The sequence below is a fragment of the Phaseolus vulgaris genome, chromosome 10, assembly GCF_051622355.1.
Source record: "Phaseolus vulgaris cultivar YP4 chromosome 10, ASM5162235v1, whole genome shotgun sequence".
NCBI lineage: Eukaryota > Viridiplantae > Streptophyta > Magnoliopsida > Fabales > Fabaceae > Phaseolus > Phaseolus vulgaris.
In genome coordinates this window covers 2,399,968-2,544,146 of record NC_143507.1, presented here as the reverse complement: position 1 = coordinate 2,544,146, position 144,179 = coordinate 2,399,968, and the positions used below count along the sequence as shown (strand labels likewise).

The 144,179-nt window shown below is 36.6% G+C and overlaps 9 protein-coding genes across 12 annotated transcripts; 5 read left to right on the top strand and 4 right to left on the bottom strand.

The window, feature by feature from the left end:
- Nucleotides 1-8,043: 8,043 nt before the first annotated feature.
- LOC150024150 (uncharacterized) lies at nucleotides 8,044-9,138 on the top strand. Its single transcript, XM_090296640.1, has one exon. It carries the CDS (start codon nucleotides 8,487-8,489, stop codon nucleotides 8,886-8,888), a length of 402 nt encoding a protein of 133 aa, XP_090152766.1. The 5' UTR covers nucleotides 8,044-8,486; the 3' UTR covers nucleotides 8,889-9,138.
- Nucleotides 9,139-19,460: 10,322 nt separating this feature from the next.
- Nucleotides 19,461-22,595, bottom strand: LOC137819350 (glycerol-3-phosphate 2-O-acyltransferase 6). Its single transcript, XM_068623161.2, has 2 exons — nucleotides 21,923-22,595; nucleotides 19,461-20,420 (listed from the first exon to the last, which is right to left on the bottom strand). The coding sequence occupies exons 1-2, from the start codon at nucleotides 22,538-22,540 to the stop codon at nucleotides 19,557-19,559; spliced, it is 1,482 nt and encodes a 493-aa protein (XP_068479262.2). The 5' UTR covers nucleotides 22,541-22,595; the 3' UTR covers nucleotides 19,461-19,556.
- Nucleotides 22,596-41,876: 19,281 nt separating this feature from the next.
- LOC150024149 (aquaporin PIP1-2-like) lies at nucleotides 41,877-45,159 on the bottom strand. The gene is made up of 4 exons (XM_090296417.1): nucleotides 44,537-45,159; nucleotides 43,162-43,457; nucleotides 42,918-43,058; nucleotides 41,877-42,186 (listed from the first exon to the last, which is right to left on the bottom strand). Exons 1-4 carry the CDS (start codon nucleotides 44,868-44,870, stop codon nucleotides 42,094-42,096), a joined length of 864 nt encoding a protein of 287 aa, XP_090152543.1. The 5' UTR covers nucleotides 44,871-45,159; the 3' UTR covers nucleotides 41,877-42,093.
- A 20,526-nt stretch (nucleotides 45,160-65,685) lies between these two features.
- On the top strand, nucleotides 65,686-87,124 carry LOC150024148 (protein NRT1/ PTR FAMILY 5.5-like). Its single transcript, XM_090296212.1, has 4 exons — nucleotides 65,686-65,851; nucleotides 65,938-66,160; nucleotides 73,231-74,569; nucleotides 86,863-87,124. Exons 2-4 carry the CDS (start codon nucleotides 65,948-65,950, stop codon nucleotides 87,009-87,011), a joined length of 1,701 nt encoding a protein of 566 aa, XP_090152338.1. The 5' UTR covers nucleotides 65,686-65,851; nucleotides 65,938-65,947; the 3' UTR covers nucleotides 87,012-87,124.
- Nucleotides 87,125-90,056: 2,932 nt separating this feature from the next.
- Nucleotides 90,057-92,322, bottom strand: LOC137818758 (protein NRT1/ PTR FAMILY 5.4). The gene is made up of 3 exons (XM_068622356.2): nucleotides 92,122-92,322; nucleotides 90,288-91,369; nucleotides 90,057-90,130 (listed from the first exon to the last, which is right to left on the bottom strand). Exons 1-3 carry the CDS (start codon nucleotides 92,320-92,322, stop codon nucleotides 90,073-90,075), a joined length of 1,341 nt encoding a protein of 446 aa, XP_068478457.1. The 3' UTR covers nucleotides 90,057-90,072.
- A 7,050-nt stretch (nucleotides 92,323-99,372) lies between these two features.
- Nucleotides 99,373-107,509, top strand: LOC137819076 (protein NRT1/ PTR FAMILY 5.5). The gene is made up of 4 exons (XM_090296678.1): nucleotides 99,373-99,517; nucleotides 99,599-99,819; nucleotides 103,458-104,842; nucleotides 107,241-107,509. The coding sequence occupies exons 1-4, from the start codon at nucleotides 99,403-99,405 to the stop codon at nucleotides 107,242-107,244; spliced, it is 1,725 nt and encodes a 574-aa protein (XP_090152804.1). The 5' UTR covers nucleotides 99,373-99,402; the 3' UTR covers nucleotides 107,245-107,509.
- A 7,128-nt stretch (nucleotides 107,510-114,637) lies between these two features.
- On the top strand, nucleotides 114,638-119,113 carry LOC137819075 (protein NRT1/ PTR FAMILY 5.7). 3 transcript variants are annotated; one of them, XM_090296200.1, is made up of 4 exons: nucleotides 114,638-114,869; nucleotides 114,955-115,175; nucleotides 116,065-116,322; nucleotides 116,424-116,556. In XM_090296200.1, exons 1-4 carry the CDS (start codon nucleotides 114,755-114,757, stop codon nucleotides 116,433-116,435), a joined length of 606 nt encoding a protein of 201 aa, XP_090152326.1. In that variant the 5' UTR covers nucleotides 114,638-114,754; the 3' UTR covers nucleotides 116,436-116,556. The 3 variants fall into 3 exon arrangements, with proteins under 3 accessions (XP_090152326.1, XP_068478916.2, XP_090152325.1); XM_068622815.2 differs by adding an exon at nucleotides 118,584-119,113 and having other exon boundaries at nucleotides 114,645-114,869; nucleotides 116,065-117,418; XM_090296199.1 differs by lacking the exons at nucleotides 114,638-114,869; nucleotides 114,955-115,175 and adding an exon at nucleotides 118,584-119,113 and having other exon boundaries at nucleotides 116,188-116,322; nucleotides 116,424-117,418.
- A 1,631-nt stretch (nucleotides 119,114-120,744) lies between these two features.
- LOC137819072 (protein NRT1/ PTR FAMILY 5.5) lies at nucleotides 120,745-135,813 on the top strand. Of its 2 annotated transcripts, XM_068622811.2 has the most exons (6): nucleotides 120,745-121,028; nucleotides 121,713-121,767; nucleotides 129,869-129,994; nucleotides 130,337-130,554; nucleotides 131,812-133,168; nucleotides 135,589-135,813. In XM_068622811.2, the coding sequence occupies exons 3-6, from the start codon at nucleotides 129,880-129,882 to the stop codon at nucleotides 135,690-135,692; spliced, it is 1,794 nt and encodes a 597-aa protein (XP_068478912.2). In that variant the 5' UTR covers nucleotides 120,745-121,028; nucleotides 121,713-121,767; nucleotides 129,869-129,879; the 3' UTR covers nucleotides 135,693-135,813. The 2 variants fall into 2 exon arrangements, with proteins under 2 accessions (XP_068478912.2, XP_090152868.1); XM_090296742.1 differs by lacking the exon at nucleotides 129,869-129,994.
- A 4,690-nt stretch (nucleotides 135,814-140,503) lies between these two features.
- Nucleotides 140,504-143,041, bottom strand: LOC150024147 (protein NRT1/ PTR FAMILY 5.5-like). Its single transcript, XM_090296562.1, has 3 exons — nucleotides 142,930-143,041; nucleotides 142,624-142,844; nucleotides 140,504-141,859 (listed from the first exon to the last, which is right to left on the bottom strand). The coding sequence occupies exons 1-3, from the start codon at nucleotides 143,039-143,041 to the stop codon at nucleotides 140,504-140,506; spliced, it is 1,689 nt and encodes a 562-aa protein (XP_090152688.1).
- Nucleotides 143,042-144,179: the final 1,138 nt, after the last annotated feature.

Genomic DNA, 144,179 nt, shown 5'->3' with positions numbered 1-144,179 from the left:
GAAATCTTCTTTGGGTTTCACACCATAATTGTTAATCCAAAAATCATAAACAAAAGAGTAACCTTTAAAAATGTGCAATCCTAAAATCAAGAAACATCATAAATCTTGATAAAGCTTTATGTAATGAAGAGTGCCTCGATGAATGGTCCTCTTCTATTTATCAAGTTCTCGTTAATAAATGTTTTGATCACTCCCCTATTATTACTAGTCTTTCTTCTAGTAATTGTTTACATAAGGCTAACTCTTTTAGATTTTTTAATATGTTGTGTACTGGCTAGGCCGAGAGGTCGTAAATATGTTAGAAGAAGAATAAAATTATAAATAAAAAGTAAACTAAAGTTAGCACTATATCAAAATCCAATGAATAAGCCCAAATTATTAAAAATACATTTAGTAAAGGCAATGTGTGAAAAGTTAAAGCCCAATTAAGTTAATAAAGCCCAATAATGAGCACTATAAATAGGTGATTTGTTTAACAGGTAAGTGGTGTGTTTTTTTAGATAAATTTATTAAATTGATTCTAACTTTATCATTGAAGCACCTTACATGTACATCCACCCAATCGAGAGTAAGCCTGGACCCAGTTGTCGAGAGTTGATCCAGATCCAACACCCGAGAGTTAACCCAGATACAGTAACTGAGAACAAGCCCAAGTCACTAGTAAGAAATCGAGAGGCCACGAGGAGGAGAAGATCACTATGAGCTTTGCTCCACTATCTCATCCATTTTGTAGTTACTAAAGACATTATTTTTCTCCAAACCAATTTCGAAGTCTCAAACTCAAAATTTGTCAACAAATTATAATAAATAAATCATAAAAATGTAAATTCAATAGACAAATTATTTAATAACATTTAAATAAATAAGTTACACAAATATCTTTCAAAATGAGATTCTTGTCTACTTCTATTACGTGATCGCAGTCAAGGAGAAAGCTTAGATCAAGCTAGGACTCCCAAATAACTTACAAATTGACCATGATTAGGGTCTGATGTCCTGTTAGTCCGAAGGTTTATTTGAACTAGAACCCTATTATTATCCATATGCCTAATCACAATATTTCTCAATCGTGTAGGGTCTTTAGTCTTCTTTGATGACTCAACCATGTGATCGACCTACAAAAAATCAAAACATATTTAAGATATACATTTAAATTAAGTAACATAAATTTTTAAATAGAAGAGCTAATAAAAATACTTGATTTCTATTGTGGAAGTGTTAAAATGTTCTCCCATAATCCTTTATTGTGATCATGACATGTAGAATGTACTTCATCTACATCATTTTCGTCATTCAAAGGAGGTAATTGTCTTGAGAATGAAGATTTTTCTACAGATTGGACCCTTAAGTTATCCTGTGGATGAACATCATGTTCAATTCTCCCCTGTACGATAATTGACAGCCTTTCATTAAAAGGATCTTTCACATAAAAAAACTTGTTTTGCTTGGTAAGCCGTAATGAAAGGATCTTCCTTCCACGCTATCTTTGTAACATCAACCAAAGTAAAACCCAAGTCATCTACATGCACTCTTGTGTTACAATCAACCCATTTACACTTATATACAAACACTCTAAATTTGACGTATTCAACCTCCTAGATTTCTTCAATTACTCCAAAGTAACTTAGAGTAGCCACAATAAGATTATTGTCTTTTGAACTAGCAAATTGCATAGATTCTGCCTCAAGGGTAACACTGTTATTCTGCATAGTAATTTTTTCATCTTCAGTCTTTGTATAAAAAGACATCATATTAATATCGTACTCAGTCCATGTTATAACGTCAAAGTTAGGTCCTCGTGCTAACCATTTCAATTCCTCAATATCATAATCTTCTTAACCAATTTTATCTTTAAACCATTTCAAGAAGGTCTTGTTATGCTCAGTCAACAAGCATTTCTCATTTGCACGAGGGTTCATCAACTTTAACAACATCTTGTGTGCATCTATATAAGGAAGAACATCATCAGCGTTGTTCAAAATATACAAATGTGCTTGGAAAACTTCATGTTGGTCTTTTTGAACCACCCTCACACCCCGTGTGCCTTTACCTTCACACATTTCTTCATGCCTCGACTTTGGAACTCCTATGACTTCTACTTCTATCATATATGTTGTACAAAACCCAATTTCTTCCTCAACAATGTATCTCTCAACAATAGATGCTTTTGGACAGTACAAATTCTTCACATACCCTTTGAATATCTTCATGCATCGCTCAACTAGGTACATCCAACATAAAAAAACAGGACCATATATTCTAATTTCCCTCACTAAATGAACAATTAGATGAACCATGATGTCAAAAAAGGAAGGAGGAAAATACATCTCTAGTTGACACAAGATAATGATAGCTATTAGGATCAATAACTTTTCATCAAATAACATTGAAGAATATGCATAGGCGAGTGATCACATGTTTAACACTTTTTTGTAAAATTCCACGAATAACAATCATGAGATTTTAAGCACATAAGTTTCAGATCTTCCATTGACACAAGACTTTTTATATTTGAAGAGTATCCTTGTAATACTTTAACTCCCCACAAACACCCGCAAAAACTTAACTTTTCAAATTTTGATAAAGTATGACATGCTGGAGGCAAATATGTTTGTTTCATGTGGCTACAACTCCAAGCGAACACCCATCTCAACTAGATCTTTACGAACATTTATACCATCTTTCATCTTTCCTTTATTATTCAACAACGTGCCAATTATACTATCACATACATTCTTTTCCACATGCATTACATCTATGAAATGTCTAACATCTAACTTTGACCAATATGGAAGTTCAAAGAATATGAATTTCTTCTTCCATTGTTCTTCACAATGTTTTTATTCTATGTTTTTCCAAAAGTCACATTGACATTGCAGATTCGGTTTTACACCAATTAAGGCTGGGGGTACAATTTTGTCCTTCCAAGATCCATTAAAAACTTTCTTCACTCTATTGTAAGGGTGATTACGTTTCATAAACCTTGGAGGCCCAATATAAGAAGTTTTCCTCCCATGTTTAAGCTGATGGTAACTTGTGTTCTCTTCATATATCGGGTAAGAACTATGTCCTTTAACACTGTAATCGCTCAAATTCCTATTTGTTGGAAAATCGTTAATGGTGCAAAATAACAACGCACACAAATTGAAATTGACTTTCTCATATGCATCAAATACATCAACTCCTTGATCCCATAAAAACTTAAAGTCTTCGATTAATGGACTTAAGTAAACATGTATGTCATTTCGAGGTTGTCTTGGTCTTGATATCATCATATACAACATCATATATTTTCTCTTCATACACAACCAATACGACAAATTATAAATAATGATAAAACAGGCCACAAACTATGTTTGTTACTTAAATTACCGTAAGGATTCATACCATCTGTTGCAAGACCAATTCTAAGATTTCTTGGATCACTCCTAAACTCAAGAAACAAAGAATCAATTTTCTTCCATTGCGGTGAATCGACAACATGTTGTAACAATCCATCAGATTTTTTTTCTATTTGCATGCCACGTGAGGTTTTTTGCATCATTAATATTGGCAAACAAATGTTTAAATCACAAAATGATTGGAAGATACCATAATGTTTTTGCAGGAGGACCCTTTTTCACATAATCTTCCTCACTGTCATCATCCTTTACTTTGTGTTGTGATACCCCGCATCTTGGATACTTATGCAATTATTTAAACTTTTTCTATACAATATGCAATCATTGGGACATGCATGCAGTTTCTTGTAGTTTATACCCATCAGAACAATATCTTCTTTGCCTCATAATGACGGGCAATGTATTATCTTTTGGAAGCATTTCATGAAACAACTCAAGCAACTCAGTGAAACTTTTATGGATCCACCCATTTCTTGCCTTAATATTAATTCATTTTAATACTGCTGACAAACATGTGAAACTTGAACAACTAGGGTAACAAGGTGTTTTGGAATCATCTTTCAATGAATCACACATGTGTGCTCACTGGAAACTATCTTGTCCAATATCACAAATCATGTTCGCCATGCGATCTTCGGAATGTATATTAGAATATTGATAGTCAGATAAAGGTGTTACGTCTACAAATTCCCCATGCCATATCCACTTTATATAATTTTTCAAGAAACCATCACAAAGAACATGTTCTCTTATCAACTTAATTTCTAATAATATCTCATTCAAACAATTAACACATGGTCAAAAGTATGTTCCATTTACAACTTCTACATTCCGTTGAGCAAATTGTAGAAATTCTTCGACGACATTTTCATACACATCAGGGATACAACTCTCATTTATCCAACTTCGATCCATGACTATGTAATAGAAAAACTCATCTATCAATGTCAACTAATTTTTAGTTGATGTAAACGCAATACAAATTGTCGAGGGTTGATTACCCTCTAACCCAATACCAAAGCATTTAACATATAAAAATTAAAACAACAACTATATTCCAAATATAATACATTACAAAACACATTACAAATTGCATAGGGTCAGTCATCCCCATACTCAATACTAAAGCGTTCAACATACAAAAATTAAATCAACAAATGTATTCCAAATATAATACATTATAAAACACATTACAAATTGTCGAGGGTCGATCACCCCTAGATCTAATACCAAGACGATCAACATAATACAATATATTTACAATACAACATAAAACTAATCATCTATATAAATAATTGTGAACTAAATTAATAATTAAATTTAAAATTAACTTTTTGAAAATTTAAAATTTAAAAGTAATATATTTTTTTATTCAAGAATGATATATAACATTGGTTGTATAGCGCAACCGGTATTATATACTTTTTTTAAAACTTGTAATTTTTTTTCTTTGAACACTACATATGACATCGCTTAAGCTATCTAACTGGTGTAATATATACTTCATCAGGGTCACTATTTTGAATTTTTTTTATTGTTCCAGGCAAAATATATTACACTGGTTGGATAGCCCAACCGATGTAATATACCATGCTCATACTTCAATTTTTTTATAACCTTTTTTGTTTGTTTTGAGTATGGTATATTACACTGGTTGGACTATCCAACCGATGTAATATACACTGCCCTAAAGTTAAATATTTAAAATATTTTTTGTTTGTTTTGGGCAACATATATTACACCGATTGGATAGTCCAACTGGTGTAACATACCATGCTCACACTTAAAATTTTTTATAACTTTTTTTTGTCTGAGCATGATATATTACACCAGATAGACTATCCAACCGGTGTAATATGTTCCAAATTTTTACAAAAATGTCACCGCATTTTTACTTACACCAGTTCTCATTTAACCAGCCTAATATATCGTTGTAAAAAGCATTTTTTGCACTAGTGATATGTTGAGAAACATATTACATCAGTTTCAAACAAAGATCAATGTAACAGTCACTTTTTATTTATTTATTGATTTATGCTGGAGATATTAAAAATTTCTTACAAACTTCTATTAAAAATTTATAAGGAATTTTATAAAATATGAACAAATCTAATAATGAGTGTGTGATTATTTAATTGAAGACTAAATTTAAAATATATTTATATTTCTTATTGTACAATTTTTCATTAAAAGCTGAAGGTCAAAATAGATAATAAAATGTATACAAGAGACGTGGCACAATCTAAAGCATCACTTTAATTGAACGACTTGGGATAAGTAAAAGGTTCTCTGCATTTTCCCCAAAGCCACGGAATCCATTCCCAAAATTTTCTGCATTTTCAGTTTGCATTTTCAGCAAGATTCATTTATTAGTAGTTTTCTTCATTTACACAACATTTAATTAATATTTCAAACTCAGCCTCGTTTGTTTCAAAAATAAATCAAAACCTCGTGCTTCACGAAAAACCAGTACATCAAAGAGGGAAAAAGGAATTTGCATACTTTTTCTAACCTTTATGATAATAATGTTACTGTAGAAAAAAAGTACACTTCATATTCTTTAATTATGAAGTCGCATTTTCATCTGTTTTAATTGTGTTTAAATACGTTTTAACTTCTTAAGTTGAAATGAAAAACTATTAGGCAATTTGGAAAAATAATATTCTTTTTTTCTGAAAATTGTAAATTTATATTACCATGTTTTGAGTGAAACTGAGCTAAAATTGGTTGAGTTGAATCTCTGGGAGAATGATTGTTGAGATTGTTAAAGAAGCATCCGAACAAAATTTTCAAAGTTAATAAAAGTTTAAAAAAATATTTTAAAAGTGTTTATTGAGTAAATAAAAGAGATCGAATAAGTATTTATTGAAAGATCAAATTATATTTATATGATTTTGGAATAATTACTATCCAAATATAAATAAATATAAATAATTACTATATATATTTAGTTTATATAACAAAATAATTTTTTAAGTCAACGTGAATTGTTCATTTGCAGATAGTTTTATTTATCTGTAATTCTAATCTTAACTCCTTAAATTGCTATACTAGTACAAATAATCTATTTTTATTTTACATTTTTTTAAACATTGTATTATATGTTTGCTTTTCTTTAGAAATATTCATTGCATTAATAAGTAGAAAAATATTGATAAAAAATAAACTTTTCAAAATTATATAGGAATTAAAATGTTTATTTTAAAAATAACATTTAACTATTAAAAAAAATATAAACTGAAACTGCGGAAACTATAATGGAACAAATTTAGCTCATGAATATCTCAAGTTGTGTGTATACACCTATCATACTCGATATTTAAACATTTCTCTTAAATGATATGTTCATGTCGAATATATGTATCTGATATACTGGTAGAACACTAACACTCATTCAACACTGGTTAAACATGTATACACTTATCATACTCGATATTTAAACATTTCTCTTAAATGATTTGTTCATGTCAAATATATGTATCTGAGATATTGGTAGAACACCGACACTCATTGAATACTGGTAAAACGCTGGTAAATCGTGTATGAAGAAACCGATGAATAAGCAATCCCCAATTTCTTATTACAGTTTGTTCACGGTCAAACATAGTAGATTCCTCTCCCTCTCTTTCTCTTGTTGCAGATAATATTGGGGCCCTTATATCTAGATTTGAGATTTCAGAAACAGAAGGAAAGAGGCAGTAAAAAGCATGTAGACCCTGCCATATATGCACCCTCAAAAGCAACGCTGATTAGAAGAGTATCCATCGCTTCCCTCTTCTTTATATCCATTACCACCTTTTTTTTAACTTCTAACTGTTTCATTCTTGTCTCCCCTTCATTCTTCGTTTCTCCACTACTTTTCCTTTTGACCAAAACCTCCCCTTTTTCTCTTCTTGATCTCAGAGAAAAGGACACTCAATACTTTTCTCCTCTTCCCATTTCCATCATATACTTTTATTTCACCACTTCATACATGGTATTTATAACATTCATATGTTTTAATATACTCATTAACTAAATATTTTAGTTTCCTGAGTCAGATAAAATCAATATTTATGATTTCTGTTGTTGAACGAGATTATAATCATGAGAACGATTTAAACTTTTTTTTGATTGGTTGGTATCTTACTCCTTCTTTTTAGCTGAACTTTCACACTCTCGTTCTCTCGTTTCTCCTTCTCGCTAACTTTAGATTCAGATGATACCTGCAAAAGACACTCCGACATTTAAATCAAATTTCGACACTCGACACTCAGTATTTAGTATTAGATGATTGTGTACCTGATCATTTAGGATCTATACTTATTTATATAATTATTGTGATCATTTAATGTTAATGAGCCTAATAAAAATAGATTAACAAATCCTGAGTATCATGTCTATTGATTTGAATCGGATGCGAGTAAAAGTATCGTTCATTCCATCCTATATGTAGACTTCTGTTTAAATCAAAGTTGTTTTTCATTAGTTTTTATTTTTATTTTTCACACACAAACATAAATCCACGTTAGTCCAACACTCCAAACTACAAACAAAACAACATGATAATTCCACAATTCAGATGATATAGTTCATGCTTAGCCTAAAAAAAACGACACCTAGAACCTACAGATAGTTTAATCATTGTACCCCTACCACCCACAATAAATGTGTCAATGTGTTGATTCCATAATAGGCCCATATGTCATGTGTGCATGTCTCACGGACGTATATCACACATGAATGATTTCAGATGCACTTAACCTCTGGTATAAGATTGTTTGTTCTCGTGGCCAAGTTGAAGCTATGAGTTTGAAACATCCCTATCTATGTCTTTAATTATATGTTTCTGAAACATCACTCTCTCTAGGCTTTATCTTTAGCTACCTATTATCCCTTGTTTCCTTAACTTAGATTATCTCTATATATACACACTCCCGTGCCAATCTAGTGTCTTACTGTCTTACATTGTCCCCTTTTACTGCTATTCCCTCTCTGTCTCTTTTCTGTTTTTCTGTCTTACATAATAAATAGATACAAAATATTCAAATTTTTTATTGTTTTTGGCAATATAGCAAGTGTCTTTTCTTTAGCATATTAGCTTAGATGTTGAGAACAACAGAAAAAACATGTTTTACCCCTGATTTCAATGAGAAACCAATCATGTTTCTCAAGCAAACAGGTGGTGGTGGTGGTGGTGGTGGAAGAGGCTCAGGAAACAAGAAGAGGGTCACCGGAACTTGGGGTTTCAGATTTCCAAAAGACCCGAAATTTTCACCGGTGAGATTCTTGCAGCAAATAAGAGCAAAAGTGGCAAGTGCGATAAGAGTTGTTTCCATTAGAAAAAGATCCTCTCGGAAGGTTTCTTCATCCTCTTTGGTCAGAACACGTTCAGTGTCAGACCCCTCTGATTCCCACCGTGCTAAAGCTGTGGAAGATTGCATTGAGTTCTTACATTCTTCTTCATCTAGAGAGAGACCAAGTTCAGTTTCAGAATGTTCTGTCTAGGAATGCATGCTTTTGATATTTGTTCTTCTTTGCAAGAGATGTATATTAGAGAAGAATGGTATGCTTTATTTGTTTTCATTTGTAGGAAATAGAAGTTAGTCATTTGTACACAGTGCCACTTTGGTAATGGAGTTTGAGTAGATTTAGATTCTGATATAAGCATTGGTTTAAATTGTGGTTGGTATTGTGAACCTTAATTGTTGAATCATAAGAACACCTTGTACGTAGTTCAACTTCGTCATGTTTCTGATGTTGTTGTTGTCAGTTTTCATCTATTTCTTACTGTTTTTTGCCCGAATTTGATCAATGACGAACTATCCTTTCTTTCTATTGACAATATGGTTTTCTGAAATATTGACTGATTAACAAATCTATGATTCTCTTTAACTACCATTTGAAAAGGAAAAAAAAACCCTCTGTTCTCACTATAATTAATTGTCTCTTGTATGCTAAAATGATTAGCAATGAGCAGAGATGAATTGATGTGAGATTGTTTTGATTTACCCAGTAATCTATGTTCGAGTTCTGAAAATAAAGCTATATTAAATACCAGAGTAGTTTATAGTTATTTTACATGTGTTCTGAGTGTAATATGAATTTGAAACATATAAATCTATATATACTTCTAAGATAATCATTATTCCGAATGAAAAATATACACCGACAACCTTATTTATTTCAGTATATAATTCTCTTCTTTTTCTTTTAAAATTTCAATTTTTATATAAAATAATAAAATATCCTTTTTTCTATATCATCAATTAGAACAGATTGTTTGTGAATATATCATCTTTCATTTCAAATAGCACAAATTTAAATTGAAGTGTTTTAAATCAGAGTTTTGTACCATGAAAAGGAAAAAACCAGGTACATAGAGCTTAACCACTTAACTGATCTACCTAACTTGATTTCAAATGTCCAGAATAACTTTAGGATGTCGGTGGTTCATAACAGAAATTATGTGCATAGGATTGAGGTTTGTACCCATTTATATATAATGAATTTTTCTTATTAACTAAAGCAACAGCATTTGGATCTATGCAATTGCATAATCAAATTGGATCCTCTCTGGCTCTATTGTTCTCCAGCCACTGTTCTTCAAAATCATACCTATTGAATGGTTACTGCAATAGTCATTAGATAAGGGATTTTGTTGAAGAGAATCTTGCTATAGATGCAGGAATTCATCCTGGTCCGTTTACATACATGTAGTTTACTGAAAGCAAATTGAAACACAAATCATTCTCAAACATCTGAGTGTTTTTTTGCTAAAAAAAAAAAAAAAAAAAACTCTACCAGATTTACTGTCTCCTTCACAAGAAATCTTGTGTTGGACCTCCATGAGTGTTTTTCTTTGAGTATTTATCCTCTTAATATTTGGTTGCTATTTTAGAGTAGACATGACGAACTACATCACTATATTTGTAGGTTAAAAATTTATTATACGCTGTGTGTAACCATCATGGAGGAAGAAAATGAAAAATTTAAATATAAAGAGAAGGCATGTGGTTATAGCCAAGGTGGCAAAACCAAGCGTCCCAAATGGAGTGTGGGACTTCATTTTATACCTAAACAACTAGGGTTAGCTATTTTATTCCATATTAGGCTTACTTTACAAACCAAACAAGCTTTGTTTTCTAGAAATCAATCCAAACTATACTTAACTGTATGTGCATTTTGGAATTAATTTATTCTATTATTCATACATTTTCTAAGAGTGCTTTATGACTTTGTAGAGATCCTCCACAAGCTCTCTAGCCTTGCTCCTAGTCAAAACTCCCCTAGAAGCTTCTTAGATTTGATCATTTTTCCTCCAATTTTTTTTGGAAACCTGGTTAGAAGTTTCTTGAAGAGGGATGGCCATTTTTTAAAAACAAACAGAATGCAGTAAAAGGAAGGGTTAAATAGTGTATTTAAATTTTTTGATTTTTTTTTTCTTTCAAATTAGCATCTAAGTAAAGAAATTAGACAAAGTTTTAAGTTCATAGATGTCCAGAAGTTTTCATAGGAATAACTTTTGATGAAGATTGTCAGACGCAACTCAAGTTGACTACACAGTTAAAAAAACTTGTAAAATTCATTTTAACAAATTCTCATTCTTTAGTTAGTTTCAAATCAATAATATTCAATTCCAAGAGATAAAAGGTAGAGAGATTTATAGTAGATATTCTTATACCGTTTTGTCTAAAAATTCATATTACACTCAACATGATCAAGTTTCACTATCAAACTAACTTTACAAGGTACAAAACAAGTATTATTTGGAATCCAATCACTCCCAGCTAAAAATAAAGTATTATTTGGGTTGTAGCCACTTTTGGTTAAACATTGAGTGTTTTTTAGACAAGCAATCACTCTTAGCTAAAATCCAAGTATTATTTAGAGCATAACTAATATTGACTAAACAATTTGACTAATTTATATGTTTAACTGTCGTATATGTTTAAATGTGATGAATTTATCTGAGCATTCTAACATGTGTTTTGTTGCAGTTGAAAGATAAAATAGACCATCTAGTAACTATAACAAGTCTCGCGTTCAATGGTCTAATAGACCACATATATAGCATATGAATATAAATTAAAGTTATAAATAAGCCATAATGATAAAATACTTTATAGATTAAAACTAAGTTCTTGAAATGATTTTATTTATATTATCCATGATTGAAAGTGTTTTTATGACCAACGGTCTTATAACCTAATTTATGGAATTATGTTTAATTATTCTTAACATATATATATATGTATATATATGTGTGTGTGTTTCCATAAGCCGTGTCAAGGAAGTGATCTGAAGATGCAATCAGAACTTTCCTTATCAAGCGTTTAAGATAATAAAGATTAATATTCTCATTAATGACCAACAAAGAACAATGATTCAAAGTTGCAATGGTCATCTTCTAAATTTTTTATCAAGAGTGCAAGATAAATAACACAAATCTACTATACATTCTTTCGATTAACAGTGATATAAAAGTGTTCTTTGTGGGTGTGAGCAATAACCTTTGTAATTCTTCACATTGCGAAGCTTACCCTATGAGCTTTAATTGTGATCTTTATGATAATGTCTCTTTCTATTGAGAGTTTAGGGTTTAGTTTTGGTAGTTAATACTAGTTTGTGTACTCGTGAGAATAAGGAGTGGTTTTTGTACTCATGTCTAACTAGGAGTGATTTGTGTACTCAGTTTATAATCATTTGATTGTCAGTGGAACCTCTTAAGCAATCTGCTTAAGGGAGTTTTGAACTTAGTCATTTATTTGGGTGAACCAATATAAAAATCTATTATGTTGCTTGTTCTGGTTGTTTGCTAGAAGGTTTAGTCTAGTCCTTTACGAAAAAGCCTAACACTTTACAACCCCCCTTCTAGAGCCAATTGTTCCAACATATAAGATCAATAATACTCTTTTAGGTTGTTAACAAACACAACAATGTTCTTGCTCACAAAATAAGGCTTGGGGATTGTTTAAGATTATAAGAGTTATGTTATTTTTTTCATCGTGGTTGTAAACCTTTCTTCTTCAAAAGATCTTCAATATATATAGATTAAGAAAAAATTATTCATTGTAAATTCTTTGGACCTATTTTGAGGTCTTGTGAAGGTCTTCTTTATGCGTTTGTCCATGTTTAAGCTTGAAGATGCAATAAATTCCCTTCATGGAGCATTAAATACATATCTCTTATTTTTGCAACTCTCTAATACATGACATGACATAATAAGTTTAGGTTAGATAGTTTTTTTGTCATACTTTAGTAAAGGATATGAACTAATAAGACTAACGGTGTTCACAAACCGATTTTTCACCTTTTCAAAAAAGTTGTTTGTGTGGAGTAGCTTTATGTGCGATTATCAAAACATCTTTAATGTGGACATGTCTTTGCAAATTCCTCTTTTAAGAAAAGAAGAGACGAACATTCTCTACCTAATATATATATATATATATATATATATATATATATATATATATATATATATATATATATATATATATACTTCAACTAGTTCATTTACCACAATCGTTTGACTAGGGTACCAATTGTTTATCCATTCAGCAAAGAATTCAACGACTATGTAATACAAGTACATAATCACTATAGTTATATATGTACATAAAGCAGTCTTAAAATTAACAAAATTCATTCATAAGTATGGACTTTGATTCATGTGAAGGGTCCTTTAACTTATTGGCAAATTATCTATTAAGTTTGTGATTCTTGCTTGCGATTTTTTAAGAAGTTATTGTATTATAAATCTCGACTGAAGTTTGTGACATCTTGAATTTGAAATGAAAAATATTTGTATTCTTGAAAGTAAGAGAATATGAACTATTTTAAACACATTGAAAAAAAAAGTGTTAGTCTAACTTCAATAGATACTCGAGATCTTTGATTTTGTAATTATCATTATTAATAAAAAATAATTAGTTATACTTTTTACAAACTTAACTTTTAATTCTTAGACTAAAATATGTTTTCCTCTTAGCAACGTTAATAAACAAACATTGACTTGCAAATGATTAAAGACTCTTAACAATGTTAATAATAATAAATAAAAAAACTCTAATAACAAGTAATTTTTAAAAATTGCGTTTTTAATTTCTCATATGTGCAAATTAGTTAATGAGCATGACATTTTTTTCTATAACATGACGAGTGATTATATTATTAATATGACTAACATTATTAGTTGATATAAAAAATATGAGGAAAAAATACTAAAAAAATTTAAAACCAAAAATATAATTTATCTTTAAGAATGAAAAAAAAAATTAAAATATAAGTATTTGAATCAACACTATCGACACAATGATAGCATGTAAAAAGGGTTGGCTCCAACAGGTCTAAGCCAAGTGCAAGTGGTTCCGAAGTCCCATGAAAAAGTGCGTAAAAGAATTTTGACCTAACAGTTTCTGTTGACTCATATTCATCTACAGCTTTGGTCGACTTTTTTCTTCAAATAACTAATTTTACTTTTATTTCTCAATTTTCATTTGTTTTTATTTTTCTATTTAACATTATTTTGTTTTTATTTTCTTATTTAGCACTGTTTCTTTTCATGATTTTATTTTGTATTTTTAAAAAATATTTATCTTAAAATTTGGTTTCTGCGTACAGTGTTTTTAAATTTTTTATTTATTTATTTGTGTAGAATGAATGGATGGGAAAATAAAAGTGGACATAGTGTTAAGAAAAAAAAGTCTCTTTAATCTTGTTGATCTTGTTTTAGTGCAAAAAAAACTTTGCTAAAGCAAAATGTTGTTATTACAAAATATTCTTAAAAAACGGAATTTTCTTTATTATTGTTTTTGATTTTTTTTATAAAAATACTAGATAATATTATGACGTTCAAGTCAGTTTTAAGGATAAGAGTGGTATGTATTTAAGATTAGAGTTTGTATTACCTTCTTTAAGAGGGAGGAGAGTTACTCATTTATAACTATAATTTTGGGATTTAAGAAGTTATGGACTAACACGGTTCAATAAAATTCAATTTATTCATTGATCATGATTTTCGTGTAATTATCGATAATGCTTGCTTAATGACGTTGCTAATTAATCCGAATGCGGGTGTTGAATCTCCCATAATTAAAGTATAATATCATCAACATCATGTGAAACACTTCTAAACAATGTTGGACCGTTATCTATCATATGTGTTCCATTAAAAACTCGTGACAAAAAAGAAATGGTAACGCAATGATGGAACAAGCTGAATAGAAGGCACCAAAGTTCACACGTATGCTAATAATTATCAATCAACTAATGATATCAAGGTTAGAAAAAAGCAAAAATTCCAAACGTTGTTTTGAATGAAAGGTTCGTATCAAGATAAGAATCCAATGAGAGATTTTTCAAGATCTCAGATTCCTTGAGTAGGAACTTTGTTCAACTCATAAGATCTCTTGTAATGATCAAGGTCTCATATTATGTCCTTATAATACCATGTTGTAATGAGAAATATCCAATAACATTTTGAACGAATGTGCTATATCCACTAGCGGATATTACAGCGCTCAACAGAATAAGTCTAACCAATGAAATTAGATTTTAGGTTGACTTAATTTTGTTAAGTGAAAGATAAACAATTAAGCAAATTAGAAATATCTAAATGGCTTTGAAATGATCAAGTGCATTATACATGATAACTGTTTTCTTTTCTCATAATTTTCTAGACGGATTGTATTTTTACAGATTTCTTTGTTTTTATTTTTTATTTTTAGATTAGATTTGTATTTTTTTTAAAGGTTTGGATTTTTACAAAAACATAATAAAAATTGCATTTTGTAACAAACTGTCTGATTCGTTGGTTATGACTTTTGTAAGAATATTTTTGAATTGGACTTCGACATATAGAGTTAATGAAGATATTTAGACCATGAAGATAGGAAGAATTTGAGCTTAAAGAGTTAAAATCAACAAAACAAATATTAGACAATCAAAGGACAATGGTCAATGGAGCATTAGATAGGTAACATAATCTTGATGATTGAAGAAGTTGAAGACAATTAACTTAGTTTTTGTGGGTCGATTTCAATTGGAACAAAGACCCACCCATTTACAAAGATTTCAAACTCTATAAACATCATCAATCACTTAGTCATGACACTAGTATAGTTTAGTTTTCTATTAACAATTTTTTGTCATTTCCAGTTCTACTAGAGTTCTTCGTTTTTCTTTTATATTTTCTAGCATTTCTTATTCACTTTACATTTTGCCCTTTATCTTTGGAAGTCAATAGAATTATGGAAGTAGGTAACATTGAAATACAAATCATGTTTGACGATGCTCTGTTTTAGTTTTTTTTTTTATTCGAATTCATGTTAGTCAATAGCATATATTAATCTTAACACTAATTAATGTGAACCTTATTTTGTAATGCAGTTCTTTATGGATGAGAGCCCATTGCCTTTGCCCACCATAGAATATGTGAGACATGTTTGGGTCACATATTTTCTTAATTTCTATAACTCTAGGATAGCTAATCAATAGTGTAGAAATTAGATAGATAGATAGATAGGAATATGTTATTAGTGTTTGTAATACATTTTTATAAATATATATAATTTGATTTTTTGAATTTATGTATCTGGTTGACCGGGTTTTAATTGAACATGTTAATTTAGAAGGAAAAACGCATTAAACATAATGAACTAAAAAAAATCCCATAATAAACAGCAGTTATGACCATAACCGTCGTTTTATACCCTCCTCGGGAAGGATATAAAACGACGGTTATTATTTTACACCTTCCTATCACTTGCAAAATACAATACATGCAAGAGGTATAAAAAGTTGGTTGTGGTACCATCCTTAGACTCAACAAAGATGGTGCCTTAAAATGGCGATTATGGTAATAACCGCCGTTTATATGTGCACTTAACACGATAGTTAAATAACCATTGTCTATTCCTGAAGAGAATAGACTACGTGTTAAAACACAACGGTCAAAGAGTCCCCGTGTTAATGCTAAAGTAACCGTCGTTTTTCACCTTTTCTACACTAGTGATAAAATTCATGCTTAAGCAATAAAAGCACCGTATTTCAATAAGGAGGATATAGAACATATGATGTCATGGGTTTTAGCAAAAGAAAACAGTGTAGTTGTATGTTCATCTGCTTTCACCCGTGTTCCCTATTTAGACCAGGTATAGATACATCATTTGCATTTAATGTTATAGTTTAAGTACTTTGCATTTATCTTATTTTATTTACAAACTTGATAATATTTTAAAAATTTTGTACATTTTTTTAATTGTTCCAGGTTGGACCTCAAGATAATACTAAACAAAATATATAGTCATGATTGATTGAAGAAATGTAGAAATATTGAGAGTTTTTCTTTGTTAATTTCTAACTTTAATTAGTTTTAATGATTACAACTTCTATTTTGGTATGCATTGTAGTATGTAACTTCCACATTTGAAATATAAATATTATATACAGTATTCTCTGTTAAAAAAAATCATATTTTAAAGTTATGTTATGGAATATAAATTTATAACACAATTTACAAATATTAAAGGCATTGAATAAACGAAAAATCAAAGTTTAAAATTATAAATGTGATCTAAATGTAAAATTATATTTAAACCAATTTGAAAAGGTTGCCTAATGTGTAATTTTATAAATTAAGATATATGTGAATAACATATAAAATTGTCTAATATATTCATATTTTTCCATATTAAAAAAACGTTGTTTAAAATATAGACAACATGTGAATAAGAGTTGTCTAAAAGAGATAACATGTAACTAAGTATTCTCTTTAAAAATGACAACATTTTATAAAATATTGTCTAAATAATAAACAATAATATATGTTTACCTAAAATATTTTGATAAATAACGTTGCCTAATCTAAACAAACGTGACATAAAAATTATTATTATTATTATTTTTTAATCAGTAATAAGGATTGAATAACCACTTGATTATTCTGAAAAACGTTAATTAAGTTGATTTTACTTTTATATATATATATATATAATAACTGAATATACTATTTAACTGTTAATTTCTCACATTTTTTTTTAGTGGTATGAATAAAAATTTCACCAATCATATCGATTTTATTTAAGTTAAATTAGTAAAGTTATTTTTCACTTAAAACACTCCAAACATTCAACTAGATATTCATAGACTATTGATCCGTTTCCAAAAAAATATTAAATTATATTTTAGATTAATAGAATATAAGTTTTATTAAGAGGTATTCTAATTAAGTATTGGTCATTAGATCTTATTACGAATAATCAAAACTATAATCACATGATTTTTCAAATTTTTCTTTGCCATTATTATATGCTCAATTTTATATCTATAAAAATAGGGTACTAATACGTTAACAACCTACTACACACAGTAAAAAAACATATACTTGACATCTCAATAAATTAATATTTTAATTATATTTAATTTAAAATATTATTATATTATTATAAATAGTTTGTCAAATGTACTTTACTTTTTGCCTGTTAAAGAAATTTTTTCCAAAAAAATAACATCCCACTAAATTCCTGTCTTTCTTGTTTGACTTGGCTGAGTAAAATATTATTTTAATCTTTCCGTGACAGAAGCATAACTGGAGTCTAAGATAATGTAGTTACCCTATCTGCATGAATTCCCAAATTCTCCTCCCTTTTGTTTCACTGAACAAGTCAAACATATTTATTGAGAAATCATATTTAGTGTAGTTAGTTATGATCACTGATCCAACTCCTTTGTTATGAATTTATGAAAAGGTTTGAATTTTGTCATATTTTAAAGCAAATTGGGTGACTTTTGATGCTCTGACTGATAGGTCCATACAACTGGGCCAGTTGAAGAACACGCCTCACTGTTAACACATGGATCATATTAACTATATACTATGCTTCTGTATATTTCATTGTTTCTGGTACCAGTTATTTATTTATATATGGACACTACTGCCAGCTTTCTATCTATTCTCGCAAACAAATTGGTGGCACCAAAGCAACAATGTCTTTAATTCTTGTACCTTATAATCATATACCTGTATGGTACTGGATTTGTCATTGTCATATAGCTATCATACATGGGTTGTAGCAAAGGGCTAATGATTTTTTTTAATCGGAAAAAAAAATAATTGAGGTATTTTAGAGATACTTCAACCTTATACAAAAACAAAGACGTTTTCCAACTTAAAATTTGTCTAGACGTCTTAAAAAGACTACGCAACGCAAAATCTACGACGTCTACATCGACTCCGTACTTAAGAAATAAAACAAGCATCACCTCTAACATTAAGAAATCATGCTCACTGCTTGGAGGGTAGTGGAGGATAAGATAGCGACTAAAGCGAATCTGGTGAGAAGAGGAATTAGTGTGACTAGTAGTTTTTGTGGTCTGTGTGGGGAGGAAGAGGAAACTACGTTCCATTTATTTTGTACATCCAGAGTTGCTTGACTAGTTTGGTCTAAATGTTCTGAGTGGTTGGGGTGGCTTCGATTGAGCATTGTGACCCAAAAATGCACTTTTCAAATTTTAAGATAAGTGGGATGATCAGATTTGGGGTTGTGTGTGGGTGGCGGTGGTAGCTGAATTGTGGAAACATAGAAATAAATCAATCTTCAATAGTAGCAGAGTAGATCACATTGAAATCTTTACTACGGTACAAGTGAAAGTCTGGTCATGGGTAAACTTCAAAGTCCGTGCAGGGTAAATTTTCCGTACTTCGATTGGTGTCTTAAGCCTTTGGTCTGTATGAGATCTGTTAGAAAAATTTAAATTGTTTTAAATTTAGATATGATTTTTTCTGTATTTGGAACGCTTCATGTTTATGCTTGTCTTCCTTACTTTCTTGTTTGGTTTGAGAGAGGAGTTTCATTGTTTGGTTTAAGTTGAGATTGATCTCTATTAGGGTTGAGGTATCCCCGAAACATTTATTGATTTGCTTTTTACCGATAAAAAAAAAAAAACCCTGGTCACCCGACCCTAGTCCCTCTAACACCAAAAGACTAATGATGTTCCACTATAAAAAAAAAAAAGTAAAACATTTTACGACTGAACTAGTTGTTTTTATCATAGTAACAATAATTACATAAGCTGTAATTCTTAAGAACAAAACATAATCAGTTTTTATTAATAATTTCAAGTGTTTGGGAACAATGAGACCAATGTAGAGATATGTTTTGTCTGTCTCAAATTTCAAGCATTCTTCTTTGGAATGGTTCCATCTGTTCCTGAAAGGATTGCATACTTGTCTTTTCTTGTTAAATTGGTGCACTCAAACCCCAAAGTACCTGCAAGAACCCTCTGAATATAATTTGCAACTTCAAAGGAAGATTTCCCTCCCTTGCAGGTGAGTTCTGCTGGCAACTGGTTCAAGAAAGTGATCTCATATGTTGGCATAGGATTCATGAACACAAAATAAGGGTCCAATAATTTGTACCCACGAACTGAGGTCCCAAAAAACACACTTTGCTTTGTGTTGATGGCAATTGGGACAATCCTATCAGTTAGCTCAGCAAAAAGAGCACTGAATCTCAAAAGGAATGGTTCTCTACAAGTGGTGCCTTCAGGGCAAATAACCAAGTCTCCTTCTTCAAGCAACTTCTTGATGTTGGCTGCATCTCTATCTCTCTCCCTTGAGAGTGCCACAGCTTTGATGGGTGAAATTATTTCATTGAATTTGCTTATGCTGTACGTGACACAGCTGATTTTCCTCCCTAGTGCAACAGCAGTAACCACAGGGTCTAAAACTGTGCGGTGGTTACACACAAATAGCACCCCACTTTGTCCTTTCTTTGAGGGTGGTGGAGGGGTACCCTTCCTAATGATCCTGATTCCTAAAAGCTTATAGTTGTACCAAGCAATTCTTTCTGGCAGAGGAATATTGAGGTAGACCCTTAGGATTGAGAGTACAAAGCCAATTGGCATCCATAGGAAGGTCAAGAGGGCCACTAAAGGAGTTGGCCTCTGAACTAGCCGACCCTCATGAAAAATAATTGGACTTAAAAGTTTGTTTCTTGGCAGTGGCTCACACTTCATCCTTGGAACCATATATCCTTCCTGTAGAACAAAATTAAATGAGTTTAAGGTTTAGACATCTTTCATTTTCACTGTCTTTTTGTTTGGATTTGGATCACATCATGTTTTTGCTATTCACCCTTTTGGATAGTATATATACTTCAATTTTTAGACAAATTTGAGTAATATAACTTTTAATTTTCTCCTTAATTATTCTATAAAAAATTCATCAAGTTCTTACCTTTGAGTTTTGTTAAGACTACAAAAGGAGATGTTTTTTAATCAGCTAAACAAAACTTAATCTTTAGATAGATATTAGTGATAGTTTCTATCTTGGTCTTTTTGTTTGTTATATTCTCCCAAACAAAACTACATAATAGGTTTTTTAATCAGTAAAACAAATTAATTTTCTAAAAAAATATTGGTGTATCCCAACATATATATATATATATATATAATGTAAAAAAATGGACATATATATATATATATATATATATATATATATTCAAACATTAAGTATAGTGATAGTTTCTAATATTTTTATTTACTAATAAAATGAAATACACGAGAAATAATTATTAACCTTGCATGAAACAAAATAGTAACACAGCTTAAGTTGTGCAAGTGGACTTAAAAGCATAAACATAAGCATCTCCAAAAGTGAAGCTGCAATAGGTGCGTTGACAAATAGACCATAGAAAGAAGGAGGACCACTTAGGGCTGTGAATACTGAGAAAGACTTGACTAAATTAATGGAGGAGTTTTATTATGCCACTGAGCAAATAAAAATATATTTATAAAAAAAATGCATATGTTTAGGTTGAGAACCACTTTAGCTGAAAAACGGTCGTGATTATTTAAGACTCTCACAAATCATAATATTGAGCAAAGAAACAACTCATATAACTCCTAGTCTCCTCTCTAAACATATTAAAGTCGAAAAGGACAGAAAATAAAAATATATGTAAAAAAAGTATAGCATTATACATAAAGATTTTCATATTGTTGAAAAAATAACAAAATCTAAGATATTAACTTTTTACAGGAAAAAATAACCAAAGCAAGTAAGTGTTTCATTAATAATATGAAAAATTACAATCACAGTCCTGTAATTAAATTAAACTATTTAATGTGTTTTTACAGACATAAATTGATTAAGAAATTTAGAAATAAAAAAATATTTAATAAAAAACTACTCTACAGTATTCTTCTTCAATTAAAATTAAGCTTTCACCATCACCATCACCATCACCATTTCCATCAATTTTTATTCACGAGCTATTAAGACAAAACTACTGCATGGCATTCTTCCTAATTAAATTTTGTTGTTGAGTTTCACATGCAAATATGGTTATTAAAGAGGTAATAGCTGTACTCTGTTTCACTGTCTCTCTTTTTCTCCTGGGGAGAATAAGAACCTTAGAAAGTTGGGACAACTGCGTATTTATGATCACAAGTAATCTTATTGTATATGACATTGGGAGTGTCTAGTTTTGAAGAAAGAAAGAGTATATTATATATATATATAGAAGGGTTAAACCAACCTTGCAAATGGACATGAAGTCAAAGTCGGTTACACGGTTTCCGAGTCCCACATCGGGCAAGTTCGATCCAAACTCCTTCACGATCACGTCTCTCTTGTGGTCACCAGCAAGCACACCGACTTGCTCGATGAACCCTGACATCCTCCCTGACGGTGTTACGTGGAGCTCTGTTCCAAGGACCTTATCTGCGCCCAGAAAGGTTTTGGCAAACGGTTCCACCATCACCCTGGGGCTGGCAGTGACAATGAAGCGCTTTCCAAAGGCGTTGAAAACATGCCACGTGTGAGGGTGCACATCCTCTGCGTAGAACCTGGAGAGCACTGACCGTGCCACCACCTCAACGTCCACGAGTTTGAGCCCCGCGAAGGTTACAAAGACTAAGGTTTTGGTGGCGGCGGTTTCGGAGATGACGAGGTTGGTGAAGTGGATAAAGGGAAGGAGGGTGAGGAGAGTGAGGGCTCTTAGGATGCTGCCGGCTTCGAGAGCGACGAGGAGGTAGTATGGGAAGGCACTGCGGGACAAGAGGAGAGTGCCGTCGAGGTCGGAGACAACTGTTTGGTTGGAACGGTGTTTGGTTGTGCATTGAGTTACTGAAGCGAAACGAGGAGTGATTCCCATGATAACCACAGTAGAGAGAGAGGGTATATGGGTGTTGTGTGGAGAAGATAGCTTCAAAATGTTAGGAGGGTGGTTTTTATAGGAAGGGAGAGTGTGGTTGGTTATGTTTGATCATTAATTTGGAGAAGCAAGTGTAATTAATGAATAAATAATTATTTTTATACAATGTATTATAGACATTAATTAATATTTTTTTTTTAAATTGTATTAGCATCATACCAGAATTATATAAAATCTAATGAATAATTTTTAAAACATGGACACTAACACTATTTAAAACACGTGTTAATTGTGCATTATAATTACTCATCTCTTTATAACACTAACTAATCATTTATACTCAATATTTTTTTTTTTAAATTGTAAACACTATTGAAGTTAGAGGTATTCTTAAGTATTGTAATTTTCAACATAGAATTTTTATTCTATGTAAAAAGCACTAAAAGAGATAGTTTTTAAATAAATAAATAAAAGTTCATCTATTAGCAATTTATGGAGGAAAAAGAAAGAGAGAGGTATAAGTGAAAAAAGATGATGTTATTGACAGCATACATTGAAGTGAATAATAAATAATAAGACAGGAGTATGTATGATTTCGAAATCACTCATGAGAGTTTGTCTTGAAGAGAGTGAGGACTTTTAGAAGGGTCCATGTGTGTGTTGAATTTTGTATGGGTGTTGTTCTGGCGTGCATGGTAGGGCAGTTGAGTAGTTGTGAGGAGGAGAGGTGTTTCATTTGAGTAGCTGGAACGCGCGTTTCATTCAATAACAGCCTACTTTTTAGTTCATTGACGCCGGCCTTAGAACCCAAGCCACGGCTTCCTTTTTTTTCTTTTTTTTATATGTCATTATTTCAAAGTCTACTATATGAGTGGTGATACTTTAATATCACTAAAATAGAAAATAGAAAAAACATTTACTTGACAGCTTAAAACAATAATATTTTAATTATATTTATTTTATTTTTTAATGTAAAAGCTTAATATATATTATTGTATTGTTAAAATTGCATTGTCAATTGGTTTATTTCTTTTTACGGTTGTTAAGTATTCTTACTCTTGTGCACAATTTAGAAATCAGTAAAATTTATGAAAAAGTTAAATTTAAAACTAAATACTCAGTAGACTAATTTGATTTTGAATTGAACTTATTAATCACTTGATTTTTATTGATTTTATTTAAATTAAGTCTTTCATCTAATATATTATTTTACATGATAAGTATTAACTTTATTCAAATATATTCCTATTGGAAGTGAATTCATATAATACTATGGCGAAAACGTCAAAATTCCTCTTTCAACTGGTCACCAAACAGAAAAAAAGGTTTATCTGAAAAAGACTATTTGATGCTTAAGTTAGTAAGAATACTAAAAATGATAATTTGTACGTTAAATGAGTATTTGTATCGAGTAATTTGTACTTTCTGAAGAGTTGCATTTATAAGTCTTTTGGATAGTAGCCATAAGGTTGACCTTACAGTAGCTATTATGACTTATAAGTAGTTACTCGGTCATTATAACTCATTGAATTGGTCGTTAACCCTTATGATGGACATTTATGGTAGTAAGAGCTTGGTTTATGAAATATTTATAGTTACTTCGAGCTAAGGGCATTCCCGATTTTGTGACAGGTAGGTACAGTAGTCCCCCATCTTGAAAGTCAAGGTGAGACTTAGGTGGGTTGATACCAAGGTATGAACGAGTTGACATGCTACCGAGCTCGAAGTCTATACTTGTGAGCTTAGTAGTCATCGAGATTGATGTTCCTCTTATTATCAATGTATACCTCCATAATATCTCCCAATAATTCGTGAAAGACTAGGTGCATGAGGCGTTGGTAGGTGGTCCCGACATTCTTCAACCTAAACGACATAACTTTATAACGAAAATTAGTTTTATTTGTCATGAAGGATATCTTCTCCTCGTATGACAGGTACATTATTATTTGATTATAACCTAAGTATGCATCTAGGAAACTAAGGAGTTCGTAACTTATCGTGTTATCCACTAACCAGTCTATACTAGGTAGAAATGTGTCTTTGGGGCAAATTTTGTTTAGGTTGGAGTATTCTACACACATTCTTCATTTTTCATTGACATTTTTAACCATGATGAGATTGGCTAGCACGTGGTGTACCTGATCTCTCGGATAAAAATCGACATTAAGGAGTTGGTCGGCTTCTTTATAACACCAAAACGAAAATAGAATAACATCAAAACAGTTCTTTATAACTTTTACTTAACAAAAATCAATTATAAGCCTGTTATAGGTTTTTTTTTTCTTGATTTATTTCATTGTTTATTATGGGAATTAATATCTCGATTCCTTAAACTGTCTCCTTCTTTAAAAACATTATATTCACACCTTAATTCTAACGAATTACTGCTTAATCCATGTTCCCTTAACTCTTCTAAAAAAATATTAAAAGACACGTATTCAATTTTATGTTTGTTTTTAGATTAGTGAGGTTTTCAATTTCATCAATGTAAAATGTTTATTACGATTAAATTTTTTTATGGTCGAGTCAAGATTAGTTTGTTTATAAACTTATGGGGTGCTCACTCTTTTACATCCTAGAAAAAACCTCACACCCAACTACAGCGGACAAATCATAATCTGCATTTACCAAAAGAGCACTTTAAATTTCCCTTCCAGAAAACAAACATAAACAGCCGCCAGAAAGAAAATAATGTAGCCATGTGCCCTGTCTAGGCCTTTGCTCATACTGACAAAATATGTCTGGGTTTCAAGTGTAGTCAGACATAGTTGTTTCCACTTTTTGTATGTTCCCAACTTTCCTCAGCCATACCTCCAGTTCAGCACGATTGCACGCCACTTTTCTTCCACTCATATAAGCCTCCATCTACAGCTTCACAACACAAGCTTGTCAATTTTCTCAACAACTCGCCATAAAGGGTACCTACAATGTCCTTTAAACAAATCTTAGACTTACTTATTCTTTGTTTGTATCAGGATGGATTTGAAGAAAAGATGTGAGAAAAGGAAGATGATTTAGATTAAAGTAGTGAGAAGTTAAGAAAAATGAAAAGAAAGTTAAAGATTGTGAGTAATGTGATGGATGTAATTGATATTTTAAGCATATATTGATATTGAGATTCATAATCTCACTTTGTCATCAGGTTCAATGTATTCATTTAATAAAGTTGTACAAAAGTTCTTATTAGAGTAACCACATAGGTAAACATGAGGGATCATTTAATATCAACATGGATTCATAGTAGATTATTACCCAAGGATAATTAGTTATACTCTAAAAAACACACCTATAATCAATTATGGTGTAAGGATAATCGATTATCCTATGAAAAAACACAATGTGTTCATTCAACAAAGTTGTACAAAAATCCTTATTGGGGCACCACTTATGTAAAAATGGGTGATGCAAACTCGATCTTGAATCCTTGCTTGTTTCAAAGTTTATAATTTTCAATGGTTTCTATGGAGGCAATGTGTAAGCTATATGGAGGTATAGGTCATATTAGAATGGTGAATTTGAGGTGTGGAACACCAGTGCAAAAAGAGTGTTTAACAATGTCTATAGACGTTGGTTTAAGCGGGAGCGTCATCTAATAAAATATGGTGACAATTTTGAAATTAACATGATCATATAAACTACGGTTCAAAGTAAAGCCCTAATAATATGAATTGATTTAAGAATTACACATATTTTTGTAGGTTTCTCTTGGATTAGAAATTAAATTGACAATTATGATAACCACTCAGTGAGGATCGTTACTGGACATGAACCTAACCAAGTGGTTAAATAAATGTGAAGGTTTACTTCAAAGAAAAAAATAAAAAATACACATTCAAATTGGTCATGAATTTCGAAAATGAAAAGAATCAACAAGTAAAGAGAAGTAAAGAGATGTATAAAAGGAATTGAATAAGAAAAGATAGAAAAAAAAGAATACACTAATTACATGAAAAAAGTGAATCAAGTAGAGGTGGAATCATAGAGATATTCACGCATATATTGGAATGCATTTACCAATTCTTTCTCAGAGAACCATAGTGGTTGGGGCAACCTTTTCTGCATTTTGACAATAATTATAGAAAATTTTGTTTCATATATCACTTTAGGAAATTACTATTTAATATATGTTGCAGAAAATTATTTGTTGGCTCTTTGTGAAAGTGAACGGACAGGGGAGATTTAGAAGCTTTTGGATTCATGTGTTGAAATCTGTAGCAATTGTATTTTAGGCATTAGGAAGATTAATATTGGAACTTGTGGAAGAGATACTCCTTTTTTACTTTCAAAAATAGTGATGATTTAGTATTTATCTTTTTCTTTGGGTGATGCACGTGAGACATTGGACTAAGTTTCATTTGGAAAAGAAGAATAAGAATTTGTATATAATATATGAACTTTTCTATCTACTAATTCTGGTTCACATAATTTTATATAAAAAAAATCATACTTAGTAGTGTATGATTACATATACTTATATAGAAAATATTTAGTAGAGTTAGTTAGCAATTACAAAAAAATAATTATATCAATATAAATTTTAAATACTTTTTAATTCAAATATTCTATATATAAAAAACTCTAATTAATTAACATAATATCTATATTTTTTAAATAACTCAATAATTGAATTTATAAGACATGTTGTTAGGAGTTTTAAATCTAACTAAACAATAACATGACAATTCAATCCCTTGAAAAAATGGTTGAATGGGCTAATAAATTGACACAGGTAGAGATTTCCTTAGAATTTTAATTAACTTTGTGACAGATGCAAGTAATAATTACTTGTCTGTGTGATGTGTCAGTTTTCTCACGTTTTTTTTACATTTCAATCTGGCTAATAGATTTTTTTATATTTTTTACAGGTAGTAATCATTACTTTCAGTGACCACCTTTTTCATTCTTTCATTGCTTCATTTGACACTGTTCTCATAAATTGTAGTTTTAGCAGTGAACCAGTTAGATTCCACTTGAAATCTAATCAATACATAAAGGATGTTATTAGTGCTATATATGGACATTACCATGATATGAACTGTTAATATAATACAAGTTGTTCTCAATTTTGTAATATTTTGTATGGTTGATGTTTCTCTTAGAAGTCCATTTTATCCTAGGGATACGATGTGTCATTGGTGGCCATGGATCGTATGTGAGAACTTAAAACACAAAAAACCCAGGAAAAAGGAACGCAACAAAGGGACAATCTTAGTAGAAATGTAAAAACAAGATAGAGGCTAGTAGCAAGATAGCAATAAAAAAAAGAGATGGGTCTACTTATAGAATTTTTGAAGAAGTAAAGAGACTCAAAGAGTGAAGTTTTCTCTAAGAATGGAGAAGGGGGAAAGGAAGCAGGTTTTTCCATTTAAAGCCATTTGAAATAACACATGAGAGATGAACAAATATCGAAATCGCTAAGTCCAATGCGCTAAGCACAACGTTACACGTGAAGGGGTACTTCAGAAGGAGTGAAGTCTCGAAGCTATGTGATGTTATGAAGACTACTATAGATGTTATGTTTTGAAGACTCCTATGGAGATTTCTAGAACACTCTTGTAAGCCTTTTCGCCCTTTTCAACTTAAGGTTGGAGAATTGTGTACCATCATGAACCAAGGGTCAACCAAAGGAGGGTAGGGCTAGTTCCTGATGACTCAAACCCATTCTAAGTAGGGCATGTAGAAAAGGAAGTGCACCTTACGATGAAACATCTAAACATGATTAAAGAGGTATAAGTCACCTTTTAGATGATGTAGTTGTCGAACTTAGGATGACCTCTTCAACAAATTTAGTGAGATTGACAAGGAGGACATTCTATTACCAAGAATTTAGGAACTTATGAAGTAAAACTAAATCCTTTGATTCTGGAATTTGTTTTTATGATATTTGAGTTCCTTGCTTCTCAAATATATTTTGCAGTACTTAAAATTAAAAATACCTAATGGGACTCTAAAGAGGATTTTCCTATAGATATTATACATCTTGAATTTAAAATAACACTTAAACTTTCTAAAGTTTGAACAAGAGTTGACATTTAATGCTTCTATACTTAATGTATTTTCCGGGTTATGTCGGTAAAATGATCGATATGATCTTAATCGGATATACACCCGATGTGAGGTAATCGGGAAAATGGTTGTTACGTTTTAGCAGATATCAGAGATTCTTTATCTTTTAGTTGTTAGAATGTATGGCCAAAACAAGAGGGGGTGAATTGTTTTTGCAAAATTTTCACAAAGATTGGAAGGAGAGTGAAAATATATGTAAAATCAATCAATTGATTTTCTGTTAAAATGGATGAATTATCAGGTTTACAGTTCTTTATGAAAAATGAACCAGTTGTTTTATCTAAACAACTGATTGTTTGTAGTAAAAAACAAAGAACAAAATATAAAACAGTGTATAAGAGTAGGAAAAAAGAGTTTCACATAGAGAGATTTATATTGGTTCACTCTTAACCAAGAGCTACATTGATACAAACCAAGTAGCTACAAAGATGATCACGGAAACAAAAGACAAGGCACAAGGTGAGCAGTCATCTCAACAAACAATTCAAGACCTCACGAAGGATCTCATGGACCTCACTAGAGAAGATGGACATAAACCGGAACACCAACTGTTCTTACTTTTGGTCTTCTCTAAAGATAGAATATGTTGTAAATAATTTGGGCTCACTTTAGGGATCCAAATAGCAAAGATGAGCTAAAATCAGGTGTCTTTAGCATAATAGGGGTGTACTTATCATTTTAGCTTGTTCCTAGCCCTTTAGGAAGGAAATTTGACTTAGTTTCTAGAAGGACAAACCTAAGATGTGGTTTGACTTAGTCAAACCCTAAGGCTGCCCCTTTTTAGTGTTTCTCATCCTACCCTTGTTTCTTGTTCTCCAAGGCTCCTTCACCTATAAATAAGAGGTCTCCCTCATTGTATTTTACAAGTTGAATTTGAATGAAGTAAAGAAACTCTGCTCAAATTGTGTGAGCTCTTAGTGAGGCTTATGTCCTCTTAGGTTTGAGGTTTTATCTTGAGTGATTGGGAAGCTCTCAAGTGGCGGCCAACACACTCATCTTGGAGCACATCACCCTCCAAGTGGCGTGACATTTCTCACCTACAATCATAAGTTTTCTCATTCCATTTTCCTTCCATTTCTCCATTCCATTTTATGTGTTTGTCTCTTAGTTTCTCTTCTTTGTTGCTCTTGGGTTTCACTCAAATCATGAGTATGGTGCATCATTTGGGAATGTCCACCATTGATGTTAACCTTGTGCCCATTTTCAATTCCGAAATTGCATATCATACTCACCATATCTTATTTTTCATCTTTGCCTTTGTGAAGTGGACCTTCACACTTACTTAACCTCTTGGTTAAGTTCGTGTCCAGTGGGAATCTTTCTTAGGTCCTCACCATTAATTGTTAAAATTCCAACCTTAAGTAAAAATGTCACCATAAATGAAAACATCTAAAAATCAACCCACATCATACATCGAGTCCTCAGCTAACCACTTAGAATTCACTATGCAATCAAAACTAGATTACAAAACACACATCAAGAATGTTGATCTTGAACTCCTCAAGAACACACAACACTTCTTGGAAACACCACAGTTTCCGTAACCACTTTTTGAAATTGTCTTACACACAAACACAGTATTCAAAAAAGAAAATAGAATATACATGGGCTTTACAAAGGAGTATAACAAAGAATAGAAAACCCAATTCCTACTTCACACACAAGCAATGATCCAAAAGCTCTTGATCTTCTCTTGAAAACATTTTTGATAAACCTCTCTTTCTTAGACTTTTGAAAAGATCACATAACAGTCTTTATATAGTCTTTAAGAAGTGGTTAAAACTGTTAGATCATTAATTGGAAGCAGTTAGAACCATTTAAACACAATTTGGAATTCATAACAGTTGATTGATTTTAAAAAGAACTAATTGAATTCTTTTTCTGTTAAAGATTTCACATAAAACAACCAGTTCTTTATTCTTTTATCGAAATAACCGATTGTTTTTGTCTCACAAAAAAGATAAAAGAAAACCAAGATTTTCCAAAACCTTTGAAAAACACTAAGTGCAATTCAATTGATTGTCACGACAAAACTGGATGAAATATTTGTTGTAGTCACCAGACTTTGAACAACAACTTTTTCAACTGATTGAAAGCTCGAAGCAGCTAACTAAAATTCACACAACATTTTAGAAAACACTTCTTTCAAAAGAGAATAAGAATCAAGTGAATTTTAATCAATACTAGATGTGAATTGACAACTCAAAATTTACTAAATAACACACACAAACACAACAATAGATTCTTCAAGTCTTCAAAGCACATTTGAAAGCATCAAGGCACTTTGTTCAACATTAATTACATGGAGATAAGGAAAAACTAATGAAATATTGATTGATAAAGATTTTTTATTCAGATGACTTTTATTCCTTATAAACTCATAAATTAATGCATGAAGATAAAAGATATAATTTTTGTTATTTAAATCTGTTGTGATATTATTCTAAATATAAAAGATATAATTATTATTATTTAAATTTGTTGTGATATTATTCTGATGAAAAACTCTACAAATAGAGGATGATCCTTGTTCTCGAACTAGGTTGGGGACTGGGAGAACTATTGCCTTCGAACGTCACTCGGTCGGTCGTGCTTCGCTTCCTCCTTCGGTCCTTCTTTCTGGATGACTCCTCAGGCGGGTGGTGTACCTGCAGATGGCACTCCAACGCTCAAGTCAGTGGGGTATCGTATTCGGCTGGCTGGAATACTGTAGATAATGACGTACCTTGTTCCTTGGAATGCATGATATTTATATTACCTTGATGGGCCCTCGCTGTTGGGCCGGATTAGGGGGTTGTTTAGCAATTAGGGTTGGATTAGACCGTTTCCTAACCATGGGTTAACCTTCGTTAATTGGGTCAACCTTTGACTTGAGCACTCTGTGTCGGTCGGCCGCGTGTGACACATGGTCGACCTCGTACCTTGAAGTATGGTCTCGACACGTGGGTTGACCGGGTCCAAGGATCGGTCGGTCATCCCAGTACAGTTGCCTCCCAGGCTCGAGAGGTGGTACAGCCGAAGAGTCTGAAGAATGGGACTCGGGCGGATTGTGTAATGATGAATGAAGTGATGTTTGGGGGCGTCTGAGTGATTGACATGACGCGCATTAATGAGGGGTTTTTCTGAGCGCGAAGCGATGCGAACCGTTGGATCAAACGAATCCAACGGTTGGGGTTCTTGTGACGTTTGGAATTCCGAGGCCCTCCCGGGCTATAAATAGGGGCTGGGAATAGTAGCGTTCCACGCGTTATCTTTGCTTGAGCTCCGACACCTATTACCAATCCGACCGTCTTCTGTTGCTTTCCTCGTCCGTCTTCAAGGTTAGTCATGTCTGTCCTTGCCGAGTCTCCCCCGGCTTGCTCGTCTTCTTCTTCTTCTTCTTCTTCTTCTTCTTCTTCTTTCTTTCTTCTTCTTCTTCTTCTTCTTCTTCTTCTTCTTCTTCTTCTTCTTCTTCTTCTTCTTCTTCTTCTTCTTCTTCTTCTTCTCTTCTTCTTCTTCTTCTTCTTCTTCTTCTTCTTCTTCTTCTTCTTCTTCTTCTTCTTCTTCTTCTTTCTTCTTCTTCTTCTTCTTCTTCTTCTTCTTCTTTCTCTTCTTCTTCTTCTTCTTCTTCTTCTTCTTCTTCTTCTTCTTCTTCTTCTTCTTCTTCTTCTTCTTCTTCTTCTTCTTCTTCTTCTTCTTCTTCTTCTTCTTCTTCTTCTTCTTCTTCTTCTTCTTCTTCTTCTTCTTCTTCTTCTTCTTCTTCTTCTTCTTCTTCTTCTTCTTCTTCTTCTTCTTCTTCTTCTTCTTCTTCTTCTTCTTCTTCTTCTTCTTCTTCTTCTTCTTCTTCTTCTTCTTCTTCTTCTTCCTTCTTCTTCTTCTTCTTCTTCTTCTTCTTCTTCTTCTTCTTCTTCTTCTTCTTCTTCTTCTTCTTCTTCTTCTTCTTCTTCTTCTTCTTCTTCTTCTTCTTTCTTCTTCTTCTTCTTCTTCTTCTTCTTCTTCTTCTTCTTCTTTTCTTCTTCTTCTTCTTCTTCTTCTTCTTCTTCTTCTTCTTCTTCTTCTTCTTCTTCTTCTTCTTCTTCTTCTTCTTCTTCTTCTTCTTCTTCTTCTTCTTCTTCTTCTTCTTCTTCTTCTTCTTCTTCTTCTTCTTCTTCTTCTTCTTCTTCTTCTTCTTCTTCTTCTTCTTCTTCTTCTTCTTCTTCTTCTTCTTCTTCTTCTTCTTCTTCTTCTTCTCTTCTTCTCTTCTTCTCTTCTTCTTCTTCTTCTTCTTCTTCTTCTTCTTCTTCTTCTTCTTCTTCTTCTTCTTCTTCTTCTTCTTCTTCTTCTTCTTCTTCTTCTTCTTCTGGCTAGGCTTCCCCGGCCGGGGAAGTGGAGAGGGTTCCCTCTCCATGCTTGGTGAGGGAGGACGCTGGTAATGCGTCCGACCGCTCTGCCCCTTTTGAGGGGCCGCGACCCCATGTGGGGCCGGCCTGGGTAGATCCCCGGGTATGTGAGGTGTCGTCCTCCTTTCTTACTGACGCCTCCGTTGGCGCATTTTTGGATGAAGTTCCTGTTTTGAAGGCTTCGGGCGAGGAATCCTTGATGGCATTCGGTCCTTGCTCTTTGGAGGACCGTGTGTATCGGGAGCGGTCATCTACCGAGCCTCCTTTTTTCTTCATGTATGCTTGTCTTTTCTCAGACTTGCATGTGTCTCTGCCCTTTGATGCCTTCACGACCGGGGTTCTAAAGGAGTTGAACGTGGCTCCGACTCAGCTTCACCCCAACTCGTGGGCGTCGATGCAAGCGTTCCGCATTGTTTGCCGGACGTTTGGGTTGCGCCCTCTTCCCTCCTGCTTTCTTCATTTCTACTCCTCATACCCGGCCAAGCTTGCCAGCTGGCAATCGCTGGTCAGCCGGGTGGGTAGTGTGCTGTTCAAGCCCTTCACGGCCTCTTATAAGAACTTCAAGGAGAAGTTTTTTAAAGTGTACGTGGAGCCGGCCGGCACACGTTATTTTTTTGATGAGGTTGGCCGGTCCCGCTTCCCTCTTTTTTGGTCGAGGAGTCCGATAAAGATAACGGATTGGCCGAGGCCGACGCATCCGAGCGAGCATGAGCGGCTCGTTTTTTCTTTATTTGATAGTCTCCCCAGGAAGCTCCCCGCACGACCGCTCGTCGCTGTACAATGCGACCGATCGCGCGGAGGCTTTCGAGGGTATGTTCTTTTTTCATGCACTTGGTCTTGTTGTTTTTTATGCCATGTTCCGACTGACCGTTTCTCGTTTGGTTTGTAGAAATTGCCAAGAGAGAAGTCCCCCAGGCCGTCGGGATGCTGCATTCATTCAAGAACAAATTGAATGAGAAGAGAGGGGCCACCAATGCCAGGCCCCGGGCGGAGGAGGCTGGCCCCTCCAAGAAGCGTGGCCGCGAGGGCGGCCATATTGCCCGAACGGTTAGGGCGGCGGGTCAGATGCCAACCCCTCCTCCAGCGCGGTCCTCTAGGCCAACTGCCCCCCCCCACCGACGACTTTAACCGCCCAATTCCGACGGGAGTGCCGGTGCCTCTGGCAACAGCGGGCGGGTCGATGCTTAAGCTCGGGGACGACCGGTCCTTCTCCAGGGCCGTGAGCTTCAAGTTGCCCTCCAATATAGAGGGTGAGATCCGGTCGGTCCCTGACGACGACCTCCTGGACGGCGGCATTGAGATGATCTGCCGGGGCTTGTTCTTGGCCCGCCGGGGCGCGGACGCTCGGAGAAGCCGGGTCGAGGACATCTCGCGCCTCGAGCACGATCTCCAGGAGGCCGGCCATAACCTGAAGCAGGCCGTGGAGGCCAACACAACTTACGAAAAGAAGTTGTGCGCGCAGGCGGCCGAGCTGGAGCTGCGTCAGCAGAGGGTGGCCGAGCTGGAGAAGGCCGATGCCGAGAAAGCTGCGGAGGTTATTCTCCTTCGCAAGGCATTGGAAGCGGCCGACCATCGGGCCACCCTGAAGGAGGAGGAAGCCGAGGCCGAACGCGAGGCCAAGAGGATGGCGGAGGCCGAAGTTCTGAAGACCATGGAGGATACCATGGTGCTAATAGGCCAGAGCTTCGATCTTGCCGTCCGACAAGCTGAGGTGCTCTATGGCGGTCCACCTCCATCTGGTCAATTTGACCAAGATATGGAAGTTGTGGATGGCCGTTTGGTCCCTGCAGCGGCCGGTCCTCCTCCTGTTGAAGAAGTTGAAGCTGACCCCTCTAATGAGGTGTTGAATATCGTAGACTAGGCGGTCAGCTTTACTTTTAGACCCTTGGGGCCGGGGTGTGGCCCCCACCTTTCTTCAATTTAATGTTATGTTTTCTTCTTCAATTGTTTCTGCATTTCTGGACGATCGAGCCTTTACTAGCCGAGTGGACTTGAACCCTTTAAACTTAACTCGTAAAATTAACGAAGTAAAAAGAACGGAGCAACCGGTCGGTGTGTGTAATTAATTGAGTAACTTGTGATAAATAAAATCAACCAAGTGAATGTAACGGAGTTCGGTAAGTCGGTCGTCCTTTAGCGATTTCGACTTAGGTGTTTATTTTAGGCGGACTTGTGCCGATCGTTGTGTATGTCTCGGGGGTATGCCGATTGAGGCTACGTCCTGGCCAAGTGAGTTCGGGAGGGTATGCCGGTTAAGGCTACATCCTGGCCGAGTGAGTTCGGGAGGGTATGCCGGTTAAGGCTACATCCTGGCCGAGTGGGTACGGGTTCGGGAGGGTATGCCGGTTAAGGCTTCGTCCTGGCCGAACCGTTATTGTCGTTCATTGTATACACTTATATATGAAACGCCTCGTTAAAACCTCTCCGACCGATAGACAGGCCGGGCGAGGAAAGAGTGCGTATATTTTATTCATGCTTAGCTGAAATAAAATTTTAGGTGCGTGGCATTCCACGTCCTAGGTACAATTTTTCCCGATAGGTGCTCTAAGTGGTAAGCTCCCCCTTCTCCCACTTCTCGGATTCGGAATGGTCCCTCCCAATTTGATGAGAACTTGCCGTCTGACTTCCTAGCGTTGCTGCGCATTCTCCAGACGAGGTCACCTTGCTGAAAGCTTCTGGGCTGGACCTTCGAGTTGTATCTCCTTGCCGCTCGGAGTTTGCACGCCGCTTCTCGTATTTTGCTCTTATCTCGAAGCTCGTTCAAGAGATCGAGGCCGACCGCCAGACTTTCCTTGTTGAGGGATAAGTCGAAGAGTTGGCGTCGGATGGATGGCTCCCCGACTTCTACTGGTATCATGGCCTCGGTGCCGTACGTGAGGCTGTAAGGGGTTTCTTGTGTGGTGGATTGTGGGGTGCAGCGGTATGCCTACAAGACCTCGGGCAGTTCCTCCGTCCATCTTCCCTTGGCCGTGCCGAGCCTCTTCCTTAGTTCGTTCAACTGGACCTTGTTGGCCGCTTCAGCTTGTCCATTCGTCTGTGGATGCTCGACTGAGCTTGTGAGGGATTTGATGCCGAGGTCGTCGTAGAAGGTCATGAGGCCTTGATCGATGAACTGCCGGCCGTTGTCGGAGACTATTGAGTGTGGTATGCCGAACCGGCATACTATGTTTTTCCAGACGAAGTTTTGGACGTTTCGGGCGGTGATTGTGGCTAGTGGTTCGGCTTCTATCCACTTGGTGAAGTAATCCACCGCGACCAGCAGATGCTTTGTCTGGCCTTTGCCTGGTGAGAATGGGCCGATGATGTCCATTCCCCACATAGCGAACGGCTAGGGTGACGTTATGCTGTGCAGTTCCTCTGGTTTTTGGTGGTGGAGGGGGCCAAACTCTTGGCATTTTTGGCATTTCCTGACGTAGTCGGCACTGTCTCCGTGGACGGTCGGCCAATAATACCCTGCGCGGATTATTTTGGCTGCCATCGTTCGGGCTCCGGAGTGGCTCCCGCATGCCCCTTCGTGGATCTCTTGCAGCACATATTGGGATTGCTCCTTGGTGAGGCACTTTAGGAGTGGCGTGGAGTACCCCCTTCGGTATAGATCCTGACCGATCATGGTGTACCGGGCGCATTGCCGTCTGATATTCTTCTCTTCCCCCGGCTGGCATGTCCCATGCTCCAAGTACTGAGTGATTGGGGTCATCCATGTGTGGGTCTCGGTGACTGTCATGCACTCGGCGTCGCCCACACTCGGCTGTGCTAGTCGCACCTGGACGACCGATCGATGGTGGCTTTGTTTTTTCGTGGATGCCAGGCGAGAGAGTGCATCAGCGCGCTCGTTTTCCTCTCGTGGTATGTGTTGGACCGCACCGCGTCGAACTTGGCCATGGCGTTACGAACGGTGTGGTAATATCGTTGGAGGAGGGGCTCCTTGACTTCGAATTCTCCTTTGATTTGGCCGACGACCAGCTGGGAGTCGCTCTTGCATGTGACCTCTCACGCGCCCAGGTCGTTCGCCAAGTTGAGGCCGGCCAGTATGGCCTCGTATTCCGCATGGTTGTTCGTTGCCTTGAAGGAGAACTGGAGGACTTGCTCAATCAGTAAATCCCCAGGCCCTTCGAGGACGACCCCGGCTCCGCAGGCCGTTTTATTAGAAGAGCCGTCCACGTAGAGGACCCATTTGGTTGAGACTTCTGTGTTCTTGGGGAGCTCGGCTGCGAAATCCGCTAGGCATTGGGATTTGATGGCGTCCCTCGGTTCGTACTTGATGTCGAACTCTGAAAGCTCGACCGACCACCTTATCATTCGTCCTGCAAGATCGGGTTTAGATAAAATTTTATATATGGGATAGTTGGTTTTTACCCTGATTTCGTGGTTCTGGAAGTATGGGCGCATTCTCCTTGCTGTCAGCACTAGGGCCAGTGCCACCTTCTCTATCATTTGGTACCTGGTCTCGGCTGCATGGAGCGTCCGGCTGACAAAGTATACCGGGTGTTCTTCGCGATCTACCTCCTGGACAAGGGCGGCACTGACCGCCTCCTCCGATACCGCTAAGTAGACTACTATGGGTAGGTCTAGGCGGGGCTTTTGGATGACGGTCGGCGAGGACAAGAATTCTTTGAGCTGGCCGAAGATTTGCTCGCACTCCTCGTTCCAGCTGAATTTCGAAGTTTTGCGGAGCATAGCGGCTATCGGTCTGATCCGTTCGGCGAGGCGGGGTACGAATCTGGACAGTGCTGTGAGTCGGCCAAGCAGCTGCTGAATTTCCTTCAAGTTTTTTGGGCTCCTCATCTCCGTTATGGCTTTGCACTTGTCGGGGTTTGCTTCGATTCCTCTGTGGGTCAGCATAAAGCCGAGGAACTTGCCGCCTTCGACGCCGAACGCGCACTTCTCGGGGTTAAGGCGCATGTTGACCTTTCTTAAAGCGTTGAAGACTTCTTGCAGATCTTCGATGTGTTGGCCGCACGAGTCGGACTTCACCACGATATCGTCCACGTAGACCTCTACGCTTCGACCAATCATCCCCTTGAAAATTTTGTCCATGAGCCTCTGATAGGTAGCCCCGGCGTTTTTTAGGCCGAACGGCATCACCTTGTAGAAGTAGTTCGCACCGTCCGTCGTGAAGGCCGTTTTACCTCTATCGCTATGGTGCATGCTGATCTGGTTGTAGCCGGAGTAGGCGTCCAGGAAACTCAATATCTTGTGGCCGGCCGCTCCGTCTATGAGCCGGTCGATGTTGGGGAGGGGATATGAGTCCTTGGGGCACGCCTTGTTGAGGTCCTTGTAGTCTACGCACATTCGCCATTTGCCGCTCGGCTTTTTAACCATCACGACGTTGGCTAGCCAAGTGGAGTATCGTGCCTCGGCTATGAAGCCGGCTTTCAAGAGCTTCTCGGCCTCACTTCTGGCTGCCAATCGCTTGTCTTCTCCATGGTTCCTCTTCTTTTGTGCGACCGGTCGGGCTTCTTTGTATACCGCGAGGCGATGGGTGATGATATCCGGGTGGACGCCTGGTACATCGGCCGTCGTCCACGCACATAGGTCTACGTTCCTCTTGAGGGTTTGGTGAACGAATTCTGCATCGGCGGCGGCCATTGCCGTGCCTATGCTTATATACCGATCTTTCCCATCGAGTTCGGCTTGTCGCAGCTCGTCTTTGGCCTCAAGTCTCGGCTCAATCTCCCTGGGATCCAGGTCTGCCATGGTGATGCCCTTCTTGGGTTGGGGTGAGTGTCGGCGGGGGCTCCTACCACGTTCGGCTATCTTTCGCCTGGGCGAGCGGCTGCCGCTGGGCCCCTGTTGTGTGGGCTCGACCCGCAGGCTTTCGGCGTAGCATTCTCGGGCGACCTTTTGATCTACATGTATGGTCAGGATGTCGCCCGAGAGGGAAGGGAACTTCATTGCCAGATGGGGTGTGGAGACGATCGCTCCAAGTTTGTTGAGAGACGACCTGCCGAGGAGGATGTTGTAAGACGTGTTGGCGTTTATGACCAGGTATCTGATCTTGAGGGTTTTGCTGGCCCCTTCCAGGCCGAACGTCGTGTACAGCTCTATGTACCCTCTTGTCCCTACGCGCTCCCCTGAGAAGCCGACCACGTGGTTGTTGTAGGGCATCATTTCCTCCTCCGGTATTCTCATGGCTTTGAAGGTCTTCCAGTACAGTATGTCGACCGAGCTACCCTGGTCCACGAGGGTCTTTTTGATCGTGAAGTTATCGATGTCGACCGATATCACCATGGGGTCGTCCTGGGTTGGGTCTATCCCCTTGAAATCTTCATCCGTGAACGTGATTGGTGGCATCCTAGGTCGGACGGAGACAAGATTTACCTGGTGGACGGCGCGGAGGTGCTTCTTGCGGGCGCTGTTAGTACTGCCTCTGCCACCGAAGCCTTCGGCTATGGTGTTAATCACTTCTCGGCCTCTGCGGGTGTCGGTTTGTGGGGGGTCGTCTCTTCGTCTTCGTCGGTCTCCTGACCGTTTGCTCCTTGCATGGGGAGCAGCGCGTTTCTCGGGTTCCGCGCACGAAACGCCTGAGGTGCCCGGCTTGGATAAGTTCCTCAATTTTGTCCTTCAAGGCTTGGCACTCCTCGGTTGAATGACCGGTATTCTTATGGTACCGGCATCGTTTGTTGCGGTCGGCATTTTCTGGGCTCAAGACCCTTCGGGGTGGTGGTATTAACTCGGCGCTCAGGGCCTCTTGCAAAATTTTGCTCCTCTCCGCGTTCAAAGGTGTGTAGCGGGAGAAACGGGGTCCGCGGTTGTCCCTTTTCTGGTCCCGACCGGTTCGGGACCTTCCTGGCCGCTCTCTGTCTTCTTTCTTTTCCCCACTTGCTTCGGCTCGGGCGTTGTTTCTGAATTCACGAAGTTCCTCCAGCTGCATGAACTTGGCCGCTCGGCGTCTAAGGTCATCTAGATTGGTAGCAGGCTGCATGCACAGGCTGTCAGCGAACGGGCCGGGTCTGAGGGCGGTCAGCATGTGGTGCATCGCCACCTCAGGGCTGAGGTTGCGAATGCTCATAGCGGTCTTGCTGAACCGGTCGATGAACGTTCGAAGGGACTCTTCCCTCTCTTGACGAATGCTGACCAGGGCTATGGATGTTAGATGGTGGGGGCGGCTGGTTGCGAACTAGATGTCAAACTTAGCTATCAGTGTTTCGAAGCAGTCTATTGAGTGTGCTGGGAGTTTGGTGAACCAGCTCAGAGCGCTGCCCTTCAGTGAGGTTGGAAAGACTCGGCAGAATACTGCGTCGTCCGTGGTATACAGGCTCATATGGGTCGTGTACGCGTCCACATGTTCATCTGGATCGGTCGTCCCATCATAACTGTCCCTGTTAAAGCCTTTCCATTTGTCTGGCAAGGGGGTTTCCATGACACGGTCAGTGAAGGGATGGCGTCGGTCCAGGCCCGCTGGAGCGGTGGTGTTGATGGTCTTGCTGGGGTGGGATTCCCCATCCATCTCCAGGGTGAAATCATTCTTGGTGTCTTTCTCGGCCTGGACGCCGGCCCCGGTAGCGTGGGACCTGCCGGCCTGATTAGTCACAGCGAGGGATGGCACCCCCTCGACCAATCTTTTCATCTGCTTGTTTTCTTCTTGGAGGTTTTTGATCTCCTCTTCATTCTTCTTAGCCGTCTCCTCATGTGCGTTCTTCATCTCTGCTAGCTCCTTCTGAAGGGCCATCATCATTGCTGTTTGGTCTGCTTCGGTCATGCTTGCCATGCTGCGGGTTGATACCATCTACTGCTGTGGTTGTTGTTGGCTCTCCTCGGCCCCACGGTGGGCGCCAATTGTTCTCGAACTAGGTTGGGGACTGGGAGAACTATTGCCTTCGAACGTCACTCGGTCGGTCGTGCTTCGCTTCCTCCTTCGGTCCTTCTTTCTGGATGACTCCTCAGGCGGGTGGTGTACCTGCAGATGGTACTCCAACGCTCAAGTCAGTGGGGTATCGTATTCGGCTGGCTGGAATACTGTAGATAATGACATACCTTGTTCCTTGGAATGCGTGATATTTATATTACCTTGATGGGCCCTCGCTGTTGGGCCGGATTAGGGGGTTGTTTAGCAATTAGGGTTGGATTAGACCGTTTCCTAACCATGGGTTAACCTTCGTTAATTGGGTCAACCTTTGACTTGAGCACTCTGTGTCGGTCGGCCGCGTGTGACACATGGTCGACCTCGTACCTTGAAGTATGGTCTCGACACGTGGGTTGACCGGGTCCAAGGACCTGTCGGTCATCCCAGTACAATCCCCAAAAAACATAGAGAAGTATTATTATATGCAATACATACTACACATTGGTATTTTATGCTCCCACTGACTTAATCATTAGAGTATTGTCAACATGGAGTTCCCCTCATCTCATTGTGATTCTCCGACATTCAAAAACTACAATTACAAGAGAATCATCTTGGAGATCACTTCCAAACTCCCAACCTCCAGTTTGGCGAGAACACTTAACATTTTGAGTACTTGTGATTCAATTATATAAATCATTTCATTACAATATTAAAAAACAATTTGTATTTAAAATATATGAAGCTTTTGTTTGTTTGCTCAGCAAACCTATCACTACAAGAAAAATTGAAATTACATAACGCCAAAATCCGTATGTAAAACAATTTTACATACGAATTACATACGGACCAAAATCCATATGTAAAACTATCTTTCAATATTAATAAGGAACTTGGTTTCGAATCCCATCCATTGTAGATTTTATTTTACTTTCTGCTTCATGGTGCCAAAGTTACATACGGATATAGTCAGTATGTAATACATGTTTACATACGAAATTTTGTAGTGTATTTCCAATTAATCAGACTAAAGGACCTAATTTGAAAAAAAAATTTGTGTTGATCATCATATATATATATAAAATGTGTGGCACATATATAGTTTGTGCTTTGTGTAGGGAAGCTGTTAAATAGAAAGAGAAATAAACCATGCATACCACTGTTTCAACAAGTTCTATTGCGTCTCCGAATACATTAGATTTGAAAGGATAAATTATACATAAATTAACAATAGTAGTAGTAAATCATTAGCAGAAGTGATAGGAACATCTTTTGGGTGGCAATTCTCTGTTGGACTCAACATATTTTTCAGGCATTGCTTCAATTTACCCTCACTTTTTGCATCACTTGGATGAGAAGGGGATGGCCCTGATCACTACTTGATGGTACAAAGCTGCAACTGCTGCTCCAATGAAAGGCCCAAGCCAAAAAATCCACTGCACCACAACGGTAAGATTTGGCAAATTTTAACATTTTTTTAGAAATATAGTCTCCAACAACAAAAATAAAAATTAATAATGAAATACTTTATGCATAAAATTTTAAAGAATCATTAAAAGCTTTTGCCCTAATTCTGATGAAAGGAATCATCACCCAATTCTAAAATAATATTCTTTTTAGTTTTTTTTTGTCAAAATGATCGTTATTTTTTAATCTATTTTCAACAATACTCTTACATATAGTCAAGAGTAATTAATGTAGTACCACTTATAATGAAAAAGAGACACAGTAATTAAGAAGATAAGGATTTTTTTTTATTAAATATATATGTATTAACTAAATGTTTTTAGTTTACCTGTCGGAATTATAAAAAAAAACACTATTGTTTTCTGAATGAACGTAGTAGTTTTTTTACTAAATATTTAGGACACTGTTGGGAAGTATCCCATATTTTTATGGGTAACAAATTTCAGTGACCATTACTGTTGTTTTTCATTCAAATTATGCTATTTTCTATCCATATTTACTCAAATTCGGTATATAACTTAAAAATCTGATTTCAATATTATTTACATGAATGATATGATAGCTTTTTGTCACTGAACTTAATCACTAATTCGTTAATATTTTTTGTGGCTATAGAGAAAATGGGTTTATAATAAAACTGAAATTAAAAAAAAAAAGTAATTAGGAGAAAAGAATCTAAACAAAATTAAAGTTAACTCACATGTTCATCCCAAATATAGTCCTTGTTGTATATAAGGGCTGCACCTAGACTTCTAGCAGGGTTGATACCAGTTCCTGTGACAGGAATTGTAGCCAAGTGCACCAAAAAGACAGCAAAACCAATAGGCAAAGGTGCCAATATCTAATCCATTCACATTTTTCTACTATTAGATTCATCATCACAACACAACTTGAAGATCAACACAGTAACTGAGAAGGTGAAAATAAGGAAAAGTTTTGCTTACTGGAACATGGGAGTCTCTAGCATTTCTCTTGGCATCAGTTGCAGAGAAGACAGTGTAAACAAGCACAAATGTACCAACAATCTCTGCTCCGAGGCCAGCCCTTCTGGTGTACCCTGCAGCGACTGAATTGGCACCACCACCAAGCCCCTCATACAGGTTTGGCTGGAAGCCCTTAACTACACCTGCCCCACAGATAGCTCCCAAGCACTGCATAATCATGTAAAATATTGCTCTTGTCAGAGAGAGTTTGCGTGCCAAGAACAGCCCAAATGTCACTGCTGGGTTAATATGACCCCCTGCATTACCAAATTCACACCACAAGACAAAAAAAAGTAGGGAGATTAGTACATTATGCATATTTTTTCTTCATGGATATTAGTAATTAGTCATTAGTCCCTTAATAAGGAGGAGAGGAACTCTGGAAAACAGAAAAATTATATTCCTGAAGCTAGATTTTTAACCAAGCCAAATAGAATCATAATACGGGTGACCAACATATAGTGAGATTAGCTTTGTTATTTTCTAATTGGTTGTCGAATTTCTTTTAAATTTTTTAAATTTATTAAGAATGATATAAGTTTACCTCAATTTTATAAAATTAATTTATAAAAATATATTTACACTTTGTGAAATGTCATAATTTTTAATAAATATAAAATTTTCAACATAATTTCTAACGATTTTGATACATATAAAAAATATGAGAAAATAAAGCTAATAAGAGAGAAAATAAAGAAAACACATTATTATATAAAAGAAAAAAAAATACAACACTTTATAAGGGTAGGTAATACTATGTATACTATATACTATTATTAACTAATATCTTCTACACTTTGGTTTAAATCTATTAAAACATCTAAACATTACTACTTATATTGTTTTCCTATATTATGAAAATGTATTCCTTCATGTTATATTTTCCCACCCGACTTCATTATGCATAAATTTCATTTTCTGACACATTTTCGAAAAATTTGATAACATTTTATGCATTTAATATGTACTAATGCTTCATAATAGGGAACAGAACCTCGTATAAGAGAAACTCTCAATTTTGAAGAACTTCTGTTTCATTGAACACTTAGAAATAAATTTGATTACTTTGTTTCACCCTATAAGATTTTTTTTTCAGATCTGACTCCTCTAGACGGAGCAATTCATGAATCTGAGGTGTTGAAAGAAAAGAAAAATCATCATAAATATATTAAAATATGAATAACTATTTGTCCCATTTACTTCAAAAGAATCATTTCCTTTTCTTTCATAGAAAAGTAAAATCTTTTTAATACTTGAACATACGAAACATATCACTTTTACTTACAAAACATTATAAAAAAGAAACAACATAAATCATTGTCTGATTTCACTTCACCTGAGATGCCAGCAGTGCTGTAAACAAGAGCAAAGATCATTCCCCCAAAAGCCCAAGCAATGCCTTGGATCCCCACAGTGGAGCACTTGGATTTGGATTTGGCCACACCCATCACAGTCAAGACTGTGATGTAAAGGAACAAGAAGGTGGCCACAAACTCTGCTATGCCAGCCCTGTAGAAAGACCAGGAAGACAACTCTCCGGGCTCAAAGAAAGGTGCAGAGGGTGGCTCTGTGTAGTCTTTGGCATCTTGCACCTGCGCAGAAGTTCCTATGGGTTGCCTCTCCCCATATCTGTTGGCTCCAACTCTCACATCCTCTTCTTTACCCTCCATCTTCTTCCAATGTGAAGGTGTTTCTTTGAGGGTCCTTGGAAAATGGGGTTGTGGTGAATGCAATGGAAGGATGAAGAAGGGTATTTGTAGCGTGAGATTGGGGACATAGAGTGGGGTGTGTTGGTGTTGCGGTGAGTTAAGGAAGATCGAAAAGAGTGTTTGATGAAACTGTGCACTATCGTCACACTACCACCGCCCAAGGACCATAGGGATTAGGGGGACCCATTTAAATTCACTTCTCTTCTCTTTCCCTCACTTTCCAAAAGTATACCTTTTTCTCATACTCAACTTTCACAACTTGCCACTTTTTCTAGAGTAGATTCCTAGATAATGTGTTTAATTTTATATTTTAAATAATTTTATAAACAAAATTACTTTTAGATTTAGATGTAAGATTTTTATCAATAATAAATAATAAATAAATATGAATAATCCAAAATAAAAAAATAAGACTTTTACATGTGAGATAGTAATTATAAGTTTGCAAAATATTTTTATTTGAAAAATTGTAATTTATTTATTTTTCAAACTTATTTTCCACTTACACAGACGTATACACTTATAAGTTATTTTAACATCGTTTTCTTCATAAATTTATTTAAATAAAACTATCAATATAGTTTTCTAATCAATTATATAAAATAATTTATTTTTCGTAATTTTTGTGATACTAGTTATTAAGATATTTTTAACGTATTTTTATAAATAATTAAAAAGTTATAAAATTATTATTAAATAATATTGATCTATTATTACAATTTAATAAATTATGATTAAGAATAAAATACGTTGCTAGCATTTTTCTTCCCTTAGTTATAACTAAAACGTGCATCAAAACATCACACGAGTACTATAGCATCCTCGTGGTAAAGGAAAATACAATTGGGAAATTTTCATTCAAATGCCTTACTTTCTTTCTTTTCTCCCTAATACCATAATATTTCTTTTATTTACAAATATAGTATGGATTATTGGGCAAGTTTAAATTTGGTCCTTGGAAAATCGATTTCTAAAATGATTTGGTGCGAACTCACAAAAAAAAATTAGTTGGAATTTGATTTTCAAAATATCAAATTTCAAGATACATTTTTCATTTTTTTTCTTTTTCATTTAAAATAAATAGAGGAAAGAAAGCTGATGAAAAAATATCATTTTTCTAAAACAACGAAAGACGAAAATTATTAAAATTTGTCAAGCTTCAAAACATGTTCAAATTCTTCTTTCCAAGATAGGTTTCGTGGAAGAAAAATTATTTTTCGACACCCCATTTTTTCTTTGCTCCAGATTACACCTTTAAGTGTTGAATTAGGGGTATTTTTGTAAAATAATAAAGCATAAGATGAGTGTCATTTGAAGCATTGGTTGTCAAATTATCACTACTCTTATTGAAAAGAATGAGGAGAAGAAGATTACTTTCATTTATGATCCAAGAAAGAAATCATTTAAGTAACTCAATTCTCATTCAAGCAAGCAAAAATTGAGTGCACAATTTGGCAAGGTGTCTTAAGCTCCTTGCTCTTCATATCCTAGGGAATGCGGGACTTAAAAACAAGGCAAAATGTAACTGAAATATGATAACATTTGGAGCTCCTACAAACTAAACAAGTCCCTTACAAAAATGACTTATTCTAGGTGATGTGAGACTTCTACTTTTCGCACTCTTCTCATCTTATGTTTGGCCAAATTTGAGAATGACTTCTAGGATTTTTTGGATAATTTTTCAAGCCCAAATAAAGGCCTACTTAAGGCCCAAAGAAAGCCCACATATGCCTCTACAAAACCCTACAACAATTACAAAAGAAAATACAATATCTACAAGAGAGAAGAAAATTCTAATATTCTACTCTTCAATTGTAGTGTCTTTCTTCATGAAGCTTCATCTTCTTATATGCCAATGATTTTGAGGCCGAATGATTTCCATCACGGCCTCCCTCTAGAGAAGGATTTATCTTTCCATCTGAACGATGTTAAATGACAACAACCTCTATTGTTGGATTTATTATTTTCATCCAGGACCAAATATCAATACTATGATAAGTTTCTTTATTAAAATAAAATTAAAATAGGTGTTCCTAAAGAAAAAGGTAAAGAAACAAATTCTTTTATTTTTGAAAAAGTTTTTACATGAGAAACTATAAGGGTCATTGTTTTAAAAAAATATATTTTTCTCCACTTTGTTTTATCCATTGCTTTGTGTTATGCAAGAAACAAAAAAAAAAAAACAAAGTGATTTTCTAAAAAAAATTGAGAAGAGAAGTTAGAATCATGATTTAAGTGAAAAGAAGATTTCAAAGTATTGGAATCCCCTTTTAAGAAATCTTTCTTAATTATGTTTGTATGAAGTGTTATAAGAGACTCTTTTTATTTTCTAGATTTTCTAATATTTCTTCTTCTTTTTTCTTTTCTTTTCTTCCTCCTCTCTTTCTACTCTTTCTTTCTCCGTTTTTTTTTTCTTATAAGAGCTTACACTTTTTCTTTAAACTTTTGCTTTCTTCTTATAAACTTTTTTTCTCCTGCTATAAATTTGTTTTCTTTTCTTTACAAGCTCTTTTATTTCTTCTCTAAGCTTTTTATTTTTCTCATATAAAGGTGGAACAAATTTTCTTCTCATACATGCCTTTAACCCATACCAATTTAATATATTTAATTGTCTTCTAATTGTAACATCATATATTACCTTTGTTTCCACCAAGACATGACATATTCTTGAAAATTTAGAGAGAACATACTGTCTAAGCATATCTTCTACCAACCAGATGTATTCCTTCTGGTCCTACACAACCGAAACACTTCCTTGACCAAACCCGCCCCATCCACCTTTACGACTTAGCCCATCCTACTTTTGAATGCAACAAGAGCTCCTCAACTTAGCAGGGCACCTTAACACTTTTATTACTTTCTGATTGATTTCATGCAAAACCAATGGCTCAAGACACCAATCTAAATAAGAAAAACTTGTTAAACGAACTTTTGATGTTATCCAGAACCAAACTTTCAATATGTACTGCATATATAATATTTAAGTGCATACTTGTTACAAAATCTATTATATCTCAACTTCTTATCATACTTGATTCTTTTTTTCTTTGTACACTTGTTTTTAGTTCTTGCCCATTACTATTTTTAGATCATAAATAATTTAATTTCAATGCATGTTGTGATTTACATAATTATTTATAAGCGGAAGTTCAACTATAGTATTATCTTCTAATCCTTGTGGATGCGACAACCCCCTTATTGACTATGCTACATTTGACTTAATCTGCTTGTTGAGAGGTAGAATCTAAATTTACCAAAAAGTTTTTTGCATTGTTGTTGGGTACTAGCAAGAAATTAGTAATATGAACATTTCTCTTTTAAAGTAGTATATATATTGAATAACACATGTGATAACTTAAATAAACGAAGATAGATAGTCAATGAATCATTAGACGATCAAAAGTCAAAGAGCCAAAGATAGTTATTTTAGGAAGTTTCATATTATAGTTTTTGTGGGCTCAATTTACTTAGAGCAAAGGCACATCCATTTCCTTGCTTTCCTTTCTTATTTCTTATATTTTTTTACCTTTATTTCCTATTATTATTATTTTTATATCAACTTTAGTATTTAAATTTTAAATATACACAGGATTAAATATAATCTTTAAAATATAATTTAAAATATCATAAGAGTTTGAAGATAAGTTTCCAAATTTTATGCTTATTAACAACATATAAATATATTTTAATCTAGACAATATTTTATTAGTGTAGTTTTGGATTTAGTTAATAATTACTGTGTTTATTTATGACCTAGAACAACAAATAACATTATTTTTTCACATCTATATATTTATTATGTCAAAAGAATTAATGTAAAAAAAAGAACTACATAATTTTTAAACTTTAAGACTAGAATTCAACCATCTTTGTGACTGTAAATATTTAAATTTAAAATGGTATACTTTATATAAAAGATAAAGAAAAGTCCAAACGAATTATAAAAGTGTGTGAAAAATATGAGTTAAAGGGTCCAAGTTTATTTTTTACTTTTATGTGAAAGGAAGATACAAATGATGAGAAATGAAAAATAGGAGTGAGGAAATTATTAAAATGTAACAATGTTTTTATAATTTTCCTTTTTTCAAGAATTAGATTATATCAGTTCATACTTTCAGAAACAAAATTCCCTTAAAACAAATAAGAGGGATGCATAATTTTATAAAGGATAATAATAAGTTGGCAATTCACTTTTTTTTTTATAATTACATTATAATTTTTAATATTATTTTAATATTTTATATATATATTTATAAATTCATCACATAACAACTTTAAAATTTCTTCATTCTATCATTCTTCTTTTATAAATTATTTAAGAACGTTTGGTTATTTATTTTCTAGCGTAGAATACACGTTAAACTTATTATAGCGGTTTTGGTTTTGGTGAAACAGTAGAAAGTCGACTGCGTGAAGGCCACACTTCTTTCCTCAGAAAAGCAAGCAACTTAATGGAACGTGATGATGAAGCAAAAGCTACGCAATGAGAATAACTCCAAAACTTTATGTAACATCCTTTTAACATTTTTCATTTTTTCTCATCAAATGAAGAAATTATTAATCCCATAGCAATTAGTAAGTGAAAGTAGACTATGGCCTTAGATCGACTTTACAAATTTTATACACATATTTTTTAATATTATTGCTAATTAATATTTACTAAAATATTTTGCAAGTGTTATTTACCTAAGTGTTATTTTTAGTAAATTTTATTCACGTGTTATTTTTAGTAAATTTTATTCACTAAAAATAGACGGTTTTGAGTGTTGACTAAACTTTAAATGATTTTGTAACTGAATGCGCTCCTGTTTTAAATGCTTTGACTATTTGAAAGCTATAAAGAGTTTGTTCATCTTTTGTAACAAACAAGAACAAAGATTTAATCATAGAAAAACAGATTTGCGTTTTTCTCTGATTTTGCTTTCAAGAGTTAAAGATTGCTTTGATCAAGAGAGAGTGAAATAGGATTTCATTTGCATTGATTTCAGATCATTCTGTAGCAAGTGTAATTCTTTTGTACTTTGTGTAAACTCTGGTGTGATAGGCCAAGAAGTGTTGTGTGCTCTTGAGGTTGTCAAGATCAACATTCTTGGTGGTGTATGTGCTGAGCCAAAGGAAGTGTGTGTCTTGAGGGAATCAAGGTCACTTCTTTGGTGGTGTGTGTAAGTAATCTAGGTTTGGTTACTTAGTGGATTCCAGTGGTTTCTGGGAAGACTGGATGTAGCTCTTAGTTTAAGAGTGAACCAGTATAAACTGTGTGTGCAAATCTCTCTCTCCCTTAAACTCTTTTATTTCAGTTTGTATATTTTTAACTGGTATAAACAACCGACAGTGCTATGTTAAATTGCTTTGTGTTTTTGGCAACCTGAATTCTGAATCAAGTTTTCTCAAAGGAATTTTATTCTAGACTAAAAAGTTTGCGAAAACCCTCTTTAAACCATTCACCCCCCGCTAGTTTAATGTCATACATTCTAACACCAAGGAATAAGGCGTAGTAGGTCCCATACCGAGAACGAACAATACTGGTTTTCCAGAAACAAAACGTTCTGGCTTTTCTTCCCCATATCTTCTTTTTGTGATTTTTTTATGGACGTGCCTCCTAACTTGGGTGCAAACAACATATGAGGGTACTTGTGTGAATCTTTTCAGCGCAATACGGACCCAGAATAAAATTGCAGAAAGTAGGGCAAAAATTTCAGGAGTTTTGGTAGAGGATAGCCTTGGTTTGCACAAAATTTCTGAAAAATTCTCCCGAAATAGTTTTTCCCTGAAATTCCATGTAAGAATCTCCACTGAATTTGGGACAAAACGTGACAGATTTCAGGTTAAAACGGATAAGTATTCACCTAGGAAAAAAATCAAACAGTATCACACACAAACGAACCTTCCTTCCAGCCATGGCAGTGATGAATGAAAAATTTATTACAAATCTTGTCGGACTAATTTAGGGCTCAAATCTCAGCCAAACTCAGTAGACACAATGAGGAATGTTTGGTCAAAATTTGAAGCCAAAATACGCAAGAAGTAAAGCGTAGTAGGTCCAAGACCGAGAACGAACAATACTGGTTTTCCAGAAACAAAACGAACTGGTTTTTCTTTCCCGTATCTTATTTTTGTGATTTGTTTATGGACGTGCCGCCTTACCTGGGTGCAAAAAACATATGAGGGTACTTGAGTGAATCTTTTCAGTGCAATACGGACCCTGAATAAAATTCCAGAAAGTAGGGTGAAAATTTCACAAGTTTTGGTAGAGTATCACCTTGGTTTCCACAAAATTTCTTAAAAATTCTCCCAAAATAGTTTTTTCCTAAAATTCCACGTAAGAATATCAACTGAATTTAAGAAAAAACCCGGTAGTTTTCAGGTCAAACGGATGAATATTCACCTAGGAAAAAATTCAAACAGTTTCACATACAAACGAACCTTCCTTTCAGCCCTGGCATTGATGAATGAACAATTTATTGCAAATCTTGTGGGATGAATTTGGGGCCCAAGTCTTAGCCAAAACTCAGTAGGCACAATAAGGAATGTTTGGTAAAAATTTCAGGCAAAAATACGCAAGGAGTAAGGCGTAGTAGGTCGCAGACCGAGAACGAACAATACTGATTTTCTGGAAACAAAATGTCCTGGCTTTTCTTCCCTGTATCATCTTTTTGTGATTTGTTTATGGATGTGCCTCCTTACCTGGGTGCAAAAAACATATGAGGGTACATGTGTGAATCTTTTCAGCGCAATACGAACCCAGAATAAAATTGCAGAAAGTAGGGCGAAAATTTCACAAGTTTTGGTAGAGGATGATGACCTTGGTTTGCACAAAGTTTCTGAAAAATTCTCCTGAAATAGTTTTTTCCCTGAAATTCCACGTAAGAATCTCCACTGAATTTGGGACAAAACGCGACAGATTTCAGGTCAAACGGATGAGTATTCACCTATGAAAAAATTCAAACAGTTTCACACACAAACAAACCTTCCTTTCAGCCCTGACATTGATGAATAAAAAAAATATTGAAAATCTTGTGGGAAGAATTTGGGGCCCAAGTCTTAGCAAAACTCATTAGGCACAATGAGGAATGTCTGGTAAAAATTTCAGGCAAAAATACGCAAGGAGTAAGGCGTAGTACGTCGCAGACCGAGAACGAACAATACTGATTTTCTGGAAACAAAATGTCCTGGCTTTTCTTCCCCGTATCTTCTTTTTGTGATTTGTTTATGGACGTGCCTCCTTACCTGGATGCAAAAAACATATGAGGGTACTTGTGTGAATCTTTTCAGCGCAATATGGACCCAGAATATAATTGCAGAAAGTAGGGCAAAAAGTTTCACGAGTTTTGGTAGAGGATAGCCTTGGTTTGCACAGAATTTCTGAAAAATTCTCCCGAAATAGTTTTTTTTTTTCTGAAATTCCACGTAAGAATCTCCACTGAATTTGGGACAAAACGCGACAGATTTAAGGTCAAACGGATTAGTATTCACCTTGGAAAAAAAATCAAACAGTTTCACACACAAACAAACCTTCCTCTGAACCCTGGCAGTGATGAATAAAAAATTTATTGCAAATATTGTGGGATGAATTTGATGCTCAAATCTCATTCAAAACTCAGTAGACACAATGAGGAATGTCTGGTAAAAATTTCAGGCCAAAATACCCAAGGAGTAAGGCGTAGTAGGTCCCAGACCGAGAACGAACAATACTAGTTTTCCGGAAACAAAACGTCCTGGCTTTTCTTCCCCGTATCTTCTTTTTGTTATTTTTTTTATGGACGTGCCTCCTTACATGGGTGCAAACAACATATGATGGTACTTGTGTGAATCTTTTCAGCGCAATACGGACCCAGAATAAAATTGCAGAAAGTAGGGCGAAAATTTCACGAGTTTTGGTAGAACATAGCCTTGGTTTGCAAAAAATTTCTGAAATATTCTCCCAAAATATTTTTTTTTTTGAAATTCCACGTAAGAATCTCCACTGAATTTGGGACAAAACGTGACAAATTTTAGGTCAAATGGATGAGTATTCACCTAGGAAAAAAATCAAACAGTTTCAAACACAAACGAACCTTCCTCTCAACCCTGGCAGTGTTGAATAAAAACTTTATTGTAAATCTTATGGGACGAATTTGGGGCTCAAATCTTAGCCAAAACTCAGTAGACACAATGTGGAATGTCTGGTAAAAATTTCAGGCCAAAATACCCAAGGAGTAAGGCGTAGTAGGTCCCAGACCGAGAACGAACAATACTGGTTTTCCGGAAACAAAACGTCCTGGCCTTTCTTCCATGTATGTTCTTTATGTGATATGTTTATGGGCGTGCGTCCTTATCTGGGTGCAAACAACATATGAATGTACTTGTGTGAATCTTTTCAGCAAAATATGGACGCATAATAAAATTGCAGAAAGTAGGGCGAAAATTTCATGAGTTTTGGTAGAGGATAGCCTTGGTTTGCACAAAATTTCTGAAAAATTCTCCCGAAATTATTTTTTCCTCAAATTCCATGTAAGAATATCTACTAAATTTGGGACAAAACATGACAAATTTCAGGTCAAATGGATGAGTATTCACCTAGGAAAAAAATCAAACAGTTTCACACACAAATGAACCTCCTTTCAACCCTGGCAGTGATGACTAAAAAATTTATTGCAAATCTTGTGGAACGAATTTGTGGTTCAAATCTCAGAAAAACTCAGTATACACAATGAGGAATGTCTAGTAAAAAGTTCAGGCCAAAATACCCAAGGAGTAAGGCGTAGTAGGTCCTAGACCGAGAACGAATACTGGTTTTCCGAAAACAAAACGTCTTGGCTTTTCTTTCCCGTATCTTCTTTTTGTAATTTGTTTATGGACGTGCCTTCTTACCTGAGTGCAAACAACATATGAGGGTACTTTGGTAATTCTTTTCAGCGCAATACGGACCTAGGATAAAATTGCAGAAAGTAGGGCAAAAATTAGACGAGTTTTGGTAGAGGGTAGCCTTGGTTTGCACAAAATTTCTGAAAAATTATCCCAAAATAGTTTTTTCTTGAAATTTCACGTACGAATCTGCACTGAATTTGAGACAAAACGCATCAAATTTCAGGTCAAACGAATGAGTATTCACCTAGGAAAAAAAATCAAACAATTTCACACATAATGGAATGCTTTCAGCCCTGGCAGTGATGAATAAAAGTTTATTTGCAAATCATGTGGGATGAATTTGGGGCTCAAATCTCAGCCAAAACTCAGTAGACACAATGAGGAATGTCTGGTAAAAATTTCAGCCTAACTGCCAAGGAGTAAGGCGTAGTATATCCCAGCCCGAGAACGAACAAAACTGGTTTTCCGGAAACAAAACGTCCTAGCTTTTCTTCTTCGTATCTTCTTTATGTGATTTGTTTATGGACGTGCCTCCTTACCTTGGTACCAACAACATATGAGGGTACTTTTATGAATCTCTTAAGCACGATACAGACCCAGGATAAAATTGCAGAAAGTAGGGCTAAAATTTCACGAGTTTTGGTAGAGGATAGCCTTGGTTTGCACAAAATTTCTGAAAAATTCTTCCGAAATAGTTTTTTACTGAAATACCTTGTAAGAATCTCCACTGAATTTGGGACAAAACGCGACAGAATTCAGCTTAAACGGATGATTATTCACTTAGGAAAAAAATTAAACAGTTTCACACACAAACGAACCGTCCTTTCCACCCTGACAGTGATGAATAAAAAAATTATTGCAAATCTTGTGGGATAAATTTTGGGCTCAAATCTCAGCCAAAACTCAGTCGACACATTGAGGAATGTCTGGTAAATATTTCATACCAAAATACCCAAGGAGTAAGGCATAGTAGGTCCCAGGCCGAGAAAGAACAAAACTGGTTTTCTGGAAACAAAGCATCCTGGCTTTTCTTCCCCGTATCTTCTTTTTGTGATTTGTTTATGGACGTGCCTCATTACCTGGGTGCAAACAACATATGAGGGTACTTGTGTGAATCTTTTCATACGGACCCAGGATAAAATTGCAGAAAATAGGGTGAATATTTCACGAGTTTTGGTAGAGGATAACCTTGGTTTGCACAAATTTTCTGAAAAATTGTCCCGAAATAGTTTTTTCCTGAAATTTCACGTAAGAATCTCCACTTAAATTATGATAAAACATGACAAATTTCAGGTCAAACGAATGAGTATTCACTTAGGAAAAAAATCAAACAGTTTCGCACACAAACGAACCTTCCTTTCAACCTTGGCAGTGATAAATAAAAAATTTATTGCAAATATTTTGGGACAAATTTAGGGCTCAAATCTCAGCCAAAACTCAGTAGACACAATGAGGAATGTCTGGTAAAAATTTCAAACCAAAATACACAAGGAGTAAGGCGTAGTAGGTCCCAGGCCGAGAAAGAACAAAACTGGTTTTCCGGAAACAAAGCATCCTGGCTTTTCTTCCTGGTATCTTCTTTTTGTGATATGTTTATGGACGTGCCTCCTTACTTGGATGCAAACAAGATATAAGGGTACTTTTGTGAATCTTTTCAGCGCAATACGGACCCAGGATAAAATTGCCGTAAGTAGGACGAAAATTTCATTAGTTTTGGTAGAGGATAGCCTTGGTTTGCACAAAATTTCTGAAAAATTCTCTTGAAATTATTTTTTCCTGAAATTACACGTAAGAATCTCCACTAAATTTGAGACAAAACGTGGCTGATTTCAGGTCAAACAGATGAGTATTCACTTAGGAAAAAAATCAAACAGTTTCACACACAAACGAACCTTTCTCTCAGCCCTGACAGTGATGAATTAAAAATTTACTGCAAATCTTGTGCGACGAATTTGGGGCTCAAATCTTAGCCAAAAATCAGTACACACAATGAGAAATGTGTGATAAAAATTTCAGACCATAATATCCAAGGAGTAAGGAGTTGTAGGTCCTAGTCCGAGAACAAACAAAACTGGTATTTTGCAAACAAAACGTCTTGGTTTTTCTTTCCCGTATCTTCTTTTTGTGATTTGTTTATGGACGTGCCTCCTTACCTTGGTGAAAAGAACATATGGGGGTACTTGTGTGAATCTTTTTAGCGCAATACGGACCATGGATAAAATTGCAGATAGTAGAGCGAAAATTCACGAGTTTTGGTAGATGATAGCCTTGGTTTGCACAAAATTTCTTAAAAATTCTCCCGATATAATTTTTTCTTGAAATTCCACGTAAGAATTTCCACTGAATTTTGGACAAAACACGACAGATTTCAGGTTAAACGAATGAGTATTCAGCTAGGAAAAAAATCAAATAGTTTCACACACAAACAAACCTTCCTTTCAGCCCTGGCAGTGATGAATAAAAAATTTATTGCAAATCTTTTCGGACAAATTTGGGGCTCAAATCTCAGTCAAAACTCAGTAGACACAATAAGTAATGTGTAGGAAAAATTTCAGACCAAAATACACAAGGAGTAAGGCGTAGTAGGTTCCAGACCGAGAACGAACAAAATTGGTTTTCCAAAAACAAAACGTCCTTGCATTTCTTCCCCGTATAATCTTTTTTCAATTTTTTTTTCGACGTTCCTCCTTACCTAGGTGCAAACAACATATGAGGGTATTTGTGTGCATCTTTTGAGCGCAGTACGGACCAAGGAAAAAATTGCCGAAAGTAGGGTGAAAATTTTACGAGTTTTGCGCAAAGTTTCTGAAAAATTATCTCGAAATAGTTTTTTCCTGAAATTTCACGTAAGAATCTTCACTAAAGTTGAGACAAAACGTGACAAATTTCAGGTCAAAGGGATGAGGATTCACCCACGAAAAAAATCAAATAGTTTCACACACAAACGAACCTTCCTTTCAGCCCTGGCAGTGATGAATAAAAAATTTATTGCCAATCTTGTGGGACGAATCTGGGGCTCAAATCTCAGCCACAACTCGGAAGACACAGTGACGAACGTCTGGTAAAAATTTCAGACCAGAATGCCCAGGGAGTAAGGCGTAGTAAGTCCCAGACCGAGAGTGAACAAAATTGGTTTTCCGAAAACAAAACGTCCTGGCTTTTCTCCCCCGTATCTTCTTTTTGTGATTTGTTTATGGACGTGCCTCCTTACCTGGGTGCAAACAACACATGAAAGTACTCTTGTGAATTTTTTCAGCGCAATACGGACCCAGAATACAATTTCGGAAAGTAGGGCGAAATTTCACAAGTTCTGGTAGAGGATAGCCTTGGTTTGCAAAAAATTTCTGAAAAATTCTCCCGAAATGGATTTTTCCTGAAATTCCACGTAAGAATCTCCACTGAATTTGGGACAAAACGCGACAAATTTCAGGTCAAACGGACGAGTATTTGCCCTTGAAAAAGATCAATCCGTTTCACACACAAACGAACCTTCCTTTCAGCCCTGACATTGATGAATAAAAAATTTATTGCCAATCTTGTGGGACGAATCTGGGCTCAAATCTCAGCCACAACTCGGAAGACACAGTGACGAACGTCTGGTAAAAATTTCAGACCAGAATGCCCAGGGAGTAAGGCGTAGTAAGTCCCAGACCGAGAGTGAACAAAACTGGTTTTCCGAAAACAAAACGTCCTGGCTTTTCTCCCCCGTATCTTCTTTTTGTGATTTGTTTATGGACGTGCCTCCTTACCTGGGTGCAAACAACACATGAAAGTACTCTTGTGAATTTTTTCAGCGCAATACGGACCCAGAATACAATTTCGGAAAGTAGGGCGAAATTTCACAAGTTCTGGTAGAGGATAGCCTTGGTTTGCAAAAAATTTCTGAAAAATTCTCCCGAAATGGATTTTTCCTGAAATTCCACGTAAGAATCTCCACTGAATTTGGGACAAAACGCGACAAATTTCAGGTCAAACGGACGAGTATTTGCCCTTGAAAAAGATCAATCCGTTTCACACACAAACGAACCTTCCTTTCAGCCCTGGCAATGATGAATAAAAAATTTATTGCCAATCTTGTGGGACGAATCTGGGCTCAAATCTCAGCCAAAACTCAGTAGACACAGTGACGAACGTCTGGTAAAAATTTCAGACCAGAATGCCTAGGGAGTAAGGCGTAGTAAGTCCCAGACCGAGAGTGAACAAAACTGGTTTTCCGAAAACAAAACGCCCTGGCTTTTCTCCCCCGTATCTCCTTTTTGTGATTTGTTTATGGACGTGCCTCCTTACCTGGGTGCAAACAACTCATGAAGTACTCGTGTGAATTTTTTCAGCGCAATACGGACCCAGAATACAATTTTGGAAAGTAGGGCGAAATTTCACAAGTTTTGGTAGAGGATAGCCTTGGTTTGCACAAAATTTCTGAAAAATTCTCCCGAAATGGATTTTTCCTGAAATTCCACGTAGGAATCTCCACTGAATTTGGGACAAAATGCGACAAATTTCAGGTCAAACGAACGAGTATTGGCCAACGAAAAAGATCAAACAGTTTCACACACAAACGAACCTTCCTTTCCGCCCTGGCAGTGATGAATAAAATATATATTGCCAATCTTGTGGGACGAATCTTGGCTCAAATCTCAGCCAAAACTCAGTAGACACAGTGAGGAATGCCTGGTAAAAATTTCAGACCAGAATGCCCAGGGAGTAGGGCGTAGTATGTCCCAGACCAAGAGTGAACAAAACTGGTTTTCCGAAAACAAAACATCCTGGCTTTTCTCCCCCGTATCTTCTTTTTGTGATTTATTTATGGCGTGCCTCCTTACCTGGGTGCAAACAAATCATGAAAGTACTTGTGTGAATTTTTTCAGCGCAATACAGACCCAAAATACAATTTCGGAAAAGTTGGGCGAAATTTCACAAGTTTTAGCCTTGGTTTGCACAAAATTTCTGAAAAATTCTCCCGAAATGGATTTTTCCTGAAATACCACGTAAGAATCTCCACTGAATTTGGGACAAAACGCGACAAATTTCAAGTTAAACGGACGAGTATTCGCCCACGAAAAAGACCAAACATTTCCACACACAAACGAACCTTCCTTTCAGCTCCGGCAGTGATGAATAAAAAATTTATTGCCAATCTTGTGGGACGAATCTAGGGCTCAAATCTCATCCAAAACTCAGTACACACAGTGACGAAAGTCTGGTAAAAATTTCTAACCAGAATGCCCAGGGAGTAAGGAGTAGTAAGTCCCAGACCTAGAGTGAACAAAACTGGTTTTCCGAAAACAAAACGGCCTGGGTTTTCTCCCCCGTATCTTCTTTTTGTGATTTGTTTATGGACGTGGCGCCTTACCTGGGTGCAAACAACTCATGAAGTACTCGTGTGAATTTTTTCAGCGCAATACGAACCCAGAATACAATTTCGAAAAGTAGGGCGAATTTCACAAGTTTTGGTAGATGATAGCCTTGTTTTGCACAAAATTTCTGAAAAAATTCTCCCGAAATGGATTTTTCCTGAAATACCACGTAAGAATCTCCACTGAATTTGGGACAAAACGCGACAAATTTCAAGTTAAACGGACGAGTATTCGCCCACGAAAAAGACCAAACATTTCCACACACAAACGAACCTTCCTTTCAGCTCCGGCAGTGATGAATAAAAAATTTATTGCCAATCTTGTGGGACGAATCTAGGGCTCAAATCTCATCCAAAACTCAGTACACACAGTGACGAACGTCTGGTAAAAATTTCTAACCAGAATGCCCAGGGAGTAAGGAGTAGTAAGTCCCAGACCTAGAGTGAACAAAACTGGTTTTCCGAAAACAAAACGTCCTGGCTTTTATCCCCCGTATCTTCTTTTTGTGATTTGTTTATGGACGTGCCTCCTTACCTGGGTGCAAACAACACATGAAAGTACTCGTGTGAATTTTTTCAGCGCAATACGGACCCAGAATACAATTTCGGAAAGTAGGGCGAAATTTCACAAGTTTTGGTAGAGGATAGCCTTGGTTTGCACAAAATTTCTGAAAAATTCTCCCGAAATGGATTTTTTCATGAAATACCACGTAAGAATCTCCACTAAATTTGGGACAAAACGCGAAAAATTTCAGGTCAAACGGACGAGTATTCGCCCACGAAAAAGATCAAACAGTTCCACACACAAACGAACCTTCCTTTCATCTCCGACAGTGATGAATAAAAAATTTATTGCCAATCTTGTGGGACGAATCTGGGCTCAAATCTCAGGCAAAACTCAGTAGACACAGTGACGAACGTCTTGTAAAAATTTCAAACCAGAATGCCAAGGGAGTAAGGTGTAGTAAGTCCCAGACCGAGAGTGAACAAAACTGGTTTTCCGAAAACAAAACGTCCTGGCTTTACTCTCCCGTATCTTCTTTTTGTGATTTGTTTATGGACATGCCTCGTTACCTCGGTGCAAACAACACATGAAAGTACTCGTGTGAATTTTTTCAGCTCACTACGGACCCAGAATACAATTTCGGAAAGTAGGGCGAAATTTCAAGAGTTTTGGTAGAGGATAGCCTTGGATTGCACAAAATTTCTGAAAAATTCTCCCAAAATGGATTTTTCCTGAAATTCCACGTAAGAATCTCCACTGAATTTGGGACAAAACGCGAAAAATTTCAGGTCAAACGGAAGAGTATTCGCCCACGAAAAGGATCAAACAGTTCCACACACAAACGAACCTTCCTTTCATCCCCGACAGTGATGAATAAAAAATTTATTGCCAATCTTGTGGGACGAATCTGGGGCTCAAATCTCAACCAAAACTCAGTAGACACAGTGACGAACGTCTTGTAAAAATTTGATACCAGAATGCCAAGGGAGTAAGGCGTAGTAAGTCCCAGACCGAGAGTGAACAAAAATGGTTTTCCGAAAACAAAACGTCCTGGCTTTACTCTCCCGTATCTTCTTTTTGTGATTTGTTTATGGACATGCCTCCTTACCTGGGTGCAAACAACACATAAAAGTACTCGTGTGAATTTTTTAAGCACAATACGGACCCAGAATACAATTTCGGAAAGTAGGGCGAAATTTCACAAGTTTTGGTAGAGTATGCCTTGGTTTGCACAAAATTTCTGAAAAATTCTCCCGAAATGGATTTTTCCTGAAATTCCACGTAAGAATCTCCACTGAATTTGGGACAAAACGCGACAAATTCTAGGTCAAACGGACGAGTATTCGCCCACGAAAAAGATCAAACAGTTCCTCACACAAACGAATCTTCCTTTCAGCCCCGACAGTGATGAATAAAAAATTTATTGCCAATCTTGTGGGACGAATCTGGGGCTCAAATCTTAGCCAAAACTCAGTAGACACAGTGACGAACGTCTGGTAAAAATTTCATACCAGAATACCTAGGGAGTAAGGCGTAGTAAGTCCTAGACCGAGAGTGAACAAAACTGGTTTTCCGAAAACAAAACTTGCTGGCTTTACTCCCCCGTATCTTCTTTTTGTGATTTGTTTATGGACGTGCCTCCTTACCTGGGTGCAAACAACACATGAAAGAACTCGTGTGAATTTTTTCAGCACAATACGTACCTAGAATACAATTTCGGAAAGTAGGGCGAAATTTCACAACTTTTGGTAGAGGATAGCCTTGGTTTGCACAAAATTTCTGAAAAATTCTCCCGAAATGAATTTTTCCTGAAATTCCACGTAAGAATTTCCACTGAATTTGTGACAAAACGCGATAAATTTCATGTCAAACGGACGAGTATTCGCCAAAGAAAAAGATCAAACAGTTCCACACACAAACGAACCTTCCTTTCATCCCCGACAGTGATGAATAAAAAATTTATTTCCAATCTTGTGGGACGAATCTGGGGCTCAAATCTCAGCCAAAACTCAGTAGACACAGTGACGAACGTCTTGTAAAAATTTCAAACCAGAATGCCCAGGGAGTAAGGCGTAGTAAATCCCAGACCGAGAGTGAACAAAACTGGTTTTCCGAAAACAAAACGTCCTGGCTTTACTCCCCCGTATCTTCTTTTTGTGATTTGTTTATGGACGTGCCTCCTTACCTGGGTGCAAACAACTCATGAAAGTACTCGTGTGAATTTTTTCAGCGCAATACGGACCCAGAATACAATTTCGGAAAGTAAGGCGAAATTTCACAAGTTTTGGTAGAGGATAGCCTTGGTTTGCACAAAATTTTTAAAAAATTCTCCCGAAATGGATTTTTCCTGAAATTCCACGTAAGAATCTCCACTGAATTTGGGACAAAACGCGACAAATTTCAGGTCAAACGGACGAGTATTTGCCCTTGAAAAAGATCAATCCGTTTCACACACAAACGAACCTTCCTTTCAGCTCTGGCAATGATGAATAAAAAATTTATTGCCAATCTTGTGGGACGAATCTGGGCTCAAATCTCAGCCAAAACTCAGTAGACACAGTGACGAACGTCTGGTAAAAATTTCAGACCAGAATGCCTAGGGAGTAAGGCGTAGTAAGTCCCAGACCGAGAGTAAACAAAACTGGTTTTCCGAAAACAAAACGTCCTGGCTTTACTCCCCCGTATCTTCTTTTTGTGATTTGTTTATGGACGTGCCTCCTTAATATGTAAATTCCAATAAGCATATCTTGAGTTGGTACGGAAATTGGATCTGCGATAGCTGGAGACAAGAGGTTCGTATGAGAAAACATAAGCAAACGAGCTTCTGCTTGAGCTTCTAAAGATAAAGGCACTTGAACAACCAGCAAGAGGTTCCGAATTGAAAAATTCGATGGTATAGATTTCAGTTGGTGGAAAATGCAAATTGAGGATTTGTTAGTTTAGAAAGATTTGGACGTGGCTTTGGGTGACAAGCTAGAAAAGATGTCTGATGCAAAGTGGGCATGTTTGGATCGAAAAGCTATGTCCGTTATCCGACTCGCTTTGAGCAAGAATGTTGCGTTCAACATTTTGAATGGTTAATAATTATTATCTTTAATTCTGATTTTGAATATGTTATTTATAGTATTATTTTAAATGTAATTTATAGTACAATTGTTATTAGAGAATATGTGAATTTAAGAAGTCTATTGTGCGACTATTTGTAGAGATTATAATCTCCATTTGAAAAGCAACACTAAAATATATTATTTGCTCACAATTGGCAAGAGTTATGGCTAGTATAACCAATAATCTATCACTGTCCCGATTAACAAAGACAACAAACTACGAAAATTGGAACATCCAAAAGAAAACGTTTTTTTTAACCTCAAGATTCTTGGAAGGTGGTGGTTCTAGAAGGTTTTTAAGAACCAGAAAAGACCATAGGATACTTAAAAACCCAAAACAAAACATTAAAAGAGACACTATAGAAAGATAAAGCAACTTTGTACATGTTGATGAGTCAATTTTTTAGAAGATTATTGGTGCATCAACTTCAAAGAAAACGTGATACATTTTGGAAAAGGTGTTCAATGATATCGTCCCAGTTAAACAAATACGTCTTTAAACTCTATAAGGTGAGTTGGAGGCCATGAAAATGGAACGATAATCACTGGAGCAAGAACGGTGACACTACCGCGAACACCAAGAGCAGCGTCGACTAAGGGGAGAAGAAGAAGGAACAGCAAATAGCAAAGGGTGAGTGGATTTCATTTCCATGTGTCGTTGTCTTCAGATTCTCTTCTACCTATTCACCACAATACTTACTTACTCATTTCTTTGTCGATTTCATTTCCATTTTTGGAAACCGACCTTTTGCGGTTCGATTCCTTGCTCTTTCAGGTAAATAAACAAATCAGGAAATTCTTTATAATTTGAATCTATGAAACTTTATACTTTTATATTATAAAATGATTTTTCTTACAAATTCTAATTCTAATTAATGACTGACTTATGTTATTTAATAATAATGAAATTATTTTTTTGTTGTCAAAATATCAGAATTCATATTTTAACTATTTTGATTTTAAAATATTATAATATTATTATAATGGGTTGTTGAATGGTGTTATTTTTGTGGTGTTATCAAAACTTTTTCCTTTTTTTTTTTCTTTATACTGTGCGTCTTCTCTATCTTTCACTCAATGTATATTCGTTTCACACAATATAAACCTTAGATCAACCTGTTGTGGTTGTATTGTGACAGTGGACAAACAGCCTTTGCCAGGGACCCAATCGACCTCTTCATTCTCCTTTCAAGGTATTTCATTAATGCATTTCATTTCATTAATGCATTTCATTATTAACTTATTTTAAAATGATAATTTTTTTTAGAACTGTTTTCATTTCCCTCACATGTCCTAAACGTAAAAAACACAAGCATTCTTCTGCAATAATCCATACCATATATATATACTATATATATATATATATATATATAGTTGTATCATGTTTAGTTGCTATTGTAGTATTTAATAATCTTGATAAGTGTCAAAAACACTAGAAGTAATGATATTTGAAAATGGTTAGAAATTAACATAGGTTTAAAAATCTCTATAAATACCAGGAATTCCATGAGTTGCTGGGAAGTAATTGTTATTTCAGAAATTAATTAAAATTATCACTAATCCGTTAACAATATTAAATATATAAAAAAATAAACCACGAATAATACATTTAACGGAAAATACTAAAAATAATTTTTTTTATTGTAGTGTATTAGTAAACTTATTTTTGGTGTTATCATCTTATTACCGAACTAAAAGGTTACTTTAGATAATTTTTAAATATATCATAATATACTAAAATCTTTAGATGATGGTGGGAAATCATCTCATCTCATGACTTTTGTAACCATGTTGCACTATGTTTCATAATATACTCAAATCTTAGTTCACGGTTGGACTGCGTTTTCCTTCTTTCCTTCTTGTTTTCGTAAATCAATAGCAGCTTCATTATTGCCCTCTGTAAGTACATTTATAATAAATAAAAAATAAACTTAAAAAAATAAAAGTAAAAAATAGATATAACAATAGTAATTTAAAATATAATTATAAATTTTATTCATTTAATGTAACTGTCAAATTTAAAATATCACCTACCATTTAAACTATTGTAGAAAGTAAAAACTAAAAAAAAAACATAAATATAGTTGTAGAAAGAATTTAATGTAATAAATATTGCATAAAGCTTTTGAAAAAAAATTGTAATAAATAGCAATAGATAACAAAAAAAGATAATAGTAGTGACAAAAACATGTCAAGCAACAAACAATAGGAAGTGAATTAGATAATTTTCTTACTTTAGCTGTCATAAAATTACTCTTGAGCAATATTGGATTATAATGTCAACACATTTCAATCACCACAACAGATAACTTGAATGTAAAACCGATGGAAAGAAATATATGAAAGATATGAAAGATAGGAGACTAATTTTGTAGCTATCATACTTGTACTATTTAGTCTTAGACAAAAAAAATAGTAGAAGTATTTTTTGTCCAAATATGAATAGAAGATTTTAATAAGACATAATATTTATTACAATTTTAAAATAAAAAGCACAAGTATGATCAGAACAACTATATTACTCTGCAAATTCAAATAAGAAACCGTTAGTAAAAAAAAAAAAATATCTACTAATTATTAACTTATAACATTGACCAAGAAAAAAAAAACAGTAAACCTTAGTACATGTGATTATTGATTAAACTTCCATTGTAAGACATTTATGTTTAAAATTTATATATATAAATTTTAATCAACAATATTTAAGTTATGATCTCTAGATCTCTGACTCTATCTCTTGAGTAAAAATGTATAGAATTGATTACTTATGTGTGAGTTGATGAAACGTGTTTTTCTAATTTATTACTCACATGTGACAATTATGATCCAGAGAAAAACATGACAGTTTCGCTGTTGTTTTTCTCAACATCCCCCAGGTAAGAACTAATCAAATATAAAGTGCTGAACAAATCACACTTGTCTCTAAAAGTTTATTTATTCGGTTAGCTCTGTTGTGTAACTAGTTTCATACTATTATCACTGATTCTTCTATTCCCGTAAAACTTTCATCTCCATGGTGCTGCAAGAAAAGGGTTCAGAAATAAAATCTCATTTGCTCTAATGAAGAATTTTTTGCATCAACTCCGTCATTTATTCGTCAACTCTAAGACCCTACTCTTCATGGGAGGTAATCATTAAAGTATATGCAGCTAATTGTGTTGTTTATGGGAACTAAATTTTAACTTAACTCTTTCACCCTTAACTTTTTTTCAGCTTTGGCTACATGCTACAGCATTGTGGAATTCTCGGTGTTCTCTACTATGATGGATTACTACGCAGATTCGAAGGTGGTGGAGGATATCTACCAATAAGTGCTATTTTAACAAATCTACAAGATGGTCTATCGTCACTCCTGTTCATTTTTGCTTCTCTAATCTCAGAAGCATATACGGGTCCCGTCACTATGATCACTATTTGCGCTGCAACTTCCATCGAGGTAATATATGCACATACATAATTTTTTATGTCTTCCTCCTATGATGTTTATGCGCCTAATACACTTTAGAAAAACTGAAAGGCCCGTAACAGGGCAAGTTTACACTCGGGGGAAAAGAGTAGTCTCCAATAGTTTAGAGAATGATAGTTAGTTAGTTTTTTTATAATCAGCAAAGAATAGAATTTAATTAAAGGGGATACAAAGGGTATCCCAACCCACTTACACAAACATTTTGAAGATATAAATCTTCAATCTGCAGAAAACACCCTAGAGATAACAGAGAAAACTAGCTACAGCTGCAACAGGGGCCCTGCTATAGCGTGTAACCTGCCAATACTAGCTGTTTTATGATTAACCATCCATACTTTTGAACAGCAGCCCCTCCGTAATATGGTTCCACCAAGTTGGCAAACCCTTCAGAAGCAATTGGTTCTCTCTAGCCATAGAACCACATCTGCATGGCCATTTAATCTTCAATCCATAGAAACATCCTCTAATTTTGTAAATGATGCAGGCTTCTTCATCCAGCCACTCCACCAGAAGCAAGTGACCATTTAAAAAGCCAGCAGCTCCCACTCCTACACCCGTTACACAGTACCAGTCCAACCTTGCTTATAAGCTCAATCCTTGCAAGCAACAGAGCTTGGCCGTTCGCACAAATCACCACCAAAAACCAGCTCTGTCATACTTTACCAGCAGTCGTCCCACTTCACCACCAAAACAATGGTTATTATGCAATAAACCTTACTCCTGCCTCTGCATCATCCATGAGATGAACACAGCAGCCTGCATGTTACTTAACACTTCTAAGACAGATGATTGGGTTAAGGACCCAATCAGCAAACGAGTAATTAAAGGAATGAGTCCTGTGTTTCAACCAGAGCCAAGATTTGAGTTGAACTTTCTGAAAAATCTCATCCACATCTACTACCCCTTGCCGGAATACGATTAAATTTCGTTGGTCCCAAATGCCTCTGATCACGTTCACCCAAACACCTTTCCAAACCAGATTTTGTTTATTTGTGGCTTGGAACAAATAAAAATTCTGAAAGTGCATCTTAAGGTCATTATGTTGGACTGTAGATGTACCTACCCACTTAAAGCACTCGGACCATACCCGTTGGGCATATTTGCAATGTAGAAAAATGTGCTGTCTGGACTCCTCCTCTATCTAACACAGTGGGCATAGCATTGAGTTCATCAACACCCCTCTTCTACTCAAACACTGTCTTGTAGGCATTCTCCCCCTTAGCGCCCTCCAAGCTGTCATTAACACATTCGGAAAAGCCTTCGTTTTCCATAAAGAATTGTACACTTCGGATTGCGGGTCTGCACTGTGCTTGGTTAAGCATTTGTAGGTAGCATTTACAGAAAAAATCCCAGAATTCTCCTTCCCCCACACCTGTATGTCCTCAATATTCTTCTTTAACGTGACCCTGGAGAGGAGCATGTTAAGATCAGCTTCCAATTGGGACTCCCACTCAAATCTAGTACGCCTCCACCTCAATATCCACCTCCACTCTGAATTACACCACATTCCAACTTCGCCTATGGTTTGGCCTTGGTGTAGGGAAAGAGAGTACAGACGTGGGAACATGGTTTTAAGGTTCTCACTTCCAACCCACACCTCCTCCCAGAACTTTGCTTTGTCTCCACATCCAAGTTCCCATCGTAGTTCTTCTTGAAACCACCCTCTATCTACACCCTCTTTGCACGTTTTGTTTAGATCCCTCCACCACCAAGATTGGTCCTTGACAGTTATACAGCCGTTATCACAATCCAGATCATACTTTGACCCCAACACCTCCTTCCACCTACCTTTTTCCGATGATATGCAACGCCATTTCCATTTGGCAATCAAGGCCTGATTAAACTTTCGAATATCTCTGCAACCCAACCCTCCGTCCGTCTTTGGTTTGCAAACGTCTTTCCAACTTACCCATGATATTGGCTTGTTGACCTTCCCCCAACCCCACAGAAATCTGCTTTGGATTCTGACTATCCTTGTACATACCGACTCTGGAGCCCTGAACAACGAGAGATAATACAAAGGTACAGCTGTTAAAACAGAGTTAATAAGGCAGCTTCTCCCTGCTAGAGATAAGAACCTCCCTTTCCAAATACTGAGCCGTGCTTTAAGCTTGTTGAGAACAGGTTCCCAGAAATGTTTCTTCCTTGGGTTCCCTCCCACCTCTATACCCAAATACTTAAAAGGTATCCCCATCTGAGTGCAATTCAAGATCTTGGTGAAACAATCTACAATATTACTTTGTATATTAATACCAGCCAACTTAGATTTGTGGAAGTTAATCTTCAGACCTGAGGCAAGCTCAAAGCCCCTTAGGATGGCTTTCAATGTTATCACATTATTGATATTATCTTCACAGAAGAATAAGGTGTCATCCGCGAATTGGAGAATACAAACTTCCTCCTCTTTGCGTCCTATCTTGAGACCCGTCAACATGTTGACCTTTAAAGCTTCTCTTACTATCCCTGCAAGACCTTCTACAACAACAAGAAAAAGAAACGGTGCCAGGGGGTCTCCTTGCCTCAACCCCCTAGTAGGCTTGAACTCCTCCGTAGGACTCCCATTAACCAACACCGACACCGTAGCAGAATCCATACACCCTTTAATCCAGGAGATCCACAAGCTATGAAACCCCATCTTGCACAACATGTCATATAAGAATTTCCATCTGACCGAGTCATAGGCTTTCTCGAAGTCCACCTTCAGACAGAGCCCACTTCTTCTCCTTTTCCTTAGTTCCTCCAGAACCTCATTGGCCGTCAGTACACTGTCTAGGATCCCTCTACCCTTTAGGAAGGCAGATTGGTTGTCATCTATAATTGCTGGCATCACCTTCTTCATTCTATTGGCCAAAACCTTTGCAATGATTTTGTATAAGGCACCTACTAGTGAGATGGGTTTGTACTGTTCTAGCTTAGATGGATCCTTGATCTTAGGGATAAGTGCAATGAACGAAGCATTGCAGCCTTCCGGGATAGACCCCGTCGTGTGAAACAAGGCCATAGATGCTACTATCTCATCTTTTATAAACTCCCAGCTCTTCCTAATGAAGTTGAAATTAAACCCATCAGGACCTGGGCTCTTTGAACCTTCACACTGCCACACTGCCTCCTTTATCTCCTCCTCAGAGAACATGGCTACAAGGGTCTCGTTCTCCGTAGCTGATAATGACTGAAACTCAACACCATCTAACCTTACCCCTAGATCCTTCGTAGCACAAAATCTAGATTCAAACAACTTCTTGGCCTCTGTTCGCACTGTGGACGGTTCCTCACACCATTGGCTCCCTACCTCAACACCTTTCACTTCGTTCTTCAACCTCCTCCACCTCAGAGACGAATGGAAAAATCTAGTGCAAGAGTCTCCATTCTTAAACCAATTTGCTCTACCCTTCTGACTTATGAGGGACTCGATTCTCTTGTCATTCTCTGTGAGGCAGCTTACTAACTCCATTCTTTTCAGCCTACCTCTTTCCCCCAAGTCCCCATTACAATCTTGGTTATCAAGATCCTCCAAATCCTGTAGAATCCTCCGCTTGGTATTATCAAGGTTACCGAATACCTCCTTATTCCATGTCTTCAGGTCAGACTTGAGACATTTCAGTTTTTCTTTAAAAACTATGAAAGCATTCCCCTGCACTATATAAGACTGCCATCGAGCTTTCACCATCTTGAGAAAACCTTTATCAAAGAACCAAGCATCAACAGATCTGAACGGTTTGGGACCCCAGTCCTTCTCCACAGATTTCACCACCAGTGCACAATGATCAGACACTTCCCTTCTTAGAACGTATTGTTTGCTCATCGGCCATATTTGTAACCATTCTTCAGTAACAAAGACTCTATCAATTCTGCTTTTGGCCGTTCCATCGGGTTTGAACCACGTAAAAGTCTTACCAACCAAAGGTAACTCTATGAGGGAAAAAGATTCAATGAAACTATTGAAGCCCCTGATCTCATGATCGACATGTAGTGAGAAGTTTGATATTCGACAAGAGAGAAGAGTAGGGAGAATTATAAACTAGATTATTGTTAGAAATCTTTTAGAAGAGTATTTTTCTCTTTGAAAGAAGTCTCAAATCTTGTTTCTTTTTCCTTGTTTGTAGTGTCACCCAAACTTACTAAGTTTTTGAATTACAAATAATATAGCCTATGATGTTCCTCTTTCTATCATTTGGTCCGATCTTCCAAATTCGAGACGAGGAGCCAGCGAAGTTTGACGTTGTCCATGCCACCAAAGATGGGATGAAGAGTCACTGCATTGGAGTAACACTTGATAACATTAGAGATTTCCATGCATTAATCTTTGGTGGAGTTCTCACAATCTCTGGTAGAGGAGTTCACCAAATTACACCATATATAGCGGATGAAAAAACTTCAGTATCTCTAACCGTGGAGGACCTGGGGATTGAATACAAGATGACTGTGAAGAAGGTCAAGTTGCCACCTTTTGATGGTGATGATCTAGTCAAATGGATCAATTAAAGGAAAATATTTTGAAGTACAAGATTTGTTAGAGGAGGTTAAAGTTCTATTGGCCAAACTAAGTATGTGATGAAGCCCCGAGAGATAGAGCATTCCCTGAACTAGCCCAACCTTCAAAAAGGATGACCCAGAATATGATCCAGGACCCAAGACTAGGTTAGGACCATCCCCTAGCCAGTGCCTCAGAGCCTATCATTCCTCAGAGGATCACTAGGAGTAGAGCTCATGTGATTGGAGTTGAGCACTAACTAGTTTCTTTTGTTTTTAATTTCAGTAGATTAGAGTGTACATAGCATAATATGGGTGTACTTAGCATAGATTGGGCTGACTTTGGGGGTTCAAATAGAAGAATAAGCTAGAAGATGATGTACTTAGTAAATTGGGCTTATGCCAAAGCCACATTAACCTAGCTTATAGAAAGTCACTCATGTGTCACCCATGTGCTCACCTTTAACCTGCAATATGCTCTGCCTTTCTCCATTTGGTTAGAGTACTATCAAATTGCTGCACAATTCCAGCACTATAAATACAAATGTCCTGCTGCAAAGCTTACGTGATTGTGATAGCTTCCCCACAGTATCGCAGAGCCACAAATACTACTACTGCTACGAACCCATAACTATTGCTCCTAACAAATTCTCCTGGTTCTTCCAACATCTTCTTTCTTATATTTGCTTCCAAGATTGACAGAGATCATTCACAAGTTCAACAGATACAGATCAGCAACTATAACATAGAAGACACTTCCACCCTTACTATAGATAACACCACTCCAGCTCCAATGTTCACCCTTCCATAAGCACACCAGCTGATCCCTTCTGTCAGCCATAGCTTTGAATGCATTGGTTAGGATTTAGAATCCAATCAGAGAAAGCATAGTTAAAACACTTTACCATGTGCTTCAACCATAACCAAGAAAGCAATTACGCCGAGTGAAATTCAGCATCCGGAACCCCTTGTTTAAAAATAACCCCGTTTCTTTGATCTCAAATACACCTTACTATTGTCACCCACATACCTTTTCATACTTGATTCTGCTTAAAGGTTAAGTGCACTAAGTGAAAATTCTCAAAGTGACATTTCAGATCATTATGTTGTGCCATCGCAATACCTATCCAACTATAACAGAATGACCAAACTCGATGAGTAAATGTACACTCACAGAACAGGTGTTGGACCGACTCTTTCGAGACATGGCAAAACACACATAGAGGAGAGCTAACTTGTACACCTCTCCGAATAAGATTACCTCTGGTAGAGAGTCTATCAAATAAGACCCTCCAAGCAATGGGCATTTGGTCTTGCTTTTGTTTGCCATAGCATTTTGAAGACACTATTCATATAACGCCAGAAACTTGGTTAGTCGTATAAGCATAAGCAGACTTCACCAAGGAGGCCCCTGATGAATCCCCTCCCCACAGGATACGGTCATTGGCTTCCTTGTTCATAGTCCCCTTTGCCACATATCTTAGAAAATCTTCCCCCAGCACAGATTCCCTTTCAAACCTACCCCTTCTCCAATTAAGCCGCCATTGCCACCCTAACTCTCCCCACTCGCTTACCTCAGCTACCGTTAGTCCCTGATCCAAAGATAAGGAATGCAATCTAGGATATAAGGTTTTGAGGTTCACATTCTCTTCCCAAGCGTCCTCCCAGAATCTGACTTTGTCCCCAGATCCAATTTTCCAAGTTAGAGCTTGTTGGTACCATCCTCCTTCTTCTCCCTCACCACACGCTTTGTTTAAATATCTCCACCCCCAAGATTGAAATTTCCAGTGACATTGTATATTCCCACTAGCCATTCCATATTTGGATACTAGGATATCTTTCCATTTCCCTTTTTCATTGCTCTGCAACCGCCATTTCCATTTTTCCAACAAAGCACAATTAAACTTCTTGACATCTTTAACCCCAAATCCTCCTTCCTCCAAAGGTTTATACACGTTCTCCCATCTGACCCAAGAAATTGATTTGAGCTCTCCTCCCCAACCCTACAAGAACCAACTTTGAATACTAACAATCTTATCACACACCATTGCTGGAGCTTTATAGAATGACAAGTAGAAGAGAGGGATAACAGTAAACACCGATTTGAGCAGGCAAATTCTACCAGCCAAAGAGAGGTATCTTCCTTTCCATGTATAAATCTAGCACTTATCTTATTTACTAGTGGCTCCCAAAACTGCTTCTTCCTTGGATTGCCTCCTACTACTTGTAGCCCAAGTATGTAAAAGAAATCTTCATGGATAACAGTTCAAAGATTTAGCAAAGACTTCTAGAGTATTTCTATCAACATTAATACCTGACAGTTTTGATGGGGTAATGAGTTAATTAGTGAATAAGTGGGTGGCCTGATAGAGGTGTAATGAGAAGTTTGCTATTTAGGGAGAGAGGAGAGAGAGAATGAAACTGGATTATTGTTAGAATATGTTAGAAGAGTATTGTTCTCTTTGGGATGAGTTTTATTTCTTTTTCCTTTCCAGTTTTATTTCTTTGATATTCCTTTTTCTATCAGAAATCACGTGATAAAAAAAAAAAAACTCTTATTCTAATGGCAGGGTTTAATCCTAATATGGATATCAGCTTATTCAGAATCATCTGGTGCACTCTATGCAGCCATATTGCTCCTTACAATAGGGAAAAGTGGTCAAACGCTTTTAGATAGTTTTCTTCAAAATAAGGTAGAAGAGATACTTGAAGCAAGAGAAAAAATCGAAATAAAAGATGGAAGCACAGAAAAACAAAATGAGCTTGACCTCATACGTATAATTCTTACAAATACGTGGTTGTTAGTTCCACTGGTTGTTGGATACGTGGTTATACTATTTACTGACTTTTTCAATCAAGATTACGATATTATCTTCAGAAATTCAGCAGTTCTGATGGGAGGGTGTTATCTTTTGTTCCTCTTTGGTAGTACGAAGTATAGGCACGAACAAGTGTCTGATGAAAGCTATTTTGGCAAAATCTTTAGAATCTGCAAAGCAGCTTATGGGAGACGAAGATCAGATTATCCAGCCTCAGAGAATGGTTATTACTGGAAAGGTAATGTGCGGACCAATTTATGTTATGTCTATGGTAAAGGAGTGAGATTAAAGCCACGAGTTCCACGGCTCTTCAGGTGGTTGGACAAAGCAGCTATACTGAATGAAAAAGAAAGGGATGTGAAAGTTTGCATGGTGAAGGAGGTGAGGGAAGTGAAGAGCCTTGTTCCTATGATCTACCTGTGCTTTTCCTTCTTTGCTTACAGTTTACTCGTGGCTACTGGGAACACTTTTTTTGTTGCACAAGCAAGCAGCATGACAACTACCAATGGCTATGATATCTCTAAACTCTTTTTGATCAAAGTTGCCGCCGGAAAAGTGTCGCGATTCATCTGCTTTTTGATCATGGCCGGATTGCGTAGTAAGAGAACCACATATTCTACGTCGAAAACATTTGTAGTGACGACTTCGATTATAAGGATTGGTTTTGGAATGGTGTCTGCCGTAATTTGCTGCTTCGTAGCATGGAAAATGGAGTTTTATAGATTGTATTCCCTAGAAGTGAAAATCGAAGCCTTATATCCGCAGTTTATATTGTTGGGAATGACGGAGGCACTTGTTGAAGGGGGGTTAACGAAATTATTTCATGCTCACGTCGCAAAATCAATGTGGAGTTTTGCGGATTCGTATATTGAATTGGTGAATGGTATTGGCAAACTCCTCCTTATTCCATTCGTCTTAGCTTTGAGGGGCAGTTGGTTGAAGGAGAGTATCTACACTACCGACTTAAACAGGTTCTATCTGATGTTGGGAATATTGAACGCTGCCCTCCTCCTAGTTTATGGCTACTACTCCTTCAGATACACATACAAGGAGACATGTCCAGAAGATGCTGCTCAACCAGATCTGGAAGGTAAATATATATATATATATATATATATATATAGATAAATGATCATTCATTAAAATAAATATTGACATTTATTTTTAGTACAATAAAAAAAGTTGGTTTAATATAAAAATTATAATTCTATTAGTTTTTTTATCTCACATCGACTAGAGATTAGAGTCTTTCATAGTATATAAGTGGATGCAAATCTCACCTTATTGATCCAATTTTATGAGATTGAGTTAAATTTAAAGTCCACTTCTTAAGTAATTAAGTATATGTTCGGTATGTAGTAATTGTATATAGTTATAAAAGAAAAAATTAACATTAATATACTTATTATTATACTAAAAAAAAAATATTTTAATACTTATTATATTTGAACCAATTATTTCATATATATATATATATATATATATATATATTATGTATATATATTTTTTTTCTTTTTTTTTCTTTCAATCTTTTTGTTTCTTTTAAAACATTTTACAACAAATACACGTAGATATTGTCTAAAACTGTACCGGCAGGCACCGGACGAACAGATGTACCGACCGGCCGACCGAACTCATAATAAATGTGAGGGCGCAACAAGACTAAGGTAGTTAAGATACTCCGAAAAATAAGGAATACGTGTGTGAAGAAGATATTTTTCCCCGGGTATTCCGGAGCACGATTGGTAAAACCTATCCATAACCACCCTGAGCCCAAGAGGTAGAAAGCCCATTTAGAGGTAGAAAGCCCATTTAGCAATCCTATAAATACAGTGCTCAAGCCAGAGAAAGGTACGTTTTGATTCACTTACTAAACCTCACTTAGAATCTCATACTTACTTGAGCGTCGGAGTGCCTTCGCAGGTACCCTCCCCCGCCCGACCGAAGGAGATACCAAGAAGGAGCGACCGACTGAAGGAGAAGAAGACCGACACGTCAGCAACTACACTACATCAACTGACCGTGCCTGGGCCCCATCTCTCCACTCAGGTACAATTGGCGCCCACCGTGGGGCCGAGGCAAATCTTCAATTTTTGAAGCTATAATGGTTGCGACAAGAAACAACAACGACGCTATGGCAGAACAGATGACTATGATTCAAATCCTCCAAGCTCAGATGGAGGAACTGCGACAAAAGGGGATGGAAGACCATCGTCAACATGAAGAAGATAGACGCCGCCAAGAAGAAGATAGACGCCGCCAAGAAGAAGAAATCGCCTTATTAAGAGAGCAGAATGCACGACTCCAACAACAGGTCGATAATCCCGAACGAGAAGGCCAATCCCATATGGCCGACCGAACCGCCTCTCGCATACCTACACCTGCCAATACCAATCCTGCTTCCAGAGCTGAAACAGTCGAAAGAAAGTCAAGTAAAAGGGGTCATCCTTTTACAGACGAAATTATCACCACTCCACTTCTTGACAAATGGAGAGGTCTCGCTATTAAACTCTATGACGGCTCGACCGACCCGGACGAGCATTTAAATGTCTACAAGACGCAAATGACTTTGTATACCACAGATAATAATGTGTGGTGTAAAGTATTCCCCACGTCGCTCCAGGGAGAACCTCTTACTTGGTTTACAGAGCTGTCTCCGAATTCCATTGACGACTTCGACGTCTTAGCCGTAAAATTCTCTACTCAGTATGCCACCAGCCGACCGCATCACATGTCCTCCATGTCTCTCTTAGCGGTACAACAAGAAAAAGGTGAATCTCTCAGAACCTTTTTAGATAGGTTCAACAAAGCATGCATGCACATCCGAGGACTCAAGCAGGAAGTTGCATTGCACCATTTAGTCTCGGCCATCCGGCCGAGCCGTTTTACTGAAAGTCTCATCAAGAAACCGCCTCAAGACATGGAAGACCTTCGAGCTCGAGCAACCAAATTCATGCAAATCGAAGAACACATCGATTACACCAACGGTTCAAAACCGTCGGATCTGGAGTCCTCAAAGATCAAACCCCGAACAAAGAAAGAGAAGTCGAGACTGAACGCACCGCCCGAATCACTCCAAGATCCGACCGGTGCAGAGGAGGCCGAATGCCCAGGTTTAACAGTTATACCCCCTTAACTGTGCCGAGGGGACGAGCCCTAGATGAAGCACTACAAACAAACTTAATTCCGATATTGAAGCAATATCAAACGCCACCGAATGCAGACACAGCTAAGCATTGTCAATACCATCGAAACTTCGGCCATACGACCGAAGGATGTCAGGCGTTGAAGGACAAAATCGAAGAGCTCATTCAGGCTGGTCATTTGAGACAGTTCGTTAAGAGGGCAAGAAATTCAAGATCCCCACCACGGAGTACCGACCGTACATCTCGTGGTGCCGACCGGTCTTACCGTAACGATTATAAACGCCGAACCGACCATAACCAGGCTTCGCGGAAACGCAGTGAAAGCCCCGTTCGGCGTACACGCGCCCGCAGCATAAGTCCCGACCGAAACACCCGCCCTCGCCAACGAGTCCGCGAAGTCATCAACATGATTGCTGGACCCGTTAATTTGGGCGAACCGAACCACGAAGTTAATTATATAGCTGGAGGCTTTGCCGGTGGCGGGTGCTCAAATTCCGCCCGAAAGAAACATCTCCGAGACATCCAGTCCGCTCATGCTACCACAAGGAGGCGTCCACACATACCTCCGATCACCTTCACTGACGACGACTTTACAGCTATAAATCCAGCCCAGGACGACCCTATGGTAATCACTGTCGAAATTGACAAGTTCGCAATTGCCAAGACCTTGGTCGACCAAGGTAGCTCAGTCGACATATTATACTGGGAAATCTTCAAAAAAATGCGCATTCCAGAATCAGAAATTCAACCCTATAACGAACAAATTGTAGGGTTCTCAGGTGAACGGGTCGACACTAAGGGGTATATAGACTTGTATACAACCTTCGGTGAGGAAGATGGTCTCCACAAAACAATAAACGTACGATATCTGCTGGTTAACGCCCAGACTTCTTACAACATCCTGCTCGGCCGGCCGTCTATCAACAGATTAAAAGCCATTGTCTCCACCCCACACTTAGCCATGAAATTCCCTTCGGCCACTAACGACATTGCAACCATCCATGTCGATCAAAAAACCGCTAGGGAATGCTATGTAGCAAGTTTGAAAAGTGAGCCAACTCGACGACTCTATACAACCAATACGGACGACCGAGTCCCGCAAAAACGAGGACGTTCCCCCACACGGCGTTCCGAACGATACATGTCCCGTCGTCAAATGATAGCCCTTGTTGACCTCGACCCTCCCATGGACGATCCCCGTATGGAAGCAGGAGAAGACTTGCATCCATTCCCGCTTCGCGATGATCGCCACACTACGCACATCGGTACTTCGCTGAAACCGGACGACCGAATAGCCATCGGGACGACAGTTGTTAAAAATTCCGATCTTTTCGCCTGGACGGCCGCTGATATGCCTGGCGTAGACCCACAGGTTATCACTCACCGATTATCACTGTATAGAGAAGCTAAGCCAATAGCTCAAAAGAAAAGACATCTAGGCGAGGAACGACGTCAAGCCGCACGTGAGGAAGCCGACAAATTGTTACAGGCTGGATTCATTCGGAAGGCCCATTACACCACATGGCTAGCCAACGTGGTTATGGTGAAGAAAGCGAACGGAAAATGGCGTATGTGTGTTGACTACACAGACCTCAATAAAGCTTGCCCAAAAGACTCGTATCCTCTGCCTACCATTGATTGTCTCGTTGACGGTGCAGCCGGGCATCACATCCTCAGTTTCCTTGATGCCTACTCTGGCTATAATCAAATCCAAATGCACCCGGCCGACCGAAAGAAGACGGCCTTCATGACTGATTCCGGCAATTTCTACTATGAAGTGATGCCCTTCGGACTCAAAAATGCCGGAGCCACTTATCAAAGACTAATGGACCACGTATTCCACGACATGATTGGTAGGAATGTTGAAGTCTATGTCGATGACATCGTCGTCAAGTCCGACTCATGAAAACAACATATTGCCGACCTAAATGAAGTTTTTCAGGCCCTCCGCCAACACCAGATGCGACTCAATCCGGACAAGTGTGCGTTCGGCGTCGAGGGGGGGAAGTTCTTAGGTTTTATGCTAACTCATAGAGGCATAGAAGCTAACCCCGAGAAGTGCAGAGCTATCTCCGAAATGCGAAGTCCCAACTCCATTCAGGAAATTCAGAGACTTATCGGCCGACTCACCGCACTATCCAGATTTGTTCCTAAACTCGCCGAAAGAACGAGGCCCATCGTCCGACTACTGAAAAAAGCATCCCGCTTCGAGTGCTCGACCGAATGTGAGGAAATTTTCCTCGATTTGAAAACTTTTTTATCAACCCCGCCGGTCATCCAGAAACCGGACGCACGAGAACCCATCATAGTCTACCTCGCCGTTTCACACGAAGCCGTCAGCTCAGTCTTAGTGCAAGAAATTAATTTTGAAGAACGGCCGGTTTACTTCGTCAGCCGCGCCCTTCATGGCGCCGAAATCCGATACCAGACGATCGAAAAGGTAGCCATGGCCCTCATCATTACCGCCCGACGAATGCGTATGTATTTTCAGAATCATCGGATTATTGTTCGGACAAATTACCCTATTGTAAAGATCCTCACTAAGCCAGATTTAGCCGGACGAATGATCGGTTGGACGATCGAACTATCCGAATTCCATATTCAGTACCAACCACGGGGAGCGATCAAGTCGCAAGCTCTCGCCGACTTCGCAGCTGAACTCATTACTTCTTCAGCCGAGACCGAACATTCATCATGGATCTTATATGTTGATGGCTCCTCCAACGAGAGGTCGTGCGGCGCTGGAGTTGTTTTGGAAGGCCCCGGCGAGATTGTCATCGAGCAAGCCCTCAAATTCGACTTCAAAGCTTCAAACAATCAGGCCGAATATGAAGCCATATTAGCCGGTCTACGTCTCGCTCAAGAATTAGAAATCACTAAGTTAATTTGCAAAAGTGATTCCCGGCTTGTCATCGGTCAGCTTAACGACGAATATGAAGTCTGAGAAAGCTTTTTACAGCGATACTATCACTTAGTCAAACAGTCGATGAGCACCTTTTCTGAAATTTCTATGCAGCACGTTCGACGCGATCACAATACCCGCGCGGACGCCTTGTCCCGGTTAGCAACCACGAAGTGTAAAGGAATGCATCGGTCGGTCATCCATGTTACGCTTGCACGCCCAAGCATCGACCTACAGGAATGCCTGACGACCGACACGGAATCTACTTGGATTACCCCAATCAAGCAATATTTACTCGACGGCACATGTAGTCCTCTCGGCGAAAAAAACATGAAGCTGCAGGCCGCCCGTTTTGTCTTAATCGGCGACGACCTTTATCGCCGAGGTTATACCCAACCACTCCTTAAATGTTTGACACCAGACGAAGCTTCCTATGTCATCCAAGAATTGCACGAAGGAATTTGCGGAACTCACTCCGGCGCACGGACAATGGCTGCCAAAGTATTTCGGGCCGGATACTACTGGCCGACCGTCCAGGGCGACTGCACCAATTTCGTCCAAAAATGTCTTAAATGCCAAGAGTTTGGCACTTTGTCCCATCAAAAGCCTGAGGAACTCCATTTTATGTTATCACCTTGGCCGTTCGTCCAATGGGGTATGGACATCATTGGTCCTTTCGCCCCCGGTAAAGGCCAGTGTAAATTCTTACTAGTCGGCATTGATTACTTCACCAAGTGGATCGAAGCCGAGCCCCTGACTGCAATCACCGCCCGCAATGTTCAAAATTTCGTATGGAAAAATATCGTTTGCCGCTTCGGGCTTCCACAAATCATCATCACCGATAACGGTCGGCAATTCACCGACCGAACGTTAGCTGAATTTTACGAGAAGCTCCACATCAAACACATCGCTAGTTCAGTCGAACATCCGCAAACAAACGGACAGGCAGAAGCTGCAAACAAAGTTATTTTGAACGAACTGAAGAAACGTCTCGGCCCAGCAAAGGGCAACTGGACTGAAGAACTCTTAGAAGTCTTATGGGCATATCGCTGTACTCCTCAGACGACTACACAAGAAACGCCGTACAGCCTAACGTATGGCACCGAAGCTATGATCCCCGTCGAGATTGGCGAACCCTCTCTCCGCCGGCAAACCCTTGATCTTGATCTAAACAAGGAAAGCCTCTCGGTCGGTCTCGATCTCATCAACGAACTCCGGGACAAGTGTAGAATTAGAGAAGAAGCATGCAAAATTCGGGCGGCCAGACGATACAACTCCAAAGTTAAACCAAGATTGTTCCACAAAGGCGACTTAGTATGGCGAATGCGGAGCAGCGCACAGAAGGAAGGAGGCAAGTTCTCCAGCAATTGGGAAGGACCTTTCCGCATAGCAGATACGGCAGTCGGTGGAGCCTATTATTTAGAATATTTATCTGGGAAGGAAATACCGAGAACGTGGAATGCCACACATCTCAAATTTTATTACAGTTGAACTTTAATAATAAAAGTGCACTCTTTCCTCGCTCGGTCGGTTTTTCCCTAAGGAGGGTTTACGATCGGGAAGGTTTTAACGAGGCACTAAATTAAAATCCAAATCTCCTAGTCCTTTACTCAATTCATATCTCGTTCGGTTTCATAGGTATTTAACGTAGTCATAATTATATATGCCTCGTTCGGCATCAGAATTATTACTTTTAACGTAGTCAGAATTATATATGCCTCGTTCGGCATCAGAATTATTACTTTTAACGTAGTCAGAATTATATATGCCTCGTTCGGCATCAGAATTATTACTTTTAACGTAGTCAGAATTATATATGCCTCGTTCGGCATCAGAATTATTACTTTTAACGTAGTCAGAATTATATATGCCTCGCTCGGCATCAGAATTATTACTTTTAACGTAGTCAGAATTATATATGCCTCGCTCGGTATCAGAATTATTACTTTTAACGTAGTCAGAATTATATATGCCTCGTTCGGCATCAGAATTATTACTTTTAACGTAGTCAGAATTATATATGCCTCGCTCGGCATCAGAATTATTACTTTTAACGTAGTCAGAATTATATATGCCTCATTCGGCATCAGAATTATTCCTTTAACGTAATCGGAATTATTTATGCCTCGTTCGGCATCAGAATTTATCGGATTTATATATGCCTCGTTCGGCATCAGACTTATTACTTTAACAATCGGAATTATTTATGCCACGTTCGGCATCAAAATTATTCAATTATCTATGCCACGCTCGGCGTCAAAATTAATTTATTTATGCCTCGTTCGGCATCCGACTCATTTATGCCGAGTTCAGCATCAGAATTAACTTACTATAACGAAATCGCAATTATGTATTACTCGTTCGGCTTCGCATTGTTACTAACAGAATCAACTACACCCCGTTCGGCATCCAAAATAAAAATCTACAGCATACAACCAAGGTTGGTCGGCACAAGCTTTCCATCCACCACTAACTTCTCAATATCATACCGGTCGTCCTCCAGGGGCGTACCGTGCAGACAAGCCACTTGTTGGATGCCTAGCCGGAAGTATTCTTCGCTAATGCGAAGCATAAAGTCCTGACACTTAGCCACTTCCGTCTTTAATGCCTCCTCCCGGTCGGCTCCTTGTTTCAGTTGCGCCTCAAGGTTCTTTGTAAGTTCCTCTTGCGCTTTTAAGGCTGTCTGCTTCTCCTCCAATTGAACCTTCAACCCCTCTACCTTCTCGGTCGACATCTTAGCAGCTTGAGTGGCCTCGGTCACATCCTTCTTTAACCGAGGAATGGTAACGGTCGTCACTCTCTCTAGCTCTTCAACCACCGTCCGGCTTGCCATGAGCGCCCTACTTTGCAACTCTAATGTTTCCACCATCAATTTAGTTGTTGGGATGGTGGCAAAAACCTCACTCTCTTCGGCAGTCAGCTCCGCCTGCAAGTGAGCTGCTATATCTAGGCCGACCGCCAACACCGTTGGCTCCGAAGCCGTACGGGATGACCCAGCTCGGCCCTCACGACTTCCCTTCGGAGGCCGAACCCTTTTCTTTGCAGCAGCAGCCGAAGCACCCGCCGCAGTAACCGTTGTGGCCGGCACAGCTGCCGATGGCCCGGCCGTATCGATAGAAGCGTCCGCACGACTCATGATTTCTGCAAAACACAGGAATTAAACACTATTAATGAAGTTATTCAGTAAAACCGAATTTACAATTACATACCAATAAAATCCGCCCAGGGGTCGGATGACGCATATAATGAAATTATCTCCCTCGCAGATAACTTGTGAGGGAGTTGGTCAAATACCACCATGACGGCCTTATCCAAATCCGACAGAGCCATACGAGAACTCGCGTTAAGCACAGTCGGATCCTGGGTCCAATGGAATGGAAACTTAGTAATACCATCATTATAAAAGTACTCTAGGCCGTCCGACTCTACGAATATCTTGAAATATCGTTCCTTGAAATTCTTGTCGGACGTGGTGAAGGCCGCAAACCGCACACTTCCCGGACGGCTGGTCAATGACACCCAACTTACAGGGTTGGACGAATATGTGTTATAATAAAATAAAAACACTCCCGCTCTGGGCGTCAAGTCAAAAAGTTGACACACCATTCGGAAGGCCTGCATGCACGCCCACGCGTTCGGATGAAGTTGGGTTGGTGCTATGTTGAGAAACCGTAGCACATCCATTGTGAACTCATCGAACGGCAACGTTACTTTCAAATCAACGAATAACGTACTATAAACATAAAAGAAATCTACCGGAGCATTCTCCCTTCCATGACAGACACGGTCGGTGTACCCACATATTTCAGCAATGAGAATATCTGAAGGTAAACCCGACCGCACTACGGGGGCCCTAGCCATCACTTTGTCAAAATCGTCCGGTTTCTTAAAAACAGTGGGTGTGTTCCTAACACTCATATCTACCCAGTCATAGCTCGAACCCACAGATCCACTCGTACTTTCGTCACTTCCGGACGATGACTCCCCACTCTCACCCGACTCTCTACTCCCTACCCTATTTGAAGAAAGTTGCGACATAACTAACCTTTCGTTCACAAATTAACACCTCGGTCGGCAACTATGGTTCGTACGGCGCAATAACTCGCAATGTAGACGCTGCAATCAGAGCAACTCGGATGCCGAACTCAACGAAACGTGATCTCTTTGCAACTGGGAACGCTATTTATAGCATTTCCCTCTCACCCCCATCCGTTAGATTCCCTCTCATCCTACGACCCATATCAGCCGGAATTCGAAACGTCATTTAATCCACACCGCCGGATTCATCTCCGCCGTCTTCGACCAAAAGCAAATGTCCCATCATACCGTTACACTTAATGCTTGACACCTCGAAAGAACAACCATTACGACTCTTCGGCCTTTGTTCACCTCGAGCCTGGGGGGCAAGTGTACCGGCAGGCACCGGACGAACAGATGTACCGACCGGCCGACCGAACTCATAATAAATGTGAGGGCGCAACAAGACTAAGGTAGTTAAGATACTCCGAAAAATAAGGAATACGTGTGTGAAGAAGATATTTTTCCCCGGGTATTCCGGAGCACGATTGGTAAAACCTATCCATAACCACCCTGAGCCCAAGAGGTAGAAAGCCCATTTAGAGGTAGAAAGCGCATTTAGCAATCCTATAAATACAGTGCTCAAGCCAGAGAAAGGTACGTTTTGATTCACTTACTAAACCTCACTTAGAATCTCATACTTACTTGAGCGTCGGAGTGCCTTCACAGGTACCCTCCCCCGCCCGACCGAAGGAGATACCAAGAAGGAGCGACCGACTGAAGGAGAAGAAGACCGACACGTCAGCAACTACACTACATCAACCGACCGTGCCTGAGCCCCATCTCTCCACTCAGGTACAAAAACGATGAATATGCGCTTCTTTTTGTCGAATGTGAATAATTTAACCTACGTACGATAATATATATACTCTTGTCAGATTATAAAAAAATTCACATAATAAAAAGTGTATAGGGAAAAATCTCCTTAAATTATTTTAAAAATTATTTATACACATGAAAATTATTTACTCATTCTAAATTTAAACTCATGACAATATGGGCAAGGTCGAGCTCAGGTCAAGTTAGGCCAGACTTGAACCGTGACAAATTGTTCATACATCTCTAAGTCTAATTGAGTTGAGATAGGTCCCCATTAAGCAGAGGTGAGTATGGTTTGGATCAGGCCAAGTTGGGTCAAACTCAATTTGTGTGGAGGCGAGTTAGGTTTGGGTTAGGTCGAGTCTAGCTTAAGCCAAGTCAAGTTCGGATGAGATTATGAACTCAACTCATGTCGAACCAAGTCGAACTACACTGGGCCAAATCTGGTTCAACCCAAGTTTAGTCGAGCCTAAGTTAGCTAGAGTTGATTCGAACCCATGTCAGACCTAATTGGCCCTAGATTAGTATGAGTGAGGTTAGGTCGAGCCTAAGTCAGATTTGATTGATTTAAGACCATGTCAAGTTGGCTAGGTTGGACCTAAGTCAAGTCAAATCATATTGAGTTCAAGTCGGACATAATTATGCTTGTTTAGGTCGAGTTGGACCAACCCACATCATGTTGAGTCAAGTCAAGCCTTAGTTAGACTTTAGCAATGCCAGGTTAGGTTTAGACGGATCCAATCATTGTATTTCCCACCTCTAGTCGGGCCTAGGTTAAGTTGAGTCGAACTAGACCAAGGTCAAGCCATGTCGTCTTGGATCCAAGATCAATCAAGTTGAGTTAGGCTTAGGTCAGGTTGGGACCAAGGTAAGAAAGGTTAAGTTGTGTTTGGCCCAAGTTGAGTTTGATCGGGCTCGGATCAAGCTCAGTTGGGCTGAGCCAAGGTCAGACCAAGTTGTCTTGACCTTGAGACTAGCCAAGTCAATTTAAGCTTAAATTAGGCTAGATAAGGCTCTAGTTAGGAAATGTTAGGTTGGGTTAGGCCCAAGTTATTTAATGTTGGGTCAAGCAAAGCCTAAATCAAGATGTATCTAGCTAAGCACAAGCAGGTTGGGTTAGGTTGATTCAAAATTAGGAAAGGTTGGATAAGTCAGGTTGAATTGGGTTGGGTCTAGACCAAGTCAGGATGACATTAAGTGAGGTTAAACCCAAATCAATTTGGGTTGAGTCTAGGTAAGTTTAGGTTGAGTCTCGGTTACTCTAGGTTGTACTAGGGTCCTAACGTCTTAGGTTGGGTCATGCTTGGTTAGGCCAGGGTGAACGGAAGTTGCAATAAATTGATTGGAAAAAGACAATGGAAGACATTGAACATGAAACAAGTAAATGGGAAGAAGAGTAAGGTAGGGTGGTGATTACCTTACAAAATGTACACACCAATGTGGATGGCTAGGACCCTTGGAAGGTCTCTTGTTTGAGGCTCGAAGAAGACAAGAAAAGGAGATCACTTAGAAAAACTCAACAAGTCAACACAACTCACATAAAAGGAACTCAAAAAGCTATTCATACTAAACTTGTTTACTATTAAAAAGATGTATTTTACATGGATGGTTCACTTTCTTATATAGCCTTTATGGGCCACACATTCCCACCCTTAAAGTAAATGTCGGACTTCTCTTAACACATAGTCTCATTATTCTAGAAAAAAAACATAAAATTATGAAGAAAATTGCTAAAAATGACTATTCTAACCTATGTCTTTTTTATTTTTCTTTTGTCATAAAAGAGTAGGAGAATTTCTTATTACATGTTTGTATTCTTTAATTTATCTTCTTGATATGTCTTTTCCTATTTCTTCTTTAATGGAAGACTTCATTTGCATGTTTTTTTATGAGTTACTTTATCAAGTTGAGCAATCTTTACACCATAGAACTTATTCTAGTTTACAAACACATGTTCTTTCCTTTAATTTTTTTTGCTTTTATTTTGTTCGTTTCTTTTATTCAAGACCTTTAATTCATTGTAGAAAACTAACAACAAATGCTATTATATTATTTATGAATTCTTTAACCAAAGTTAGTCATTAGCCATGCATTTTATGGCATGAATTTGAAAATGATGGAGGAAGAACTTTGAAAATAAAGTTTGTAACACTTAAATAAAGAGGTATTTTTCTGGAAATATTTTGGCTTATCTACATGCCATACTAACATTAGTGGAATATTTAGACTCACATGGAGTGCTTTAACATTACTTTGTTATACAATTTAAAATTGAAATATGCAATTTTCTTATAGTAATGTAACTTGAAATTAAATATTAATTATTATTAAATAACGAGTCATAAATGTTGATTTTTATTGCAGGATTAGATTACATCTCTAACTTCCTTATCATTTTGAAAATAATAGTTATCATAATTCCGTTTTTGTATACAATAGATGAAGAAACCCCAAAAGGCCATGCTGAAGAAGAAAACCATGTTGAAGTAAATGTTAAAGAACAAGAAGATCATACGGGCCATGTTGAAGAACAAGATCGTCTGGGCCATGTTGAAGAACAATTAATAAGACCATATGGGTCATATTAAAGAAGAAGAACACCAAGTTGAAGCAAATGTTGAAGAACAAGAAGATTATCTAGATCATGTTGAAGAAGAAGATCATCTCCTATTTTTTGTTTATCCTGAATCTTAGAATGATATTCGACATGATGATGCATCATGACTACTTATTATTATGCGGATAATATTTTAACTAATCCTAATAATGATTAATGTTGTTGAACATGTAAACAACAATAACTTTATTATTTTTTTATCAAAATATAGTTGTACTACTTTAAATCCCCCATATATATATATATAGAGAGAGAGAATTTAGAGTATTCCAACTCGTATACATTTTTTTTATCAGAAAAAATGAATTAAATTGAATTTATGGAATATTTCAAGAATATCCCAACCCTTATACTATAACCAATGCTTTTCTCTCATGCTTACAATATAAAACCAGAATTAATAAACTAGCATGATACAAAGATAACGCATAACAAAGGGTTTGCTTCCTTAATCCTAAATAGGCATGAGCTTGAAAACTGAGAATACCTAAAAAATACCAACAAAACTGCGCCTTCATATTAGGAAGGGAGTGTATTTTCTCTTTAACTAAATTTGGAGAAAAATTAAAAAGAAAGAAAATTGAAATTGAAATTTGAGGCGTATGATAAAAAAAATGACATCTTTATTTTTTAAATCACTGTTAAAAATATCATAATTTCCATAAATATATGTTAACTAAAATATTAACACTTGTAAAGATGGTCTATAGTTATTGTGATTCTCTATCTATTTAGGTTTAAGGAGTAATAATTGTAATTTGTTGAGATTTGTTAGCTTTAGGTCCTTTTAGGTAAGACATGTTTAAGATTGTTTTTACTTAAGGTATTATGGCTAAGTAATGCAAAAGTCAAGTTTAGAGATATTTCTGTTACGAAGTGGACTTTAAGCCTAACTCAACCCATAAAACCGGCTCATGAGGTTGAGGTCTGCACCCATTTATATATTATGAAATGTCCTTATCTCTAGTCGATGTGGGATCTCCAACACACCCCCCTCACGCCGAGAGTGATAGATAGAAGCTCGTGCGTGGGACTATATATTTTGGGTGGTCCGATAGCGGTCCGATAGCGGGTGGCACGATAGGCCCAACAAATACTCGCTAGGATAGGCTCGAAATGGCTCTGATACCATATTACGAAGTGAACTTTAAGCCTAACTCAACCCCATAAAACCGGCTCAATGAGATGAGGTTTGCACCCACTTATATATTATGAAATGTCCTTATCTTTTATTTTTGTAGATATAAAAACACTTATAAATATCATATTTTAAATAAAAAAAAACAATTCAAGAATTGTCCTAAAATTATGAAAAATAGTGAACTTTTTTGAAACTGGAACCTACTATTAATAAACTTATTTTTGGTGTTATCATTATATATTACCGAACTAAAAGGTTACTTTAGATAATTTTTAAATATATCATAATATACTAAATTCTTTAGATGATGGTTGAAATTGGTCCACTACAAGAAAATCATGAAATTGAAACTAATTTTTAGAAACCAAAATAATTAGTCGCAATAGTAACTAAATTAGAAACCATTTTAGAAACTAAAACAAAAATTAGTTTCTAAATTAGTTTCTATTATTTTATATTATTTTTAAATAGTTTCTAAATTGGTATCTAATTAGCAACTAAGGTTTTATCTACCAATTATTTAGTTTCTAAATTTAGTCTCTAAAACCTTGGTTGCTAATTAGAGACCAATTTAGAAACTATTTAACAATAATAGAAAATAATAGAAACTAATTTAGAAACCAATTTTTGTTTTAGTTTCCAAAATGGTCTCTAATTTAGTTATTATTGCAACTAATTATTTTGGTCTCTAAAAATTGGTTTCTATTTCATGATTTTCTTGTAGTGGTCTCATGAATTTACAATACATAAACAAAATTAGTGTGAACTATACATCAACTTTAACTTAATAAATAGTAACCTAAATATCTATTCAATTATTATCTATAATTATTTTTTTTATTCATTATGTTCTTCGTGTGAATGTTATATAAAGATAAAAATTGAGACATTTCTGTTCTTTTTAATTTAATTTTATTCTTTGTCAAAAGAAATAATAATTAAAATAAATATAAAAAATTAAACTAGTTTGGTGAAGTTGAGTTTAATTTAATAACTATAAATATTAAAATTAAATAAAATTATTATTGACTAAATTAACACTAATTTTAATAAGTATTACAAATAAATTAAATTAGAATTAGTTAATTTACATAAACAATGAACGCTAGCAACTAATTGATTGTTAATATGATTGAAGTGTGTAACCTATAAAAACCAAGAAAAATAATCCCAAGTAGAAACGAACAAGGTCTTTATTAAATATGCTTCGAAATTACAAATCAACATTTGATAACTTAAACCGAGAAAAGAATAACTTAATTCAATCTCCAAGTCTTATGTTTACAAGAACCAAAGTAACCTCGATTGAAAATGTATACTTATCCAAACACAACATTCAGAGCATTCCAAATTTAGTCAGCCACAACCTCTTCATTATCTTCGTAAGGTCGTTCATATGACCTAAACTTTTCTATACAAAAATAAAATAAAATAAGAGTAAGATAAATGTTACAACTTATAACACAAGTCTTTATCAACTTAACAACTTAATCAATGATAAAAGGGAAGTATGGGAGAGAAATAATAGTAATTGTAATATAACCATTTATGTTTATAAAGATAACAAATATAAATATTTATCCAAATATTAAAACTATAATTTTATTAAACCTTAAAATTATTATTAATAAAAATAATTAACTGACATAATATTTAATAATTTTATATTAGCATAAATTAAAATTTAAAAATAATAAATATTTTGTGAATTTGTTTTGAGACTTTTATTCAATTTGTTTTAAAAAAATAAAAAAATGGAAAATATTCTTTAAAAATTATATACTAAAACTAATATAATTTTAAAATTATTTAATTAAAAATTATTATCTCTTTTTAATTATAATCCAACACTACTATTGTAAATACAAGAATTACCTCCGTAAACAGGCTGTTATGCAGTTTCCGATGTTTCTTCCACCGTAACTTTTTCATCCTCTGGACACTCTTCCCTGTATACAGCATAAGAAAATAATACTTTGTTTATAAATAAATATATATAATAAAAGATAAATTTGTAATTAAATAATATAAAAAATGTTAAAATAATAATATTAAAAATTATAATATAATTGTATAAAAAATTGAGGTTATTAATGTGTAAATTACCCGTATGTATATCTGATGGAGTAGTATGCAAAACCAAGAAGGAAAACAGCGTTCAATATTGCCAACATGAGATACAGATTTTCTAAATGGCTTTCTTCCACACTATTCTGGATCCAGCTAGTGAAGATAAATGGTATAATCAGAAGTTCACCAACGCCAAACACCACTTCTATAAAAGAATCCTCAAAACGCCACATCGACTTCGCCACGTGGCCTTTGAACAAATTCTCTAATCCACCATTAACAAGCCCCTCCGACATTCCCAGCAACAAAAACTGCGGAATTAACGTAACTGTCGTGACACCTTTTTTCGAATCCCGCCTACGATGTTCGAAGTACCATGCTACGACACCGCAAACTACTGCACAAGACATGCCAAAACCAATCCTTATAATTGTTCCGGATTTTCTCTTCAACCTACCACCACCGTTTTCCATACCTTTAAACCATCCAAATGCAGAAGCGATAACAAAGCAGACGAACCGTGAGATTTTGTTCATGCCATCCGTGATCAAAATGAGAATCCAGACATAGTTTCTATTTTCAGTATCCTCGATTGAACCCGCTTGTGCAATAAAGAAAGTGTTCCGAGAAGCCATAAGTAAGCTATGAGCAAAGAAGGCAACGAAAAGGTAAATCATAGGAACAAGGCTCTTCACTTCCCTCACGTCCTTCACCGTGCAAAGGTTTCCTTTCTTTTCCTGCGTCTCAGCATCACTCACATCTTCATGATCTTCTTCTGCTTTGAGTATAGCTGGTTTGTCCAACCACCTGAACTGACGTGGAACTCGTGGCAGTAACCTTAGTCCCTCACCGTGCTCGTACAAATGGGCCTGCTTGTAACCCTTCCAGTAATAAGAATCCCCTGTGGTCGGGTAGTTTGATTTTCGTTTGCGTAAACCTGCTTTGCAGATTCTTTGAATCTTCCGTACATTGCTCTCTCCGGCTAGTTCTTCGCGCCTGTACCACACACAACCAAAAAGGAACAATAGAAACGCCCCTCCCATGAGTAGTGCAGCGAATCTGAAGACTTGCTCGTAGGTTTTGTCATTTTCAATGAAAAAAGTAGAAATTGTTATGATGTATCCCAAGGTTGTCAAACTCGCGAGTCTAGGTAGACTCGTGAGAGACTCGTGAGAGGTCACTAAACTCGACTCGTCGACTCGTAAACTCGTAATTCACATGAAAAAAAAAGTTAAAAATATTTGCTGCAAGTTTTTCCAAATAAAAAAGAAAGCACTGCAAACAAAAAAAAAATCTGCCCCTCAATTAAATAAAAGAACCCAATTTAGTGCAGCCCAATAAAAAAAAACCCAATATGCAGTCCAATAAAAAAAACCCAATATGCAGTCCAATAAAAAAGGCCCTAATTTCCTAAATCACATTACATTACAGAAACCCTAATCCAGCACCAGCTTAATTCTAGCACCATCCATCTCAATAATCTTATATGATGAACAGCACCACCATCGACCTGCCACCCGCAACCGCACGACCGGACGAACCACCACCACCGCGCGACCTGCCGCTCGATTGCCCCCACCGCCGCACTTGTTCAAAGATGTGTGACCTCCGCACTCCAGAGAAGACGCAACACCATCTAAACGAACGAAACGCGAACCCTAAAGGCACCGTTTTGGGTTAAAACGAAAACCCAGTTGAACTCGCCAACTCGGATCAGACTCGCGAGTTTGAACGAGTTCACCGAGTTCATTCCGAGTCTGCCGAGTTTACTCCAAAACCGAGTTTACTACCGAGTTAACTCGGTAAGGGTATGTGGACACGTAAACTCGGACGAGTCAACGAGTTGACTCGCGAGTTTGATAACCATGATGTATCCCACTATCGATGGAGCAGTCAACCAGATATTGGGAGGAATTGTATCCTGATCTTTTGAATTGATTTTCTGTTGCAACTGATAATGAAGAAAATTTTCTGCAAGCTTTTGTCCACTCTTCCCTAATGCAAGGAAGACTATGCCTGCATAGATCAAACGTTCTCCTGAAGCTGATGATGCAGATCTCCATAGTATCATTAAACCCTGCAGATGCAATGGTTTGTAAGGGGGTCATATTTTTACAACCATTAAAAAAAGCACTCATTTTTACAATTCAAAATAATATTTTTAAAATATTTGTTTTATTTTTAATTTAAATTAAAATATATAATAACTCGACAATAACCTAAATTGTATATACATCAATACATCAATATTGTTATTTAGTATATTGATGATGAATTCATCATATAAATGACGTAAGATATAAATGAGGTAAGATTTGAAGCAAGGTTATCAGACTCGAGAGTCTACTTAGACTCGTGGGAGCCCAGTAAACTCGACTCGTAAACTCGACTCGTAAACTCGACTCGTAAACTCGACTCGTAAACTCGACTCGTAAACTCGACTCGTAAACTCGACTCGTAAACTCGACTCGTAGACTCGTACTTTACATAAAAAATTTAATAAAAAAATAATTCATGATATAATTTTCATAATATTGAAATAAATAATTTCATACACCAATAAAATAACTAAAACAGTACAAATGTTATCAGGTTAAAAGTCTCATTCATCTAATACCTCCATTAAATGTTTTAAAAAAATCCAATCTGCTCCAACCCAAATTGAAAAACCCAACCCAATTTAAAAAGCCCAAACCTAATTTAAACAACCCTAACCCTAAACCCAAACCCAATATGTCCTAACCCTAAAAATCCACCGCAGCAACAACACGTACATGCGCGGCGAGTTGCGAAGAGCAGCAGGAGGTGCGACGACGATGTGCGGCGAGGTACGACGATAATTCGCGGCGAGGTGCGACGAGCGGCGAAGTGCGCTGCGACGAGGAGGCTTGACGGTAGTGAGGAAGATGGCACCATGAGCGTGAAAGAAACCCTAATTACGCCTTACTCCTCGGGTGTTTTGGTCTGAAATCTTTACCAGACGTTCGTCACTGTGTCTATTAAGTTTTGGGTGAGATTTGAGCCCCAGATTCGTCCCACAAGATTGGCAATAACCTTTTTATTGATCTCTGCTAGGGCTAAAAGGAAGGTTCTTTCGTGTGTGAAACTGTTTAATTTTTTTCGTGGGTGAATACTCATTCGTTTGACTGAAAATTTATCGCGTTTTGTCCCGAATTCTGTGGAGATTCTTACGTGGAAGTTTAGGAAAAAACTATTTCGGGAGAATTTTTCGCGCAAACCAAGGGTACAAAACTTGCGAAATTTCGCCCTACTTTTTGCAATTTTTATTTTGCATTCGTACTGCGCTGAAAAAATTCACACAAGTACTTTCATATTTTGTTTGCACCTAGGTAAGGAGGCACGTCCATAAACGAATCACAAAAAGAAGATACGACGAAGAAAAGTCAGGACGTTTTGTTTTCGGAAAACTAGTTTTGTTCATTCTCGGTTTGGGACCTACTACGCCTTACTCCTTGGGTGTTTTGGTCTAAAATCTTTTCCAGTCCTCAGTGTGTCTATTGAGTTTTGGCTGAGATTTGAACCCCTGATTTGTCCCACAAGATTGGCAATAAACTTTTTATTGATCACTCTTAGGGCTAAAAGGAAGGTTCGTTCGTGTGTGAAACTTTTTGATTTTTTTCGTGTATGAATACTCATCCGTTTGACCTAAAATTTGTCACGTTTTGTCTCGAATTCAGTGGAGATTCTTACGTGGAATTTCAGGAAAAAATTATTTTGGGAGAATTTTTTAGAAATTTTCGCGCAAACCAATGCTATCCACTACCAAAACTTGTGAAATTTTGCCCTACTATCTGCAATTTTTATTCTGCGTCTGTACTGCGCTGAAAATTTCACACAAGTACTTTCATATGTTGTTTGCACCCAAGCAAGGAGGCACGTCCATAAACGAATCACAAAAAGAAGATACGGGGAAGAAAAGCCATGACGTTTTGTTTTCGGAAAACCAGTTTTGTTCACTCTCGGTCTGGGACTTACTACGCCTTACTCCTTGGATGTTTTGGTCTGAAAACTTTACTAGACGTTCGTCACTGTGTATATTGAGTTTTGGCTGAGATTTGAGCCCGAGATTCGTCCCACCGAATTGGCAATAAGCTTTTTATTGATCACTGTCAGGGCTGAAAGGAAGGTTTGTTCGTGTGTGAAAGTATTTGATTTTTTTCGTGGGTGAATACTCATCCGTTTGACCTGAAATTTGTCGCGTTTTGTCCCGAATTCAGTGGAGATTCTTACGTGGAATTTCAAGAAAAAACTATTCCGGGAGAATTTTTCAGAAATTTTTGCTCAAACCAAGGGTATCCACTACCGAGACTTGTGAAATTTCGCCATACTTTCTATAATTTTTATTCTACGTTCGTACTATGCTGAAACTTGGCCCTACTTTTTATGAATTGAAAAACTAATGATTTCTTCAGGTAAAAAAACATTAAAAATTGATAAAACCATTTTCGCAATCATTTAAACCTTAAACAAAGCTCATGTATTAAAATTTGCTATTATTGAATGAAGAGCTTAATCATTCTCTCCCAAATTTCTCTTGCTACAGAGTCTAATTGATCTAGTAAATCTAAGGAAAGTTGGTCACACCTCTTTCCCTTTATTGCACCTTCAATTTCAACCGAAACTTTACCAATGACAATAATAATAATGATTGTAACATCAAAATAAAATTTATCTAGTATAATGGTCATAGGTGTTATGTTTACCCATAGAACCTGAATTCGATTTCCAGTTAAAAAATCGTTGCCTAAAGTTTACGATAAAAATGTTCAAAACTGCTTTGAGATTGTAACTACTATTTTTTTTTTTGGGTTGTCTTCTATAATATGTTTGTTTCAGGAAGCTTTCATCACAAGTTCTAGCATGAATCCAATAAGTAAAAGTGTTGCTTTAATTGTGCTTTTCCAAATGTCCGATTATAACTTTTTCTTTTGTATTTTTTAAGTCTTTTGTCATATTATGGTACCTTTTGTGTACAATTTCTTTGCTTACAATTTTTATATTGTATTTTTAAATTATTTAATTTTGTATTGTAGTTTTTAATCCAAAAAAATTCTATTAGAGGGTTTATATTTGTGCCTATTTCACTTTAGAGAAAGTAATTCATGATTTGAATTTTGAGGTAGTTTTAGTAAGCTTTGGGACATTCTTTTAAGTGATTTCAGTGCAATCCACCTTTATCGTGATTTTAATACATCTTTTTGAGAAAAGCCTAATCACTTTTTTTTTAGTGAAAACACTTAGGATAGTGATTAGGAAAAACTTTACCAACCCATACACTAGTTTTTGTATTTTCTTGTGTTGTTTTTGTGTAGATTTGCAAAGATGTATCTAAGTCTCCCAATAAGCTTTAGGAAAGAAGGGAGTGTTAATACAGAAATACGACAAGTGACCCTTGAGCAATTTCAACACTTAATCGATTAATAAAGGTTGGAAATCCAAAATCTTAAAAAAGAGAGAAAAGAGGAAGGAGAGATTCAAGAGCTTCTTCAAATTTTGAAATTGAAAGGGTTTTGCAAGATAACAATGATATCACCATAGGACATGCTTTTGCAAACTTCTTCTCTAACAACTCTTAAGTTAAACAAGATCTTATCATCATCCTAAGATTCACATCACCTTGTGCCATAAGAACTAGAGTTAAACCACTCAAATTTAAATAAAATCACTTTTTTGTTCGACCAATATGTACACCCCTCCTTTATCTATTAAAATTCCACAATAATTAACTTGATAAGTATGATATTATCACAAAATGGCATCTATTTTTAGAATGAAATCGCTCAAGTAATACTGCTTAAAGAGACTGCATTCTTGCTATAAGGAAATAAACAAAAATTATATCAACTCTATATAGTTAGTCGTTCGAATCAAACATTTATAAAGCTTAATATTTGTAATGATATTTTTGTGATGCTTTTAATTGTCATCATAATGTCATATTTTTTATATAAATTGTGATGATTTTTGTGACAAATCTTGTTAGTAATGAAAGACGGGCATCACAAACCTCCATAATTAACATAGCACCAACTCATTTTTTAATGAGTATTTAGCGACAATATAGTTTCATCACAAAATTTCTTACAATTATATACTAATTGGTGATCGTGAGCCTTTTCTCTTCCTCATTGTGGCAGAAGGGTTAGCTGGGGTGACAAGGGTAGCAGAAGAAAAGAAGTTGATTGATAGTTTGAAAGTCGGAAAGGATAAAGTAAAGGTAAATATGTTACAATATGCGGACGACACCCTTCTTCTGTGAAGCAAATACCAAAAGTGCATTTAGTATCAAGGCGATTTTGCAATGTTTCGAGCTCTCTTCCGGATTGAGGGTTAATTTTGCGAAGAGTAGGATTGGAGGGACTGGGATGGATCAGGTAACGCTTCAGAGTTTTGCAACGATTCTTAACTGTGATACGATGACATCTACGTTCTTATACTTGGGTATGCCAGTTGGAGGGAGTCATAAGCACGGTGCTTTTTGGAATGGGGTGATTGAGAAAGTTCAGGCCAGATTAAGTAGGTGGAAGGGAAGATGTTTGTCGATGGCTGGGAGGATTTGCCTTATAAGGTCTGTGCTTTCGTCTATTTCGTTATTCTTTATGTCGCTTTTCAAATTGCCTTCTGGGGTGGCAGGGAAGTTGGTTAAGATACAAAGAAATTTTCTCTGGTTGGGGTGCAGACGGAAGGAAGATCGCTTGGGCTTCCTGGAACTTGGCTTGTAAGCCTCGTCAGTTCGGGGGGTTAGGAATTATAGATCCAAAGCTGTTCAACTTGGCTTTGTTGGGGAAGTGGATTTGGAGGTTGGGTTCGGTCGAGGGTGGCCTTTGGAAGGAAGTTCTCATTTCTAAGTATGGTGGGTGGAGATTTCTGGGAGAGGAAGGTAAAGGTAGGAGTTGTTCTCTTTGGTGGAAAGATTTGAAAGAGGTTTGGTCTTCGGAGGGTTGGGGGAGAAGTTTCGAAGATAGTTTTGAGTGGAAAGTAGGTGACGGGAAGGATATTTACTTCTGGAAGGATAGCTGGCTGAAGGGTGAGGCGCTAAAGAACGTTTTTCCAAGACTGTTTTCGATTAGCTCTAATAAAAACGCAAAATTGTTGGAGTGTGGTTTTTGGTCTAATGGAAGATGGGTGTGGCAACTAGCTTGGAGAAGACCGTTCTTCGAGTGGGAGAATTCGATGGCGGATCAGATGAGCCAACTTCTGCTTGGGGTTGGGGCTGCCTCAGGAGAGGTTGATAGTTGGATTTGGAAGGATGGGGGTCTCCAAACTTTTACAGTTAGTTCTGCATACAACCTTGTCAGGAAGGACAATGAGGCGGATACTTCGCCGGTTTTTAGTAAGTTATGGAGGTGCAAGGCTGTTCCTTCTGCAGTGCTTATGGCTTGGAGGGTGTTGGAAAACAAGCTTGCCACTAGGGTAAATCTAAGTAGAAGAGGGGTGCAGATAGAAAGCTTGAGGTGTGTTTTGTGTGGGAAGGAGGAAGAGTCTTGTAGTCATTTGTTCTTCGGGTGCAGTTTCGCTTGGCGAGTTTGGAGTTTATGTTACAGATGGCTTGGGGTTCTGTTTGTGTGTCTCACATTGAGCCGAGGTCTAACTTCGATCAATTTAGGTTGAATATACCTTCTGAGTCAATTCGTATTGTTTGGAACACAATTTGGGTAGGGGTGGTTAGTGAAATCTGGAGTCACAGGAATCGCATAATTTTCAAAGGAGGAGTGGCTGATGCGTCTGAAGTTTTTGCATTGGTACAAGTTAAAGTTTGGCACTGGGTCTCTACAAAGTCCCGATGTGTTTCATCCTCCTTTTCTGATTGGTGTTTGGAACCAATGGAGTGTATGAGGTTAGTTTCCTGAAGTTCTTTTTAGGTTTAGTAAGGGCATGGCTTTGTTTAGTTAGTTTTGGTGGCCTATAGCGAGTTTGGTATTGAGTTTATGTGTATAAGGGTTGAATCACCCCTGAAGTGGTTCCATTTTATTTTATTTATTTATTATTGCCAATAAAAAAAACAATTGCATTATACAATTCATTACAGTTTGTGATGGAATGATTGTCATCACAAGTTCTTGTCATAGAACTTTGAGTTCGAAATATTAGGAAGGGAGTGTATTTTCTCTTTAATTAAATTTGGAGCGAAAAATAAAAAGAAGGAAAATTGAAATTGAAATTTGAGGCAGATAAAAAAAATTGACATCTTTATTTTTTAAATCACTATTAATAATATCATAATTTACATAAATATATGTTAACTAAAATATTAACACTTATAAAGATTCTTGTGATGTTATATAGTTGTTGTGATTGTCTTATCTATGTAGGTTTAAAGAGTATTAGTTGTAATTTGTTGAGATTTGTTAGTTATAGGTCCTTGTAGACAATAAATTTAAGGTTATTTTTATTTAAGGTATTATTGCTTAATAATACAAAAGCCAAGTTTAGAGATATTTCTTTGTACTTTTATAAAAGGATTCAATCATGTCTTAAAGACTTATTTTATTTTATTTTTTGTCAATAAAGAAACACTTATAAATATCATATTTTAAATAAAAAAAAACAATTCAAGAATTGTCCTAAAATTATGAAAAATAGTGAAAATTTTATTAAACTGCCACCAACTATTAATAAACTTATTTTTGGTGTTATCATTATATTACCAAACTAAAGGGTTACTTTAGATAATTTTTAAATATATCATTATATACTCAAATATTTCCTTCTTTCCTTGTTGTTTCTTTGATGACTGCTTAAAAAAATTAAAAATGTCGTCAATCAGTAGCAGCTTTTTTATTGCCGTCTATATACCGTTGTTGAAGGGTATGATGAATTTTTCTCCAGCAATACCTTTCTTTCGACTGAACGTGTCTATAATTTATTACCTATGACTTGACGAAACGTGCTTCTCGAATTTTTTACTCACATGTCACAATTATGATCAACACATTATTCTCAAGAGAAAAAACATGACAGTTTTCACTGTTTTTTCTAAGAATCCACCAGGAAGGAACTACAATAAAATATCAAGTGGTGAACAAATCACACTTGTCTCTAAAAGTTTATTTATTCTGTTAGCTCTGTTGTGTAACTGGTTTCAGACTATTATCACTGATTCTTCTATTCTCATCAAACTTTCATCTCCATGGCGCTGCAAGAAAACGGTTCAGAAAAAAAATTCTCATTTGCTCTAATGAAGAACTTTTTGCATCAACTCAATCATCTATTAGTCAACTCTAAGGCCCTATGCTTCATGGGCGGTAATCATTAAAGTATATGCAACTAATGGTGTTATGGGAACTAAATTTTAACTTAACTCTTTCACCCTTATCTTTTTTCAGCTTTGGCTGCAAGCTACATCATTGTGGAATTCTCAGTGTTCTCTATTATGATGGGTTACTACGAAGATTCAGTGCTGGTGGAGGATCTACGAATAAGTGCTATTTTAAGAAATCTACAAGATGGTCTATCGTCACTCCTGTTCATTTTTGTTTCTCTAATCTCAGAAGCATATACGGGTCCTGTCACTATGATCAGTATTTGCACTGCAGCTTCCATCGAGGTAATATATGCATATATATAATTTTTTATGCCTACCTCCTAGCTATCAATATGCTTATCGCCTAATATACTCTAAAAAAACTCAAAGGCCCTTAAGGGAAAAAGTGTAGTCTCCAAGTTGAGAGAATAAGAGTTAGTTAGTAAATGAGTGCGGTGACATGGACATGTAGTGAGAAGTTCGAAATTTGGGAAGAGAGAAGAGTAGTTACTGTTAGAAATATTTTAGAAGAGTATTTTTCTCTCTCTCTTCAAGAAGTCCTCAAACTCTGTTTCTTTTTCCTTGTTTGTTTGGTCCGATAATTCGAGACGAGGATCCAACGAAGTTTAACGTTGTCCATGTCACCAAAGATGGGAGAAAGAGTCACTGCGTTGGAGTAACGCTTGATAACATTAGAGATTTCCATGCGTCAATCTTCAGAAGAAATAGAACAAGAGTTGAATTCATTTTCTACTCTACCTAAGCACTAAGCAGGGAATGTCTTGTGTTTTAATGGAGGTAGAAGGATCGCCCTGTTTTCTTACTTTTACTTTTCCTAGATTTATGTACCTCGTTTAATCTTCTTTAGATGAAGATTTTGTTGGGTATGAAGTCAAGACCAATTAGGTTAGGCTGACAAGACACCATGTATACAGTTGAAGCGCAGGTGAACATTGTTTCGTGGCTTCAAGTGAGAGATTGTTGGGTATGAAGCTAGAACCAATTGGGTTGGGCTGACTAGACACCATGTTTAGTGGGTGGGCTTAATCATTGTGTCCCTTTTATAATCGCTATTTAAATAGATCATTGTACTTGTAATTGGTACGCAACAGGAAAGAAATAAAATCTAATAGTTGCTCGTGTGGATGTAGGTTGCAGTTGGCGACCGAACCACGTTAAATCTAGTGTCGTTTATTCTTCTGCAATTGATTCGTGATTGTAGGTGTTGCTTCCGCATGCGTTTTTCCCAACTAGTGGTATCAAGATCTTTGGTTCGTTTACACAATAGAGATCCGATCAGCAAAAATTAATCGACGAGACGTGAAAATTGCGGCTGCAGTAGTGTCTCAAAGCTAGGGTTTCACAGAGGCGACAGCAGCATCCCAAAGCTAGGGTTTTGCAGGGGCTGCAGCAGCGTCCCAAGGCTTAGGGTTTCACAGCGGTGCAAGGAGGAGGCTCCCAGATCTGCCACACAAAAGTGGTGACCAGCGACGATGGTGGTGTGGAGCGCCAGTGCAGTGGGGATTGCGACCAGGTCTATTGATGAGTGATTTTGGGTGGTGCAATTTTTGTGTTCTTGATTTAAAAAAAAAAGATTGCCAAGATCTGAAATCAGTTGTACCGAGTATCTCGTCTAGTCATTTGAGATGACAGAAGAATGGAGATTCGGAATTGAAAAATTCGATGGTATAGATTTCAGTTGGTGGAAAATGCAAATTGAGGATTTGCTAGTTCAGAAAGATTTGGACGTGGCTTTGGGTGACAAGCCAGAAAAGATGTCTGATGTAGAGTGGGCAGGTTTGGATCGGAAAGCTATGTCCGTTATCTGACTCTCTTTGAGCAAGAATGTTGCGTTCAACATTTTGAAGGAGAAGACAACGAAAGGTATCATGGAAGCATTGTTTAACATGTACGAGAAGCCATCTGCTGCAAACAAGGTGTTTCTGATTAGAGAATTGGTAAACACAAGGATGAAGGAAGACAATTCAGTTACTGAGCACATCAATAAAACGAATTCGATCTTAACCAGACTTATGTCAGTGGGCATTAAGTTCGATGATGAAGTTCAAGCTTTACTACTGTTATCGTTTTTGCCTGACAGTTGGTCCGGAACGGTTACAGCAGTTACCAGTTCAACGGGATCCAATGGATCTTTGGGGTCTAATTAACACTCTTCATTTATGGAATGACATGTGGCACCTCTAAAACTCTTTATTCATGGTTTTTCATGTGGCAATCCATGCCATAAAAGGAAATGTACACAAAGGAGAGGAGTGGACAAGGTAGGAGGCGCCCAAGTCTTCATGAAGGAGAAGGAAGAGTCACTTTGGAAAAAAGAAGGAATTGGCGCCATGTAGGTGTCCATGTGGCGCCTAGGTGGGTCCCAAGTGTGTTCCCTTCAAGTTTTTTTATCGTAGACTAAAATTGACCCAAATACGGGGCTCAAAATTCCTACACAAAAATTAAAAGATTGAAATTAAAATCTTAATTACACTAGTGAAAAGGAAAAACTTCTTAGCCTAATTACTTAGGTGGTTGGGACGATCATCCTTCATACACCTATCAAACATAGCAGAAATTCATCTTGTGTTTCATATTTCCCAATTAAAGATAGTTGTTGGAGATTATGTTATGAAATCATCCATACCAACCAAGTTGAAAGATGAGCTAGACAAGATTGAACAGCCTGAAACGATTTTAGTTGCTAGAGATATTCACCAGGGAGGTAAACTGGTTAGGCAATGATTTGTTAGATGGAAGGAAACAAACCTTGTTCCTGATATTAGCCTTGAGGACAAAGTTGCTATGTTAGAGAAGACAATTATAGGACTCCTAAGCATCAACGAGATGCTTATGCATTTAATATACTTGGGAAAAATGAAAGACCCAAAATATAACAAGTGTATCCTAGGAGAAATGAGACACAGTAGTAGAGAGAATGAGTTAGTTAGTGAATGTCTGAGTGGCATGAGAGAGGTGTAATGAAAAGTTCGATATTTAGGGTGAGAGGAGAGAGAGAATGAAACTGGACTATTGTTAGAAGAGTCTTGATATTTTAGTTGCTCCAGCATACAACTGTCCACATGGTTAAAATAATAATATTTTAACTCACTCCCCCCACCTCATGCCCAACCCTAACCAACACAAACACTCACTTAACATTTCCAGAAAAAAGATTCCCTGGGTCTATGCAGGAAATGCAATGTGGGTCACAACATATTCCTACCAGGGTCACCACATACTATAACTCTTTAAGTTAAGTGAATTTTGTGGTTACTTCACACTGCCCTACACTCATGGCCTCAAAACTCATGGCCTCAAAACTCATGGTCTCAACACTCATGGTCTCTACACTCATTTCTATTCAACGTTTCACTTAATAAATAGAAAATATATTACATTTGGTGACCAATAGCGTCACCCAACCAGCATGAAAAGAGATGCATGGATCTCCCTTGCAAACACCCACGACGACAACAAACACTAGAAGAGAAGGTGGAAAAGAAAGCTTGAGGAGAAGGTGGAAGACGATGTTAAAGAAAAAGAGCACAGCAGTGGAGAATTGAAAAAGAATTGAGATGAACATGAAAGTGAACAGTCGCATTAAGCCCCAATTCTTTAAACCTAAACTCACAATGTAGCGTAAGCATCCAAATTTTAAATCTTTTGAGAATATTTTCATGGCCTTACAATAAAAATAAAATATTATTATTCTAGTCACGTGACGGTTGTTTGTTACAGCAACTCAGTTGTTCAACCATCACCTTTCTTGCTAGAAGTCAGTTAGAAGAGCTTTGTTCTCTTTTGGAAGAGTTTTAGACACTTTTTCTTTTTCGTTTATCTCACTAGATTCTCGAATTACTAATAATATATTCTTTGATATTCCTGTTTCTATCAGAAATCCACACGTGACAAAAGAAAAACTCTTATTCTAATGGCAGGGTTTAATGCTAATATGGATATCAGCTTATTCAGAATCATCTGGTGCACTCTATGTAGCCATATTGTTCCTTACAATAGGGGAAAGTGGTCAAACGCTTTTAGACAGTTTTCTTGAAAATAAGGTGGAAGAGATATTTGAAGCAAGAGAAAAAATCGAAATAAAAGATGGAAGAACAGAAAAACAAAATGAGAATGACCTCATACCTACAATTCTTACAAATACGTGGTTGTTAGGTCCATTGGTTGTTGGATACGTGGTTATACTATTTACTGACTTTTTCAATCAAGATTACGATATTATCTTCAGAAATTCAGCAGTTCTGATGGGAGGGTGTTATCTTTTGTTCCTCTTTGGTAGTACGAAGTATAGGCACGAACAAGTGTCTGATGAAAGCTATTTTGGCAAGATCTTTAGAATCTGCAAAGCAGCTCGTGGGAGACGAAAATCAGATTATCCAGCCTCAGAGAATGGTTATTACTGGAAGGGTAATGTGCGGACCAATTTATGTTATGACCACGGTAAAGGAGTGAGATTAAAGCCACGAGTTCCACGGCTATTCAGGTGGTTGGACAAAGCAGCTATACTCAATGAAAAAGATTCAATATATCCTGAAGTGAGTCCCAAAACGCAAGGAAGGGATGTGAAAGTTTGCATGGTAAAGGAGGTGAGGGAAGTGAAGAGCCTTGTTCCTATGATCTACCTGTGTTTTTCCTTCTTTGCTTACAGTTTACTCGTGGCTACTGGGAACACTTTTTTTGTTGCACAAGCAAGCAGCATGACAACTACCAATAGTTTTGGTATCTCTGAACTCTTTTTGATCAAGGCCGGGGTGGAAAGAGTGTCGCAATTCATCTGCTTTTTGATCATGGCTGGCTTGCGTAGTAAGAGAACCACATATTCTACGTCGAAAACATTTGTAGTGACGACTTCGATTATAAGGATTGGTTTTGGAATGGTGTGTGCCGTAATTTGCTGCTTCGTAGCACGGAAGGTGGAGCTTCATAGATTGTCTTGGATATTAAATCAGAACAAAGAACTGAAAATCGAAGCCCTAGTTCCGCAGTTTATATTGTTGGGAATGACGGAGGCACTTGTTGAAGGGGGGTTAAAGAAATTATTCCATGCCCACGTAGCAAAATCAATGTGGAATTTTGTGGATTCGTATATTGAATTGGTGAATGGTATTGGCAAACTCCTCCTTATTCCACTCGTCTTAGTGTTCCGTGGCAGTTGGTTCAAGAAGAGTATCGACACTAGCCAATTAGACAGGTTCTATCTGATGTTGGGAATATTGAACGCTGCGCTCTTTCTAGTTTGTGGCTACTACTCCGTCAAATACACATACAAGGAGACCAGAAGATGCTGCTCAACCAGATCTGCAAGGTAAAATATATCTATGGATAAATAATCATTCATTAAAATACATATTGATATTTAATTTTTATTACAATCGAAAAAGGTTCGTTTAATATAAAAATTATAATTCTATTAGTTTTGTTTAACTTTAGTTAATAGTTTAGGTAAGTAAGCATATATTTGACATGTAATAATTGTGTGTTTATTAAAAGAAAAAATTAACATCTTTCATTAATAGGTGGACAAAATGTGGATTAGAATAGATATTAGTAGAGTTGGGATACCTCACACCTCACAGGTCAATTGCATATTAACCTTAAATTTCCCTTTAATAAATTTTCCTTTAATAGTCACATATCATGAATTCAAACCAAATTGACAATACAAGAAAATCATGAAATAAAAACCACTTTTAGAAATAAAAAATAATTAGTTGTTATAGTGACTAACTTAAAGACTATGGATACTAAAAATATTTTTGATTTCTAAATTTGTTTCTATTATTGTTAAATGGTTTATGAATTGGTAACTAATTAACAACCAAAGTTTTTGCTACCAAATTTAGAATATATATAATTGGTAGTTAAAACCTTGGTAGAAACTAATTTAAAAACAATTTTTTTTTAATTTTTAAAATGTCTCTAATTTAGTCAATATAGCAACTAATTAGTTTTAGTTTCTAAAATTAATTTCTATTTCATAATTTTTTTGTTGTAATAAAATTACAAAATTAGTAGAAAGACATATTAAACCGACTATACCCTATATATGGATATATTTATTGTCTTTTCTTTTTCTTTCAATATTTTTGTTTCTTTTAAAACATTTTACAACAAATACACGTAGATATTGTCTAAATCAATGAATATGCGCTTCTTTTTCCCAATGCGAACCTAGAGTTTCTAATCAAGATACACCATAGTCAAACAAGTTTATACATAAAAAATTTCACATAATAAAAATTGTATAAGGGGAAAAGGCCCATAAAAAGGTATGCCGAATAAAAAGGTCCATAAGGCATATTTTATATAAAAATATTCTCAAAAATGAAAATGAAAAGAAAAACATTTATTTTAAAAAATATTTATACACATGAAAATTATTTACTCAATCCAAATTTAAACTCATGACAATATGGGTAAGGTCGAGCTCACGTCAAGTTAGACCAAACTTGAACCATGACCAACTGGTCAAATATTTCTAAGTCTAATTGAGTTCAGATAGGTTTCGGTTAAGCGTAGTTGAGTAGGGTTTGGGTCAGGCTGAGTTGGGTCGAACTCAAGTTGTGTGGAGGCGAGCCAGGTTTATGTCAAGTCGAGTCTAGTTTAAGCCAAGTCAAGTTGGGATGAGATGACCTCAACTCATGTCGAACTTAGTTGAACTACACTGGGCCAAGTATGGTTTGACCCAAGTATGGTTTGGCCCAAGTTTGGTTGACCCCAAGTTAGCTTTGGTCGAACACATAAAAAAACTCAATTTAGTCAGCACAGTTCGCATAAAAGAACTCAAAAAGCTATTCAGACTTAACTTGTTTTCTATTTCAAAGATGTGATTTTACATAGAGGGGAGACTTTCTTATATAGCCTTTATGTGCCACACATTGCTACCCTAAAAGTGAATGTGGGACTTCTCTTAACATGTAGTCTCCTTATTCTAGAAAACAAGCATATAAAACTATGAAGAAAATTGCTAAAACGATATATTCTAACCTATGCCTTTTTTATTTTTCTTTTGTCATGCAAGTAGGATTTCTTTTTAGATGTTTATATTCTTTAATTTATCTTTTTGATATGTCTTTTCCTATTTCTTATTTGATTGAAGACTTCATTTGCATTTGTTATGATGAGTTACTTTATCAAGTTGAACAATCTTTACACAAAAGAACTTACTCTAGTTTACAAACACATGTTCTTACCTTTAATTTTTGTTTGCTTTTATTTTGTTCGTTTCTTTTATTCAAGACCTTTAATTCATTATAGAAAACTAACAAATGCTATTATAGTATTTATGAATTCTTTAGCAAAAGTTAGTCGTTAGTCATGCATTTTATGGCATGAATTTGAAAAGGATGGATGAAGAACTTTGAAAATAAAGTTTGTAACAGTTAAATAAAGAGGTACTTTTTGGGAATATTAATATGAACTAATTTGGCTCATCTACATGTCATACTAACCTTTCTCGTCATAATCCATCATGAAGTGAAATATTTGGACTCACATGCAGTGCTTTATATAACATTCCTTCGTTATACAGTTTAAAATTGAAATATACAATTTTCTTATAGTAATGTAACTTGACATTAAATATTAATGATTTCTAAATAATGAGTCATAAATGTATATTTTTATTGATTAGTTTACATCTCTAACTTTCTTATCATTTTGAAAATAATAGTTATCATAGTTCTATTTTTTGTCAATAATAGATGAAGAAAATCGGGTTGAAGCAAATGTTGAAGAACAAGAAGATCATCTGGGTCTTTTTGAAGATCATCTTGGTCTTTTTGAAGAAGAAGATGACCAGGTTGAAGTAAATGATGAAGAATAAGAAGATAATCTAGGCCATGTTGAAGAAGAAGAAGACTAGGTTGAAGTAAATGTTGAAGAACAAGAAGATAATCTCCTACTTTTTTTATCATGAATCTTTGAATGATATTTGACATCATTGATGATGCATCATGACTACTTGTTATAATTGTGCCAATAATAGTTTAACTATAATCCTAATAATTGATTATTTTTTTGATCAAAATATAGATGGACTACTCTAAATCCTCCAACTCGTTTAGACACATACAAAAATTACTCCACTTACAACAAATTAAAGTCATATAGTTTTAATTTTGCAACCTAGACACTAACCATACACCCCAAACACCCATATTTAAGCCAAATTTTGGAGCTTTTCCACACTATTTATAAGCTTAATATTTGTAATGATATTTTTGTGATGGTTGTAGTTGTCATCATAATGTCATGTTTTTTTATATAATTTGTGATGATTTTTGTGACAAATCTTGTTAGTGATGAAAGACGAGCATCACAAACCTCCATAATTATCATAGCACAAACTCATTTTTTAACGAGTGCTTAGTGACAATATAGTTTCTATCACAAAATTTCTTACAATTATATACTAATTGGTGACCGTGACCTGTTTTACAATTGTGTTATACAATTCATTACAGTTTTTTTTTTTATCAGCAATGAATTAATAAAATAAAAGAGACACTTAAGGGATGTCCCAACCCTTTTACAAACTAATCTCTACCTTAAGAAAACAGCAACAATATTATTACACATTAGGACCAATCCTAGCAGCTTTGCTTGTTATAACTAGTTCCGCATACAAGTTAAGGTCTAATTCCTAGCTTACCACTGGACCTCAGAAAGTATGCACAAGTAAAGAGACTAAATGCTTATAACAGCAACCAAATGCTTATACCAGCTACACTGCAACATATAATATTCCCTTCCATTCCATCATGTCATCACCTACAAAGCTCATTGGCTAAAATGCATCCAGCTAAACCAGCAAATCAACCTTCGTCCCTGCTTATAATTCTATATTTGGACCAGCTTGAAAGTTCAGTAATGAAACATGCATGTTCTAATAATTCCCCTCAAGAGCCAAGGTTTGTTGATGGCCTCATACTGATGTAACTAAGATCCTAGGGGAAACCTCCCACCTCCTAGCCCTTTACAGCCTTCGCAGCGCACAAGATAAGCACCATATAACCAGTTCCAGTGTTTTTATACACCTTTTACAATCAGTCAACAAACCAGAAACTAGGCCACTGCCTCACCATAAACAGAAACCTCATATTAGGCTGCTTAACGTAACCTTGGCGATTGCGGTAGGTTGCTATTGTAACATCATTCAGCATTCTACTGCATTGCGCGTATGATTAAAGATGTACCTGCAAAAACTACAAATAAGGTTAGCTATCAATTGTTGATTCTGGCTGCTGTTGCGTAGAGACTTTCTTCTCAGAGCTTTGGTTTCGGCCTGCATGTCTTATGTACCAAGTACCCCCAGAAAAGGCTTGTTGAATTACACTTTTAGCGAAACAACCAAAAAACAAAGGTTTATTATCACGCCCTGCCAGGTCTACACACGAGTTAACCGGAGCCCTGCTTAGACCAACCCCACTTTTGTAGTTACACCTGACCTGCCACCATAGTTCTTATACCCCCACCTCATCTCCAACTCTATCTGCCATCCTACATTTGCCTCTGATATGCATAACTTAAGCAGTGATACATAGCAAGTTACTCTTGTGCATTTATATGCTTGTACACTTTCAAAGAACTGCGAGGAGGCACTCATTGGGGTTCAGGACCTAATCTGAAAACGCATAAACGAATCCAGTTGTTTTGTTTTTTAGCCACAACCAGGACAGCAACTGAGCATTTTGAAGAATTTCTTCTGGGTCTGGAACCCCTCCCTTGAATACAACCTGATTTCGTTGCTCCCAAATACTCCAAATAATTACCACCCATACTCCTCGCCACACCTGGTTTTGCTTACTTGATAGGTGAATTAGATAGAAGTTCTCCAAGTGATTCCTAATTTCCTTGTTTTGAACCCCCACTATGCCAACCCAGCGGTAACAACCAGACCATACTCGTTGTGCAACTGCGCAATCTATGAAAAGATGTTGAGATGTTTCTTGTGAGAGATTGCACATGACACAAATCGGTGAGTCCACAGGAACTCCTCTCCTAATAAGGTTAGCATTGGTTGGGACTCTATCAAGTAGGACTCTCCAAGCAGTGATAAGCGCTTTACGCATAGCTTTCGCTTGCCATAGAACACCATAGACACTTTCCAAAGAACCAGTGGTTATTTGCTTTGTCAGGGTTTGGTAGACTGACTTAACCGAGAACGCCCCTTTTGGATCCTCCCTCCAGACCAGGCGATCATGGATTTCCTGACACAAATTGCCTGTACCCAGAATTGCTAACAGTTCTTCCTCCATTTTTGATTCCCATTCAAACCTCTCCCTTCTCCAAGTAGGCTGAAACCTCCACCTCCCTTCCTCCCATGTTCCTACCTCTCCCACCGTCTTGCCTTGATCTAGTGACAGGGAGTATAGTCTAGGGAACATTGATTTAAGACTACTACTTTGTAACCACACATCCTCCCATAACTTAACTGTGCTCCCATCACCAGTTTTCCACCCTGTGGCTTTACCGAACCATCCTTGTTCTTAGTCCCTTTCCCCACACACTTTAGCTAGATCCCTCCACCACCACGACTGATATTTCAACCTTGCAGGACTTCTACCCGTTTCTTATCCATAGAAGGATATTAGAATTTCTTTCCATTTCCCTCCCGCCTCACTCAACAACCGCCATTTCCACTTGGTCAATAGAGCGGAATTAAAGTTCCTAGTCTCTTTGACCCCCAACCCACCTTCCTCACATGGCTTGTAGACGTTCTCCCAACTTACCCAAGCAATCGCTTTATTTTCTTTTCCCCATGCCCATAGGAATCTCCTTTGAATACTATTGATTCTATTGCACACTGCTACTGGAGCTCTGAAGATGGACAAGTAGAACAAAGGAATAGAATTGAAGACCGATTTAAGTAGGCATACCCGTCCTGCCATAGATAACAATCTGCCTTTCAAAGCGGTTAGTCTAGCTTTTATTTTCTTTACAACCGGCTCCCAAAACTGCTTCGTCATCGGATTTCCGCCCACTTCTACCCCAGGTATTAGAATGGTAGCCGCATAGAATTACAATTAAGTGTCTTCGCATAAGTGGTTAAGGCATACTCGTCAATATTAACACCAGCCACCTTCGACTTATGAAAATTAACTTTCAGGCCTGACATAATCTCATAGCATCGTAGAATTGCCTTTATAGCAAAAATATTACTGAACGAGTCTTCACATAGAAACAGAGTATCATCTGCAAATTGTAGAAGACAACACTCAATTTCGTTTCTTCCTACCTTTACACCCCGAAGTACCTCTTTTCTCAACGCTTGCCTCACCAACCCTGATAGACCCTCAGCTACCACTAGGAACAAAAACGGAGCTAGGGGATCGCCCTGTCTCAATCCCCGAGTTGGTTTAAATTCCTCTGTAAGACTCCCATTTACCAACACCGATACGGAAGACGATACCAAACACCCTTTTATCCACTGGATCCACTTGTCATGAAACCCCATCCTCCCGAGCATGTCATACAAGAAACTCCACCTAACGGAGTCGTACGCCTTCTCAAAGTCCACCTTAAAACACACCCCGCTCCTGCGGTTCCTCCTAATCCCCTCAAGCACTTCATTTGCCCTAACCACACTATCCATTAGGCCTCTGTTACTTAGAAAGGCTGACTGACACTCATCTATGATCATAGGCAGAACTTTCTTCATACGACCGGATAAAACCTTTGTGATAATCTTATAGATTGCCCCGACTAGGGAAATGGGTCTAAATTGTTCGAGTGACGAGGGATCCCTTACCTTGAGAACAAGTGCAATGAAAGACGCATTACACCCCTTTGGAAATGACCCTGACGCATGGAAAAAATGCATAGCTTCCATAATGTCAGATTTCATGACCTCTTAACAGTTCTTAATGAAATTAAAATTGAATTCGTCCGGACCCGGACTCTTTGTCCCTCCGCACTGCCACACGGCTTCCTTCACTTCTTCCTCAGAGAAACCAGCTATCATGTTCCTGCTCACCTCCGAGGTTAAAGATTTGAACTCCACTGACCCCATATTAAAACCATAGTCATGCGTAGCTTTGAATCTGTTTTCAAATAGCAGCTTTGTCTCCCTGCGCACAACTTTCGGCTCCTCACACCATTGAGCGTCGACTTATACCCCTTTAACCTCACTCCTTAATCTTCTCCATCTAATTGCCGAGTGGAAGAACTTTGAGTTGGTATCCCCGTATTTGAGCCAGTTCACTCTTGCTTTTTGTCTGTACAAAAAGTCTATCTTTTTCTCAACCAACCCCAACTGACTAAATAATTCCATCTGTCTCATATTCTCGTCTCCCGTAAGTTCGTCATTATCATCTTTACCATCCAGCTCCTCAATTTCCTTCACAATACGCTTCTTGGTAGATTCTAAACAACCAAAGTTGTTTCTATTCCACACTTTAAGATCCGCCTTCAGAAGCTTCAGCTTATCTTTGAGTTTAGACATGTTGTTACCTTGAACATTATACGAATTCCACTTTTCCTTTACCATCAACTTAAAATTCGGCTCCATGAACCATGCATCAAAAGATCTAAAGGGTTTAGGGCCCAAGTCTTTAACACGCGATTTCACCACCAAGGCACTGCTTAGATGCTGGCCACCTTTGAAGCCACTCTTCCGACACCATGATTCTATCTAACCTGCTCTTAGCTGTTCCATTTGGTTTGAACCATGTATACTTTTTCCCAACAAAAGGAATGTCTATTAGTCCATTATTCTCAATGAAACAATTGAAGTTATCAATCTCCTTCTTTTGTCTTGAGCAACCTCTGACCCCTTTTCTCTCATCATCCCTCCTTACAACATTGAAATCTCCACAAAAACACCAAGCCATATCATGGTACTGTTGCTTGAGGGTCGTGAGGGTGTCCCACAATACCAACTTTTCCTTCTGATCACACAGAGCATAAACGTTCACAACTATGCACTGGCTATTCGTTTTGAGATATTGACCCACAACAACAATAAACCCAGTTCCACCAACATGACTGCCATAAGAGAAGGCGTCTTTGTGCCACATTGTTACAATGCTACCTGCCCCATTATTCCCTTTGTTATGAATCCAACCTATGTTACTGTCACTCCAGATTGCACAACATTTGGCCTCTGTTAAGATCGCTGCTTTAGTCTCCTGCAAACATAGGAATTCTTCCCCCTCCTTAGCCACAAGATGATTTAGATACCGTGCCTTCGTCCCCCCGCCCCCCCCCCCCCCCCCCCCCCCCCCCCAATCCTCTGATATTGAGATTAATAATGATCATGGTATACGTTTTCTATTTCCCACACGAGACACCTTTTTGATTTCATTGTCCCTAACCTCCAATCGATCCAACTCTCTAACCAAGCTTCCCTCATCCCCTGGGCATTGCAGCCCCAGATTATGACTCAAATTCCATATTCTAACTGATTCAGCATCATTTTCTTCTATCCTCAGGCGATTATTACATTGAAAGATATCATTCACTGATTCCCCAAATGAACAACAACTTAACCTAGACGAAGAAGATGCCCCATGGTGCAAGGCCCCAATTCCTCCTTTGGACCTCCATTTCGGTTGAGCAACTGGCGCCACCTGCTCTCGCAATTCCCGCAACCTTCTACACTCCAGTGAATTTTTGCTAGGTTCCTTTGTTTGGGGTGGTTCCTCCTCCACAAATAACTTCCTCCTCTCCACACCTTCCTTGTGCCCCTCCTTACACGACTTAGTACTGCCACTAGATTAAGGATCTGAGCTTCCCGACGAAGAGCCCACTCCTTTGCTACAGCTACGAATTGCGTGGCATGGATAAATTTCAGTCGTTTTCCTGCAATAGCGTCGTTCCATGAAGGTCACCATGCCCATCTGACCTCAGACCTTGGTTGAGCTCCGGTGCCGATGAATCTACTTCTGACCCTACCATGACTCCTCCCTCGTCATTAACGTTTGGTCCCACTTCGCCCCCAGCCACTTGACCCCAGAGAAACCCTTTCTTCTAAACGCACCATTATTTTTTTCTTGGGCTGTTTCCAACTTAGGCCCAGAAGATAGAGTATTGAAGACCTGAACCCCTTCAATTAGGTTTACTAACGAAGACTTGATGTTCTCGCATGCTTCGTTGACTTGTCTTGCAGCAGAGAAAGTTGCCCCTCCCTCAGACACCCCCTGTACACGTTTTACTTCATTAGGTGTGATGGAATGATTGTCATCACAAGTTCTTGTCATAGGACATTATAGATTTAGTGATAATTTGAGTTCGAAATATTAGGAAGGGAGTGTATTTTCTCTTTAATTACATTTGGAACGAAAATTAATAAGAAGAAAAATTGAAATTTGAGGCATAAGATAAAAAAAATGACATATTTATTTTTTAAATCACTGTTAAAAATATCATAATTTACATAAATATATGTTAACTAAAATATTAACACTTGTAAAGATTCTTGTGATGTTTTATAGTTGTTGTGATTCTCTATCTATATGTAGGTTTAAAGAGTGTTAATTGTAATTTGTTGAGATTTGTTAGTTATTGGTCCCTTGTAAGCAAGATAAATTTAAGTACTTGAGTATTATTGCTTAATAATGCAAAAGTCAAGTTTAGAGATTTTTCTTTGTACTTTTATACAAGGATTCAATCATGTCTTAAAGACTTATTTTATTTTATTTTTTGTCAATAAAAAAACACTTATAAATATCATATTTTAAATAAATAAAAACAATTCAAGAATTGTCCTAAAATAATGAAAAAAGTTGAAATTTTTATTAAACTGCCACCAACTATTAATAAACTTATTTTTGGTGTTAACATTATATTACCGAACTAAAGGGTTACTTTAGATAATTTTTAAATATATCATTATATACTCAAATCTTTCCTTCTTTCCTTGTTGTTTCTTTGATGACTGCTTTAACAATTAAAAATGTCGTCAATATACCTTTGTTGACGGGTCTCCAAATGATAAATTTTTCCCCAGCTTTACCTTTCTTTCCACTAAACGTGTCTATAATTTATTACTTTAGGTGTGAGTTGACGAAACGTGCTTCTCGAATTTTTTACTCACATGTCACAATTATGATCAACACATTATTCTCAAGAGAAAAACATGACACCTCAGTTTCTCTCAGAATCCACCAGAAAGGAGCTACGATAAATATCAAGTGGTGAACAAATCACACCTGTCTCTAAAAGTTTATTTATTCTGTTAGCTCTGTTGTGTAACTAGTTGCATGCTATCATCTCCATGGCGCTGCAAGAAAACGGTTCAGAAATAAAATTCTCATTTCCTCTAATGAAGAATTTTTTGCATCAACTCCGTCATCTATTCGTCAACTCTAAGACCCTACTCTTCATGGGAGGTAATCATTAAAGTATATGCAACTAATTGTGTTGTTTATGGGAACTAAATTTTAACTTAACTCTTTCACCCTTAACTTTTTTCAGCTTTGGCTGCATGCTACAGCATTCTGGAATTCTCGGTGTTTTCTACTATGATGGATTACTACGCAGATTCAAAGGTGGTGGAGGATCTACCAATAAGTGCTATTTTAACAAATCTACAAGATGGTCTATCGTCACTCCTGTTCATTTTTGCTTCTCTAATCTCAGAAGCATATACGGGTCCCGTCACTATGATCACTATTTGCGCTGCAGCTTCCATCGAGGTAATAATATGGCCCCTGCTATTGAGATACCTCCTTTGAATCGTCTTTAGATGGAGCTTTGTCTTTCTTTCTAATAGTTTGTAACTTTTTTCAAAATTCTTTATCTTTTTTGACATACACTTTTTCTCCATCTATAAATTTCTTCCTATTCTGAGAAACTCTTTCATCTAATCTCTAACCTTCTTACTTCTCTCTGCTTTTTCTTTTGAGTCTAAAATTTTCTTTTGAAAAAATATAGTATTACTCAAACTTTCATCATCATGCTTTTTTAAAAAGAAAGTTTTCTTTTGGATATTCAGAAATAAAGTGTTCATTATCATGACCATGAAAGTTTGAAAAATACTCCATTTTTGTTTTCTTTGAAAAACAATTTTCTTTTTCTTTTGAAACCTTAGCTGATGGTTTGGAAGAGTGACCCTCCCTCGTATGTCCCTCCCTACGGTAATATGAGCTAGGATATTTTGAACTAGAATAATCATCCCTCCTAGAACTTGCAACCATACACTTAGAGGGTTAGAGTATGAAGCTCTGTTGCATACTCAGTTTCCTGATATTAGCCTTGAGGACGAAGTTGCTATGTCAGGGAAAGCATTTATAGGACTCCTAGGCATCAACGAGATGCTTATGCATTTAAATACTTGGGAAAAATGAAAGACCCAACAAGTGTATCCAAGGAGAAAGAGAATGAGCCACACTAGTAGAGAGAATGAGTTAGTTAGTGGAAATGAGTTAGAAGAGTATTGTTCTCTTTGGGAAGAGTTTTAGACTCTTTTTCTTTTTTCTTTATCTCACTGAATTTTCGAATTACTAATAATATATTCTTTGATATTCCTTTTTCTATCAGTAATCAACACGTGACAAAACAAAAAAACTCTTATTCTAATGACAGGGTTTAATGCTAATATGGATATCAGCTTATTCAGAATCATCTGGTGCACTCTATGCAGCCATATTGTTCCTTACAATAGGGAAAAGTGGTCAAACGCTTTTAGACAGTTTTCTTGAAAATAAGGTGGAAGAGATATTTGAAGCAAGAGAAAAAATCGAAATAAAAGATGGAAGCACAGAAAAACAAAATGAGCTTGACCTCATACGTATAATTCTTACAAATACGTGGTTGTTAGCTCCATTGGCTGTTGGATACGTGGTAATAGTATTTACTGACTTTTTCAATCAAGATTACGATATTATCTTCAGAAATTCAGCAGTTCTGATGGGAGGGTGTTATCTTTTGTTCCTCTTTGGTAGTATGAAGTATAGGCACGAACAAGTGTCTGATGAAAGCTATTTTGGCAAGATCTTTAGAATCTGCAAAGCAGCTTGTGGGAGACGAAGATCAGATTATCCAGCCTCAGAGAATGGTTATTACTGGAAGGGTAATGTGCGGACCAATTTATGTTATGTCTATGGTAAAGGAGTGAGATTAAAGCCACGAGTTCCACGGCTCTTCAGGTGGTTGGACAAAGCAGCTATACTGAATGAAAAAGAAAGGGATGTGAAAGTTTGCATGGTGAAGGAGGTGAGGGAAGTGAAGAGCCTTGTTCCTATGATCTACCTGTGTTTTTCCTTCTTTGCTTACAGTTTACTCGTGGCTACTGGGAACACTTTTTTTGTTGCACAAGCAAGCAGCATGACAACTACCAATAGTTTTGGTATCTCTGAACTCTTTTTGATCAAGGCCGGGGTGGAAAGAGTGTCGCAATTCATCTGCTTTTTGATCATGGTCGGCTTGCGTAGTAACAGAACCACATATTCTACGTCGAAAACATTTGTAGTGACGACTTCGATTATAAGGATTGGTTTTGGAATGGTGTCTGCCGTAATTTGCTGCTTCGTAGCATGGAAAGTGGAGCTTCATAGATTGTCTTGGATATTAAATCAGAACAAAGAACTGAAAATCGAAGCCCTAGTTCCGCAGTTTATATTGTTGGGAACGACGGAGGCACTCGTTGAAGGGGGGTTAAAGAAATTATTTCATGCCCACGTAGCAAAATCAATGTGGAGTTTTGTGGATTCGTATATTGAATTGGTGAATGGTATTGGCAAACTCCTCCTTATTCCATTCGTCTTAGTGTTCCGTGGCAGGTGGTTCAAGAAGAGTATGGACACTAGCCATTTAGACAGGTTCTATCTAATGTTGGGAATATTGAACGCTGCCCTCCTCCAAGTTTGTGGCTACTACTCCTTCAGATACACATACAAGGAGACATCTCCAGAAGATGCTGCTCAACCAGATCTGCAAGGTAAATATATTTATGGTCAAACATCTAAGTCTAATTGAGTTGAGATAAGTTTCGGTTAAGCGTAGGTGAGTAGGGTTTGAGTCAAGATGAGTTGGGTCGAGAGTAGGGTTTGAGTCCAGATGAGTTGGGTCGAACTCAATCGTCTGGAGACGAGGTAGGTTTAGGTCAAGTTGGGATGAGATGACATCAACTCATATCAAACTAAGTTGAACTATAATGGACCAAGTCTGGTTCAGCCCAAGTTTGGTTGACTGCAAGTTAGCTTGGATCAAACACATAGAAAAACTCAACTAAGTCAACACAATTAGCATAAAAGAAATCATAAAGCTTTTCAAACTAAACTTATTTTCTATGTCAAAGAAGTGTTTTTACATAGAGTGGAGACTTTCTTAAATAACCTTTATGTGCCACAGATTCTCATCCTATATGTGAATGTGGGACTTTCTCTTAACATGTAGTCTCCTTATTCTAGAAAACAAGCATATAAAACTACGAAGAAAATTGTTAAAGCGAACTATTCTAACCTATGCCTTTTTTTATTTTTCTTTTGTCATGCAAGAGCAGTATGATTTCTTTTTACATGTTTATATTCTTTAATTTATCTTCTTGATATGTCTTTTCCTATTTCTTATTTGATTGAAGACTTCATTTGCATGTGTTATGATGAGTTACTTTATCAAGTTGAACAATCTTTATACAATAGAACTTACTCCAGTTTACAAACACATGTTCTTTACTTTAACTTTTTTTTGTTTTTATTTTGTTCGTTTCTTTTATTCAAGACCTTTAATTAATTGTAGAAAACTAACAACAAATCCTATTATAGTATTTACGAATTCTTTAGCAAAAGTAAGTCGTTAGCCATGCATTTTATGGCATGAATTTGAAAAGGATGGATGAAGAACTTTGAAAATAAAGTTTGTAACAGTTAAATAAAAAGATACTTTTTGGAAATATTGATATCAACCGATTTGGCTCATCTACATGTCATACTAACCTTTCTTGAAATATGCAATTTTTTATAGTAATGTAGCTTGAAATTAAATATTAATGATTTCTAAATAATGAGTCATAAATGTAGATTTTTATTGATTAGTTTACATCTCCAACTTTCTTATCATTTTGAAAATAATAGTTATCATAGTTCCGTTTTTGTCAATAATAGATGAAGAAAACCCTGAAGGCCATGTTGAAGAAGAAGAAAACCAGGTTGAAGCAAATGTTGAAGAACAAGAAGATCATCTAAGTCTTTTTGAAGAAGAAGACCAAGTTGAAGTAAATGATGAAGAACAAGAAGATCATTTAGGCCATGTTGAAGAAGAAGAAGATCATCTCCTACTTTTTTATCATGAATCTTTGAATGATATTCTACATCATTGATGATGCATCATGACTACTTGTTATTATTGGGCGAATAATAGTTTAACTAACCCTAATAATGATTAATGTTGTTGAATAAACAGTAATAACTTGATTATTGTTTTATCAAAATATAGTTGGACTACTCTAAATCCTCCAACTCATATAGACACATACAAAAATTACTCCTCTTCCAACGCATTAAAGTCATATAGTTTTACTTTTTCACTCTAGACACTAACCATACACCACAAACACTCATACTTAAGCCAAAATTTGGAGCTTTTCCACACTGTTTCGAGGTGACCATACAAACCTGTTAAGCATTAAATTCAAAAACACCATTAATTTTGTTTGAAAATTTAAATGGTCAATAATTATTATCTTTAATTCTAATTTTGAATGTTATGTATAGTATTATTTTTAATGTAATTTATAGTACAATTGTTATTAGAGAATATGTGAATTTAAGAAGGCTACTGTGAAACTGTTTGTAGAGATTGTATTCTCCATTTGAAAAGCAAAACTAAAATATATTGTTTGCTCACAAATTAGCATAGTTATGACCAGTATAACCAATAATATGTCACTGTCCAAATTAACAAAGACAACAAACTATGAAAATTGGACCATCCAAATGAAAGCGCTTCTTTGACCTCAAGATTCTTGGGAGGTGGTGGTTCTAGAAGGTTTTGAAGAACCGGAAAAGACCATAGGATACTCGACAACCCAAAACAAAACATTAAAAGATACACGATAGAAAGATAAAGCAACTTTGTATATGTTGTACGAGCGGTTGATGAGACAATTTTTGAGAAGATTACTGATGCATCAACTTCAAAGAAAGCGTGATACATTTTGGAAAAGGTGTTTAAGAGTGTCGTCTGAGTTAAACAAATACGTCTTCAAACTCTACAAGGTGAGTTGGAGGCCATGAAGATGAAGGATTCAGAATATGTATCTACTTGCATTACCTGTGTGCAAATAGTAGCCAATCAACTCAAATACAATGGAAAAACTCTAACAGATGCAAGGGTTGTGGAGAAAATTTTTCGATCATTAATCGATCACTTTGAAAATGTTGTATGTGCAATTGAGGAGTCAAGAAATTTGGAAGAAATGGATGTTGATGATCTCACGATTTTTCTTGAAGCACATAAACAACGAAAGAAAAAAAAGAAAGAAGACGTCTTGGAGGAAGCCTTACAAACAAAGATGTCCATCAAGGAGGACAAGGTGATTTACATGCAACATAACCGAGGAAGAAAACATGGACGGGGAGTTTGCGGTTTTGGTCGCAACGGAGGTCGTGGTCATGAAAACAACAATGAAGAGAGGGGAGAAATGAACCAACAAAGCTAGTGTGAACGAGGTCGCGATCATGGAAGAGATGATTGTTTAAATCATGCAAATGTTGAATGTTACAATTGCAGAAAATATGGACATTACGCAAAGGATTTCTATGCCAAGAAGAGAGTGGAAGAAAATGAAAATTTAGTTGAGAAAGATGAGATAGAAGATGAAGGCGCCACTCTAGATAGTGTTACGGGTCATATATTATAATATAAAGCCAGTACCACATCTTCACCAAATATTACGTCTGCAACGTCTATTAATACCACACAAGCAGTGTCAAGTCTGTGTTAGTGGTAGAGAGTGATAATAAAATATATTTCTAATAATAATTATCAATACCTTCATAATCTTGGTTCCATCATTTCTTTAACGCTTCCCAACCCTAAGAACACCTTAGACTAGAAAAGGGAAGAAAAAGAAGGAAGAGGATAAGCGGAATGCCAAATAAAATCCAAAACATCACCCTTCCTAACAACCAAATAAATTAATTGTGAGCCCAGACGATTTCACTTCAATTGCCACATCATCCGCTTGTGTCACGTCATGCCAGCTGGAGTTTGTGAAAAGTGTGTTGGTCATCGGGAGCCAGGCAAAGTGTGTAGCAAAGGTGAGTGGATTTGATTTCCATGTGTCGTTTTCGTGAGTGGATTTCATTTCCTCCTTCTCTTCCACTTCTCTCCAAAGCTTCGCAATCTCATTTCATTTCCGAGTCTCGTTTTCCGCTCTCTCCTACCTTTTCACCACCACAGCAACTACTCCTTTCCAAAGCTTCACAATCTCATTCATTTCGCAGCGACGCCATCGCCGTTAGCCAAAGCCTATGCCAGGAATGACGGACTCACTCTACGCACACTGAAGCTACGACCTTCTGCGATTTCATTCCTTGCTCTTTCAGGTAAATAAACAAAACATCAAATTCTTTATAATTCATGAAAACAGTAAAAATCGCAAACTTAATAGCTTAACTTGATGTTTTAAGTTAAAGATAGTGTTAATTCTTTAAATAGACTATATGGATGTATGTTTGATATAAAGAAAAATACCAAGACATGCATGATGCATGTTTCATGTATCCCTTTTCTCTTGCTGCAATTATGAGCAGAGCCTTATGTTATTTAATAATAATAATTTTTACTGCAACTTAAGAAAGAGAGTTGGAGTCCTGCAGTGGAGAGAGCGTGGTCGGCGGCAATGGCAGAACGACAGCCTTTGGGTCTCAAATATTTTTGTTCATTCTCTCAGCCAACTCCATCTTTTCTTATGCTGTCTTTTTTACTCTTCTTTTTTCTTTTTCTTTTCTTCTCTCTGTCTCTTCCCTTCTCACCTTTCATTTTTTCGCCTTTCATGCTTTTTTTGTTTTCTTTATACTGTGCGTCTTCTTTATATATATATTAAAAAAAAATACAATGTATAAGGGTCTAAATCAATGAGATACAATTTTGTACATAATGAAACTAAAATTAGTATTATTAGTAAGGAGTAAGAAAAAGTTTAAACTTTTGGGTATCATTTCTTACATGCTTTTTTTGGTGGCCATGGGTGCTTTTTTTTGGTGGCCATGGGTGTTGTATTGTGACAGTGGACAAACAGCCTTTGACGGGGAGCCAATCGGCCTCTTCATGTGCCTTTAAAAGGTATTTCAATAATGCATTTCATTATTAACTTATTTTAAAATGATAATTTTTTTTATAACTATTTTCATTTCCCACACAACGTAAAAAAACACAACAAACATTCTTCTGCAATATTTCATACCGTATATATATCCTCTATATATAGTTCTATCATTATTTAATAATCTTGATAAGTGTCAAAAACAATGGAAGAAGTAATGATATTTGAAAATTGTTGGAAGTAATGAAGGTTTGGAAATCGTCAGAAATACTAAATATTTGAATATTAGGAATTTAGAAATCGTTAAAAATATCAAGAATTTGAAGACTTTTAAAAATATCAAGAATTTGATAAACTGTTGGGAAGTAACTGTGATTATAGGAATTAGTTAAAATGGTCGATAATTTATTAACGACAATAAATCACAAATAACACATTTAACCAAAATTAAAATTACCGAAAATACTAAATATAATTTCATTAAAATTTTTATTTTTTATTGTAGTGTGTTAATAAACTTAGTTTTGGGGTTATCATTTTATTACCAAACTAAAAGGTTACTTTAGATCATTTTTAAATATATCATAATATACATGAAGAAACATTCTTATAGAGGAGGAACCTCCGAAGCTGTATGGAGATAGGAGAAAAGGATAACCATCCTTCCTTCGATTCTTCTGACAGCGTTTCGTCTTCAGAAACCTACATAGAAGAAACAAATTTCTTCGTGGTTAATGGCGAGGAGGAGAACAAACTATGGGATGCGAAGGGTAGCCGTTCGAAGGGGGAGGAGGAAGAAGATGAACAGTGCCCACATAAGACAAAAATGATATTTATGGTCTCTCTGTCGAAAAATACAAGAGGACAGTGGAAAGAAGAAAAAGCTATAACGAAAGCGGAAAAAAAGGGGTATAAGGGATTGGAAGGAGTTGACCTGCCCCCTGATTCTGATTTTGGGGGCGGAGCAGCTTTGCTAGGTAATTCTGAACAAGCTGAGTTGGCAGAAGTGGTTATGGATGTTGAGTGTAAAAATAAACTATTCGAAAATGTTGGGGTGTTGGGCCTTGAGAAAGTGGAGGCCCGTTTAGCAGAGGGACCTTTCTCAGCCCAACAAGCAGTGGAAGTTAGTGGGTCTGTGCTCAGGGCAATGGAAGAGGATTCCCGGCGGATAGACCTCTCTCGTAACACATATGTGATGTGTGGAAGCTCTATTGGAGGCACGAAAGAGGGTGATAGTAAAGCTGTACATTTGGCAATCTCAGAAGGCAGAATTGTAGGGGACCGTGAGCCAATGAGTGGATTGTGATCATGGTCGAGGGAGATCAACGGGGTGCAGCGCGAGAATGGAGATGGTGAAGATGGTGGAGAGGTAGGAGTCAAGTTTCCAGGTACGCTACCCTTACCTAGTCCTGTAAGAGATGACGGGGCAAAGGTGAGAAGTAAGACTTGTTCTCCACCACGAAGAAGGAAGAAGAAAGGGCACGCAGATTTGGGAGACCCTTTCTCCCAACCGAGACGGTCGTCAAGGCTAATGGGTAGACGTATCCAGACGGTTTCATCGTCCAGCCATAGAATCGAAATATCCTTAGCTTCTATCTCCGATAAGGATATTCAAAATTGCAATTTTCGCATGCAATCCCCGTGTGCCATGGAGGAATCACCTAATCTATGGGAGACTGGAAAAAGGTGTGGGTTGGCCTGTCGAGAGGAAGAAGAGGAGGTTCTCAAAGAATATGGAAGTATGGAAGCAAGAGACATGGAGGTCCGAAATTGTTATAAGGAGGGTACTGACGAAGGTATTCCATGATAATTGTCAACCTGAATATTAGGGGTATGGGGGGGAGTACCAAAGCGAGGTACATGAGGAAAATAATAGCGTGTGAGGGAGCAGAAGTTGTATGTATACAAGAAACGAAAACTAAGGAGTTATCGGATGCTAAGTGTTATTCCTTATGGGGGGACAATAAAATTGGATGGTTACATAATGAAGGTGATAATGGTAGTGGAAGCTTGTTGACGATGTGGAGTAAAGAAGATTTTAGTTATATGAGTCACTTGATGGGGAAGGGTTTCATAGTAGTTATTGGTATCTACCTCAAATCCAATATCACATGTGCAGTGGTAAACGTTTATGTCAATTGCAATTTGAATGATAAGAAGATGCTCTGGACGGAATTGTCTAATATCAAAGCTACATCACAGGTTACGGTATGGTGCTTGTGTGGGGATTTTAATGCCACAAGAAGTCGAAGTGAAAGGAGAGGAATTCATGACAGAGATGATCACTCAAGTGAGATTAGAGGCTTTAATACGTTCATTGATTCTAACCTACTGATTGATCTTCCTATTGTCGGTAAAAAATTTACATGGTTTAAATCTAATGGGTCGGCAAAGAGCAGACTTGACTGGGTGCTTGTCTTTATGGAGTGGATGGACAAATGACCCATGTGCAAACAGTATGTGCAACCCAGGGAAGTTTCTGATCACTGTACTATAGTGGTCAAGTCGTTGGATAAAGATTGGGGCCCGAAGCCATTCCGTACCATCGATGCCTGGCTTACAAAGAGGGGCTTCAGTGAGCTGGTGAAGAATAATTGGAACTCCTACTCTGTTCAGGGGAATGCTTTTGTAAGGTTTAAAGAGAAGTTGAAGTGTCTGAAGGGTGATCTAAAAGTATGGAATAGGAATGTGTTTGGCAACATTAACACAAGAAAGAGGAGGATTTTACAAGAAATTGAGGATCTTGATTGTCAATATTGCAATACAACCCTTACGGAAGGTGATAGGGTGAAAAGGCGTGAGCTGGTAATCTGCATGAAGGAACTTGATAAAAAGCTAGACTCTCTGATATGCCAAAAAGCTAGAGCAAGCTAGTTCAAGAATGGTGACTCATGTACCAGGTTCTATCACTCGACTCTGAGATGGAGAGGAATTAGAAATGAAGTAAAGGGTGTTGAGGTTGGAGGCCAATGGTGCGAGGAACCTAGTACTGTGCGATTAGAAGCAAAGAAGCTCTTTGAGAATAGATTCAAGGCAACAAGAGATTTTGGAGAAACACTTGATGCGGTGGAGTTCAAATCCCTATCGGCAGAAGAGAACCTGAGTTTGATAGCTAGCTTCACGGAGGAAGAAATAAGAGATGTTGTGTGGCAGTGTGAAGGCACAAAGAGTCCAGGCCCTGATGGATACAACTTTAACTTCTTTAAGAAAACCTGGGAAGTCATAAAGGATGAAGTTGTGATAGTAGTGTCACTTTTTTACGAAACTGGGTGTATACCGAAGGGTTGCAATGCCTCTTTTATTGCTATGATACCCAAAGTAAGGGACCCCTCCAAGCTTGAGCAATATAGACCAATCTCTTTAGTGGGTGCCATGTATAAGATCATAGTCAAGGTGATGGCGGACAGGATCAAGAAAGTCCTCCCTTCTGTAATTGACGAGAGTTAATCGGCCTTCCTGAGGGGTAGAGGAATCCTTGACAGTGTTCTCTTGGCTAATGAGGTGGTAGAGGACTTAAGGAGAGGATGGAGAAGTGGTTTGTGCTTAAAAGTGGACTTTGAAAAAGCCTATGACTCAGTCAGATGGGAATTCCTTTATGATATGCTACATAGGATGGGATTCCACTGTAGGTGGATTAAGTGGGTTCGAGGATGCCTGGAAAGTGCAACAGTATCAGTGTTGGTCAATGGAAGTCCAACGGAAGAGTTTAAACCATCGAGAGGTTTGAGGCAAGGTGATCCTCTAGCACCATTCCTCTTTCTTGTGGTAGCGGAAGGCCTAACTGGACTAGTAAGGGAGGCTGTGAAGGCCAATCTGTTAACTGGTCTTAAGGTAGGAAGAAAGAAGATTGAACTGAGCCTCCTCCAGTTTGCAGATGACACTCTGTTCCTGTGTGAGAACTCCTTCACCAATGTGGTGACTTTGAAGGCGATCCTAAGAGGCTTTGAGTTAGCTTCAGGTCTAAAAATTAACTTTCATAAGTCAAAGTTAGCAGGTCTTAACGTCCTTAGCAGAGATATTGATTGTTACACCAGGACTTTGAACTGTTCTAAGATGGGAACACCGTTTAATTACCTGGGCCTCGAGGTAAGGGGTAATCCAAGGAAGAAAAAGTTTTGGGAGCCTGTTCTGAATAAATTGAAATCAAGACTGAGCGTCTGGAAAGGTAGATTCTTATCTATGGCAGGTAGAATATGCCTAATCAAGTCTGTCATCACCGCTGTACCACTCTACTATCAGTCCTTGTACAAAGCACCGGAGTCCGTATGTAAAAGCATTATCAGTATCCAAAGGAGGTTTCTGTGGGGATGGGGAAAGGACAACAAACCGATTTCATGGGTTAGTTGGAAAAACATATGCAAACCGAGAGAGGAAGGAGGTCTCGGCATCCGAGATATTCGAAAGTTTAATGTGGCGCTCTTGGCTAAGTGGAAGTGGCGTTGTATATGTGATGAGAAAGGGAAATGGAAAGAGTGTCTGGAGTCAAAGTATGGCAAAGATCAGGATGCAGATCACACACCACTGAAACTTCAATCGTGGTGGTGGAGAGATTTAATGAAGGTCTGCAGGGAGGGAGAAGGAGAAGGGTGGTTTCAAAAAGAAGTTGGATGGAATGTAGGGTGTGGAGATAAAGTGACATTTTGGGAGGATGTGTGGGTTGGAAATGCTAATCTCAAAACTATGTATCCTAGATTGTTCTCTTTGTCGCTGAACAAGGGCCAAAAGGTGGGTGAGGTTGGTGTGTGGGAGGAATCAGTGTGGCAGTGGAAGTTAAGGTGGAGACGTGAGAGGTTTGCGTGGGAGGTTCCCTTAGAATTTGACCTGCGAATGCATATATCAAGGGTCACTGTAATAAAGGATGAAAATGATATGCAGGTGTGGAAATGTGATGACTCTGGGAGTTTTACGGTAAGATCCGCTTACGAATGCCTAGAAGAGTCCGGAAGGGGCCCACAAATATTGGGCTTCGGGTATTTGTGGAAGATTAAGGCGTTCCCTAATGTAATGGTCACAACATGGAGAGTACTTCTGGGGAGAATACCAACAAGGGAGTGTCTGAGTAGGAGGGGGTGATGATGAACTTGACAGTGTGCAGCCTCTGTTAGACTAAGGAGGAATCATGTCAGCACCTCTTCTTGGAGTGTGAACATGCGTTGCGCGTCTGGGCTTTGTGCTTTAGATGGGTAGGCATTTTGTCTGTCCAACATAATAACCTTATGATCAATTTTGAGAGTTTTTATTTGATCCAGCACACCAGTAAACAAAATCTGGTTTGGAAAGGAGTGTGGGCAGCTGTTGTTCCGTGTATATGGGAGCATAGAAACTCAGTTGTGTTTAACCAAGGAGTCGTAGATGCAGAAGAAGTATTCCAAAACGCTCAGCTTAAGACATGGTTATAGATGAAACATAAGGCACACAATTTTAACTATTCCTTTACAGACTGGATTTTGAACCTTTTGCCCTGCATCGGTAGTGTCACGTAACTGATGGGAGGTGAAGGTAGTCTGCATGAGCTATATGCAGGAGAAAGATGGAAACAGAGGTGAAATGTACTCTGTAAGCAGTGGCAAAAACAAAGTTGATGCAATTCTTAGGAAGACCTAATGGCTGTGACAAGGATGGGGGAGTCAGCGGGATGTCAAAGGGGGAGCTTAGTCAAGTTGGAAAGAGGTGAAAAGGCCAAGGTGCTTCCCCAATCCAGAATCATGGTCATGCATATCTGATCTGATGCGTTGTTGGAACTGGAAGAAGGTATATGGTGTTGAAGGGAAATGTGGTAAGAAGAGGCCATGATACGCTGTAGGTACTCACTAATGTGTGCAGATGGAAATCCAGCAAGGTCGGTTGGCCTAGTTAAGCCCTGCCAGGATGCCTAAGATGTTTGGGGCATTTTCCTGATATATGCTATGCTGTTTGTAGTTAGAGTATGGCCTGGAAGGTGGGCTGGGTGGTTGGCAGTTATTGCTTGTAGGCAAAAGAGACCAGCAATACACATTGTCCACAATCTATTCCACAATCCTAGCTTATAAAGAATTGTGAGTAAAACGTAGTGCTCACAGTAAAGAGGAGGGTGTGCGCCAGACCTCGAAGGATACTAAAGATAAAGGGATGTCACTGAGAAGAAGGAAGAGTGTTGCAGGTCACAACCTTTTAGCAACTGAAGATGGAGTTAGGATGCTTGTGGGAGCTGGTCTCATGAACCTTATGCAGGTGCAGGTTTCGGGGGTTTGTAGGCGTGTGATATAACTCACATGGAAAACAATTTATGGTTCTAGGGGAAGGACCTACTACATCTCCGAAATACAAACGATGAGCTTAACATGCTTCTATAAGATTTTAGTTGATGGGAGTTTTGGACATAGGTTTGGTTTAATGTGTAGAATAGGAGAGATGCTTGCGGAATATGGATCTTGATCTTAATTTTTGGACTGGTATGATGCAGTCATAATATCATTTTGTTTTGCATTTGGCTTTATGAGATTGAGAGACCAGAATATCAATCTCATTGGTTTTACATCTGTGGGCCTGATATGTTGGTTTTTGCTGGATGTGGGTATAGTGTGGTGGAAAAGGCATTTTTGATCTTAATAGCTTTTTAGGTTATGCTCATGCTTTGATCAGTAGGTCTTGGATGCTCTTTGCATGCTAGTCAGGTACTTAAGATTTATCTTAGCTAATAAGATATACGGGTTGGGACACCCCTGAAGTGACCCATTTTAATTTTATTCATTCTTTGCTGATAAAAAAAAATCATAATATACACAAATCTTTAGATGATGGGGGAAAATGGTCTCATATTTTGTAACATATTCCCTATGTTTTTCCCTTCTTTCTTTGCCGACTACGGTAACAATGAAAGATTTAATCAACAAAAAGGTTATTTAAGTCAACTCAAATCTTAGTTCACGGTTGGATTGTGTTTCCCTTCTTTCCTTTTTTTTCTTTTATGACTACTTTAACAATGAAAATTTTACCAACATTTCTGCAACTACATTTTACAATAAATTAAAAAAAAAAGATGTAACCATAAATAAAAAAAATTAGATATAACAATAGTAATTAAAAACATAATTATAAATTATATTTATTTAATGTAGTTGTCAAATTTAAAGTGTTAACGACAGCACCTAAAACTTAAACTATTATAAAAAAAAGTAAAAAGAAAATACATAAATATAGTTGAAATGTAATTATTAATATAGTCATAAGTCATGTGTATATATTCAATTTGTAATTTAAAGCTCATTATATTATTTAATAAAAAAATTTAAAATAATCAACTGATTAACAAATTTAATCTAATAACTATTGCATAAAGTTTTTGAAGAAAAAAACGTAATAAATATCAATAGATGACTAAAAAGACAAGCTTACTGAAAAATAAAAAAAAAACATGTCAAGCAACCAGTGAATTAGATAATTTTCTTACTTTAGCGGCCATAAATAAATTAAGTGTTGAGCAATATTGGATTTCAATGTCAACACATTTCAATCACCACAACAGATAACTTGAATGTAAAACTGATGGAAGGAAATATATGAAAGATAAGAGATTCTAATTTTGTATTGGTCATACTTGTACTATTAAGTATTAGAAAAAAAAAAGAAAACAGGACATAGATGTATTATTTTGTCCAAATACAAACATATAAATAGAATATTTTGATAAGAGAAATATTTATTACAATTTTGTAGCAGAAGCTGATCAGAACAACGCTGATCAGAACAACGCTGATCAGAACAACTATATTATAATAGAAGTTTAAACAATAATTACAAGTACAAAGGTCTACTTTTTTTTCTTGGTCAATGTTAATTATAAGTCAATATTCAGTAGATCATTTGTTTTTTTACTAACTATTTCTTATTTGAATTTGCAGGGTAAACCCTAAACTTTAAATTCTTATATATGAATATGAATCAACCGTATTAAGTTATGATATCTCGATATCTCAACACTCTCTCTTTTGAATAAATGTGTGTAGAATTGATTACTTATGTGTGTGAGTTGATGAAACGTGTTTCTCAAATTTATTACTCAAATGTGACAATTATGATCCACATTATTCTCAAGAGAAAAACATGACAGTTTCCTCTATTGTTTCTTCTACTCCCATCAAGCTTTCATCTCCATGGCGCTGCAAGAAAACGATTCAGAACTAAAATTCTCATTTGCTCTAATGAAGAATTTTTTGCATCAACTTCGTCATCTATTTGTCAACTCTAAGACCTTACTTTTCATGAGCGGTATGTTAGCATTAAGCTCAAAGTCATCATTAATTTTATTTTAAAATTTGAATAACCAATAATTATTACTTTTAATTCTAATTTTGAATGTCATTTATACTATAATTTTAAATATAATTTATAGTATAGATTTTAGGAGAAAAAAAAGATAAATTTGAGAAGTGTATTATAAGATTATTTAAAGAGATTGTATTATTATTTGAAAAATTATAAGTTCACACGTAATGATTAAAGTTGCTGATAAAAAATAAATAAAAAAAAGGTAATGATTAAAGTATGCAACTAATTGTGTTATTTATGGAACTAAATTTTAACTTAACTTTCACCCTGAACTTTTGTCAGCTTTGACTGCAAGCTACCTCATTGTGGAATTCTCGGTGTTCTCTACTATAATGGATTACGCAGATTCAAAGGTGGTGGAGGATCTACCAATAAGTGCTATTTTAACAAATCTACAAGATGGTCTATCGTCACTCCTGTTCATTTTTGCTTCTCTAATCTCAGAAGTATATACGAGTCCCGTCACTATGATCACTATTTGCGCTGCAGTTACCATCGAGGTATTATATACACACACATACATATATATATATATATATATATATATATTTTATGCCTTCTTCCTAAGATGTTTATGCCACCTTTTAATGGTGATGATCTAGTCAAATGGATCACATTAAAGGAAAGTATTTCGAAGTACAAGATTTATTGGAAGGAGCAACCATCCACTTGTTCAATTTCCTTCACGAAACAAAGCATAATTAGAGTAGGGAGAAGCTAAAAAGTGCTTTGATTGATCGCTATGGAGTTGTGGCACTAAATATCTCCCATATTGGAGCTAATGAATCACAAAGTAAAGATCCTATGCTTTAGTTGTGGAGAATGCTATCATCGCTTACATCAGTGTGCGAAAAAGCAACTACGTTCATTGGTATTAGAAGACAATGAAACGGTGAACAAAGAAGGTGAAATTATTGTAATTCAAGTTAAGGAGGAAGAGGACGAAGATAGTTTGGATTATAGATGTATGGTTTTATTTGGGTTCGTGGAAGCTAATTAAGCTTGTAAGGTTCCAATCCACATCGTTCTACAATTTGATGCAGGGCAATATGATGGATTCTGAACCTAGGGAAGAACAACTACTACCTGAGAGGCAATAAGCTAAAATTCAATAAAGTATTTAGATAGCCAGATGATTTACCACCACCCTAAGACATTGTTCATTCGTTTGAGTAGCATAAGCAAGCTAGATCAGTGAATGTTCGACCTTAACGCTACTTGTACCACCATAAGGATGGGATTGAGAGACATGTGGATGAGATGCTGCAACATGGTATCGTCAAGCACAATTCTAGTGTTTTCTTCAGTTTGATCATTTTGGTTAAGAAGAAAGATGTTTCTTGTCATTTGTGTGTGGACTACATGAAATTAAATAAGGTGATTATACCAGATAAGTATATGGTTCCCATTGTTGAGCAGTTGTTGGATGAGTTACATAGATCATCTTATTTTTTAAAATTGTATTTGAAGTCCGGTACCATCAGATACTAACAGGGGATGAAGATCTGCATAGAAAACTTCTACGACGACGGATGAAGGTTACTACGAATATTTTGTCAAGCCATTGGAGACCATTTTAAAAAAATTATTTGTTTCTATAAGTAGTTTTTAAATTGTTATTTACTTACCAAAAGTTTTATTTCTTTTTCCTTTATCTCAGTGCATTTTCGAATTACTAATATATATTCTTTGATATTTCTTTTTCTATCAGAAATCAACACGTTAACAAACAAAAAAAACTCTTATTCTAATGGCAGGGTTTAATGCTACTATGGATATCAGCTTATTCAGAATCGTCATCTGGTGCACTCTATGCAGCCATATTGTTCCTTACAATAGGGAAAAGTGGTCAAACACTTTTATACAATTTTCTTGAAAATAAGGTGGAAGAGATATTTGAAGCAAGAGAAAAAATCGAAATAAAAGATGGAAGCACAAAAAAACAAAATGAGCATGACCTCATACGTACAATTCTTACAAATTCGTGGTTGTTAGCTCCATTGGTTGTTGGATACGTGGTTATAGTATTTACTGACTTTTTCGATCAAGATTACCATATTATCTTCAGAAATTCAGCAGTTCTGATGGGAGGGTGTTATCTTTTGTTCCTCTTCGGTAGTACGAAGTATAGGGACGAACAAGTATCTGATGAAAGCAACCTAGGCAAGATCTATAGAATCTGCAAAGAAGCTTGTGGGAGACGAAGATCAGATTATCCAGCCTCAGAGAATGGTTATTACTGGAAGGGTAATGTGCGGACCAATTTATGTTATGACCACGGTAAAGGAGTGAGATTAAAGCCACGAGTTCCGCGGCTATTCAGGTGGTTGGACAAAGCAGCTATACTTGTTCCTGAAGTGAGTCCCGACACGCAAGAAAGGGATGGGAAGGTTTGCTCGGTAAAGGAGGTGAGGGAAGTGAAGAGCCTTGTTCCTATGAACTACCTGTGCTTTTCCTTCTTTGCTTACAGTTTACTCGTGGCTACTGGGAACACTTTTTTTGTTGCACAAGCAAGCAGCATGACAACTACCAATGGCTATGATATCTCTAAACTCTTTTTGATCAAGGTTGCCGCGGAAAAAGTGTCGCGATTCATCTGCTTTTTGATCATGGTCGGCTTGAGTAGTACGAGAACCACACATTCTACGTCGAAAACATTTGTACTGACGACTTCGATTATAAGGATTGGTTTTGGAATGGTGTGTGCCGTAGTTTGCTGCTTCGTAGCACGGAAAGTGGAATTTCATAGAGTGTCTTTGAAACACTCCACCATAGCCCTAGTTCCGCAGTTCATATTGTTGGGAACGACGGAGGCACTTGTTGAGGGGGGGTTAAAGAAATTATTTTATGCCCACGTAGCAAAATCAATGTGGAGTTTTGTGGATTCGTATATTGAATTGGTGAATGGTATTGGCAAACTCCTCCTTATTCCACTCGTTTTAATATTCCGTCGCAGGTGGTTCAAGAAGAGTATGGACAATAGCCATTTCGACAGGTTCTATCTCATGTTGGGAATATTGAACGCTGCCCTTCTCCTAGTTTATGCCTACTACTCCTTCAGATACACATACAAGGAGACATGTCCTGAAGATGCTGTTCAACCCGATCAGGAAGGTAAATATATATATATATATATATATATATGGATAAATAATCATTCATTAAAATACATATTGATATTTAATTTTTTTTACAATCAAGAAAAGTTGTGTGGAGGCGGGTCAGGAGGAGTCTAGTTTAAGCAAAGTCAGGTTGGGATGAGATGACCTCAAATTATGTTGAACTACACTAGATTAAATCTGGTTCGATCCAAGTTTGGTCGACCCAAGTTAGCTTGAGTTGGTCCTAGATTAGTATGAGTGAGGTCATGTCGAGCCTAGGTCAGGTTTGATTGATTCTAAATCATGTTAAGTTGATTAGGTTGGGTCCAAGTCAAGCGGAATCATATTGAGTTCAAGTCGGCATAGTTTCGTTTGTTTAGGTCGAGTTGGACCAACCCACTTCATGTTGAGTCAAGTCAAGCCTCAGTTAGACTTTGGCAATGTCGGGTTAGGTTTAGACGAGTCCAACCATTTTATAGCCCACCTCTAATCAGGCCTGAGTGAAATTGATTTGGGCTAGACCAAGGTCAAGCCATGTTGTCTTACGTCCAAGATAACTAAGTCTAGTTAGGCTTAGGTCAGGTTGGGTCCTATGTAAGAAAGGTCAAGTTGCATTTGGCCCAAGTTGAGTTGGATCAAGCTCGGGTCAAACTCAATTGGGCTAAGCCAAGGTCATGTCAGGTTTTCTTGATCTTAAGACTAACCGAGTCGATTTAGGCTTAGGTTAGGCTAGATAAAGCCCTATAGTTAGGAAATGTCAGGTCAGGTTAGGCCCAAGTTATGCAATGTTAGATCAGATCAAGCCTAAATCAAGTTGGGTCAAGTTAAGCTCAAGAAGGTTGGGTTAGGTCGAGTCAAAATCATGATAGGTTAGATTGGGCCTAAGTCAGGTTGAAATGGATTGAGTCTAGACTAGGTCAGGATGGCACTAAGTCAGGTCAAAACCAAATCAATTTAGGTTGACTCTAGGTTAGTTTGGGTAGAGTCTTGGCTAGTCCGAGCTAAGATCAGAATGTCTTAGGTTGGTTCATGCTTGGTTAGGATAGGGTGAACTAAATTTGCAATAAATGGATTGCAAAAAGACAATGGAAGACATTGAACATGAAACAAGTAAATGGGAAGAGGAATAAGGTAGGGTGGTGATTACCTTACAAAGTGTATACACCAATGTGGATGGCTAGGACCCTTGGAGGTTCTCTTGTCTGATGCTCGAAGAAGACAAGAAAAAGAAAGGCCACACAGAAAAACTTATGATGTTTTTAGGTAGGTAGGATGGTTTTTGGTGTCTTTGAGGGGTGCTAGCTTTGTGGTAGCTTTGAGTAATAGGTTGTTTTGGTTGGTGTTGTTGTGTAGGTAGTTGGCGTTAAAATTGTGGGGTTTGTTGTGCCTAGAGTGAGACATGTATGTTCATGCGATCTGTATAAGGGTTGGATCACCCCTTAAGTGGGCTACATTTATTTATTTTTTCTTGTCGATAAAAAAACATAGAAAAACTCAACTAAGTCACCACAACTCGCATAAAAGAACTCAAAAAGCTATTCACAATAAACTTGTTTTCTATTTCAAAGGTGTGATTTTATAAAGGGGAAACTTTCTTATATAGCATTTATGTGCCACACATTCCCATCCTAAAGGTGAATGTGAGACTTGTCGTAGCACATAGTCTCTTTATTCTAGAAAACAAGCATAAAATTATGAAGAAAATTATTAAAACGAACTGTTCTAACCTATGTTTTTATTTTTATTTTTCTTTTGTCATGCAAGAGCGGGAGGATTTCTTATTACATGTTTATATTCTTTAATATATCTTCTTGATATGTCTTTTTTCTATTTCTTATTTGATTGAAGACTTCATTTGTTTGTGTTCTCATGAGTTACTTTATCAAGTTGAACAATCTTTATACTATAGAACTTATTCTAGTTTCAAAAACACACGTTCTTTCCCTTAATATTTTTGCTTTTATTTTGTTCGTTTCTTTTAATCAAGACCTTTGTTTGTTTCTTTTGTTCATTGTAGAAAACTAACAACAAATGCTATTATAGTATTTAGGAATTTTTTTAGCAAAAGTTAGTCGTTAGCCATGCATTTTATGGCATGAATTTGAAAAGGATGGATGATGAACTTTGAAAATAAAGTTTGTAAAAATTAAATAAAAAGGTACTTTTTGGAAATATTATATGAACTGATTTGGCTCATCTACATGTCATACTAACATTTCTCGTCATAACGCATTATGAAGTGGAATATTTGAACTCACATGCAGTGCTTTAACATTTCTTCATTATAAAGTTTAAAATTGAAATATGCAATTTTCTTATAGTAATGTAACTTGACATTAAATATTAATTATTGCTATGGATTAGTTTACATCTCTAACTTCCTTATCATTTTGAAAATAATAGTTATCATAATTTCGTTTTTGTCAACAATAGATGAAGAAAACCATGTTGAAGGAGAAGACAAGGTTGAAAATGTTGAATTAAATGTTGAAGAACAAGAAGATCATTTCCTACTTTTCTCATCAATCTTTGAATGATATTCGACATGATTGATGATGCATGATGACTAGTCGTTATTATTGTGTGAATAATATTTTAACTAATCCTGTAATGAATAATGTTGTTGAATAAACAACAATAGTTTGATTATTTTTTTATGACTACTCTAAATCCTCCAACTCGTATAGAGATATACAAAAATTACTCCACTTACAATAAATTTAAGTCATATAATTTTAATTTTTCAACCCAGACACTAATCATACACCACAAACACCCATATTTAGGCCAAAATTTGGAGCTTTTCCATAATGTTTCGAGGTAACCACACAAACCTATTAAGCATTAAATTCACAATCACCATTAGTTTTGTTTGAAAATTTGAATGGTCAATAATTATTATCTTTAATTTTGATTTTGAATGTTATTTATAGTATTATTTTAAATGTAATTTATAGTACAACTGTTATTAGATAATATATGAATTTGAGAAGTCTATTATGAGACGGTTTGTAAAGATTGTATTCTCCATTTGAAAAGCAACACTAAAATAAAAATATATTATTTGCTCACAAATTGGCAGAGTTATGGCCGGTATAACCAATCATTTGTCACTGTCCCGATTAACAAAGACAACAAACTAAGACAATTTTCTTTGATCTCAAGATTCTTAGGAGGTGGTTCTAGAAGGTTTTGAAGAACTAGAAAAGACCAAAGGATATTCGACGACCCAAAACAAAACATTAAAAAAGACATGTTAGAAAAATAAAGTAACTTTGTACATGTTGTACGAGCATTTGATGAGTCAACTTTTTAGAAGATTACTGGTGCATCAACTTCAAAGAAAGCGATATAATTATAATATGATTGTAAGAAAAATGTGGGTTGTCAATGTATCATTATCCAAATATAATTCTTCCTACGAAAAATGACATGTCTAATTGAGTCACTTCCATTTCCTCACGTATTTTGTGACATATGTAAATAAATAGAAGATTTGAGGATGGTATATTGAGTGCATGTAAAGAGAAAGAAAGAAAGAAAGGAAAGAAGAGAATGTGAAAAAAATTAATTTGAATGCATAAGAAGAAATATAATGAAATACAGCATAACTAGTTATGTAGATAAGTTAAACAATTACATTTTGATACATTATAAAAAACTAATTGAATATAAACTAATTTTAAAATAAAATAATTAATTATTAAATTGATTAAGTTAAATATTATTTTATAAATTATAAATTATTAATATTTAAAATAATTTTTATCATTAATAAAAATTTATAAAATAACTTTTATCTAAAATTTTAATTACTAACTTTTCAATTTAAAAATTATTATAAACTTTTATCAATAGTAGAAATTATTCTAAATGCAATAATTTTTATTATAAAATAATAATTAATTTAATCTATATAATATTTTATTATATTTTATCTTTAAATTAATTTATATTTAATAATTTTTTATAGTAAAAACTTTAGTTTAAATATGTATTATTTTTATTTCAATCAATGATTATGTGACACTCATGATTAATTATGATTATAAGACAATATCGTTAATTATAGGTGTTTTTTATATATTTTTTTACTTAATTCATTTTAATCAAATAACCTCTTTTCTTTTAATTATTTCTTATTTCTTTATATTTATTTCCATTATAAGAGAAGTAACTTTATAGTCAAATAAGTGCTAGAGAACCATTGAACAGTGAGAGCCTTCTGAACTCAAGCCAAGTGACTTTTTAAGATAACAAATATTGAAAACAGTTACTCTTATTTCGAAGGAATATTCCAGAAACATGAAATCTGATAATGAGATTGCAATCTATGAGCATAAAAGGAAATGAAAAAGAAAGTCTTAACCTAAGGGGAAAAATGTAAAAGAAAGATACGAAAGCATAGTGTTTAATTTTAATTTAATTAGGCTGTGCATTTCGAATTACTTTTGGTCAAGGCAAATGCAGAAGCAAGTGAATGATATTTGGTTCATGAAGTGTGAAGATGCAGGGGCTTAGATTCAAGAGCAGTTACTGATGTAGGTGCTGGAGAGGCTAGTAAGTCTGAAGCTGAATGGTATTTTTTGAATTTTTTTTTTTTTTTTCTGTAAGGGTTGGACTACTCCTAAAGTGATCTTTTAATTTTATTTTATTTTTCCAATAAAAAAAAAAGTCTGAAGCTAAATTATATGGTATGCAAGGGTGTACAAGTGTTGAGCTTAAATGGATCCATAAACACTATTCAATCTGAGAACCAATGGAAGGGGGCAACACACTAGCTACGCATTTGTTGTTCACTGCAACATTTTGCTATGCACGATCGTAACTATGGGGTTGTTTTAAAGTGTAGGAAGAAATGTGTATTGTGTTGCATTGGTTGTTAGTTAGAGTAAGAGGTAGAAAGGAGGGGGAATTTTGTATAAGGATTGGATATCCTTGAAATGATTCCTTTTAATTCAATTGATTTTTTGCTGATAAAAAAAAATAATTATTATCAGGATTAGTTAAAATATTATTCGAACAATAATAACAAGTAGTCATGATCCATCATTGATGATGTTGAATATCATTCAAAGATTCATCATAAAAATATAGGAGATGATCTTCTTCTTCTTCAACATGGCCCATATGATCTTCTTGTTCTTCAACATTTTCTTCAACCTGGTCTTCTTCTTCAAAATGGCCCAGATGATCTTCATGTTCTTCAACATTTGCTTCAACCTGGTTTTATTCTTCTTCAACATGGCCTTCAGGATTTTCTTCATCTATTGTTGACAAAAACGGAATTATGATAACTATTATTTTTAAAATGATAAGGAAGTTAGAGATGTGTAAATTAATTCAACAATAAAAATCTACATTTATGACTCATTATTTAGCAATAATTAATATTTAATGTCAAGTTACATTATAAGAAAATTGCAATTTTAAGCTGTATAATGAAGGAATGTTAAAGCACCACAGGTGAGTCCAAATATTCCACTTCATAATAGGTTATGACGATAAAGATTAGTATGACATGGAGATAAGTCAAATCAGTTCATATTAATATTTCCAAAAAGCACCTTTTTATTTAATTTCTACAAACTTTATTTTCAAAGTTTTTCATCCATCCTTTTCAAATTAATGCCATAAAATGCATGGCTAACGATCAACTTTTGCTAAAGAAATTGTAAATACTATAGTAGCATTTGTTGTTAGTTTTCTACCATGAATTAAAGGTCTTGAATAAAATAAACGAACAAAATGAAAGCAAAAAAAAATAAAGGAAAGAACATACGTTTGTAAACTAGAGTAAGTTTTATTGTGTAAAGATTGTTCAACTTGATAAAGTAAGTCATCAGTTGCAAATGAAGTCTTCAATCAAATAAGAAATAGGAAAATACATATCAAGAAGATAAACATGAAATAAAAAATTCTCCTACTTTTACATGACAAAAGAAAAATAAAAAAAGACATAGGTTAGAATAGTTCATTTTAGCAATTTCCTTCATAGTTTTATATGCTTGTTTTCTTGAATGGAGAGACTCTGTGTTCAGAGAAGTCTTACATTCACTTTTAGGGTGGGAATGTGTGCCACATAAAGGCTATATAAGAAAGTCTCCCCTTCATGTAAAATCACACCTTTGAAATAGAAAACAAACTTTAAATTAATACTGGAAACAAACTGGCAGGCAGGAATCGAATCCAAGACCCTCCAGAGACCAAGGAAGCATCAACCACCACTAGACCAGATAAGGGTTGGGATATTCCTGAAGTATCCCCTTTAATTTATTTAATTCTTTGCTGATAAAAAAAAATTGTCATGAGTTTAAATTTGGATTGAGTAAATATTTTTCTTGTGTATAAATAAATTTTAAAATAAATGTTTTTCTTTTCATTTTCTTTTTTGAGAATATTTTTACTTAAAAAATTCTTTATGGAGTTTTTATGGGCATTTTTCCCCTATACACTTTTTATTATGTGAAATTTTTTATCCATGAACTTGTTTGACTATGGTTTATCTTGGTTAGAAACTCTAGGTTGGACCGGATGAATTTGACAGGAGTGTCGTGGGAAAAAGAAGCGCATATTCATTGTTTTAGACAATATCTACGTGTATTTGTTGTAAAAATGTTTTAAAAGAAACAAAAAGATTGAAATAAAAAGAAAAGACAATAAATATATTCATAGGTATAGGTATATATATTATACCCTGTGAATATATTTATAGTGTGTTTAACCTAATAAGTATTAAAATATTTTATTTTTAATATAAAAACAAAAGAACAGTAAGTTTTAGGTCTGTTAGTTTTGCATATATATGAAAAAAAATGTCTTCTACAAATTTTGTAATTCCATTATTTTTTGCTTGAATACTGTTAATATTTGAGATAATTGAGGATATGTGTGTCTATTAAAGGAAAATGTAAGGTTAATATGCAATTGACCTATCCTAACTCTACTGATATTTATTCTAAATTCACATTCTTGCCTACCTATTAATAAAGATTAATTATATATTAATGTTAATTTTCCTTTTAATAAACACACAATTATTACATATCAAATATATGCTTACTTACCTTTACCATTCACTAAATTTAAACAAAACTAATAGAATATTATAATTTTATATTAAACGAACTTTTCTTGATTGTACTAAAAATTAAGAAAAAAGTTTCTTTGAAATCATAAACACAGTAAAAAAAATATATATTTAACACTTTATAATAATATTTTTAATTAAAAAATAAAACTTAAACGAATAAAATATTAATTGATTAAAGTGTGTGAAGTATAGGTTTTTACTATATTTACGGTGTTAATATAGTATCAATATGTATTTTAATGAATGATTATTTATTCATATATATTTACCTTGCAGATCTGGTTGAGCAGCATCTTCTGGAGATGTCTCCTTGTATGTGTATCTGAAGGAGTAGTAGCCATAAACTGGGAGGAGGGCAGCGTTCAATATGGCCAACATGAGATAGAACCTGTCTAAATGGCCAGTGTCGATATTCTCCTTGAACCAACTTCCACCCAAAGCTAAGACAAATGGAATAAGGAGGAGTTTGCCAATACCATTCACCAATTCAATATACGAATCCGCAAAACTCAACATTGATTTTGCTACGTGGGCATCAAATAATTTCGTTAACCCCCCTTCAACAAGTGCCTCCGTCATTCCCAACAATACAAACTGAGGAACTAGGGCTGTGGTGGAGTGTTTTTTGTGCTTGTTTAATATCAAAGACAATCTATAAAATTCCACCTTCCGTGCTACGAAGCAGCAAATTACGGCACACACCATTCCAAAACCAATCCTTATAATCGAAGTCAGGACTACAAATGTTTCCGACGTAGAATGTGTGGTTCTCGTACTACGCAAGCCGACCATGATCAAAAAGCAGATGAATCGCGACACTTTTTCCGCGGCAACCTTAATCAGAAAGAGTTTAGAGATATCATAGCCTTGGGTAGTTGTCATGCTGCCTGCTTGTGCGACAAAAAAAGTGTTCCCAGTAGCCACGAGTAAACTGTAAGCAAAGAAGGAAAAGCACAGGTAGATCATAGGAACAAGGCTCTTCACTTCCCTCACGTCCTTTACCGAGCAAACCTTCCCATCCCTTTCTTCCGTGTCCGGAGTCACTTCAGGGACAAGTATAGCTGCTTTGTCCAACCACCTGAATAGACATGGAACTCGTGGCTTTAATCTCATTCCTTTACCGTTGTCATAACATAAATTGGTCCGCACATTACCCTTCCAGTAATAACCATTCTCTGAGGCTGGATAATTTGATTCTCGTCTCCCACAAGCTGCTTTGCAGATTCTCAAGATTTTGCCAAAATAGCTTTCATCAGACACTTGTTCGTGCCTATACTTCGTACTACCAAAGAGGAACAAAATATAACACCCTCCCATTAGAACTGCTGAATTTCTGAACATAATATCGTAATAGTGATTGGAAAACTCAGTAAATAGTATAACCACGTATCCAATAACCAATGGAGCTAACAACCACGTACTTGTAAGAATTATACGTATGAGGTAGGGCTCATTTTGGTTTTCTCTTCCTTCAATTATCTCTTCCACCTTATTTTCAAGAAAACTGTCTAAAAGCGTTTGACCATTTTGCCCTATTGTAAGGAACAATATGGCTGCATAGAGTGCACCAGATGATTTTGAATAAGCTGATATCCATATTAGCATTAAACCCTGCCATTAGAATAAGAGTTTTTTTTGTTTTGTCACGTGTTGATTTCTGATAGAAAAAGGAATATCAAAGAATATATTATTGGTAATTCGAGAATCCAGTGAGATAAAGGAAAAAGAAAAAGAATCTAGAACTCTTCGAAAAGAGAACAATACTCTTCTAACTCATTTCCACTAACTAACTCATTCTCTCTACTAGTGTGTCTCATTCTCTTTCTCCTAGGATACCCTTGTCATATTTTGGGTCTTTCATTTTTTCCAAGTATATTAAATGCATAAGCATCTTGTTGATGCATAGATATCTTATAATTTCCTTCCCTGAGATAGCAGCCTTGTCCTCAAGGCTAATATCAGGAAACTGAGTATGCAACGGAGCTTCATCCTCCATGTAGATCATAGGAACAAGGTTCTTTCCCTTCCATCTAACAAATCATTGCCTAACCAGTTTATTATTAGTAACATGTAGATAAAGGAATATCAGAGGCTATATATATTAATAGTAATTCAAAAGCTCAGTGAGATTGAGACTTCTTGAAAAGAGAGAGAAAAGTACTCTTCTAAAAGATTTCTAACAATAATTCAGTCTAATTCTCCCTACTCTTCTCTCTTCCCAAATATCGAACTTCTCACTACATGTCCATCATAACACCTCACTCATTTACTAACTAAATCTTATTCTCTCAACTTGGAGACTACTCTTTTTCCCTTAATGTAAACTTGACCTGTTATGAGCCTTTCAGTTTTTTTAGAGTATATGCATATACTACCTCGATGGAAGCTGCAGCGCAAATACTGATCATAGTGACGGGACCCGTATATGCTTCTGAGATTAGAGAAACAAAAATGAACAGGAATGATGATAGACCATCTTGTAGAGTTCTTAAAATAGCACTTATTCGTAGATCCTCCACCAGCACTGAATCTTCGTAGTAATCCATCATAGTAGAGAACACCGAGAATTCCACAATGCTGTAGCTTGCTGCCAAAGCTGAAAAATGTTAAGGGTGAAAGAGTTAAGTTAAAATTTAGTTCCCATAAACAACACAATTAGTTGCATATACTTTAATGATTACCGCCCATGAAGAGTAGGGTCTTAGACTTGAATAGATGTTTGAGTTGACGCAACAAATTCTTCATTAGAGCAAATGAGAATTTTATTTCTGAACCGTTTTCTTGCAGCGCCATGGAGATGATAGCATGCAACTAGTTACACAACAGAGCTAACAGAATAAATAAACTTTTAGAGACAAGTGTGATTTGTTCACCACTTTATATTTTATCGTAGTTCCTTCCTGGTGGATTCTGAGAAAAACAGAGGAAATTGTCATGTTTTTCTCATTAGAATAATGTGTGAATCCTAATTGTGAGATGTGAGTAATAAATTCGAGAAACATGTTTGATAACTCACACCTAAAGTAATAAATTCTAGACACGTTTATCATTTGGAGACCCGTCGTCAACGAAGGGCATATAGAGGGCAATAACGAAGCTGTTTTTTAGTTGAGTAATTGATAAATGTCTAATTTCAGTAATATTTCATATTAAAATATAGGTACTTATGAGGATTTATTGCTAATCTACATATAAAATAATCCCTAATTTATGAATTTATACTTTTTTACATTTTTTATGATCTTTATTTGAATAAGAGTATTTTATTCCCAAATTTGGTGTTAATTGCAGATTTCTAAGGAAGATTGGAGATTTGGATTAAAGATGAATGATTTGAGCCAAAAAGATAAAGATAGAATGTCCCAGAATGGAAAAAGATGCAAAGAAAGATTGGGCCTTTTTTATGTTTTATCATTTAGCCCATTAGCGCGACACAATAAACAACCTAACCCTAGAAAACTAGGATAAATAGAGGGCTAGAGGCTCAACCTTAGTGTGCCAGATTGAGAGGAAAACACCATAGAGTGAATTGTAACCCAATTGGGAGAATGGAAGGTGATAGAAGTATGCGTGGCTAATTCTACCCTTTGGGATTGGGAGTAATCTGCTCAAACTCTTATGTATTGAGGTGATATTTTATATATTAATATTCAGTTCTTGATTGATTATTGGTATTGTTGTTTTACTTTTAATTTTCCGTGACAAATTGAGAATCTTAAATCTGACTGGGAGATATTTTTAGGGTTCGGACCTAAACAACAATACTTAACATTTGAGTTGTTAGGAATAGACTTGAAATGTTAATTGCTATTAAACGTCTGAGCTTTTTAAGTTGTTCTTATAATTATGCGAGGGATCGATAGTTAGGGGACATTCTTAAGGATTTTATATGCGAGGAATCGATATAGATGATTTTTATACGGGCATCAAT

What these genes read in the sequence shown, in the direction of transcription:
- LOC150024149 (XM_090296417.1), bottom strand. Translation starts at nt 44,870, where the DNA reads ATGGAGGGTAAAGAAGAGGATGTGAGAGTTGGAGCCAACAGATATGGG. An exon ending in CAGCACTGCTGGCATCTCAG is followed by an intron (nt 43,458 to 44,536) that starts GTGAAGTGAAAT and finishes TTGGTAATGCAG; the next exon opens with GGGGTCATATTAACCCAGCA. An exon ending in ACTATATTTGGGATGAACAT is followed by an intron (nt 42,187 to 42,917) that starts GTGAGTTAACTT and finishes GTTGTGGTGCAG; the next exon opens with TGGATTTTTTGGCTTGGGCC.
- LOC137819076 (XM_090296678.1), top strand. Translation starts at nt 99,403, where the DNA reads ATGGCGCTGCAAGAAAACGGTTCAGAAAAAAAATTCTCATTTGCTCTA. An exon ending in GGCCCTATGCTTCATGGGCG is followed by an intron (nt 99,518 to 99,598) that starts GTAATCATTAAA and finishes ATCTTTTTTCAG; the next exon opens with CTTTGGCTGCAAGCTACATC. An exon ending in GCACTGCAGCTTCCATCGAG is followed by an intron (nt 99,820 to 103,457) that starts GTAATATATGCA and finishes TTCTAATGGCAG; the next exon opens with GGTTTAATGCTAATATGGAT.
- LOC150024147 (XM_090296562.1), bottom strand. Translation starts at nt 143,041, where the DNA reads ATGGCGCTGCAAGAAAACGGTTCAGAAATAAAATTCTCATTTGCTCTA. An exon ending in GACCCTACTCTTCATGGGCG is followed by an intron (nt 142,845 to 142,929) that starts GTAATCATTAAA and finishes AACATTTTTCAG; the next exon opens with CTTTGGCAGCAAGCTACAGC. An exon ending in GCGCTGCAGCTTCCATCGAG is followed by an intron (nt 141,860 to 142,623) that starts GTAGTATATGCA and finishes TTCTAATGGCAG; the next exon opens with GGTTTAATGCTAATATGGAT.
- LOC150024148 (XM_090296212.1), top strand. Translation starts at nt 65,948, where the DNA reads ATGCTACAGCATTGTGGAATTCTCGGTGTTCTCTACTATGATGGATTA. An exon ending in GCGCTGCAACTTCCATCGAG is followed by an intron (nt 66,161 to 73,230) that starts GTAATATATGCA and finishes TTCTAATGGCAG; the next exon opens with GGTTTAATCCTAATATGGAT. An exon ending in TGCTCAACCAGATCTGGAAG is followed by an intron (nt 74,570 to 86,862) that starts GTAAATATATAT and finishes TGTATACAATAG; the next exon opens with ATGAAGAAACCCCAAAAGGC.
- LOC137819072 (XM_068622811.2), top strand. Translation starts at nt 129,880, where the DNA reads ATGGCGCTGCAAGAAAACGATTCAGAACTAAAATTCTCATTTGCTCTA. An exon ending in GACCTTACTTTTCATGAGCG is followed by an intron (nt 129,995 to 130,336) that starts GTATGTTAGCAT and finishes AACTTTTGTCAG; the next exon opens with CTTTGACTGCAAGCTACCTC. An exon ending in TGTTCAACCCGATCAGGAAG is followed by an intron (nt 133,169 to 135,588) that starts GTAAATATATAT and finishes TGTCAACAATAG; the next exon opens with ATGAAGAAAACCATGTTGAA.
- LOC137819075 (XM_068622815.2), top strand. Translation starts at nt 114,755, where the DNA reads ATGGCGCTGCAAGAAAACGGTTCAGAAATAAAATTCTCATTTCCTCTA. An exon ending in GCGCTGCAGCTTCCATCGAG is followed by an intron (nt 115,176 to 116,064) that starts GTAATAATATGG and finishes TTCTAATGACAG; the next exon opens with GGTTTAATGCTAATATGGAT. An exon ending in TGCTCAACCAGATCTGCAAG is followed by an intron (nt 117,419 to 118,583) that starts GTAAATATATTT and finishes TGTCAATAATAG; the next exon opens with ATGAAGAAAACCCTGAAGGC.
- LOC137819350 (XM_068623161.2), bottom strand. Translation starts at nt 22,540, where the DNA reads ATGGGAATCACTCCTCGTTTCGCTTCAGTAACTCAATGCACAACCAAA. An exon ending in ACTTCATGTCCATTTGCAAG is followed by an intron (nt 20,421 to 21,922) that starts GTTGGTTTAACC and finishes TTTGTTCTACAG; the next exon opens with GAAGGATATATGGTTCCAAG.
- LOC137818758 (XM_068622356.2), bottom strand. Translation starts at nt 92,322, where the DNA reads ATGATACTATGGAGATCTGCATCATCAGCTTCAGGAGAACGTTTGATC. An exon ending in CTCCATCGATAGTGGGATAC is followed by an intron (nt 91,370 to 92,121) that starts ATCATGGTTATC and finishes ACCTTGGGATAC; the next exon opens with ATCATAACAATTTCTACTTT. An exon ending in TCCATCAGATATACATACGG is followed by an intron (nt 90,131 to 90,287) that starts GTAATTTACACA and finishes TGCTGTATACAG; the next exon opens with GGAAGAGTGTCCAGAGGATG.
- LOC150024150 (XM_090296640.1), top strand. Translation starts at nt 8,487, where the DNA reads ATGTTGAGAACAACAGAAAAAACATGTTTTACCCCTGATTTCAATGAG.